Raw genomic sequence first — 144,179 nt, forward strand, 5'->3', positions numbered from 1 at the left:
ATACTTCAGTCTATATTTACATATTGTCTATTTAGAAAGTCCTTGAGAAACTCAGATACACACAGGCTGAATTGAGATACAAAAAATTGTGCATGATGTTTTCACCTCTCACCTTGAGAAGAAAGACTCACAATGTAAAATAAGATTAAAAATATTGGATGGTGTATAATATCCTGAATGTGTTACACAGCTGGCAGATAAGATGTTTCAGAGCACAGCAGTGGCTGCTCTGCCATCAAGCACTAGAAAGGTAGATGGCCATCCAGCTTTCTAAGCACATACTGTAGTAATTACTAATAATCAGAAATAAAACACATTTTGAAAAGCTGGTATTCAAATACATGCGACATGGCTAAACACGGCATGAGATGAATCTCACTCCAACTTCCACTGAAAGGTGGAACATTTCAACAGAAAGGTTATCATGACAACTTGAATGCTGCAGGGTTTCTTTTTCTTTTTTCCTGAGAATAGTTAGAATTTGGGTGATGAACTCCTCAGAGTACACACAGCCTAAAAGGTATTTGTGTGGAATCACCCTTAGCTTCCATGCTTTCTTTTCTCAAACCCAGTGACTCAGTATTATGAAGGTGCTTGTTAAAGTGCAAATATAGCATTGAAAACAATTGTGCCATCATGGAGGAGTGAGACTCATCCAATTTTTTGGGGCCCCAAAATGATGGCAGAGCTGCCAGTCATCCTGTGATACCCATCCACCATCATAAACAAAAAATATTTCCCACCAAAACCAAGAAATGTTTTAAGAGGACCTCAAGTGTGTTCTGAGGTGCAATATAGAGCTGAAGAGCTTTACAATACAAATCTCACTCAAACAGTATCAAAGTACACATTTTAAAAAAGTACTAAAGCAAAAGTATCTTGAATCCATAAAAAGGTCATGCTAGTCTTTTATTTAACCAAGTATGACTATTGTACAGTGATGATACCATTGCAAGACAGTTTAGAGGAGCACATATCCCTATGCTAAACTAAGTCCTAATAGATGCTGAAGAGTGATGTTCCCTTATATGAATGGTCATGTCTTGTGGTGGAACAGAACCACCTGTGATTACAGTCACTCCTAAGGTTTTACTTTCGGGTGGGTCATAAACATCAAGTTGAATGCATCTTCTTCCAAAATTAAGTATATTGCTGAAAGCCTCGGATTTTAGAAAAAACACAGTGAAGTGTGTGAGAGAAGCCACTAGGCCCCCAAAAAGCTCATGATCATTTCCACTGTAGTCAATGACAAACTCCTCCACGAGTTTTAATCTGTGGGATCAGGAGCAGACCTACCACACATTGCTTACCTGCCAATGTCTAATGGCATGGCATCAACCTTTACTGTCTGGTGGTCTCTATTTTAGTCTCTTCTTTTCCCTGACCTTTTCAGAAGTCTCAGGATCTTATCCTCAATAAGGAGTTCTGCTGGTTCTGGGGCCTGTTCTGAGTGTTTGCCACAGTTCATTAATACAGAGTGTTTCAGGAAAAAGATCCTCCTAGCAGAGGTGGCTGGTGCAATGCTCACATTATGCTCACCTCAGCAGCAGAATCAGGCTGGGTGAGGAAAACACACGTCAAGCCATTTGTGTAAAGGACCCTTAAGCATAAAAAAAAATCACAGCTTTTTAACTAAATAACACAGTACCATGCAAAATTCACAAATTAAGGAGTGTCTTTAAATACAAAAAAAAAAAAAAATGCAAACCTTTGCTTAAAAATCCACCAATTCTATGTGTATTACTCTTTACCTTTATAAGCCATGCAAAAGGTTTCACCAAAATGTCCCTTTAAAAAATACAGATTGGAACTATTAAAAAAAAAAAAAAAAAAAAAAAAAAAAAGCCCAACTAAATGCCTAGACAAATCCCCCAACAAGTTTTGATTTTTCTCATTGAATCTCTTTATCATGGTATTTATCCATCAGAGCAGAGGTTTAACACCACACCGGTGCTGCCCTTCCCTTGGGAGACTTAGTCCTTGCTGTGGGAGTGAGCTCTTATCTGCAATTTGACATTGTCCATTGCAGGTCCCCAGCCACACTCGAATGCAAATGCATGAAGAAGTCATGAATCTCAGGTTCAGTGCAGGGAACTTGCTCCACACTAACAGGGTTTAAGGCAAGAAAAATGTGAAACTTGAAAAAGGACATGCTGGGACTATACAAGGCTGCAAGCTGGGATACTAGAATTGCCCTTGGATCATAGTGCACAGATTTGAGGGCTGTAGTGGTTTATTATCTCATTAGAAACATCTAATTCCCTGTAATAAAGATTGCATGTAGAGTACGTCAAAGAACAGATGAGACTAATACAGCCCACAGTCAGGGCTAATACTTTTTTTCCTCTCTTATTGCTAAATAAGCAGGGGTAGCTTTTCAATTTAAAAATAAAACCTATATAATTACAGTAATAATACCATGCTCCTGACTGCTCTGCAGCTGCATATTGTAAAACTCAAAGCCACTGATCAGAAACAAAAGCAGTAAGTCAGTAACAGCTTTACATAAATGTTCTGCTGGGGAGATTATGTCTGGCAAAAACCTCTATAGGGGAAACACTGTTTACCAAATATATTTCATGTCCTTTTCCCCCTAAAACACCCTGCAAGCACTTGAACCTTTTTCTAACAACTGATAAAGAAATCTTTGCCAGAGGTGTAGTTTATGACTATGTGAACACTGGAACAAACCGGGAACCTGTTCAAATAGTTAGGCATCAGTTACAACAAAAAGCCAGAAGCAGTCATATTTTTATCATCTGTTATAAAAAAATATTTCCCAATCAGAATCTCAATACAGTTAAAAGTTAAAATCTCTCTACATTACTAATAAATTAAAAAAACACTATCTCCACCCATCTCGTAAGAAAATAGGTAAGTAATTTAAACCTTTAGTTTACATAAATTAGCACAGAAATGTGTATTCAAACAAGTGCACTGAAAACAGATATGCCTTCTTTTCTTCTGATATCTCTTATTTGAGTTATTAAGTAACAGGAAAGCCTTTATATTCTTTGCATGACCTTGAGAGTCTGCTAACACCAAATGGTCAATAGTCAAACCCCAGGAGAATGTTTCACCAGATAGACAATGACAAGAGGGAGCACGAAGTACAATCAACTGCTTTGCAGCTTTATTACTGTACACTTCAACATTCCATTTCAGCGTATTTACTCTTGGGGATGAAGGTAATGTATTTGTACGGCAAATCACATGAGTGAAATTTGATGGGTTGATAGAATTTTTTTTAAAAAGCCTGTTAAAGTATCATTTTTTCAGAGGTAGTTTGCAAGGCAATAGTGATGTACATGAGTGGAAACAATACTCCTTTGCTTGACTGTGGATAAAACTTTTAAATAGTGCTGGTGCTGTCTCTGAATCTCGCAGAGAACGCTTAATGGGTAAGATGTTATAATCAGAGCTGACAACAGCCAATTAAGTGTCAGAAGAACAATCTGATAAGTAGGTCTTCATGTCTATAGGCATTTCCTGATATGTCTTAACTGTCAATCTGAATGTTACACATCTCTATCCTTATCTCATTATTGACTGATTTATTAAAGGAGAATGTATTCATCTCTTTTTCTGACTTTGGGGTTGCTCCAGAAAGAAGGAAAGGAAAATACTAGGAACAAGTCTAAATCTGGAATAATAGATGGGGAATCCTAATTGTTGCAAAGTCCTAATCTTCCAACTGAGCAGGCGTATGGTTTGGTGACACCACTCCATGCAGCTGCCTACACCATACCTGTCAAGAAGTGGAAGGTGCTCAGTCTAGAGGAGATCTGTTTCTTTAATGGGTGGAAGGATATCTGTGGACGTGCTAGCAGGCTGCTCTCTGCTTTCAGTGCCTCTTGCTAGTCATACGGAAGACAACACCTCGCTGGATGGATCTCTTCCCTTCTTGTCCTCACCCCTGTCGATATCAATGACATGAACGATGCCAGGCTTCAGGATCAGGTCATCAGTCTCCACATGGCTCCTGCCGTCATCCACCTCGATGTACTTGCTCTTGGAAGGCTGGGAAGCCTTACCAAAGACATCTTTGAAGCGGCGCTTGAGCTCAACGTCTGGGCAATAGACGTACTCATACAGAGCACCGGCAAGGACTGCTCCGATTATTGGTCCCACCCAGTACACCTGCAGAAAAAGGAGGTGGAAAAAAACCCAAGCATTAAGCTTTTAAATTAACAGTGATAAGATGACTGACAAGCAGGCCCACTTCACTTCAAAGTGAAATAATTTTGTCAAGTTTTATTCATCTATCTCTTTACAGGAGACCTCTTCTAAACCTTTCGTTGCTCATTGCCAGCTGTAGACCATAAATATGGACTCTTCGCAGGAAGACACATAAAGGAAACACTGATGTAGAAAAGTGATTTTCTTTCTGCATTTAGAACCAAGGTAACAACGAACTTTCAAGGAAAGAAAACCATTCCTAGTGTACACACAAACAGTTCTGCTTCGGTATTTCAGACTTATGTTTCCAAAATATTTAAAATTTGGCATTTAATCCTAAAGAACACAACAGGCAGTCAACCAAAACAGGCACTCTAATAATCTAATTTGAATAAGCAAATACAATGGACATAATACAACTTTGTAGGTACCTATCTATTTCATCATGACAGGCAGCAGTGCAGTAACATTAGTAGGTGCCAAAGCTCACAGGCCCCTGCCGATGGTATGCCAATGTCACTGCTCTGGAGGAGGAAAAAAAAGCTGTTTTTCCAAGTGTCCAGGACAGTAACTAAGCTTCTCCTGCAAATTTCTCCATGGTATATTTGTTTATTGTTTATAGCTTTAGTTATAAATTACAGGCTTCCTCAGAGTATGGATAATTAATCTTGTGAAAAACTACAGCAGTTTTTCATATGAACAAGCCATTCACTGATAACTGGGTAAATCTGCCTCAATAGGATAACTCTTGGGAACAAAGTTACACATGGTATCATGTTTGCAGAATGGAAGCCTTAGGGCCTGAAGACAATGCTATTTCTATTCTTAGCTGTAGTGGGAGCAGTGTGGGCTTCACAGTTTAAAAATCAAGAAAATCCTTATATGCACTGTAATACACAGCTCCTCCAGTTAGCACTGAAAGTGTCCCTAGAAGTGATTTCTCTCCATATAATTACGTGAGGCTGAGCCGTGATCCATCTCTCCCTTATAAAATATGAAATGCTTTTTTATAAGTTGGATTGTTGGATGCCATAGAAATTCACTGCATCATTCACAGCCTGCTTATAACATTGTTTCCTGCACAACTGCTCCTGGCTAAGCTAATACTTTCAAACTGAGGAAGGTAACATCTGGCCTGGTCTGCAAACACCAGACTGCAACCTCTTCATCTCTCACTGTGGGCATTTGCCAAGACAGGTTCTCCCCCAGGAACCAGATCACAGAGGGTCCCTGTTCACATTGTATACATCTGCCCCAGTTTGCTGCAGAACCAGGTGAAAGGTGAAGTTGACAGAATTACTTCCATAGCTCCTCACCAGCATGACCTGTGGGATTTGCAATCTGCCTTGGAGGACTTTCTTTTTAGCAGTTCAATTATTTCAGTCTCCCTGGGTCATGGGTTTTTGTTTGTTTTTGGTTTAGTTTTGAACTTTTTGTATGATTTCCTTTCTACTCCAGCTACTACCTCCACAAAAAGGCCCCTGAATAGTAAGATGCTATTCCAACATGCTGCACTGCAGTCTTAGGGGAGGAGCATGATGATGCCTAACATGGGGCAGGTTAGTGCCTGTCTTCCTCGGGGATGGTCTCTGTGGGATGTACTGGGAGAGATAACTGAAAGCAAATGACATATGAAAAATCCTCATCACTGTTTGTTGCTATGATGAAGGAAGTATGAAAGGAGAATTACCCATTGGTTTTCCCAAATGCCCATAATGACAGCAGGTCCGAATGATCGAGCTGGGTTCATACTGGCACCGGTGTAATTGATCTAAAGCAGAGAGAAAATGTTGCCTGTTATTAAAGTCTGAAAGGTAGTGATTTGATTTCTATGGGATACCCTGGTTTTGTACAGCTCCTCCTCTTTACAGCAGATACCATCACTCTCCTGAGTCTTAACACAAAGTTTAAAAAAGTCATCACATGAACAGCCTGAAAAGTTCTAGTGCACCACCCTACCCAAGGGGACACTCCTGAGACTCCAAAGGGCTTTGGCATGGACCCATAAAGAATACAATAGCTATATAGCTGTAATTGCTCTAAAGGTCACAAAAGTTTTCATTTACTTCTGAAGTAGTCATAAAGGGTAAAGGGATCTATTTTTTAAAGAGAAACCATTAACTTACAGCAAATAAGTGTCCAATTGCAACAGAAAATCCAATTGCTAAAGCTACTGAACCAGTGACATCACTTCGTTTTGAATCACAGCTAGCAAAAATAGTAAAAACCAGCTGGAATGTAATTATCAATTCCACCAGGAGTCCATGCCCAGCAGAAAGATCTCTGTGTACCTGTAAGAAGGCAAAGAAACACCAGAAATGAAGAAAAGGTGATTTTGTAAATCAGACAGCCATCACATGCCTAAATTGTATTTCAATGAATGATATTGCAAAACAGTACAAAGTGAAAGACAACAATGACCTTTTAGAGATACAGCTTCCCCTCTCTTCAATCTTCTCCCTTTTTTTTTTTTTCTTTAATCTTTAAAATGGTATTTTATTTTGAGACCCATGGAAAATCACTGCTGGACTGAGAACAGAAAGCTTAACAGTAACACCCAACTGGAACTTCAAAGTTGGACTGCAGAAGTATAGCTTATTTTTACACAGGGATTTGCAAATGCTGCACTTCCCTTTCACCATTTTTTTTTTCTTGGGAGCACTGGAATTTACTATTCAATTATAAATTCATTAATTAGCTCTGACTTAATTAATTTAAATTTCAATTAAAAATTAAGCAGTGTGCGGCTCAAGTGCATTTTTAATAAGTGCTGCAACAGGGCTAACTGATGGCATTCCTTATTAGTTTAGAACAAAGCTGAAATCTAAGCCACAATCTATTTCAAAAGTATGTCATTTTAAATTGATGTTTTTTCAATCCCCATCATAATAGCATGGAATTAATTTCCCCTCCCCAGACCATATAAAAATGACATTTCACACATACATTATTTAAATTTTGTATGTAAATTAACATTACCTGCTGTCATCAGATTTGGGGAAGTTCTAGGAAAGAGAACTTCTATATAAGGAATGGCTGTAGCTATTACACTGCATAAACCCATCCTAAGGAGAGCTTTAAGCCCTGTCTGGTTGTTGTAAACAAACCAGCAAGCTGTCAAAATCTGCACCTGAGCTCTCCCCGTTCTGTTTGACACAGATTCTATTTTCCCAGGGTCTGAGCTAGCAGAGGGGCAGAGGAGAGGTGATTACCGCAGTGACTCCCAGGCCCCCCACCACGCTGGGCGGCGTGACGAGGTAAAGGATGCCCGCGCCCACAATGGCTCCCAGGCACTGGGCCAGAATGTAGAAGACAGACTTGGCGAGGCTGATCTTCCTCGTGCACACCATGGCCACGGTCACAGCAGGGTTGATGTGGCCTCCGCTGATGTGTCCAAAGCACTGCACCATGGTGGCAATGCTGAGCCCAAAGCAGAGGGAGATAAGGACCATGTCCACAGGCAGGTGCTCCTCTGCTCCACCCCAGTTGATCGTGGAGCCAAGGCTGAGGAGGACAAAAATGAGCATGGCCAAAAATTCTGCCGAAACGGCTTTCCAGAAGGGCTGAGTCCAGACTCCTTTAAACGCCACCATAATTCTCTCACACTTACACAGACGTCCACACTTACTGCAAAGGAAAGCAAATCTTCATCAGAAGTCACCAAGTAAATCTTATGCTCTCCTGTTGGGGGTTGCTCTTCAGCAGACTTCAGAGAGAAGGTGGCAACACTGAGTATCCTTGGGCTGGGACAACCACAGACCACACTCCTAGAGCAGACTGCCTCTAAAACATGCCCAGTGTTGGAGTGTCTGCAGGACACAGGGTAATTAATCACTTCTTGCAATAACTCTGTGTAGTTTCAGCTCCCAAAAAGCAACATATTTTGGGAGCTGTGTATTTTGAAATGATCATGAAATTAGGTGTACTCTTCTGTGCCAGCTGAGCTCTGATTTAGAGGCTGTACAGCTCCACCATTTCCAGTGGCCCGTTGATCATCATGGTCATTAAATCAAGAAAAAGAGTGTCCTCTTTTTCTATGCAAATCTGTACTTTTCACAAAGCAGTTAAGATAATTCAATAAATAGCAGTATCTTAGTTGAAGTCTAGTGGTTTTGAAGACAGCATAGTGCCAGGAAATTGCCTTGGGAGCTAGAAGAGAAAGTTTATTTGCTTGAGCACTCACACTGACCAGTATTTCAATTTATATTTATGCAAAGAGCAGTTTCTTCACTGTGGATGTTGGGTGAAAATTGAATTCAGGCAGGAGAATAGATGCAATCCTATATTCTGACCTTTAAATCAATTGTTTAATCAATAAAGTGCTTTCTTTTGGGCTAATAGCACCGATTGAGCTGGGGAATAGAGCAGTATTTTCTGTATGTGTGGTGTGTAAAACTCTGCATGGCAAAGAAAGAAGTGTCTTGGCTTTTCTTCCTGTCTCGAGATGCTATTTATTAGTCTACAGTGCCTTCCTGATGAGTTACAATTTTGCTAGATGTTCAGATACCTATGAAAGTGGGTCACCAAAGAAAAGTTATTTGTGGTATTAATAAATTAGGAGAATAAGCCAAAAGGGAAGCATTTTAATTAGTTTCTAAGGAATGCTAAAAAGATTCTTCTGTAAAAACAAAAGCAAGAAACATCCAACCCATCCAAAAAATAGAAAACAAAAGAAAGAATATTCAGCTGCTACATTTGGGAACAGAATTTCAAGTGGAAGATGGATGAATTTATGCTCAGTTATCTAATGTAACTGAGCTACAATGCATATTTAATTCCAGTTACATCAGAAAGAAGCATAAAAGGCATGTCTGCCCTTTTCAAGCCACTGCAAGAGGAATGGCCCATGAATTTCTTAACAGTTCCACTGAGTTAGGGAAAAGCAATTCAATGCTGTGACTGCAGCAAGTAAGTTGTTTGCCTGACTCATTTCCTATGCTAATTTACTCTGTATTTTGGATAGGCCTTCTGAGGTCTCTCTCAGTTCTCTAGACTCTCAGATGAGAACAATTACATTCTCTCCTAAAAAATGGCTCTTGTAAAGTGCTTCTGATCTTCTAGAGAAGTGAAGCCAGAACCTCAAAAGAGAATCAAGTAATACCCATAATCTTCTGATTTTAGGTCGAATTCAGGAAAAATGGAAAGATGTTTTTGCAAGATCTCATATTAACAGTCAGTTAATGACCAACCATCTAGACTAGACTTTTTGTACAAAATGAACCCAAAATCATTGCCTCCCTCAAAGCTGAAGCTCACAGGTATTTGGCTGTTCTTACCTTTGAACATTATGCCCAGATTCACACTGAAACCTAAAGGCTTACCTCTGATTCCCTTACTGCTTCCTCACTAATAATTTATCTTAGTGACCTGGGTAAGATATAGCTGCTATATCTATACTGAGAAAACCTCATTTTCCCAGCTCCCTGGGCATCTTCTAGGTGAACACAGGGATGGCACATACAGTGAATCCCATGAAAGAGAAACCTGGGTGTACAGACAAAGGAAGCAGCACTCATGAACTCTTTTATCCCTCAGCTCAGCTGAGATGTGACCTGGATTTCCCTGGTTCAAGCCCTGGTGTTATATTCAAGAGTTTTGAAAACTTTCCAGCCACCAAGGGCACCATGGGGGGAATGTAGGTTTATGGAGCATGGTGACTCCTGATGTCTTCATTCAAATGTGCCTGACCATCTCTTCCTGTATCAGAGGACAGTGACAGCAGCAAATTAATTACACACCTTCACCCTGGAAAGTGGACAGAAAAAAGTGTTTGTATTTGGCATTAAGATCATGCAGTTGGCTTCTTACTAGTTGTGGGACATCTTGGAAAATCCCCTTTAAGAGTGTGTGTGTGTGTGTGCATGTGGAAGATCACAGGTTCTACTGGACTGCTGGTGGGCCTGACTGGAAGGAGGATACCACTTGTAATACCACTTATTGTTTCTCCAGTTGAGAGCATGTGCAGTCAATTAAGTCAATATTATCTGCAGCCCTGAAAATGCAAAAATCTGGCTGCATGCAAACAAAATCTGGCTCATCAACCTAAGTTTTTGTTTTTTCTAGAACATCATGCTACACAGAACTCTGTCAGCTATACAGTTAATGATCTAAACATCTATTTTTAATCCATACATACCTGTTTTTTTTAAGCACTCTGTTTTTCTATGATTTCAACACCAAGCAAAATGCTCAGCTGTCAAGGTCAAATTTTTCTTTTTAACTGCACACCTTTCCTCTTTACAGCAAAACCCCCTATAAATGTTACTAAAAGCTTAATACTGTGTTTGAGCCCTGAGCCCAGGTTGTCACTTAAATCAAAGGCAATTAGCAACTTAGAAATCAAAACCACTCGAACATCCACTATTTGTTCAGCATGCAGTTAAATTTAGAGGCTGGAGATGAGACAGAGTGATGGCTGTGACAGGTCTGAAACTGCAGTGGGACCTCTCAGTAGCTAAGATTTGCCATCAACAAATGCGTAACTTTTTTTTTTTTTTTTTTTTTTTTTTTTTTTTTTTTTTTGAGGGGGGGGAGGAGTAGTTGTCATGTTTTCCTTTGAAAAATTCAAAATACAACAGAAAAACACTTTCATGTGGTGGTCACACATTAATTTCACACGTGGCCACACTGGAAATTTTCTGGTGTGTGCTACAAGATTACACAGTAAATTGTGTCTGATGGGATGGATGCAAGGTGGGCTTTGCAGATCACGTTGCCAGCGGGGCTTCAAAGGCATAACAACAGAAATCACAACAAAGCTTTTCGGTACAAAAGCCAAACAGTATTTAAAAAATTCTTCGTTGGCTAACTAGTATAATTTGAGGGAGCAGAGCAGACATCCCGGGCTCAGGCTGGCGGCCGGGCACTCCACAGGGCACTGCCCTCAGTGGATACCGACAGCGGCATCTCCGAGCGAACTCCCCCTGCCCGTCCCGAGCCCGCACCGCCGGCCGGAGCTCAATGGACACCGCGCACCGCCCGGCCGGCTCTGAGGGAGGAGGGCCACAGGCCACTGTTGCAAAACCAACGCACAGTCGCAGGGATTGCTTGTAACCATTTTGCCCGTGGGGAGCCCCGGGAGCGCAGCACCGCAACTTTTTCCCTGTGGGATACCTGGGCTTTCCCCACACGCCACTCTCCACTGCAGGACCGCCAGCGGACAACGGAGTTTTAACCTGCGGAGAGTGAGTTTGCTTCTCTCCGCACTCTTGCAAGGCGCCTCTGATGTTAAAACTCCAGAGCGCCCGACAGGCTCGGATGGCGCCCTGGGGAAGGGGGAGCTGTGCCCGGCTGACATTCCCCGCAGGGCAGCGGCAACAACGCGGAGCCCGCACCTGCCTCCGCGCACCCCCGCGCAGGAGCTTTCCCGTAAACTCATTCTTGTTTTGGGGGGGCTGTCCCCGCCCGCCTGCCTGTCTGTCTATCTCCTGCCTGTCTATCTCCTGCCTGTCTATCTCCTGTCTGTCTATCTCCTGCCTGTCCCCTGCCTTCCCTCCCTCCCCGCCCGGCTCCCCGCACTCACCCGCGGCGCGGCGCGGCCGCTCGCTCGCTCATTCCTCCCGGGCGGGCTGAGCGCCGGGGCCGGGCCGGGGCTGGGCGGGACGGGGCGCTCCCCTCCCTCCCTCCTTCCCTCCCTGCCTTACCTGGAGCGCCGGGCGGGCGGGCGGCTCTCGAGGAACGGCCCCGGGTCGGCCGCGGTCATGTGGCTCCTCAGGGCGGGCAGGGGGGTCGCGGCGCCGGGCGCAGGCAGCGGGAAGGGCCGGGCAGGGAGCGGGAAGGGCCGGGCAGGGAGCGATGCGCTCCTGCGGCGCGGGGCCGCCCGGCAGCGGGGAGGACTCAAAGGCTGATCAGTTCCTTCTCTGCCACTCGCTGTGTTGAAGGGAAAAAAAAAGCCCTAGTAGGTCAGTAGCCAGGGAGTTTTATCCGTTTAAAATGGCTATTAGGAGCTTAGTAGAACTCTACTGGTTACGAAATCATAGATTGATAGAATATCCTGAGTTGGAAGAGACCCACTAGGATCGAGTCCAACTCCTGGCTCTGCGAAAGAGCCCCGAGAATCACACCATGTGCTTGAGAGCATTGACCAAACACCTCTTGAGCTTTGGTGCTGAGACCACTGCCCCGGTGAGCCTGTTCCCACTGCCAAACCCCCTTCTCGGTGTGTAACCTGAACATCCCCTGCCACACCTTCGTGCTGCTCCCTCGGGTCCTATCACTGGTCACCACAGGGAAAAGATCAGTACCTGCCTCTCCACTGCCTCTCCTGAAGAAACTCTAGGCAGTGAAGAGATCTCCCCTCAGTCTCCTTTTCTTCTGGGTGAACAAGCCAAGTGACCCCAGCCACTCTGCATTTGGCTTCCCGTCTAGGTCCGTCATCCTCCTCATAGCCCTCCTTTGGATCCTTTCTAATGGCTTTATGTCATTTTATATTGTGTTTTGTTTGTCGAAGTTGGTAAATTGAATTAAGTTTTGACTAGTATGAAATGCCAAATGGAGGCCGCTGGAAAACAGTGTTTAAATTAGACTGTGGTGCTGTTTGTTGGGGAAATCCACATAGTCATTATTACTCAGTGCCTCTATGACATGAAAACAATTCAATGAAAACAAGAAAAATCACAAAGTTGCCTAAGGCCCCAGGTGCTGCGCCTTCATTAGAGAAGGCACAGAAACTGTCACTTGAAGAAGACATGGTTGAGAATGGAACAAAGTATATAGAAAATCTGACTTAAACCTTTGCATGCTGTAGAATATGTGCATAAGTTATATAGAAATTCTAAGGAACACGTTCAACTGTAAAATGAGGTTAAACTACAGATGAAGCCATGCATCCATGCAGCAACAGTGAAAAATCAAAGTTTGGCATGATCAGCCAGCCTGTACAAGACACACTGCACCAGATAATTGTTCTAACCATGAGTAAAGAGTGCCAGATCTGAAGAACTACTCCAGGAAACCACAGACAGAAAGTCTTCCCTGAGCTTCTGCTAGGAGATTGTAGATAATAATTTACAACAGTGAAAAGCAAGTATAATGTATAACACTATCAATTAATGATGCCCTAGACAAATTTGTAGACACAGAAATAAAAAAGTCATGTTCATATATTAAATGCTTATCAATCAGAGGTTATGGCAAATACAGGCTGTCATAATGTACAAATGTAGGTGTTTCTCTCAATTTGCCTGCTCCTCTAAAGCCATGTCATAAAGAATGCCAAGAGACACTCACAATTTGATGGCAAAAAAGAAACTGCAGGCTTAATGCTTGCTTTTTTGTTTTCAAGCTTCACTTTATTTGTGTATATCTTGAGCTTAGTCAAGGGATGAGCAGGGGGGTGGTTGTGTACAGTCATCATTACACATCTCTGCTCTTTCATTTGCTGTGTTTGGGTTTTCAATCTAAGCTCTTCACAACCTGCTACAATGATTTCAGAAAAAAACTCACTTGTTCTTTGGCACCTTGTGGACTCTGCTCCTTTGGCATGTTTATTTGTTCACAAACAAAATTCACTTAGCAAAACCAGTAATTGCTTTTCCTTTTCTGGCAGATAGTGTATCTGCTCTTTTTGATCTGCAGAGCAGATCACTGCCGCACAGAGAAGCTAGAACATTAATAGCTTCTGTCACTGCTACCATTCTTATTGTGAAAGATCTTCTGGAGGATTAGACAAAGGTTGTGGCCACATAAAACAGACAAAGGCAATGCTTCAGGCACAAACCTGGAGTGAAGCACACTGTGCCAGCTCTGATCAAACAGACTATGTTCTGTTGAAAGCACAGAAGGCAAGGAAGACATCCCTTGAGATGGCACTGAAAATCAGAGGAAAGCTGCCCTGGTTTGTCCAGGGGTAAATTTGTCAGTGTTGGGAGTTGGGACCACATACATTCTTTTTGTTTGTTTGTTCATTCATCGTAATCTTCTTTTATTTTTTTCCTTATATATTGTCCTCTTTATAAAACCTGGGTTAACTCATTTTGGACTTCTATCCAACAGTGAAATACTCCTGCTACTGTGCTCAACATAAGGAAATAACTTACAAAAGAGTATTATGAAAAATTTAAAGATGGTGTTAAAACTTAATCCATGTCAGGGTGGGGGGAAATATTCAGAGGAATTTTGCTGTGCTTCTGCTTCTCCTTCACTGAACATTCAGTCTGAGTTTCTACAGTAATTTCTAGGGCATCATGAATTAAAGATCTCTGTAGGAACTTAAGCCATGGTGAGAAGATGCTGCAACACATAAGACATCCCCATTCTGAACAAGAACTTCCCAGACAGCTGAAGCGTGCTGGATCTGGGATTTCAGTTTGGTTGGTTATGGAGGAGAGGGCACACTGCCAAAGTCAGAGAGGAATGTGCAAACAGCTAATTCCAGCTAAAACAATATGAAGGAGAGGGGGAGAAAAACTCTCAACACCAGATTCTGTCATCTCACTGAACAGCAGTGTGGCTAGAGTTCCTTTGCTGCTATGGCAAATCTTATAGCCAACCTGGGCAGCTCTGTCAGACTGTGGGGTTTGTCAACCAAGACTGAAACAGAGTAAAAGAAAGACCAAAACTTAAACCCCCCACATTTTAGAAGCACTGTGTGTTTTCTCAGTGTCTTAGACCTTTTCTACTTGTACCCAGTGGATCTGGACTCTATCCTCCCTCATGTTACTGTTAAGCTCTTTGGCTTGCTTGCCTCCTCTCAGCATCACTCCAGGCTTTTAGTTTCCAAAAGCAAGGAGGTTTATATGCATGTGCTTTCTCTCTCTCTTTCCCTTTCTTTGTTCTGGGTGTTCCTGTCCTTTTCAACAGATCTTGAGCCCACTAGCCAGTTTCAACTACAGCTGATGGAGGATCAGAAATCCCAAAGCTGTTTAGGCTCCTGCCAGTCCCATGGGCATGAGTGGCTGGAGGTAACCACAGCAAAAGGGACACTTGCTGTTCCTGGCAGGGCAGACTCCAAGAGGATTTGTAGAAGTGCTCTGGTGATGGAGAACTTAGTTGCTGTTTTCAAAGTGGTGCAGACTCCTAGGAGACCAAATTCCTTTGACTTTCCTTGGCTCCTGTCAGCAAGAGTATTTAAGAGCAGGCTGTGAGCCTTTTCAGAAACGATTTCCAGAAACTCTCAGGCTTTTTTTTTTTTTTTTTTCCTGAGTGATGAAAAGTTTCATTCTGTTGGCACTAATAAATCCCCCCTCCTCTCACCAATTTGTGTTTTGTAAGTTTGGGTTAAGCTTTGTCTACTAAAAGGATCGTACATAAAACGCCCCTTAGTGAAATGTGATCTTTGAACATTTCTGAAGTTTTAATTTTCCTGTGGTGTAATCTTGTTACTTAGGTCATTCATTTTGTCACGCCTTGGTATCAGTTGGGTCCAGGTTTGGCTGCAGGGCTATGTTCTCCTGACATTTAGAGCAAGAATTCCCTGGGAAATCAGTCAAGAGATTTGACATTGCTGCTGGCCATGCTCCAGTAGGTTTAGTTTTACTCTCCTTCTCTATTTATTGTGGAATCTGTCTGTCCACAAGCTGCACATTGAGTTCTGTGCTAGAGAAGGAGAACTAAAAGGGACAAAATGGCCATTCATTTGGAGGATTCATTCAGGCTTTTCAGAAAGGATTTACAAGAAGCTGTGCACTTAAATGACTGCTGAGCTTCCTTAGCCCTGCTCTATTACCTCCCATACAAGACAATTTGGACTGATTGCTTTTTCTTTGCCCTCTCCCCCACCTCAATAGGCTTCAATTACTGTTGGAAAAGCAAAATTAAGAACTAGGTAGTACAGGAACCACCTGGAGGTTTTTCATCTTTAGAAATAGTTTAATTTGAACATGTCATGGAAAGACACTTTGCTTGGAGAAAAAAAAACAAAACAAAACTATTTTTCTCTTTTCCTGCCACAAACTGCTGCAATGTCAGTTGTGAAAATCTGCATCAGTGGCAGAGCCTGGCAGGATTTCATGAACTGGACAGAAGGAGCAGGGAAGTTGCCCTGGACACTCATGGGGGCACAGGAAAGTTAGGAGAACAGCCCCAGGTCAACTGGAAATAGAGAGGTAAGGTCTCTTGTGGGGAGGGGCAGTGACATGCAGCAGCAGCACAGAGTAAGATGCAGTCAGCTCTGAATGTGCTGGGATAGAAAAACAGCCCATCATACTGGTGGCCTGTGTGCTGGGGCTATGTAGCCTAAGCAAGTGGGACCAAAGAGAGTTATCCAACTTTGCTAGGCGAGACACTGAAATACTTTGCTAGGCGAGACACTGAAATTCAGTTCAGCACTCACAGATTTTATCAGCCACAGAAAATATAGTACTCCGTAAGCACCACTGCTATACACTCTGTAACATCCAGCCATGCTTTCCTGACCAGTCTGTGTTGCTCTCACTTACAGTCCTTTTAAGCTGCTCAGCTTGAAATGCTCAGCTTCTTCCCTTGCCACCACTTCAGGCTCCTACAATTGTCGAGTTCAAGACTAGATAGTAACACTATCTAGTAATAGATAGTATTAATATTTTCTGTTTAACTTTGTATATTGTACACCATTACACTTCACCTCAAGACACATTTCATGAGTTCAGTAACTTATATTTGGTTAGATATATTTTGAAAAAGCATCCTTGCTTAGATTTGAAAACTCATGGGAAAGAAAATCCACCTATTCTCTTGGTAGCTTATTCCCAAGACTAATAATTTTCATCACCAAAAATAGTCTTTGTCTCTAAACTGAGTTTGTATGAATTCATCTGCCATATGCTGCTTCTTATTATGCTGTTATCTGCCAGATTAAAAAGCCTCTTATACTTCTACTGTCTCCTCATGAGGATACTTATATAATGTGAGCAATTCATCTCTTCATCATCCTTTTGATAAGCTTAGCAGACTGAGCTCTCAGTCTCTCCCTCTAAAGAAAATTCGATAATTTTATTTCAGGTCTTGTTTGTGCCTTTGCCACTTTTTCAACATGCTTTTTAAAATGCATATTTAATATTGGTCTCCCAGAAGGCATATTCTGAAGTAAAGGCATTTCTTTTAGCACACCTGGGAATTGAATTAGTCATTCTTGCCACAGTATTGCATTGAAGAAGCTTTCTTTCTTGCTCTTCTGCAATAACTCCTGAGACCTTCTGGGGATATAGCCCTCATTCTGTAGATAAGTCTTGTTTCACTCTGAGGCATGCAATTTTGCAGCACAATCCAGTCTGCTATGTTTGGCCATCCTTTTCTCAATCTACTGATTTAAGTCATGTTCAAACTATACTGGCAGTGATTCTATATTTACTTCCAGACTTACCTGCTGAGGAAAACCCTAAAGCACATGAGGCCTCACAGTGATCCCGTCAGATCCCCCAACAGATGCCATGATTTGTATAATAAGTACTTTCAGAGATCTCTCAGGCAGGTCTGAACCCATTTACTGTTCTGTGGCTAATGAACACTGGTAAATGCTCTAAGCAAATATAACTCGGTATAGCAGCAAAGGCTCTAGAAACACTGAAACACACTGCTCTCTTCAGCTACCTTTGTCAACCATTGTGGGATTTGAAAAATTAAATCTGTCCTGTGTTGCTGTTTATTTTTTTTTTTTTTTTCTGTGGCAAGGCTAAGTCTCAGTGGTGTATATTTGACATGTGGCCAAATGCTAGGAATTTGTTCTTTGTCCAAGTTCCAAGTTTTTTTTTTTTTTTTTTAACAATATAATGAAAATATGTATAATACATACATAGCTTCATATTCATAGGATTTATATATCTAATGGAAATCTATGCCATAAAAGGCTTATGCAGCACATTCCAAGAAAGACAATTTTGCTTCAGATGATTCAGGTTATCTTTGTAGATTATTACAGTAACTGTTGTAATACTATCTATTTCATAGGGGTTATCTTCCCTCTCAACACTAATACCTTCTAAAAGCTAAAACCTCAGGGCACAGATGTGAAGATGTTGATCCTTTTCCCATACAGTGGTGCATCTTTCATTGAAATACACAATAAAGGAAGGTCTGACTATGTATATTTACATGTCCTTTTGTCCATAAGCTTCCAAAGAAAACATGACAGCATGTTTTTATCAAAATCCTTTATAGAACAGTAACTTTATTTCTGAGAGATTTTTGTGTTTACAACTTGGGAAAACCCCAACACATCAAGCTAGTGATACAGGTGCTGCATTTTTACTAGACTAAGAGAAAAGTTTCAAACTCGGAAATGGCAATTGGTGCTATTCAATTAACAAAATACTTTTATTGCAGAGGACTTTGGAGATAAAAGTGGTTTGCATTTTTTTTTCTTATTTGCAGACAATATAGAATAGTTTGACACCATTCTTCATGGCTTACCTCTTTAAACTCATCAGTCAGTCATCTCTTTTCTTGCATTCATGTTTTAGATTGATAGACTTGCTATAAGTTGCTGTTTAAAGTAGATTTCATTCATTTTATGAAGAAAACTATTTTTGTGCAGACAGGTATTGCACTGAATTAGTGTCTATGAAGGAGACAAGGCTGGTGGGGACTCCAAAGCAGGGGCTTGGTACTAGAAGATCTTCAAGGCCTTCTTCCAACCCAAACCATTCTATGATTCTAGGACACTCTCCAGGTAAAAATAGTCTGATCCCTGTTAAAAATAGATGTAATTTTATAAGAGTGCACGTAGACAAACAGAGATTTCTGAGGAGTTTATAGTTTATTTTGTATAAGCTTAACATGTCCAATACCTACCTGATTTTCAGTGTCACCCTGCACACTTGACTGACATGAGCACATTTATCTCACCCACAGCACGGCAGAACCAACACACCAGTGAAAGGGATTCTTTTCAGCTACATGCCTCATTGGCACTGATATCCCCAGTGCTCCCACTGTGGCTTGGCTGGTTCTTGGGGTGTGGGAGGGGATGGAAAACCACCCAGCCTGGGCCTCAGTGTTGCAGAGTGGAATTTGCAGAATGGTCTCTTCAAAAATTAGTTTTGACTTCTGAAGCAAACCTATTTAGTACAAAAGGCACAGGGGGGCACAACCACACAGTGCCACAATGCAAATTTTTGCTATGCAATGTCAGAAATCTCTGCATTGTCTCAAAGAGTTGTTCTCTGTATACGTGAGAAACTGTAGATACTTCCAAGTATCCAAAATCATGAAGAGGTATAAAATGCATGTAAAGTCCCTGCAGTCTGTAGTCTGTTGCCAAAAGAGCCTTCCCTTCCCTTCCCTTCCCTTCCCTTCCCTTCCCTTCCCTTCCCTTCCCTTCCCTTCCCTTCCCTTCCCTTCCCTTCCCTTCCCTTCCCTTCCCTTCCCTTCCCTTCCCTTCCCTTCCCTTCCCTTCCCTTCCCTTCCCTTCCCTTCCCTTCCCTTCCCTTCCCTTCCCTTCCCTTCCCTTCCCTTCCCTTCCCTTCCCTTCCCTTCCCTTCCCTTCCCTTCCCTTCCCTTCCCTTCCCTTCCCTTCCCTTCCCTTCCCTTCCCTTCCCTTCCCTTCCCTTCCCTTCCCTTCCCTTCCCTTCCCTTCCCTTCCCTTCCCTTCCCTTCCCTTCCCTTCCCTTCCCTTCCCTTCCCTTCCCTTCCCTTCCCTTCCCTTCCCTTCTTCACATTTATTTAGTTATTTAGTTTGTTATTTAGTTATTTGTTATTTTTATTTTTTACTCTAGTGATTATGCCAAAGCTGAACAAAAATGAAGTCTTGGAGGGGCAAATGATCACCTGAGTTACAGGCAATGTAATTAATTGCGAAAAATGGAGGCTTTAAGCCACATAGAGAAAACAATGTGAATGCAAAACAGTAGGGATCGTAGCGTAGCCCAAGCAATTGGAAAAATGTGTGAGAGATTTCTATTGTGATCCTGAGCGAGGTATTTTTAGACAGTAGTCTGCCCTGATTAAGTAATGAATAAATAAAAGACAGATCTTTCCCCACTGTTTCTTTGTGTGTAGAAGATACTGAAAGTCCTAGACTATTTCAGAAGTTTGGGCACACCATTGATTCACTTGGGTTTTGTGATGAGGCCAAAAAGGGAAAAGGAAAAAAAGAGAAAAGCCTGTGAAACCCTATAACTGTCCAGTCTCATTGGTTTTGTTACCATGCCAAAATAAGGGGTCAAGGAATAATAGCACTAGAAAAGCTCACTTGCTGTAGATTTTACATAACAAGTTCCCAGCTTCTCATTCAGCCTGTGCCTGTTTCTGCAACCAAGACAGCACAGAGAGCAGATTTTAGCTATAAATGTGTCAGTGGGTAGAGCTTGTTTTCCTTTGGTAAATTAAAGAAATGCCTTGGTGATGGAGGGCCAAGGGCAGCACAGAAAGTAAAATTGAAAATTCTAGAAAAAAATCTCTGAAAATGTACCAAAATATTCCCTCTTTTTCTCCATGTCTTGCTCAGAAAGGTATAGGTTCGGCAAAGTAGCTTCTGCTGCTTCTAATTATAAGTATCTTTAGGGGTATATTTTTATACTAAAAGTCTGTTAAGCTTGACTTCCTAAGAACTGGGTTCTTCAGCAACACTTAGGAATTTCCCTTAGGGCCATCCTGCTTTTCAGAGCTGGCCTTTGAAACTCTCAGAAATGTGCCTGGCAGCAGCAATGGCTCAGCCCACCTAAAAAGTTTTGCCTGCTAACTTCCAGGTTGAGTAGCCTAACATACATCAACTTAAGCTGAAAATTTCAGTCTTAGCATCACTTTTAAATAAAACAAGGCAGAAAATAAATTGTGGGCCAGATTCTGCTTGGTTAGAGTGTTTCTGTCAGGAGAGTTTCTGTACTCGGGGGCAGTGTATTGTCTTAGACCCACTGTAGCCACTAGGCTGGAGACAGACACAAAGATACAGGGAGAAACAGGAGCCTTTTTGGCAGCAAGTCTGAGACAGAGAAAAATTTTATCTAACTTTGGTTCAGTGTTTGTGTTTTCTCTGCTATTCAGGAGGACCTGCAGGGATCACGAGGATTTCCAGAAACATCATCCTCCCTTGGAGCTGAGCTTTTGCTCTGCTGCAGCCAGAGAGTACTTTGATCAGAGATACAATAGCAAAGCAGCAATTTATTATTGTTCATTGTCACCTCCAGCCACAATTAACATTTCCCCTTCTCATTAGAGGTTTTTTCCTCTGTCCCTTTCCTGTTTCATTTTTTTTCTTTTTTTAAGGGAATAGCAGAAGTCATAGCAAAGGTGACAGCTTGTATCTATGGCTTGGAGTGCACTATAGGGGGTAACACCATAACTTCCTTGAAAGCAGACAGATGCTGTAAACCCCTGCCTACTTCTACCATGTGTCCCATCAGGAAACCTCCTCCCAAAACCCATAGCTGCACCCATGACCAGAAGCAGATGCAGCTGGCAAACTGCAGACCCACAGACCTGACAGCATCCTGCCCCAAGGAAGCTAAAGAAGCAAAAAGAAAGGCTGTGCAAGAGGGCAAATTTGCAGTTCCTGCAAGTAGTTTAGGTTTGCTTGGAATAAAGTTGTGGTTCTGCAACATGCTAACAGAATGTTTATGTGCATATATTTTCATGCACATTTAAGGTCTTAAAAGTCAAATGCAGGACTTTAACTATGTAATTCCCACAACCATTGTTGCAAAACCTTTGTCTGGGTGTTATAAGACCGACATACAAATACTGTGTGTGTGTGCACATGCATTTATAAAGCATGCGTATGCATTTATATTGCATTTGTGCGAGCTTGTACAAAGGGAACTATGTAGTTGAGCTCAGCTGAGAAACATGCATTTTTTCTCAGATGAACTGTAACTTATTGTCATTCCTAGAACTTGAAAATCTGTCTCTGTGTGCATCTGCTTTTGTCAAAGATTAGATAATTCAATATGCAGGTCCTACTCTGCAGACAGCCAGTTTTTACATCCAAGTAACTACCCTGAGAAAATTAAATCTTTAGCATTTAATATCCTACTGACATGTATTTACAATCCACTGAGTATTGATTTACCTCTCTGCGTGCTGGAATGCCCTGATAAACCTGGTTTGCTCCTACACCTTATATCTCAGAATGCTGTTCTTGAATGCAAATTATACAGGCCACTCAAAATTTACAAATCTTGGGAAACGAGCAGTACTGTGAGAAAATTTGTGGAAAATGTGGTTTCTGCAAGGAATTTGAGAGGAAAAAAACACCACCAAACCCTGAGATAGAAGGAATTTCTACATGACAAGGTCAAGACAGATATGTGTACACAGATAGTGGCTGACAGTATCATACTCCCAGGCTTATTAGTGCAGCCTCAGTGCCATGATAACATAGATGTGCTGGACTGGGGGTGGCTTACACTTATCAGCTGAGAGCTACCTGGCAATTGGTCTCACCCATTTGCTGACATAATTAGAGAGGGAGGGAAATTCTGTGTGAGGAGACAGAGGAAAGGAAATGACGATTACACATGCTAAAAAAATAATTATGGTCATGGCCTTGAGATTTTCCCTTTCCTTTTGTAAGGACTCTTTCCCCCCTCTAATGGTTGTTAATCACATCATTTTTTGAAGACAAAATGAAGAAAGCAACATAGTCTGTCTCAATGCCACATCCCCATGTTATTTGTAGCCTCCACAGGGTCACAGAAACAGTGGCTATATTAGTAGGAGATAAATCCTGAGATATTCTAGCATGCCAGGTAAACGAGTCTGTCACAAGGGGTGGCAGGACCTCAGAAAGGGCTGGGGGAACATGGCCCTGGGTACAGAGTCATGCAGCTCTGGTGTTTAGGACAAGGCAGGAGTTTGCATACCTGGATGGGATCCACTGCTTCTGCAGAACCCTCTAGTTGAGCATCACTTTATTTACAGCTACTGCACTAAAATAAAACAGCTTCTCTTTCATCTGGGCTCAGAATAAATTAAGACAGCAAGATTCTCACCCTGTCTGCTCTCCCAAAGGAACTGGAGGGACACTTTCCCCTGGTCAGACATCCTGGCACTGGTTTTATGCTGAGGCAGTGCCTGGATAGGCTTGACAGATGCACAGTGTTTTGAAACAGAGCTTGCATTCTTAAGGCTGCCAATTGCCCAGAACAGAGCTGAATGATATGTTTCTCGGCTGGAGCAAAGCTGGGAAGTCCCCAGCTTCCTCCAAGCTGTTGGAAGTAAAGCATAAGGAAAGGCAATGAACATCCTATGAGTTAAATTCCATACTAACACCTAATTTCTAACCACTGCTCTTCAGCCACACAGTTTAATGATTTTAGGAGAAGACACATGGTATAATTTCCTTCCATTTACAGGAGCACTTTACCAGTGGGGACACCAGTGCAGAGAGTATTTCGTGTTTGTCCAACAAGTACGTGAAGCTTTAGAACCTGGATGAAGATCCAGATCTCTTAAGTCCAAGTCTGTCACTCCAGCCACAAGCAGAGCTACATCTAACATTGAAGAGACATGTGGAAATCACTTAAATTACCTACATTGCCAAAAGCAACAGTTCTCCCACAAAACAGGTATTTCTATGATAACCAAACAATCTAAGACTTTCTCATTAAGCTAAATAATATGACTGTTTCCTGAATCTGCCCACTTGTGCACATTTCTGAAGGAAAAGCAATCCCAGGTATCTGGGGATATAAACACATGTCCTTTTCTAAATCAGATAGTTCCACCTTCCAGTACTGTGTGTGCCTGCCCTGCCCTCTGAACTGTACATTAATTGGTTGATACAGGACAGGTGCATCCATATTTTTAATGAAATATAATGATTTATGGTCAGATTTTAGACTTTATGTTCCAAGACCAAATTAGTTTGGTTTTGAAGGCGTCACAAGAGTTATAAAGTTGATAAACTGCTATTAGCATCACAGTTAAAAAGACTTTTCTGATGTATTGTTAGCCTTAAGGCACATACAACAAAGATGTTTATATGTAACCTACATATACAATAAAAGCTCTAGAAAAATATTTTCCTCTCAGACTTACTCAAAGTGTCACGTTGCAATTTTCAGTTAAATTTAAACTACATTTAAAATTAAAGCAGTGATCTCCAATGACACATCACCAAGATAGCACAGCCTGAGGCAGGAGTAGCTCCAATAAATTTGGTCTTTTGGGGGAGTTCCACCAGAGGAAATTTCCAGGAATATGTGCTGTGTTTGACTGCATGGCGGCTGCACACCTCTGACTTTCAGCAAGCAACAGTTTAGCAGCAGTTTAAGAAGAGGTGGGCACAATGGCTATGTCTGAGCTTTGCAAGCCAAATCCTACCTGGAAAAAAGAAACTGCCTTATGTTGATTTATACACCAAAATTTGGGAATGCACACCTATGAAGTTTAATTAATTTAATTTTTATTTGTTTATTATTTAATTTTTTTAAATTAAATAATTTGGGTTTATTGATACTCATTCATTTTAGAAGAAAGGCAGATGTAGACCATGAGGTTCCAAAAATCAAGTTTTAATTTCAGGAGGGATGCATGACTGTCTGGTGTTTGGAAGAGACACATGGGCCAAGGGAGCATTCTCCTGCCACGCCAACCTTCCCACAGACTCCCTGTAATGCCTTTACAGCACATTAGACTTGCTCTGACAACTGACCTGCATTAGAAAAGTGCTTAGAGATCTTCAAATGAAGAAATGTTCATAACTAAAAAGCATTTACTGTAATGAAGCCCCTTGATAGAGGCTCTGCATGCCACAGCTGATCTCTAGTGTCGATGTAATCGCACTCAATGTTGTGGAGTGTATTTTCATTACTCTTCTGCATACATTATATATAATTTTCTGAGTAAAACAAACATCTGTGCACAGTTGTGGAGATGAGATTTTACGCTAGTTATGGTGGATGACCTTCGGTTTTTGTTTTTGCCCAGGATTTTTACAAAATATAAACGAAGTTACAGTGCAGCCTCCCACTTTGACCTTTTAAATTTTACTTTTAAAAATAGAGGTTATCTTTTACTCTGCAAATTATGCCTTTATCTCTTATAATCCCATAAGTCAGATATCACAGTCCCACTTCAATTATGCTAAACTCTTATGTTAATTTTAAATCATGTAACTTAATTCCTGACAAAGCAGGCTGGTGATTTTCAAAATGTGGTTAATGAGGCAAAGTACAATCTGGATTCTGCTACTGAGATCATCTGAATCCCTTAGGTCGCTGAACATGACTATGGAGAGGCTCTTCTTTACAAAAGTCTGGGTTAGATTTTCAAAAAATGAATTTTTAAGTGCAGTTAGGGGCTATGAAATTTGAAGTTGAGTGTACAAAGAAGTTAAATTACTTTCACTAGAGCCATAGAACAACAGTGCAGCTAAAACAATTACGCCTCTGTGCACATAGATGCTTTAAAGGCCTTAACTAATGTCCTCCCCTGTTAAATCACAAATACAAACCATACCAGATTTTCAAGATGACAGTCTGGGGACCTGATGTCCATGTCCATGTATGTATGCAAATCAATGTCATTTTCCCTATCATTTGCAGAAAACAAACATTTGCTAATAATTTCTTTCAACCTCCTCCTTGACTCAAACAATAGCTTTATCTAAAACCTGCTAGCAGACAAGATCTTATGAGACCGTGCAGATTTTTCTATGCAAATAAAGCTGCTACTCCAAATCTCTGTCATTCTCGGATCAGATAGGGAGAAAGTTTGCCACTAAAATGAACTCAGTGAGAAGCTTAAGTTCTTCAGAGACTTTGTCATTTACTAATATTATTTCTCTGAATTAAAGTATTCATACCAAACTTATCTATAAATTGGCCTCCATTCCTTATTAGCATGCTGCACTTTTTTCCTCATGCCTTTTTGAAAATACTAGTACCACTAGTGTGCCATTTTTTTGTCGGTAAATTATCAGTTAATTAACACTCATCCACAACAGACAAGACAAAGCAAATATATAGACACCCAAAGGTTGGTGGACATTTATTTTTTTATTTAAATTTACTATTTTCAATGGTCTTCCTATAAGGCAAGAGAGATTCACTCAGGATTTGATGTTGAATCCAACACTTACAAGAGCAGAGAATCTAGGGTCAAATCCAAGGCAGTTTTCACATGAGTTAGAAAGTTGCATAGTACAAAATCAAAACTTTCAGGAGCTTTAATGTCCTGATGTAAAGTCACTAGCCACAGACAGCAGAATCCCTGACTTGGGCTGCCCAGTGTGCTTTTACCTTTTCCCCTTGGAGTGGCTTGTCCTGCCACAAGGAGAGAGGTGCAGAGCCTGTTCGATTACACTCTGGCACCATGGAGACTGGAGGTGGCTTTTTTCCCTCTTCTGAGGAGAAAACTGAGGGAGAATCAAGCAATGAGAGTACCTAGGAAATGGTCTGGCCTTTCAGTTGGGACCCACAATTGCTCCTGTGGAAGGACTAAATCTGTACATCATACTTTGCTTGAGATGAAGGAAAAGACAACAATATTAGCGTTAATTGTGACCAATGGTTGGGAACAGAGGAAAAGGATATTTTACTTGCATCACTTTCCCATCAGGCCATTCCCTCACCCTACAACTTGCTATATTGAGACACTGGAGCAAGATGCCCCAAACCATTTCAGAAAGAAAAGCATAGATGACATCTTTATTTTGGAAGGGCATAGAGATTTTTCCCTATCCATTTTAGGGGTCTGGTCTAGTGAGGGACTTGGTAATGCTGAGTTGATCAATGGACTTGATGATCTTAGAGGCCTTTTTCAATGGTTCCATGATCCTAGGATTTTGCAGAGATTTCTCCTCCTCCTGGGACACCCTGGCCCACCCATTGGGCAAGACAGGTTGCAGGAACAGCTGCTTGTATTGGTCAGGCAGCACTTGCCAGAGGAGAGGGAGTGGAAGTGTAGAAGGCACCTATTCTTTTTCAAACCAGGACTGTGGAATTCTGTACACATCTTCCTCCAGGACGAATCACCAATACACATTCCACCACATAAAACTGCACCATGCAACCCACTCCTGGGACTTGGTGACTACTGGCAACGCAGGCAGGACAGCAAAACACAGGTGACTTCAGGAAGCTGTGGAGGCAGACCCACCTTATAGGTTTGAGAGGCAATGGGCACATGCACCTTCTCTGTAACAGATTGCTGAGAGCTGGGCTGATAATCAGACCCCAGCAGGCCAAGGATGGGTCACAGCAGTTGCATTGAAGTTGCTTCTCAGTACAGACCTTAGAATATTCCAGAGCTACCACACTGAAACTTTTTCCTTTTCACCAAAAATGAAGACTACCATGAATATTGGGACCACAGTATGCATGTATCACTTGTAATGATGCATCCACTGTGCATTAAAATCTTAATTTTGTTGCATGCAGTAGGTCTCTAAAAGGAGCGTCATACTTGTCAACTCCAGTGCATCAATCAAAATAAGATATTGGACTGGTCCTTCACAGGCTTACCCAAATTTACTCTGCTCATCAACTGAGTTGCTGTGTTATTTTTAGTTTGATGCATTTGTATTCAAGAACATCCTTCAATAAAAAAATCAGGTCTAATATTGTCTACAGTCTAATAGTAATAAAAAAAGCAAACCTTGCAACTGAGAACATTGTAAATATTTTAGAAAATTACCCAATGATTCTTTATTAATAAGTGAAAGAAAGTAAAAATACATTCAAAAGTTTTTTCAAAGCCCATTTCTAAAGCAAACACACCAAGAAAGAATCATGCCACTCTGATTTTTTTTATTCTTAAACCATTAAAAGAACATTAGGTAAGCTAATGCAACAGCTGTCTGAGCTACTGCTTCCATAGGATAATCTATAATGGTAAAAGCAGCCTTTTCAGGCATTTTAGTGCAATTTATGCTGTTTACAGGTCTTTTTTTCTTTGCATTCTCCATAATTTAATATCAATTGATATCACTCTAGCTTATAAAATCCCCACTAATTCAAGACAACTCTACTTAGCAGTAACTTTGTTTCCTTTCAGGGCTAATATCGAAGTAGTTGTTTTAAATCCCAAAATGATAAATACCTAATGGAAGCCTGAAGCTATTCTAGTGCTATACAAGTGGTGATGTATAATTGAACATTAAGTAATCCAAGTAATAGAAGTCATAGGTCAGCTGTCTCTCCTCCTTAGACAGTTCCTTTAAATATTGCCTCACTACTTCTGTACTTGTTCTCTCGTCAGAGGAATGTCTGTCTTTGAATTTAGGGAACTTCAGACTAGCTGGAGCACCTACGAGCTGCAGAAAGTAATTAGCATCTTCTTCCAGGGTTTCAAACTTTCCTATAAAATCATAGTTGATGAGGCAGGGATAGCAGAGCTTACTGACTTGCTCCCAGTGAATGTCCATTCCTACTGGTCGGTGAGAATCTAACAAATATTGGACAAACTCCTTGAACTTAACTCCCGATCCTGTTTTCAATGCTTCTTCATCTGCATTATGTCTATACTTTTTAATTATTGCCTTCCCAAATACCGGATGATAATAGCTGTTTGGATGTTCAAACTTATCCCTGAAGGCAGATACCAGTCTTTCCATGGGATCACGTACAAATATAAACTTGGTGTACATGTTCAAGCGTGTGTAGATGCCTTTTAGGTCATAACTGTCCAATTTCCTTAGGTGCTTTCCATAGTGCACATCGTCATGGGAGATGTTGTTTGCTGAAGCAGCGAGTCCACTGAGCACCATGAGGACCCTTTTCCAGTTGGAGCAGCCTGCTTTTGGCACTTCACAGTACAGAACCTTGTGCCTGTCCTCCACGTAAATCCTTGAAACCAGGTGCACCAGGTGGGTTTGCAGCTTCTTTCTGCTGTTGTACTTCCTACAGAAGTCCTGCAGGAAGGCCCTGCGCTTTTCCTGGGTGCTGTCTATGTCCTGCCACTCACCACCCTTGACAAACGTCTTGTTTAATGGGTGCAGAGCAGGAGGCAAATACACCCCTCTGAACCAGCTGAGAGGGGACTCACTCACCTTCTGCTGCTCAGGCAGTTGGCTCCCCGAGGAGGCAGTGACCACACCGAAAGGGTTAGCCCTGCCCTGCCAATGCCTGCTGCTTGAGACAGCCCTCTCATGGTTACTGAGGTTCACAGGAGCACTTCTCCATGCTGCTTTCCTTGGCATCCTCAGAGGCTGGAGTGTGAAATCCTGCAAACATGGAAAGTTTCAGAGCTTAGAGCACAGTGACAGTCCAGCTCAGCACACTCATTTTGCTGCAGCAGCAGCAAGGATGGTGGGGTGTGCTCATAACCAAGCCACATCTGGTACTACAAAGTCGCTTTTGAGCTGCTTGATCAATACACCTAATTTAGGAACAAGCTGGGCTAATTACTGAAATACGTGCTTCTGAAGATTACCTGTTAGCACACAGTAGGTCTTCCTACAAAAATAAATAGCTCAAGTCACACCTCTTAAGAAATCAAAAATGGGTCACACAAGGGGGGGCTGATAGTCCTGGTAGGGGTGGCCAGGCATTTTTCTCTACTGAGCATATTTTCCCGTGTGACAACTGGCACTGGTGGAGTTGCACGGCCATTCTCTGGAGTGCACTGGTACCATCACAGTAACAGGTGTTGGATCTACTCCCACCACTGAGACTTAGAGCAGCTCTTGTCCCCCAGTGGTGGTAGGGGTCAAACCCACGGCTCCTAAACAGTTGGCATTGGTTTGTTTGAGCAGGGTGTAATGACAGACAAAATCATCCCTCCAAAATGATCTTACTCCGACCTGCATACAGAGAGATGATGGAAGTGGATGCACTGGACTGTATGTACACACAGGTGTCTGTGACACAGATGCTTGCACCTGAGCTGCTTTCATAGCTGATAAGGAAAAATAGAACCCTTGGAACCTATCCCCTCTCACTTATTTAAACATCAACATTAATGACACCAACTAACTAAACATCAACTAGGGACCCTGCAAAGAATGTGAAAAGATGAGACTTTCCTCCTAAAAATTTCTTTGTATGTCTCCAGCCATTGTGCAATCCACAAACTGCAGGAACAGCAAAGCTTGCATCTGTATTTTGACATCAAATTCTTCAGGCTCTTGTATCATACATGTTGACTGAAGAGTTTCTTGCAATAAAGATATTTCTTGCTTGCTCATTCCTGAATGGATTCCCATGTGTCTGCTAAACCTTGTAGATTTTTTTTCTCCTGTTAGTAGAAAGCCTGCTGCATTGGGACACCTCCACAGCTGCTTATTTTCATTACATGTCTGGAGAGGGAGGATGCTGATCAACAGGTTTTTAAACATCTTGTTGCAAGTAACAGAAAAATGGTTAGATGGACAGACAAGCACAGACTACCTGATTGCTTGTGTAAGTCTAACTTTTTTGGAAATCTACATAAAAAGGTATTTCTGGCATAAACTGATTAAACATTTACTGGAAAGTTGATTAGTGGACTGGCAGATCAGAAGTGTAGATTTGAGGGGGATGATAAATTTCACAGGCCAATTCAAATAAATTGTTATTTAAAACAAATAAATAAATTGTTATTTAAAGCAATTAAAATTAAATAAGCTGTTAAAATTCAGAGGAATAATGTAAGAAATGGTAATGAATGGAACACAATTTGAATTCCAGTTTGAAAAAAAGTTTGTGAAAAAACAAGCAGTTCCAAGAAAAGTTAGCATATGTTGCAGTGTAACAATTTCCCATAACAAAAACAAATCCAGGGGATCAGGCTTTTCTGTACTGCTGCAAGCCACTGAAAAGCAAGTCTTTATGCCACTGAACTGATTTTTGTGTTGGTGAAAACAAATAAAAGAAGAGAGTCATGCAGGACTTGTATGTCTGTGAGAGAGAAGGCATGTTGGTGTCTTTAGAGATGCAAAAGTATATTTGAATTCATTGGATTTGATGTGGTCAGCTTTTCTAATATATTTTAAAAAAAAACATTCAGTCTAATATTTTATTCTTTAAAACAAATGAAACACATGTGTCTAGAGATTTATCCCTTCTGCCCTAGGATGGAAATAATTCAGGAGCTAAGTCAGTGTGTAACAGCAGAAAGCAGTGGTAGTAGTAAACCAGGGTATGACTATGAGCCTAATGGGAGTTTCAGCATCACAGTGAATGGCAAAGTGCCATTCTTACAACTGCTACTGCAGAACCACAGACTTACAAATAATTTAAATGTTTTTACCTTAAAAGGGAAACCTGGAACTTAAAAAGGTGAGATGAAAAATATTGGATACTCAGAAACCAACTATACTACATAAGGCTCAACAGAAGTAGGAATAAAATTGTAACGGTACTAAAGTAACTAAAGATTGTAAGTTCATCAGTGCAACTCTGGTGATTTTGAAAATTTAGAAGACAGTCTCCAGTGATACATGGCTGTACTGGTGTTCCCCAATTCAGAGAAAACTCAGGAGAGGGCAGTACCTCATGACTTTCTATGGGATGTCACCTGAATTTAACAGTTTGTCTCTGTGCAAAGAAACTTAAATCATTTGAATTTCAAACTAAAGACACTAAAATGACCCCTATACTTCAGAGGAAAGTTCAGCCTTCTCAAGCCATCCTGTCATCCTGAACTAGTGGAAGATGCCCTAGTTCCACTAGAACAGGAGGGAAAAGGACAGACTGAAAGGAGTGTATGGTCTTGATTTTGCTCCATTTCAAGGAGTCTGCCTGGGATCCAGGACTAGACTCAGGGGTAACCCAAGATGGTACCAGAGGAGGATTGTATTTTATTTGCAGAAACCATGAATGCAGCTGTAAGAATACCTACTAAAAGATTTTTTGTGGGATTAAAAACTTCAGAGAAGGATGGACAGAACTATTCAGAAAAACCTCAGTACCACCATAAATGAACAACATATACATAGTTGGAGTCAATTGGAAGGGGCTCCTTCCTTGTGAGATGAGGCAAAAGGAGAAAGAATCTCTTAGCAAAAAAGAAAGCAAAATAAAAACAAAATCCCCAAAAGGAAACCAAACCCCCACAAGCCTACCCCTCCCTCCCTAAGCCAAATAAAAAACCCCAAACAAACCCCCAAAACTCTAGGGCCAAAACAATGATACAGGAAGATCTGAGGACCAAAAAGGTTATCTGAATACGTCAAATATTATTAGTTGCTTTCCTCTTCCCTTTCTCTCTGAGTCACTTATCCCACTTATGTTGGCTAAAATATGTTTTTATGTTCCATGATGCGTAGTGTCCTTGCTGGTTTCAACTTGCTCTAAGAATAGGAATGGATAGTGATATTTTTCAAAGGCATAAATGGCTGGTACATTGCCATGGAAGTTTTCTAACTCAAAACAGTTAAAAAAAAAAAAAAAAAAAAAGAAGCAAGCAAGAAGGAGATCAAACCTTTCTAATACACTTGCCTGAGTAACTAGGTTAGTACCTAATAAAGGTGAGATGAATGAAAAGATGAAACAAGCTTTATTTTTGATGAGAAATATTTAACTAGACAGTTTTCTTAGGAAGCTAAGAAATTGTTTAATAGATAGTGCCATGTTCCTTAAGCAAAGCTGCCTGACAGTCTGACACTTATCTGCATGAAAGAGCTGAAAGCCACACACTCTCAAAGGATTTAAATATTTTATGACACCAGTCTTACATAAAGAGAGATGCCTTCTTTGGCTTGCTCTTGGTGTCAGTGATTTTTTGTTGTGCATTTTATGACACTTTAAAGATCTGAACATCTCCATGTGATATCTTTTTTTTTTTTTTTTTTTTTTTTTTTTTTTCCAAAGCAATAACAGGTAAACAGAAGCTTGCAAAACCAATAAACACTTTTAAAAAACATCCATGTCCATATATCTACATTCCTAACTGTCCATCCCACAAGCTGCTGAAGACTGTTGTTCTGAAAACACCTGAACATACACCAACAACAGGCAGCATGTAAGCAGTATCAGACCCTGACTCTGGACCCAGATCTTCCCATGCAGACAGCCCTTACCAAACTCATTGAGCCAAGTGTCCAAGGACAGGAATGTCCATTTATGGCTTTCCAAAGAGCTGCTAAGTTTGGGAACCAGCTGCCTGATGTGGGAGATGAACTCCATGGTTATCTTGGAAAGATGCAAGGCTGTCCTTGAGATGTGCTGACAACCTGTGCAACAGGTTGCATACACTTAGTCTGAGAATTAAAACCCAGTAAATTGTTGCACCTTTGCTAGTAATTGTGCAGAGATCCCTTCCCTCTGTTTGCATGAACACATTTGAAAGGAAGTTAGGAAGTGGCTATGAGCACAATTTAGAAGAGTAGAAGAGTATTCAGATTTCCTCTGTCTCACTTTAGCTAGGCTGGAACTGAAGACAGATTTAAAAATGAGTTTAAATTCAAGGAAAAAGTGGTATTTAATAGAGTATTTGAAGGCAACTCAGTGAAGCTGTTGAAACAAAAGGCATTTTAGAGCCATTAATGGGTTCATGGATTTTTTTTTCCCTTACGTTGTTATTGCTGGAGATTTGGATATTGCTGCTCCTCCCCATTCATGAAAGAATTTCTCCTCACTGTAAAAACAAGTAGTCAATACCTCCTTTCACACACATTCAAGCTGTCTTTTCCTTTAATACCTTCACAAGCCACTGAGGTAGAAGAGATTGAGTACCACCAAGAATGGTTAAGACTCATCCAATTATGCTTTGTGGTGATTTTACAATGCGCGGGTGGGATCTCATCTAGGCAGTTTGCAATTAGAGCAACTCACTATGCAAAAAGATAATGATGTATTGGAAAGGCTGATTTTCCAGGGCTGATTTACAAAGATTTAATGACCTGCAGTGCAGACAGTGCTGTGTTTCCTAGATGCCTTACTGCTGGATATTCAGTTTTACTAACAGGAATAATAAAATTAAAGAAGCCCAACAGAAAACATAGCATGAAGAGTAGTAAAAGAAAGAAATATTCTGTTTTACTGTGCTTTTCTCTGCTGCCAACTTACCTGTTTACCTAGGATCTCTCTGTAGAAAACTGACAAAGAGTAATTTGAGATGAGGTTCATTTTCCAGTTCACACTCTGACTCTATAATGATCAAGGAGCACATAGAGATGAGTATCTTAATTTAGGTTTTTAGCTGAAGGCAGCTTGAATACTGGAGGACTATAAAACAAACATCTTCTTACTTGGATGGTTGGTATCTGTGAGTCTTTAAAAATTTTGGAAATAATAATTTCAGCCTAAAACCTCAAGTTTTTCACATAATGGTTGGATGGGGCTCTGAGCAAACTGATTTAGTTCAACATGTCCTTGCTCATTGCGAGGGGATTGGACTAAGTGACCTTTAAAAGGTCCCTTCCAACTCAAACTGCCCTGTGATTCTGTGATAATTGTTTGGCACACTTAGAAGAATCTCTTAATCAGAGGACCATGGTTGTGGCAGATAGCTTGGTATGCAGTTTAAATATAAGGAAAAGTTTGCATGATTCCTATTTTCATCAAGCCAATGAAGCCTGGGTCTGTTACTACCTCACTTCAGCTGTACTAACATGAAGAGCTGTACCTGTATGTGCAAGTTTTCTTAAGCCTGCCAAAGGAAAGATCATCCTAACTTCTCTTGTGCTAGAAGACAATTTGGAAAATGTAATTCAGGATAGCCAGACTCCTCTATTACTACCATGCAACCTGAGATAACTTGTAAATATGCTCAGAACTCTCTCACGTCATAGCAGTTGTTCAGTGTAATGTTGGTGAGCTAAACAAACTCCCACAGGATCTCCCAGTGGAGAGACTATTCAGGCTGGCAGAAAATACATGCTGATGAGGTTCTTCACCTTCTGTACAGTGGAGATAAACCTCTTGATTCATCACTTGTGCTTGTATCAGCTACTCCAAAGATAAGAGGCACCACTAACCCCTCACCTCCCAGTGGAGCCGTGAATTTTTGGCTTATCTAATTTATTCAGGGCATATCACTGATGCTATATTCCTCAAAAGCCAGAGGCAAGACCTTACTGTCACAGACACCACATTTTCCTATGAGATATGTGTCCCTAAAACACATGTACTTGTACCAGGCATCTCTAAGGTTACTAAACAGGTTGAGGGAAAAGAAAAAAGAAAAAAAGAAAAAAAAAGAAAAAAGGAAAAAGAAAAAAGAAAAAAGAAAAAAGAAAAAAGAAAAGAGTATACAAGATACTCAGAACTTTCTTCAGAGACTAAGAGGCAAACCTCATAGTTTGTAGCTGAATTACAATTAGGTTCAAAGGAGATCCTTGTAAACTCTGAGCCAGACACAAAATAGAATAACTGAACATAGTAAGAAAAAAACATACTTCAGGTAAGTTTTAATTAAGAAATACCAGTAATTTTAAATACTGCTTTTCAAAACACAGCTTTATGATTTAGTGACTATTGCCCCTAGAATCTGTTAGCAGAAAGTCCAGCATCTCATTGCCTGGTGACTTGGAGTTATGGCAAGAATACAGACCAAGACACTGAAGAGGGAAAAGGCAGAGGGAAAGAGAGTTTTTTTCTTTTTATAATGTGGCCAAATTTGGTGATTGGTGTGACTGGTGTGGAAAAATTTGAATGGAGAGCTCCAATCTAGAGCTGGTTTTGGAGGAGAACACCCAGGCCCACAGGCAGTGGGAATGTGGAGAGGCCCAATGGGGTAAGATAAATAGTAACATTATCATAAGTGTAGTAGTTTACCATCCCCACTTAATAAGGGGACAGGAGAAATCCACTTGCCTTTGGCTGAGACCTCACAGATACCCAACTCCTGGCTTTGCCCCAGGCTCTCCTCCTCTCCCTGCCCTGTCTTCATCTACAGAAAGCCCAAAGTCATGCTAATGAGGCAAGACAGTCTGCACGAGCCACTTCCACAAGCTGATTCACATGGTCAGCAACTTGGATGAAGGAAATTAAGCTCTAATTTACTTGCCAATTCTTGATGAAATCTTGAATTAACTGCCTCCTGTTTCCACCTTCACAGTCAAAGCATTTGGATTCTCCAAAGCATGCTTTGAATCAGAGGAATAAGAAAGATCAAGGTATAATGAATAGGAAAAGGTAGTAATAAGGATGCTATTATTAACAGAAACCAAGTTTTGCATGAAAGATTAAAGATTCACCAATCCAACTGCAGCCAAGTATAGCAAATAAAAAAACCACTCCACTCCCTTATTACTAATAAATAAATAATAGTGAAGGTCAAGTGACAGCAATAATAAACTTGTTTCAGGATAGTGCAATGCTGATGCTGCTTGTCTTGCCTCCTGATAACAGTTTTATGGTGCTGGTTCTTTTGCACTATAACTGACAGAATTGAAAATAAGCACAGGGCCACTGCAGCCCAGACAGCTAGCGTTTGGGCAGAGTCTGCAGCCAATTTGCATGGAGTGCATGTCTGTAGATGTGCAGCTAAGTTAATAAAAGGCCATTTTCAGGTCAGGGACCTCTTAACATTGGTCATATTTAGCTCAACCTCCTTCCTACCTAGCAACACTTATTTTGGGTACAGGTAAACCAGAGTGTTCAAATTGTTTAATTCTGAGCTCAGTTCCCCTCTGTATTAGTACAACCTAAGTCAAACACTGTGGCCAGTGGCCAGAAATCTTAATCAACACCCACTCACACTTCTATACAGAACAATCTCACAGCAAAGCAGTTTAAACAACCTGAAATTCAAAATGGACTAAACTAAGCATGTGATATTCATTTTATGAAGCATAGGGCTTCATAACAAGTAGGTTTACATTATGTATAGAGGGAACTTAAATCTGAAGATGACACTTTCAGGCAATCTCTGTATAATACATATTGATCTCTTATTTTAACTCATTAAGTAATGCTAATGTGCCTAATTTTTCATAATTTAAAGCACAGAAATAAACCAAATGACCTAAAACAATTCCTGCTGTTGACAAATGCAATTCCCAAAATTGCTATTTTCAAGTGTATTTGAAACACGTATTTGAAAATTAATAATGTCTCTTGCATGTTCACAACTCAAGACAGGCAAGAGTTTTTGAGCACATTTCAGACAACATCTATTTTCCTCTCTAAAGAAAAAGGACACCCACATTTTTTATCCAAAGAGGGACCATGTCTCACCCTTGCTGATCAACACTCAGCCTGCACAGGAGAGATTCTCCCCATTTCCCTGTCTACATGAACAGACATACTTTGCAGGAAGCTGACCAAACTGCTGGGTGTTAATCCTGGAGGTTAACCCTACACACTTGGACTGAAACCCTGGCTCCCGTTTTCCAGCAAGTGCTTTGAGAATAGAGGCCTGAAATCTAATGCTGTGCCTCTGCACACAAAGCAGGATTCCTCACATTACTGGCTGTGGCAAGATTCACAGGGTTTTTTTTCTGGTAAACAGAATCCATCTCTATCTTGTTTGCAGGTAAACACACTTATCTTCCAGCATAAACAAGACATCTTGCTCTTTTAGAAATAATAAGAAAAGTTTCAAATGAAACTAAGTTCACGTGAAGAATATTAATGTATATTCAGGCATGAAGAATTCAATTTCTCCCAAATTGCTTTGGAAGAGACACTAAGATCTCTAGAGGTCTCAAAGCATTTTCCCTTCAATCACAATTAGCATTTAATTCAAATTAGATGACTTTATTGGTAAATAAAAAAGAAGTAGAAATGTAAATGCACTGTAGGTTGGCAAATATCTTAAATACATGTTTGCCTACATTTGTACACTTTTAAGCAAATTTGTGTGTTCATTTTGAGACAGAAATAATAATACTTGAGAATTGATTGCATTCATAAATTACAGTGGGAAAAAATACACTGTGAATTGACAAAAGGCATTATTCACTGTACACTCCATCCTCACACTGACTGACCCCATTTCACTGAATGGGGCTAAGTCATGTCTGTCACAGGTAAAAGAAAATACACTAGCTTATTCTGTAGCAGATTTTGGTGAGGCTATCCACTCAATATGCATTAATATGCAAGCAGTGCCACAGCAGATCAGTGTGCCACCCAAACATTAACTAGTCAAGTACCATCTCTCCTTGAAGCACAGGAATCATAAAAGCAGCACTATTTAAGAGTAGCTGCACCCACCAGAGCCACAGTCTTTGGTTTTATGCAAGTCCCTTGACCTTCAGACTTCATCTCGCCATGTCTGTAAACCAAGGAAAGATAATAATTGCCTAGCCCATGTGAATATTGTGATTCCTAATTTCTGATTAACACTGGTAGAAAAACCTTGCCATTTTACAGAGCAAGAAAAGACACAGAAATCTGATAACTGGGATTGCAACACAGCTTCCCAGTCCATGCTGCCCTTCATTGCTCAAACCTCACATCATGTCTTTCAGTACTTCTGTTGAGCATTCAATCCATTGCATATTCAAATTTCTAATGCTTTTTTTTTTTTTTGTTTTGTTTTGTTTTGTTTTGCTTTGTTTTTCCCCCAAAAAATCAATCTTAATAAAATTTAACATATTTTTATCTTCAGACACTGCACTTATGTTTCTGTCTATACAGCCTGAGAAACAGTTTCCTCCACAAGGGACTGAAAAGGTTCTCACATTAAAGTATCTGCTGTATTTATTTAAATAATAATTCCGCCTGCATTTTTTTTCTGAGGATCACCATCTTGGAACTATATGTTATGCACTAATTAGTGAAGGACTGTTACATTACCTGAACTCAAAGGAGACAGAGAATGTTATCAGAAGCAGCCCTTATCAGCTTGGAAGAAAGAAAATGTTATGTGTAGGAAAAAACTGAACATTTTTTCCCAATTTATTTTTATCTGATAATATATCAGATTAAAAAATTAAAAATTAATTTTAAAAATTTGCAACTTCTGCTTACTGATAAACAAAATTTGCAGGGGAAGTAGGAAGGATCTCATATTCAACCAGACAGGACTCAGAGCTGTCTACCTCAAACAAGTGAACAAGTGAGAACCCACGGGACATGACCAGGTGATCCACCTAGTGGATCAGGGAAAAGAGGAGTGGCTGGAAAGTTGTCCAGTGGAAAAAGATCTGGGGGGTGGGTTAACATTAGCTGGATCTGAGCCAGTGTGTGTGTGCCCAGGTGGCCAGGAACGTCAATGGAATCTTGGTTTGTATGAAAAAATTTATGGCCAACAGGACTAGGAAAGGTTTTGTCCCTCTGTACTCAGCACTGGTGAGTGCTCCACACTTCAAGTCTGGAGCAAGGAAGATTCCCTTGGTGGAGAAGGATCATCTTAGGGAATATTTAAACAAACTAGACAGAAACAAGTCCTTAGGGAACAGAAGCAAGGAATACACCCATGAGTATTGAAGGAGCTGGAGGATGTCACTGTGAGCCTATTCTTAATTATCTTTGAAAGATCATGGTGATTGGGGAAGGTTTCCTGAGGACTGGAACAAAGCAAACATCACTCTTATCTTTAAGGTTGGATAGCAAGGAAATTACAGACTGATCAGCTTCGCCTCATTACCTGGGAGCATGACAGAACAGGAGACAATTCCCCCCCAGGTGCATTTCACCTTGATGAACTTCATGAGGTTCCTGTTGGTCCATTTCTCCACCCTGCTGAAGTCCCTCTGAATGGCACACAACCCTCTGTTGTATCAGCAATTCCTCAGCCCAGTTTTACATCCTGTGATAACTTCCAGAGGGTACACTCCATCCCATCATCCTAGTATGTAATGAGGAAATTAAATTATATTTATTCAGCTGTGACCCCTGAGGTACTCCACTGGTGACTGTCCTCCAGCTAAATCTGATGTTGCATGGATTTATGAAGGGGAAATTCAGCCTGACCTGTCTAATAGCCTTGTACAAGGAGATGACTGGATCAGTGATGAGGGGAGAGTACTGGATCTTGTTTATCTCAAGTTTACTAAGGCTTTTGGCACTCCTATAACACGTCCATGAAGTACAGGTTAGGTAAATGCTCAGTGAGTTGGACTGAAAACTTAAACTAATTGTGCACAAAATGCAGCTGGAGGCCATTCAGTACTGCCCCAAGGTTGATGGTGGGTCCAAAAGTGTCCCACATCTTTATTACCGACCTGGATGATGAGACAGACTTACCAAGTCTGCAGGCAATACAAAATTGGGAGGAGTGGCTGATACACCGGAAGGTTGTACTACCATTCACAAGGACCTCAACAGGCTTGAGAAATGGCTAAAGAGGGGTTTCATGAGATTTGACAAAATGGAATGTGAAGTCCCACAGCTGGGGAAGAACAGCCCCAGGAACCAGTACAGGCTGGGGGCTGCACTGGGATGTGGGAAAGCAGCTGTGTAGGAATGGACGTGAGGGTACTGGACAACAAGCTGACTGTGAGCCAGCAATGTGCTCTCAAAGCAAAAAAAGACCAACAGCCTCCTGGGCTGCATGAGGCAGAGCAATTCCAGAAGATCAGGAACGGTGATCCTTCACATTTGCTCAGCCCTGGTGAGACACAGACACTGTGGGAATGCTGTGTCCAGTTCTAGACTTCCCAGTGCAGGAGACATGGGCATACTGGAATGCATCTACTGTATGGACATGGAGGTAGATGTGCTGGAGTGAGTTCAGTGAAGGGACAACAAGGTATCTAAAGGTTAGGATCGTGCGACATACAAGCAGTGGCCAAGAGAGCTGGTGCTATTTAGCTTGGAGAAGAGGACGCTTGTAGAGATCTTATCAGTGTATATAACCTGGGAGGGAAGAAGTGGGGGGAATAAAAATGATGGTACCAGACTTTTCTCTGAGGTATCCAGTGACAGAACAGGAGGAAGTGGGCACTAAGTGAAACACAAGGAAGTACATATAAATATGATAAAATACATTTCTACTGTGTGAATATCAAGCATGGGCATCCAGGAATATCTAGGAATAGAGGAACCCCTATTCTTGAAGTTACTCAAAATCCAGCCAGATGTGGTCCTGGGAAACCTGCTCTATGAGTAAGGGGGTCAGACAAGATGATCTCCAGAGATGCCTTCCAACATCAACCATTAGGTGATTCTATAAAGCACATGAGGGTGAAATAATAGTTGAGTTTCTTTAGTGGGCTAAATGCATTAGCTCTTTCACAGATTTTCGAATTCTTAATTTTGGAGGAATAAAGTAAGCAACACTGAGGAATATGACCACAAACAGGGAGAACAGAAGTGAGTGCCATACTTATCAGATAACCTCAAAGTGGCAGGACTTGGAAGCTGGCATAAATGGACTGAAGTTTTTTTTAGCTAGGTCATTTGAGATGATGAAGGGGATAGAGGAGAGAACTGGAGTAAACTACAGCAGTGCACAAGGGCAGCCAAGGAGCTTGGTCTGAACTGTGAAGTTTTCACTCATATTAATATAGATTTATTACATTATGTGCCTGAAGCAACCTTCAGGTCATAAGCTATTCCTTGTTATGGTCTGTGCAATAAACTTATATTATCATTTAACAGAGATATGAGTTGTCTTTGACTTCTTTTTGGCACAAAGTGTGCACATACTGACAGTTTGTCAGAGCTGTAGTTATCCATGGTCCAACCCCAGCTCTAGCAAGTACCCTGCCTCATCATTATCCTTTCTGTGTTCCTGGTTCACAACCCCATGTGCAGAAAGGGAAATGCTCCCTGACAGAGCACTTAAAAGACTTGAGGGATGGATGTGCCACTTCAAGAGCATCTGCCTTGACAAAAAGCTCCTCAGTGTGAAAATAGGGGGACAGATATTGTGGAGCACTCTCACTAGTCTCCCAACTTGACCTGCAGCATCACTGCAGAAGGGACAGGCTCAAGTCTGAGCTCAAACACATCTGGAATTTTAATCCAAAAGTTTGACTCTGCAAGCAACTTCAACTTCCAAATGCAATTACACATATTCTTGTCAGTCCTTCAGAGATTCAGAGGCACTGGACAAAACTGTGTGTAGGAGTGTACATTAAGACCACAACACAAGCAAATATGAGTGTTAAGGATGAAACATAAAGAATTTTACCAGACACATTTTGATTGGTGGTCTGTAATGTGTTGTTTTGCCAAGACTGCTATGTAGAAACACAAAGTTTTTCCTTGTTTCCTTGCATTTTCCTCAGCAGCCCTTAACATGCTACAGTAAACAGGCTGTACATTGGTGCCAGTATTTACCCTTGAAATTGCAAAGGTAGTTAAAAACAGGTATTGAAAAGCAGAGTGTGTGCTACATCTGATTGACTGCTGATGGTAGATGACCACTGCTGTTAAATGAACATACATATTTATATACGTAAACAACAAAAATGGTGTTTGAGGAAAATCAGCAGATGCCTTATGATCAAAGGGAACAAAAGCTAGTGAAGATGATAACTGTAGTGAAAGGTTTCTGGAAACAGATACTCCCTTAGTGTTTTGTCTATGCCATGTTTCACTAAACTTTGCTTAGGCTTTAGAAGAGCTAAGAGCCACACAGAAACCACAGTGGTCTTCAAGATTAGAGAGGTCCCAGATGCACACAGACAGTCAGGGGTTTACCCAGCAGCAGATAACTGGTTTAGCAGCTTTATAATTTCTCCATTCCCTCTCTGTTTCACTCACTTCTCAACAAGATATTTCCTGCTATTTGCCCCTTTGCACTCCTGCTCCTGTCAAGTTGTAACTTCATCCATCTTCTGCAGAGAGCTTTTCCCTCACTTAAATTTCTGACACCCAGTTTAAGTTGCTGTTGCTGAACTGAACTTAAGGGGGACTAAAGGATCGTATTCTGCATATTAAATTTTAAGTTCAGTATTGAAAATAAAAAAGAATCCTTCTATGACAGATATTCCATCAGGATCAACACCAGTTTAAATATTTTTGTTGAAGCAATAAAAGTACAAATCAAATATGAAGTGCTTCTGTAATTGTGCCCTAAATTACAGATTTGAAAATGAAATTGATTTCTGTTTCTGAAACACTTTTCTAGTTCTTGGAAATCCAAAGGAAATTCACATGGAATGGGACATCACCAGCTTAAGACATTCACCATTTAAATGGGAATGTCTACAAATCAACTTTTTACAGCTTCATTTAGATACATTCAGCATATCAAGACAACATAATATTCTTAGAAAATTAGATGCTCTTAGGTTAACTGCAGACAGACAGAGCAGGTGAACCATTCAATGAAGGCAAGACAGTGGCATGCAAGAAAAGACCAAGACTGGACACGCAAAGGACAGCACATGATTCACCCTTTGAAAATGTGACAATTTTTTTTTTAAATCACCACACATATTTCCTCAGAAAAGGGCAATGGCATGCACAGAGCAGATTTTGTCACACAGAAAATGTGCAGACTTAGGTCTCCAATCAACCATTCACACACTGCCAATGCTGCCTCAAGTTGTGGTTTAAAAATACAAGTGCCCCCCCTTCTGGCCAACGAAGACTCTCAAAAGTAGCTTTGCAAGATATTTCCGGCTAATTTTAAAGTGTGAGTTTGGTTATAAAAGTTAATTAGACTTGTTCTAGGATATAAACTCTCAGTCAAAACACAGAACTCCCATTAAATTCCAAAATATTTCTACATTTATTTAAAAAAGCAGATTTCTTTTGCTTATGCAATGCCATGTTCTGGACTAAATATCTATCCATTGGTTTCTCAATAACGAGAATGCTGTAAAAACTCTGAATAGTCATGCCACAGGACCAGGCTTCCCATAAGTGTACAGACATGCAAAGGTTTACTTGGTGAAGAGTGGCACCAGCTCAGGCTACTGAAGGTGACACTCTGACATCTGTGCCATGCTCAGCCATGGCAGGGGATTTGCTGTTAGACCAAAACCTGGCTGCTTTAGGTGGTCAGTCCTCTGTCAGGTTTGTCCTTCATCTTGGTGATCAGTTTACAGAAAACTGTGATGTAATTATGCCAATGCCTTGATACACAGCTTAGAAGGAAGATGGCTTAAGGGAGGGTAATTGCTGGACTGCAAATATTTTAATGACTACTTTTTAGGTGGTATTTCAAAACAAATCTCATAAACAATCCAGATGCCCATTTATATGCCATCTGGATAACAGGATTCAGCAAGAGGACAGGAAGCCAAAGAATGACAAGTAAGCATACTGCTTCTGTGGAGTCTGGTCCTTTCGATCCACAAGGAGATGTAATTAAGGAAAACAAACTCTGGGTTACCTCCTCTCTTTCTGATTAGAAATTTTTTCAGTTTAGTTCCTATTTAGTTCCTATCCATTTCAGCTTTTCCTGATGCTGAAATGACAAATTACAATATATAAAGATTTTTTTCCTAAGTAATTACTCTTGATACAATAATGAAGACAAGACAGAAAACGCCTCTGCAAGCAACACCACAGTTTGGTGCAGCCTCAATGAAAATTCATTGCAGAAATAACCTAAGAAACACTGAAATACACTGCTTACATGTGCTGTTCAGGTATTTGTATCAATAGTTTTCTCCCTTTTAGAAAGGAATACTAGCAAACTGAAGGAAAAAGAAAGAGTATAATGTGCTACAAAATTTGATATCAATGAAGAAATTACCTCTGGACTTCGTCTTCAGCACCAGCATGTTGGGAAGTAGATGAACTACATTGCTTAAATGGCAAATCTTAGATCAAAATGATGGCTACTCTTGTGAATTCAACAAATCTGCAGAGCCAACCAGTTGTCTGACACGTGCTCCTTAGCACATCTGTATTGTTAATATTAGTATCTCGTGAAGTTCTCCTTTCTACTTGCCAGAACTCTTCTGTCTGAAAAATTAAGTTAGTGAAAAGTATGAAAGTTTCCAAATACCTGATTAATTGTCTCTTGTTGCAGTTTTTTTCCAGACTCTGAAAGGGAAAGAAAATAATTAATTTGCATATATTCTAATAAATATGATAGGGGACATGCAGAGCAACAAACAGTAAATTAGTTTAAAAAAATAAAAAAAAAAATCAAACCCTACAATTAAGAAACAGAATTTAACATGTAGAAATTACTTGATAGTTTGAAATGAAAATACACCTAAAATAAAAGAAACACAAGCCTCTCTTATAAAAAAGATGTGATAAAAAGAAGATTGAGATAAGTAGACAATCTTGTTAACCTGGAACCCTGCAAGAAATTTAAACATTCAAAGGGGAGAAAAAAATTCTACTATGTAGTATGAAGTCTTTTAATGTTGAAAGATGTACTATGGGACCAAGAGACTAGTAGCATCCAGCTCAGGATTTGACCACTGGAGGAGAAAAGCAACTTCTGCCATTACCTTAAAATAAAATTAAATGCCTGTGTCAAGACTGAGGCTCAGCACCAGCTGGCCCAGGGAGAAATTCTATCCTGATATTATCCATGAAGTGGCAAGCTGAATTATGGTCTTTTTTCCTTATTCTGGCCTTCTTCTGCTGTGTCCCTCAGTGTGCTACTGGAGGTAAAATCAAAACCTAGACTGAACACTGCTTTTCTGCACTGTCTGGGACTCTAGCAGCAAGGACACCTCGAACATGTTCTTTGCTTTTCGACCAAAAGGGGCAGTAATTTGCTTCATTTACTGTCCCATGCACGAGTTGTCAAAAGGGCAGTTGGTATCAGTTTGCTGCTGGAGACCGTCCACACGTATTGGGGAAAGTCAGGAATTTCACACTTGCCTATCCAGCTAGGCTACGTGCACCTCGAGGGTTTTTAAAAATAACAATGATAGGACAGGACTTAAAACCTGTCAGTATCACTATTAACTGTCAGGGGAGCCTGCCTAGGTCAGGTGGCTGCCACCTCCAGCCTTGGAAAGGATACTCCATTTCAACAAAACTTTTCCATCTTGATAAGTGTGGCACAAACAGAACTTTTAAAATGAGGTGAAAATATTTAAAGTGTTAAAATACAGTATGAAGACTCTACTGAAAGGAAAATGATTCTCCCATCCCTGAGACTACTCCTCAATGAAAGCATTATAGATTATTCAAATGAAGATAATTTCTTTAGGCTATATTATAAGATTGTCTCTTATGCTAATTACTTCCTGCATGCTTGTGTTGTGTTTTTATTTGCTAAATATAAAAAAATATGTTTTAAAAAACTCCACAGAACTATCATTTAGGGGAGAGTTCTTAAAATGTATTCCCTTGCTCACTGAGTTCATCTTTAGGAGAAATAAGATTTATTCTCATAACAAATATTTTAGCCAAATAGATTGTTGGTAATAGAAGATTAAAGGAGTATGTATTTTTGGCATTCTCTAATGATATACAAGTTGCTAGGAAAACAGAGTGTTTGAAATCTCTGGTTAGATCAACACTATTTTGCTCAAAGGTTTGTGGACTTTGAATACTGATGCTTTCCTGTTTCCCAGTACATTTGTTTTTAGGCTATTTTGATTCACTTTAAAGGAATTTTAATAACTTTCTGTTGACAGCATGGACAGCTGGTCTTGAGAATTAGTGAAAATTCACTTGCTGACTGAGGAAGGAAGTGACATCAATGAGTTTCTAAAGTCAGCCCTGAGGGAAAAGTGTGCTCTGCCAGAGTGGCCTTTCATGCCATTGTATTTCCAGTGATGCCTCAAGATGCAAATTGCATTATCAATCAACCTTGTGGTTTCTACCTCAGACAAATATAAAAAAAAAGAACAGAAAGACTGGGAAAGACCTGTGCAGCCATTCCTGACACGACTAAGAAAAAGGTGAAGAAGAATTTATGGTAATCCTTTCCTTGTTCTCTCTTCTTCCTTTTGGTGATTTAAGTGTACAGTATCAAGGAAAAGGCAGTTGCAGAAGTGGTTGTATGATACGACAGGAATGATGACATGGTTTAAACAGGACAGAGATTGACTGGGCTGTTAAGGATAGAAGAGAGATCAAATTCAAGGTCACCACTAAATTGAATACTGAGTTCTCCATTTATTTGCTAGATGATCCTTGTCCTCATCACAGAACAGCTATGTGCATTTGGCAGAGTCAGCACTTGTGCTCAGAAGGGACCAAGGTCTGTAATAACAGACACACTGCAAATTAGGGTGGAAATGTATTGGCACCATTACATGGGGAAACCTGCAAAGTCCTGGTGTGTACTGTACTATTGTTTTAGAAGAAACATCACAAAAAACAGTGAAAAAACATCACACTCAGTGCTGAAAGGGGGTTCCATTTCCAGCTGAGGTGGCTAACTGTAGGACAGGACAAGGCCATTGAAATTGGACAGAATTTTGTTTGTCCTACTTTTGGGGCTTTTTTGGTTTGCCTTTTTTTCTTTTAAATTCCAACAATTATCTTATAATGACTAGTCGCAAATCTGTGTTTTACTTTTGGCACTCTCAGTTTTGAGGAGGATGTCCCTGTGTCGGTGCCTTGTGATCATTTGTGGTGGCCATCAACATTCACCAGCAGGATTCAAAAACCACCACTGGACAGAGTGCTCCTATCTCAAAGGACATGAAATAATGGGACACTGACAAAACCAGAACCATCAGAACATGTCAGCCAGTCCTACGGGCAACACCTGCATCAGCCTTATGAAGTGCAGGCAATACCTGACATTTCATTTCTAGTAGACATACACATGCTAAATTTAAAATTTTTGTCAGTTTTTCCCAAGCCACAGCAATGAGGCAGCAGCTTATGCAACAATATCAAACAAACTGGAAATTTACTGCCATCTGAAAACTTAAACGGAAGCTGCCCAGTAGGTAGCCAGTGCAGTCCCAGAGCATACCTTCCACAACCCAGGCTGCTTGTGAGCAGCTTGCTCTTCTCCTGTATTTATTCTGAAACTTCATTTTTCTACCTGTCATCTCGCAAACTGTTCCTAAATGGGCTCAATAGTGCCACTTGAGCAGCCTTAAAATCACAAGCAAATCCAAAAGCCTCAATCATAGACAAATAACTGATACTTTGTGATTCAAAAGTTGTATTTACCAGTGTGAACTACGACTCTTGTTTGCTGATGCTGTGCTTTCCTACTGTGCTGAGGCCAAACTGCTGCAACTGGATTCCAGTGATGCTTTTGCATCAAGACTGGAGATATATACCTCTCCCAATAAATTTTTAGTGATCTTCTTTTGTCTCTCTAGTTACAAAAAGTGTAATGGATGGTTGACTGGTTGAGATAATGGCCTTCTTGGGTTGACCTCAAGCTATATCAGTTTAGAAAAAAATATTACAACAAACATTGCTTAAAAGATTTCTTTGTATGTTCATACACTAATTAGTATACTAATTCCTGTTTCCAGGGCAAATTGGTTTTTTTTTGGTTGCTTGTCCATGATTAAAATATTACCTTAGTGAGAGGAATAATGTATGTTTTCTAATGTAACTGACAGCTGCAAGACATGAGAGTGTGCCATAATTGCTGCTGTCACGAGGAATGGCAACACTGATTCCTCAGCCTTATGCACACAGCCTACACAGAGAACAACACGTAATTATGCACTCTATGCCCTGCTTACCTCCATACAAAGGAATGTGATATTTGTGCAGGTTTACAGATTAATCTGCTGTAATTCCCTTTAATGTTAAACTACTTCCAGCTCAAATATAATTAAGATCACCAGGTACAAAAGATTCAGATTGGAAATATGAGTACACTCCAACAGAACAAATAACAGCTTGATGCTGTTCAAATAGCTGGATACATTAAGGATTTTGACAGCATGTTTGTTCCATAAGTATGTAGATGAAAAAACAAAGGTTTCATTTCAAAAGGCAAGACATTACTACTGTATTTAATTAGAGAGAAAAATCCCTTAAGTATACAGATCTGCCAATTTATGTGATGTGACTGCTGTAAGACCTAGCAACAAAGGATTTTTTTCCTTCCAAAAATCAAATCCAAATTTATATATACTCAAGAAACAGTCATCAATGTCAAAATGAAAGCTTTGGAATAAAAAATTCGCTTCCTTAAGTCTTCGGATAATTCTATTAATATTTGTGGCATGGCAGAAAGGCAAGGGATGAACAGAAATGCTAAGTCTGTTTCTCTGTTCCCAGGTATCTGAGAGTTTCTAGAAAGAATAGTGTGGAGATCTCAGGGGGAAAAGGGGACCCTCAGCCTTGCTCTGAAACAGGCATAAGCATAATCTGGAACGATCATATTCACTTCAAATGGGAATGGTACTTCTAAAAAATCATTTGTAAAGAGGGAATTTGGTGCTCTAATACCAATTTAGTTTTGTTTTTCCAGTTTGTGAAATAAATCCTACCAAGTTCATCTTTTACTTTATGTTTCTAGACTTAAACACATACACAACCTACTAAGTTGTGACCCACCCCACTTTGATTACTGGAGTCCTAATCTACCAGAACAGATTCTGAGAAGTGTAAGTAAATCAAAGCACTCATTTTTGATAAACTTCTGCAGCAAATTCCTATGGCACCAGAGCCTGGGGAAGAAACACTCAGATTTGTTTCTCAGGCTTACAACAGACAAGGTGTGACACTAACAGATTATCTTCGGTGAAAGACTGTAACTTGGCACACAAAGATTAAAATATTTAGGGCAGAACTATATGTTTCCTGTGTATTATTGGTAGATTCTCTGAAGTCTGTAAGCAACACAGCTTTTGCAGGTCTGCACATCATTTCCTCCTCCTTTTAACAAGGAATTCAAGAAACTGAAAGTGCTCATTTATACCATAGCCTTCAAAACCCAGTTTAGCTTACTGTTGCACCTCTATGATAATTATGCAACTGAATATGATTACAGTGGCCTAAAATATATTAATCACATCTTCATGGTATTGCATAATCCTTCTCATTTGTCACAATGCCAACTCATAAGTTGCCCTGGCAGAAGGAAACATAAAAAGAAACCCAAGTTGATACTGATTGAAGCAAATGAAGGAAAGTTGGCCATCTCAAAACACCAAAACTCTCACAGCATTCCAAGGTTTCCCTAGCTAATTTTTCGTGATTACTTTTGATATGAAAACAGACCTTTAATTGTCAGTCTCTAATAAGGATGCAGAACTGTTCCCTGGGAGGTTCAAAGGGACCCTGGGAAACTAAACATTTAGGAAAGCTTGAGTAGCCAAATGTCTTGTGCTGATTAACATAGACCATTCAGTTTCCACCTAACAAAGTCATAACAAGAAGGAACCCCAAAAGAAAAAAAAAATTGGACTGACAAAGGAACATTAGTCTTAATAAGACTGAGGGCTCTCATTCATTAATTCTGTTGAGTGTAAGAAGGAGGTGGGGGTATAACTCAAATCCATTCCTGGACCAAATCCTGCATTGACTAATATTGTGTAACTGTACTTAGGGCGAGGAGATGTTACAACACAGATTAATTAAAAATATGAAATTTTACCTGCTCTCTGCCTCATCAGCAGTGACAAAAATTCTCAAATGAGCAGAATTGCCAGGATGCCCACTAATGGAATTAGTAAGCAGCCTTGTTTGCCAGTTTTCTTCTAGAAGGCTGTGCTTTCTATAACTGAGAAAAGGGAAAGCAAAAATTTGTCATATTTTTCCTTTAAGGATGGAAGATTTGAGATAATGGAAACATGCCAGTATTTGGTTGTAACATCAACATAATATTGATAGCATGATTTGGATGGTTTCCAGCTGAGCATGGTGCATATTTTCAATGCCTATTTGGCATTCATCCTGTGTCTAACAACAAAAATAGTTTGTTTCAATTTTCTTTTACAGCTCATGCAACTGCTTTGAAAAGTTTTTTTTCCTTTTATCCAACTGCTTCACTACTTTTTTCACATTCCTGCACTCTTAAGGAACTGAATGGAGCAAATCACACATTCCTATTCCTCTGTAATAGCAAGCAAAGATCTGTTAATTATGTCCTGGTACGTGCATTTTTTCAAATCCTATCACAACATGATCTAAATCCAATGGTAAAAATTCTCACTTCCCACACTGCACAAGCCATTGCTTCTTCGGCTGAACTCATAGAAACCACAAAGTCTCCTTGTTTCATGTTGCTAGTTATGTATGGTGCTTTACACTGCTTTATATTATGATCATCTGGAGGGTACATCACATAATTTGTTACAATACCTTTTTGACTGTGCTCCCATGTCAAGCTGAATTGCTTATGCACTTGTATTAAAAAAAAAAAAAAAAAAAAAAAAAAAAAAAAAAAAAAAAAGTAGGTTTCCAGGCTTTGACACAAACGAAATTGTTTCTACCCATCTGTTGCTGTTTCCTGTATCAGGGCTCTTAGTACATCATTCTGTGAGGGATCATAAAACCATACAATGGCTTGAGTTGGAAGCGACCTTAAAGATCTTCTAGTTCTAACCCTGCTACCATGGGCAGGAATACCTTTCACTTGACCAGGTTGCTCAGAGCTCCAACCAACATGGCCTTGGATGGTTGACTGATTTTTTTTCCAACGAAGGAAAACTATCTGGGTTTTCTACTCTAAGAACATTACTGTAAGAATATCATGATAGAAAAGACCATGGAGAGCAACTGGAGCTTGAATCCACATGCTCAGACCCTACACAGAAATAAGGCTGTGGGCATACATGTCTCTCTTTAATACAACCTGCTATGGTCTTAGGCAGCCGAACCTTTGCATTGGGCTCACAGTGGATTGAAACATTACAGTAGTCAGGCTTTGGTTTTGGTTCCTGCTTGGGTTCTGTTCATATTAAAAACATATGGTTGTCCCTGTCCAGATGAGGAATATGAGTGCAGTTGAAATTTGCAGTCTAATTAATCACCTCAAGGTAAAGCCTCATGGAGTCGTCATCATCCTGGTTATTATCATGGTCAGCTCTTGGTTTTTCACTGGTAGCAAAGATAAGCTGATCTCCACCTCTGGAGAACATTATTTCAATTTAATCTTAATTAGAAGACCCTGGAAATGGCATATGAAGGTACCAATACCAACAGGAAGCAGCACACAAGCCCAGAGAAAGTTATTTTGACTCACCTGCTAGGACAACTGCACCACAAACAGCTGAACTACAAAGCTTCTCTAGTATGAATCAGAAGCAGTAGTGTGAGCAAGAAAAGTACAAAGCAAGCCCAAACAGGGATGGAAAAATCCAGCTTCTTGGCACTAATTACAAAGTAGAGTCCCACAGCAAAGTCACCATGGGAAGCTTTAGTCTACAGTTTCTGTATTTCAGAAATAAAAAGAAGATTAATTGTCTGTACAACATAAGGCCAGGAAGTGACCAGTGGTGATGAGAGCAAATATCCTTTTAATTTACTACTCATTCTGAGTTATGCCTACATAAACTGTTCTTGTTTAAATCGTCCCTGTTTCTTTCTTTCAGGTCTAAATGTGACACTCTAAGGCATGCTCTTAGCAGAATGGCCTCAAACAAGTTCTCTGAAATGATTCCAGTTGGAAGTAGAATATTCCCCAGTGAGAACCTGACAGTAACAGAAAGACATTACTCACATTAACAAGGAATAATATGTAATTAATCCACTAGTAGAGAAGAGAGGGGAATAAAGAGAAGGTGAAATAGAAACCCTATGAAATAGAACTTTAACAACTGGAAAAAAAATCTGTAAACCAAATAATTTTATAATGAAAGAAAATTAGGTGAAGAAAGGCAAAGAGAAACAAAGCTAGAACATAACCTTTTCTAATGCATGGCTTTGAAATAAAATTGGTCAGATAGAAACCAAAACCCCCACAGCAATCAGTTGCTTCAGGGAGTGCAAATTTATCTACATTTTGTATAACTGGAATATGACCTTTTACGACCAAATCTTGTGGTTGACTTCAGCTGCAGCTATTGGAAGTCATTTGTAAAAGGTCATCCATGACTGAGAACATAATATGAATCCAAGATGCACAAGGATTCAGGTTTGTGCTACTCAAAAGAACTTGGAGACGGAGAAAGAGAGCAGGAAGCTCATCCACTGCTACAGATTCGGTTTTCAAATGGATTTATAGTTTGGTAATAGCAATTACTCTAAGTAATCAATTTCCAGTATGTGAATGCAAATTATGAGAGGACACACAGTTTTTATGCTTTTAATGTTGTCATTTATGATATTACTTAAATATTACTTAAATTACTTATTACTTAATTAATTACTATATTACTTAAATATTACTATATTACTTAAATATTACCAAAAGAAATTATATTATCAAACAAAGCTACTTATTTAGTAATGTAAGTTGAGTAAATTTTTGTTGTCTAGAGCATGGTAGAACCTCTTCTTCCCACAGATTCTACACTACAAGAAAACATTATGGACCCTCAGTTTTTATTGTTATAAAGAAATATGGTTCTTAGGCAAAGATAGTTTATAAGCCTAAATAACATATTCATCTGACTTTATGCATACACATCCTTAGCATTGCTTGATTTTGTTTGGGTTTTTGTTTGTTTGTTTTACTTTTTTGCTTGTTTTTGTTTTCACTAAAAGTATGATATTTTAAGGAGCTCCTTACAAGAAGAGCTGATAATGATGTACAAGCAATCCTCAGCAAGAAAAGTTATGTTATATAAATGTTATATAAATGTTATATAAAAAACATGCAAGGTCGTTAGCCATGTTCTCTGAACATTGGAAATTTCAAACTGTATCATCCGAAATAGTGGATTAGGGAAAAGAAAAATTATACAATAATTTATGTGTAGAAGTAAAAGAAAATTCATGTTAGAGAGAACTGTCAGCAGTTATTTAACCAAGATTTCATGACAACACTTCCACAGAAACCTAAAGTCAATTCAGAAGGCCAGTCTGTAAAAGATTCACCACCACTGTATGAGAGTACATTTAAAATTATGCAAAAAAAAATTTGTTTTATGCTTTGCGTCTTTAAAGCCAAACCTGTAGCTCAGGCTTGCAATCTGCCCTACCACTAGCTTTGGGCAGCTGTGCAGCAACTGGGTATATATTGCACCTATAATTGCAGGTGCCTCCTTGCCTGCAGGTGAAACACCTTGATGCTCCAAGCCTCACAAACAGCACCATACTCTGCTTAGGAGGAGACTTTTTGCTCACTTTAGAATGCCTGTTCTGCCTCTCTCTGTGTGCCATCCTTGCTGCACCAGTGAGGATACTGGCGGTGCTCAAAGCAGCAGGGGCGATGAAGCAAATTCAGCTGGAGAAATCTTCATGAGAATTGAACTCAACATATGTCACTGAAAACATAGTTAAATTATTCTTTTTAATTAAACAGAGACTCAAAATAGCAGCAGTAAGGTGGTTAATGGTAAGGTTTTCAGTACCCAGAAAATGCAAAGTACCCCAACCAAAAGCATAAATGCTGCACTGGATCGGTTTGATCACTTGAGCAGAGTCTAAGTAGATGCTCTCAGGTACAGCACATCCTTTTCATGCACAGAGGGTAAAATAGGCTTTAAAACCACGCCTGCAGGTTTTGTACATGCCAGCAATTTCTGCCCACAAAATAAACTGCTGCTGCTTGCAAAGGGCTGTATGTACATACCAAAAGCTGGTACTGAGGTACAATTTGCATCCATAAACATGCAGGTGCAGTTCTGTGGAGACCTATGAGAAGAACGTGACCACACAGCAAAGAACTACTACTTACACAGCAACTTTCAGACAACAATCTTTCCATAGGATGTGCCATGCCAGGCACAGCAAGGAGAGGCAAAATTCACAGCTGAAATTGCAGTCATGTTCATGACTGGCAGACTGATTTAAGAAACAAGCCTACCCAGTCCTGGTTTGCAAACCATGAGTGGGTACTAATACTGGTAGCTCTGATGATACCCCAAACTGAGGGCAAGATTAATGTGTCAGCTATAAAGGTGAAAAAAATCTGAGTGAGTCCTTTTCACCGAGTGATTCAACATGGTTTTCTATGACTGAAAAAACCCATCTTGTTTATTCTTCTCTAGTGAACTGCATTCTTTTCCAGGCATTAAAATTAATTCTGCAAGCCGAACACAATTCAGCATGAGAATTACCAACCAAGTAAGCTTCAGCAAGTACTAAACGACACAATCCCATAATATGGTGACCTTATTCACATGTAAATTACTGATTTCTAATGAAGTGAGCACTCAGGATGAGACACTTCTCTTTTCTTCTGACAGGAGAGCACAGTCAATATTGTATGTGATTACCAACTCAGCAATGGCTTCTTGCTAACTACAGGGACAAGGTCTTCACAAATGTCCACAGACTAAGGGAAAAAGGTATATTTCTGTTTAGCTTATTATTAGTATTTAGTCTAATGGACATAATACTTTATATGAAATCTGATCAAAGGACGTGAAAAGAAACACAAATGAAATGTGGAAGAATTCTCTTCAGATTAGAAAATATTTTGGGCTAAAGCCACACCAATTGCTATTGCTTAAATATTTAGTGAAGAGTATAAAAGCACTTCAAGAGGACTGAATTTCCTGTCTTCCTAGGGATCTAAAAAAGAAAATGTGATAATTGAGCATCTACCTCCCACATAACTTTTTGACATCACTAACACACTGACCTATTGCTATAATTAAAGTAATTTGTATACTGTGGATTGTTTATAATTTAAAGGCTAGCTCCAAATGCTGCAAGCATGTGAGATGCAAATCTTCAAATAAATTAATTTTACATATTGATGTTGGTGGCAGGGGGTGAAAGAAGTGCTTAATATTTTTAAATGGCTGGTTAATTAGATGTACAGTCAGGGACCCTGGAAGAACAGAGATGCAAACAGCTCAGAACTTCCTATTTCTTCTCTTCAAACAAGCATACCAATAATGTTCCTACTTTCAACACATTTTGTCCCATGGATTACAGATAACTAGCTCCCAGAATCACATTAAAAACCAGAAGCACTGCTGGTTGCAACTGTATGGAACCAAGCTTTGTTACTTAAACATAGTGACAAACTTACTGTAGTAATGGAAGCTAGGCTCATGGATCACAGGAGAAAGCAAGACAGACAGAAAAAAAAAAAAAAGCTATAAAGAAATCCCTTCATTTTTAATTCTCATTTCTGACAAGAGACTAGACTAATTCTACAAACCCAGCATGGACTACTATTTCTTTGCTGGAAAACTTATGCCATCATGCAGCCATCTACATACACCCAAGGCCCAAATAATCTTAGCTAAAAATACCCCTTTGTATAAGCTACAGACGTACAATCTTAGGGTTTGCTTTTATGGTTGGTTTAAGCTTCCCAATGCCCAGCGCTTGCTGCAGCTGCAGGGCTGTGCTCCTCCTCATATTCCCATGTACTGACCACTGGTGCAGCTGCAGTGCAGGGTCAAGACACATCACGCCCTGACTCAAGTAAAAATTATCATCTTGCCTCATTAGCTGATTTTCAACCACATGAGCTCAAAGCAGCCACATCAGCCATGCAGATCAAGACACCTAGCTGGAAACAGCAGTGGGGACAAGACACCTAGCTGGAAACAGCAGTGGAGACAATGAGAAGTCCCCATCTAGGGAAGCTCAAGTGTAGATCAGCATAAACCTCCTATAATTCCATGTCCTCAGAGCCCTTATCTGCCCAGCTGCTTCAGATCCCTCAGCATCAGAATGCTTGGGTTCGTTACAAATGACTGAATAGTTAGATGTGCAATAGTAACATCTCTTTTGACAACCAGCTATTTTCTTTTAGGGCTTGCATTGTATGGGACTCTATTTTTCCCCTTTTTTTAAATACTCGGATACATAATCTATTTGGCTTTCAAAAAGGTGCTGGATAATATCTCTCTCACAAGATTTCTTAAGAAAATCTAACAGGCACAGAACTGGAGTGAACACCTTTGAACAGATTTGGAAAAACAACCGTTGAAAAGATAGGAAACAGGGCATAGGAATATGAGAGAGGACAGTCAATTTCACTGTAGAAGAAAATCACCAGTGGAGTCCTGCCGCCTCATGTTGAGGATATCAATGCTCTTCAGCCTGTTCTAAAATCACCTGAGAAAGGGAGCAAAGAGGGAGGAGACAATGTTTGCTGACAATATTAAGCTAATTGGGGTAGAAATTTGGAGGCTAAAGAACTTTCTATGACAGTAGGTTTGTAATAAAATGACGTATGAAGTGCAATTTATACAAAATGATGCTAGAAATCTTTTAGGGGAAAGCTTAATTTAGACTCAAAAGTAGTGGACTCTGAACTGAGCACACTGCTACCCAGGAATGAGATTTTGGGATGGTAAAGCTTCTGTGCAGAAGTCATCTTCCTGCTCATCAGTAGAGAAAGGAAATTGAAGACCAGAGAAAACGCAAAAGGCAACTGATGTGTTTCTGCATATTCACACACTTGCATCTTAAATATTATCTGCAATTCTGATCCTTCCACTCACGTACAGAGCTAAAGAAGAAGAAAAGAGGGTGGACTGAAAGTATAAACTGGCTTACAAGGAGCAACAACTATGAAACCTGGCAAAGCAATGATCCAGAGGAGATATAATAAGATCCGTAAAATCATGAGTGACCTGGAAGGGGTGAATCAGAACTGACTGTTTGTTGCCCATTGTAACACAAGGCTGGGGGCATCAAATGAAGCAGGCAGATGGCAGGTGGAAAACAAACATGAGGAAGCAGCTCTCCATGCAACTGAGAAAGGAAACTCAGGAACTCTTTGCCAGGGGATGTTACAGCTGCTAAAACTTTACATGGATTCAGGGGACAACTGAACAAGCTGAGAGACGGGAAATCCTTTTGGGGCTGATAAGCAAACAAAAACCACCTCTGGCACAGGAAGTTTCTGAAACACAAATTGCTGGAGTTTGAGAGAGTAACGTGAGAAGGTTTCACTTTGCTGCTAGGATATTGAGCAAGCTCTGGTCTCAGGCAGTGTTGCTGCTGTGTGCATGTGTAACAACACAAGACAGCTAAAAAAGAAAGGCACCTGTTCAAAATACTTCAGAGTCTGGACACCCTCAATAACAACATGCACCTGCACATGGTGTTGACCATTCCTGTTGAGCCTCCAACCACAGGAGACTGACCAGTACTTAGATAAATTTCCAAGAAATAGGAAGAACAGACTTACTGAATATTAAAGCACTAGACTCCACGTGCAATGAAAAAGAAACAAACATAACAATCTCAGTGACTTCTAATGTTTCCTGGAAAGTTTACTGTGAGCCAGAGATTGACCTGCAGCATCCTGAGGTAGATGCTAACACCAGACAATTCTGTTGTGACACGGGCTAGAAACACGAAGGGTTTAAGAAGGCATTACAGGAATTTTTTACCACCTATCAATTTTCTAGTTTGCTGGTTCTGCTTCCTTGGAACTACACAAAAATTACTAGAGAAAAACAAATGAGCCTTTTTGGGAATGAGCTGTGTTGGATCTTTGTTCATAAGGCAGATATTAATTTAAAGAATACAAATAGCCCAACATGCATTAAAATGAACTCTTAAGCACTATTTCTAATTGTACTGCATTGATTAAATACAATAATATTTTAATTAAGCTTTGTTCATACCATCATCCTCCTATGTTTTTTCTTCTTCTAGAGGAGGAAATTAATCTCTTTTTCTAAGAGATTCATTTTCATGGCAAATAATGCTTATCACTTCATTTATTTTAAAAGCACAAGACAAAATCTGTGCAAGATATTAATTGTCTCAGCTGTGTTAGACAAAATCAGCTGTCTGCTTCAAAGTTCACCTGCATGGAGAACCCCAGTCAATGCCTGCACTCTTTTCACTGCTAAATTTTTAAGTCCTACCAAGAGGCTGACTTTTAGGATTCTAAGCTGTTACAGCTGCAGCTGCTGAGTTATGTTAACAGATTGTGTGAGTGCTCCCAATATATTTCCATGTAAAATCAGGTTACCTACAGTCCGGGCTGAGGAGCAGCCTCACAGTTTGCCCAGCACTGGGACTATGGAGAAGAGATCCTGAATGTTAGCACCTACTGCCCTCTACCTGCTCCACTTAAGAAGCTTAGGCAGCAAAACTAGAGGAAACTTCACTTTCCAATTTTTTAAATACTTGGTCTTGCCACTCTGATTGGACCTGATTTCTAATCTATGTCTTTTGATTACAAGAGTAGGAAGTATTATTCTCCTCGACATTGCAGTCTAGGTAAGGATTGCTATTACAAAATGTGCAGATACATATTTCTTGCATAATTTTATCCTGTTTTCATAGAGCATAATTTTAAATTTCTCTTAGCATTCAGTGGGATTATGAATTCAGAGGTTCACTGTATCTTTCCAGGAAATGTGGTGGGAGGTGTACTGCAGTGAAGTTCATCATGACAGACAGAGAAAAAAGAATTCCAGCTCATAAATCCTTGCCCTGCAATATGATCCATATAGTGAAACACTTCTACAGGCCATCTGAGTACCTGGCACATACAACAGAGGCACAGACCTTGATGCCTATACAGATAAGATTGCACCATTAAGGACAAAGTTCCTATAAGCCATAGCAGACAGCCAGCACCATGAATGGGCACCTAGAAAAAGTTTGTCTCAATGGTCTTGACCTTGTATTCAGCTTAAGTGATAATCCACAGTTACTGACTCTGACTTGAACTTCAAATTCTCTATTCTGCCTAAGATGATTGCTTGAAATTTGTTACATATAGAAAATCAACAGGAAATCTATTCCCTTGGGTTAGAGGGTACACTAACCTCTGGACTTTAAAACTCTTTTTCTCTGATCTAGAGAACAGAAAATATTTCCATGTCCATTTGTGGAGGGACAGAAGCCATGCAAATGGCATTCAGAGAGTCAGACCTGGCTTCAAGTCCATGAATGCAAAGGCAGTGCTGTAGCCGTGGATATACATGTCCATTAATCATGAGCTACAGTTCTGAACAGAAAAGACACAGGAAATCCTGGCAAGCTGTTACAATTCTATTATCCCACCTGCATGTCTTCTAGAATGCAGCACAGTAGCGTTCCCTCCATGTAAGGCAGGAGACACAGGAAAATATAAAAGCCCATTTACATATGTAGCTACCTGAACATGTGTTTTCAAAGCTCTTTAAATTTCCATGCTTAAATGTTCAGCAAAGGCTTAAACTGGTGCAGTTTGGTTTAGAAATAAAACAAACCATATGCCTCCAGTATATTTGGTCCTTGTCACTGCTGCTTGTTCACAAGCTCTATCACCAATGGCCTGGCAGGTACCATCCCTTCCCATTCACAGACTCATTCATGTTCACACCTGGAATATTCACCCCTGGTTCCACCCACTCACAACAGCTGATTATTTTGATTATTAACCTGTCAGACAGCTAAAATACCCCAAGTAACACTGGACCAAGGCCTTCTATGGGAGGCTTTGATCAGAAACCAAGGACAGAGGTGACAGACATACCATGACTGCATACCATGCTTGCTGGAAGCATGTGTAAACTAATACTGGGCATTCTGCATATCTCAGCATGAAGCTGGCTTGGCAGATGCAGCCCCTGAGTACCTTCTTTCTCTCTGTGACTGGCAGTAACAGCCAGGAAAAAAATAAGACAAACCCCTCCCTCTTGGGACACCCCTTGGGGCATCAGCTCTCCAGGACACTGGAATTGCTTATCCATTAGAGAAAAGAGGTCCCATGGCAAATTATCTCAGCCATGAAGCCAGGAGGTAAAGTGCACAACTTCCCAGCATAAAGGCAGCTTTAAAGGTGCGCCATGAGCTGCCAGTATGCTCTTGTGTGGCGAGGCTGCCAATAAACCTTAAGCACCCCATCAGAAATCATTGGGGTTTGGAGTCCAGCAAAGCAAACCATAATAAGCATAATAAACTAGATGGTCTACAGTGAAGTGTCAAGTGTGTTAAACCCACTTATAAAAGTGCACTCCACTTGGTACCTTAGGTACCTCATGAGTGGTGTGTGTAAATGAGAGCTCTGGCTTTGTTTGTTTTCAGTAACAGGAGTTTTTTCATTTGTCAATTTACAGCAAAGGTTTTGATACTTGAGAACTGTGTCTGTGTTTGTGATTATACACCCCTGCTGCTAAGTATGCTAATTTGTTCCACTTCAGGTTTTATTAATTAAATTAATACTAATTGAACGACCTTTTGGTATAATTTTAGCCTGATGTTTTTTGCACTAAATCCTGTGTACTGTAGCCTCTCTTTAGCTTCCTCCTTTATCCCCTGTCCCAGAGGAAATGTTCCGCTGCAGATCACTGCCCTGATACTCTCAGGTTTACAGATATTTATGGCTATACTTGCCTACTACTAAATCAATAATAAAATCCAGTAAAATCAACAAATATTTTAGAAGATCTTTTAGATAAAGGAGCTATTAAAAAAACCAAACCCAAAACCAAACCAACCCAAAGAAGGCTAATTTTATGTGATTAAGTGCCCTCTAGTGACAAAGTCCTACTCCAAATAACTTTCATGGGCACTTCCATGTGTTACACAGTTTTGGTTCTCAGTATCTGAAATATTGTGGTGGGTTGTTGTTGTTGTATTTGTTTTGTTTTGTTTTATTTAAAGAAAATAAAGCAAAACTGGCAAGCAAAGTCTATCTATAATAATAATAATAATAATAATAATAATAATAAACACCAATCATTGCGTTAGTCTAAATATGCCTTATTTACTGAAACATGATGAGTATTTTCCTGCATCAAAGTCAATGTTATTATTTCCACAAATCGAGGGAGACACATAGTTAGCTTTGTGGTGAATTGTTTAAATTACTCGACATTCCTTGAACTGCTGTTGCTTCGAAGAGCTGTCTGCCACTGACTGGGGATACTGCAAAGTAGAAGAGAGAATTAAATCTGGGCCAGCCTCGTCCCTTGTTACAAATCTCTCACCCCACGCTGAAACACACCTCAAATCAGTAATTCCTCCCCCAGAACAGCCCACTCACATGCTGGAGCAAACATGTCTAGAAGGCAGGGATGGAGCTTCACCTGCTCCATTATCTTCTCCAAACATCTAAGTGGAAAACATGCACTTAGGGAAGCCTGGCTTATAAATGAGCTCTTAGAAAACAAAAAAAAACTCCAAAAGAAAACTTCTTATATTCTTTTGTCCCTCAATCATTTTAAATTTGTGAAATTAGAGAAATCATAGAAAGGATACCAATGTCTTCACTTTGTCCTGCTACTCCTTTAGGTGAAAGCTGAAGATTTACAATCTGTTCTTAACAGAGAAGAAAACAGTGTGTGTGTGTGTATATATATATGATACACAATATATATTTTCTATAGGATTTTATAATATATAAACTGACACATTATATATTGTAAATGATGTAGCATCTCCCCATATATATATATATACACACATACATATATATATATACATATATATATATATGCACACACCCCCACAGCATTTCCATGATCAGATTTTTGGATACCATTTCAAAATTATTCATCGCTCTTCTGTAAATATCAGTTTTCCTATTTTTTTTTTCAAATGTTGTCTTTTGCTTTCTAATGTGGAGAATCTCACACTGACAATTATACTTTAGTCTGTAAAACAGCTCTTGGTCATTTTTAAAAAAGACCAACAATGAATAATTTAAGTAATACTGTTCTCTGCTATGCAGTTTTTAAAAATGAAAACATTTCAATGAAAACATGCTTTTTTTGTCTTCACACTTAATGAGCATGAATTATATTTTCTGGTTTTTCTAATGAAGTAATAACCTTACCACATTAATTTTCTTTGCTGTACTCACTGTCTTTGCATTAAGATAATCAATGATGTTAGTTAGAAAAGCAGTTTCCCAGTGTGCTCCCAAGTTACTGTAAAACTGGGGATTTAGTCAGTACTCCTATATTCCCCTGGAACATTAAATTGAAGGCTTAAAATACAGCCTTTCAGTAAGCAGTTTCTTAGAGAAGATAAAAAACAGCTCATAAACCAAAAAAAGGATGTGGCAAAAGAAACATTTTTTTCTAATGCACACAGCATAAAATGCACTGAACTCAAGTGAAATCTTCTCAGGAAATTTTACTTCCTTAAAATCAACGAACACCAATACGAAGATGCTCTGAATTGCAATTTGACCTTTCAGATTACTGTCAAAAAAAGGGTACAGTTTTATTGTTAGTACCTGTTCTCAAGTTTTATCACAGTGGTTGTATTTCTACCTCTTTGTCCATACCCAACACTGCCTGATATTGGTTAGAATTGACATAAAATATCAAAGATTGTAAATGCAAATGACCGATCTACCGATGGAAGGAATAAACTACCCTTAAGTATTTTCTCAGTCATGACAGAAACATCTAGTGCCTTCTTAAGGCTAATAAATGTAGACAAGAAACATGTTACTCTTACACTTTCATGAGACATAAAGCTCTGCAGTTCAGTGTCTGTGGAAATTTCTTCTGAACATATTAAAATGATCTGAGGGCTCTGCAGAAACCCTGCTCATAAAACAAAAAAGCTAGGATAGTTAAAATTAATATGTCATAAATAAAACATGCATTTCTGTATATATTAAGTGACAGGTCTCAGAAACTCCACCACCATATACACGTTCACAAAGCAGAAGAAACACATGCAATTCATTAAACCCACTCAAGTGTGCTGGTTCTTCCTGGCATTATTCATAATTGAAATATTTCAATTCTAGTTAACAAAAAAGAAATCCTCTAATTTAAAAGTAAAACAAGAAAATGAGTTCTGTGTTTCTGGATTACAATCCCACAGTGCCTTCAACTAACCACATTAAGCCTTAGGGTGGTTAATTTTAAAATGTTTGGGGGCTTTCATGGCTGCTTTTAAAAAAAATGAAATTATAAAGAAGTAATGAAGCCCACTCAAACAGAAATTTTTGCAAACACAGATCTCTTAAATATTTTTTCCAGTAAGCCATATAAAGCCAGATAGGAAAACAATGAAAAGTGCCAACCTATATTTTAGTCATAAATTGAAAATGCCATTCCTTAAATACGAATGCTCTTAAAAAAGCATAAGGAACAGATGGGCTGCAAAAAGCAGAGTAAGAGCAGTGTATTCTGCAGGATATAGTACTGAGGTGACAGATGATAGGATGGGGGTGACAGTATACCCCTACTTTTCACCTGTTTTAACCCTAAAAGCTCCCTGCCAAGGGATGTGGTTAGGACACCTCACCTGGACTGCCTTTACAAAAGGAGGCAAAGCACCCTGAATGAAATGGATTGGCTTGCTATAATTGAAATAAATGGCTAAGAATTAGATTCTGCATCTCAGACTCAATATTCATAAGCCAGAGGTGTGTACATCACAAGCTCTGACCCCAATCCACCGTTACTCAGCATTTGGCTTGATCTTGTTCAAAGAGATTGGCACAAAATGTATTTTCCTATTCTTGTTCTGTTTTAGTGATTCACTAGGTCCCCACGCTGCTATCCTCAGCCAAAGACCCACCCTCTCAACTTAAAAATAAAAGAAAATCAGCTGCCTTCACCTTTCCTTAAGGCCTTGTTACATTTTAGGGCCATTCCAACAGACATCACCAGCTTTTCTCCACTTTGGGCCCTCCAAAGAAGAAGGATAATATTTTTCCCCTAAAATTTATTTTGTAACATCGTTAGACCATTACCTAAGTGGAACTGGCAGAGCCCTGGGGGAAGGGACCATGAATTACTGCTTTTTTTCTTGCATTCTTCCCTTGCAATCTGCTTTTTGTTACCTGCTGCAGACCAGATAACTGTAGTCAGCAGAACTTGGGTCTGGCTCCACATGGCCCATTAGAATTGGGCAGACAAGAAACCTGCTTATATAAAATCATATGAAAGCTGTTTCAGTGCAACACCAGATGCAGGAGGAGATCATTATTCTGGGCTGCAGCTGGCGAATTCCTGAAATATAGATCTGTGTTGCTTCTGTAACTTTTTGTCAAGATATAAAAAACCAGGAAACAAAACCCCAGCAAGTTCCCTCTGAAGATCTAAATTTTCCTAAGAAACCTGGTCTATCTTATATTTATAATCTCTTCTGTGAAAATTAATACCTTAATGAGTTGTACAATGAGACAAAAGAGCCATACAGCTTCTTCTGCTTGGATGATGAAGAATTGATTTTACCTGAAAGTGAGGTTGCAGTAACACTTGGCCTTATCAGTTACATGAGGCCAGGAGAAAACACACTTCTACCATGCTAAACAGTTCTATCTTTTAAGTTTTGGAAAATTATTATTATTATTATTATTATTGTTAATACAGCAATATTGGTAAATCTTTATCCAGATGCCTAAAAGCATTTTCAAAAATTTTTCATGCAAGAGAATAAACGGTTCAGAAAAACCACCCAGCTCAAATAGTTATCATACCATTGTTTAAATAGCTCCCACCACAAATAAAGCTATGCTGACAAGTCTACACACGTCCAAGGTCCACGTCTGCATAAATCAAAGAGACGGGTGAAAGTCATCCCATTCATTTAATAATCACACGGTATAAGAAAGGAGAAAAAAGCCTATACTCTTAAATTTGTCTCTGTCTCTTCATAAAATCCTCCTCATGAATTCAAATAGGAAGAAGCAGCTTGCCGCTGGAAAGCCAAGTATCTGAGTGCCATGGCTACAACGCACCAGCAAGGGGAGTAGTAACACTTTGAGATCTTCTGTCTCCAGCGACAGTCAACTACACATAAATGCAGTAAGGGATGGAATATTGATGCTGGGCAGTATGACAGTGGGAGGGATATTAATTCTACTGAAAGACTGAGAATTAAAAAAAAACCCAACCAACCCAAACCCCACACAGACTCTTACAATGCTATTTGGTTTTGAAAAGAAGGTGGAAGCACACTTAAAGGTTCCCACATTGGCCCAATATGCCACCCACCAAACAACCCAAGGCAGCAAGCTAGAATAAAGCCCTCTCAAATTTGCAATTGTTATTTCCATTTCATGTATTTATATATATATACATACATATATAAAAATAATTTTCTGTATTTTCTCCTTTTAAACAGTAATGACTTCATATTTCTATTGGAAGGAGAGACACTGTCTTCCTAAGAAAATAAACAGACAGCACTGCTGGGGTGGCAGGTGGGAGGGATGAAGCATTCTCAAGCCTCAGTTGCAACCCTTGATAAGAAAAGTAGAAGGTAGAATTCCTTAAAGCAGCCTTTTACACCTAGATTTCTCAGGGACAGATAACTGAGCCAGCACTTTCATAGAGGAGTACAATTTATAACTGCTGGCAGATTGACCTTTTAAATGCTTGTGCCTGCAGCACTGACACAGACTTGCCCATGATGGTACTAAAGGCTCAGCTGGACATCCCAACACAGCTCCCACCACAGAGGGAAAAAAAGAGGGAGCACTGACACCACCTCTTTGCTGCATCATTCCCACTCTTCATTTTCAATCCTGTCCTACCACAGGTACCTCTGCCCAACATAACTACAGTCCAGCCATCATGGAGCAGAAGACTGCAGGTCCCAACCAGGGAAATGCTGTAAAAAAGAAGCAAAGGTGAGAAGAAAAGCTCCTGTCTGCACCAGGTTCTTCACTGCAGCCAAGGACCCCACATTCGTACCTTTCCTACTGCCCTGTGAATATTTTAGAAACAAACAAGAATCCCTTTCCCATCAAAATGCTGCAAGTTTATAACAACTGCTACCCAAGTAGGTAACCAAGGCATTTAATCAACTTGTAAATGCCCAAGTGTGAAGGCAACCTAAGTACTAATCATGAAATTACTATGCATGAAAAAATTCAGAATAGTGTTTTGCTGTAATTGTGCATAATTTAACTCAAAAAAGCAAGAGGAGCTTTATTTGGATGCAGAAGAAAGAGGTCAATTTGATGAGAGGGAAAAAATGCCGTCATTTTTACTAGTCTGAGAGAGAAATCCTTCACCCAGTCTAAGAATTTTGGGATGTTGCTTTTCCAATGTGATGCCAGGGGTACATGTCATCATCAAAGGAACATGTAATAGAAAAAATGATGTTCCAGAGGCACATTTTCAACAAAAGAAATCCACCTCTGTTACCCTAAAGCACATTTATAAACTGCAGCTTCAGACATTGGAGGCAGATAGAGACCTGTATGTTACAATCCCAGAGTACAGATATAAAAATAAAAACAATATAGAAGTTTTTCTCCTTCTGATAAGAAGGAATAGAAATATTAAATAAAAAAATTCAGGGCAGTCTCAACAAATTCCTAATGATTTTGTAACATTTCTGGACAATGGGCTCAGCAGATTTCCTAATTTTGAGTTTGTAAGAACTTTTCAAACCCAGACACAGATGAAGGGGTGTGTGGATTGTGGATTCTGAGGGTCTGCCCACCCCATCAGGTCAGCCTATGTTCCCCTGAACTCTGTTAACAGGGCACCAGCCACAAAGAAGAGCCATGGGCCTCCTACCCCAGAACTCAAATGTTGATTTTGCTCTTCTTTTGTACCCTTCCCTTCATCAGCAACCGAAAACAATTACATCTAATCCCTTTATCTGGCAGAAAGCCCGCAGAGAAACATGAGCTGGAGTCCAACCTCAGGAATTGTGTGACAGAGAAGAGAAGGAAACCAGAGCATGAAGCGCCCTTCTTGGGCACTTGGCATGCATAGCCCACTGCATCGGTCTGAGCAGCCTGACCCATGTTCTCTGACACTATCCTGAGGATATCACTCCTTGGGACATAATTTTTAGACCAGAAGTAGAAAAAACATGAGATTAATACCAGGAATAAGTGCTTTTCTGGTAACCAAGTTCAAAAAGGGTACAGAGAGTACAGAGGCTATGGTAAGAAATTATCTTGATGCTAATGCAAATGGTCCTGGTTTCTTCCAAAACACGCTCTTGCACTTGACCTTTAAAGCACACCTTTCCAAGGAAGTACCCTTATCAAATCACAATAAAAATTCCCTTGGGTTTATCTTAAGTACAACAAGTAAATTGCATTAGCATAAACACATCTCCATCTTAGAAGGCAGATTCTTTGATAGGTAGCTTTCAATGTGCATAGACTGCAAAAATACGAGGAAGGCTTTAACGACCAGCCTCTAAACTTCCCTAGAATGCAGCTGGATTGGTAATTCTTCTAAAAGTCATAAAATGGATGTATTTTTCCACTGAAGGTGGAAAATTTTTGCAGCTTTTGATGACTGAAAATATATTTCTTGATTTTGAAGACATCTGGGAAAATAAGGCATTTTTGTTTATTTAGAAAAGGTAGTAGTAACAGGATATATTTTCAAGAAACAAGCATGTGTAAACACACAAAGTTCTCTAGGCAGGCACGATATACACCACAACCCTGCCTAAGATCTCATATGCATTCCATATAGACTTTGTTCATAATCTAAAATAGACCACATAATGTTCGTGTGACCACAAAAGGTTTGCATTTCCCCTGCAAGAATGGCAGCTTTAGACATTGTGCTAAGGTATTTTATCTGCCTATCAACAGACCCATTATAGACAACCCACTTTCTTTTGCAAATATCAGTTGGGACCCGTCTGGCCATGGGCCTTGCTGGGTCAGCCCAGCATAGACAAACACCTACTACTCTTGAGTGGGAACACTAGGCATGATTAGATAAAAATCTGCTCATTTTTGTTTTGGCCATTTCTATCTTCCCAGTTTTCAGTCTCTGTACCACAAACAGGTGCAGGGCAACCCAGCTTTCCCTTTGTTAGTTGTCTTCTTCCTTATGTAACTAAGTCTGAAAGTATAATTTAATTTGCAAAAAGAGAAAAAATACTCAAGACCATAAAGAAAAAGAGGATGCTGGACAGAAATGCTCTGGGACGAAGCTATAATATGAAAATGAACACAACCATGGCTGGCCTTTCATCTTCCCAGCATCATCCTCAGAAAGATCCAACTTTTCCTAAGCACCCTGGATTGCAGATGTGTACCTTATCCTCCTCCTTTCTCTTTAAAGTAGCAGAATTTTTTATATCTCTAATCCACTTGTCATCTGCTAGAAAAAAATACAGACTCAATATTCTCATTTATTTTTGAAAAAAATGCATTATTATCAAGAATGTTGCTAATTATCAGTTACTTTGAGAGCTGTGAAACACTTCTCCTACCCTGGGAAAATATTTGGGTTTTTTCCAAAACTTTTCTACTCCAAATCATGAAAAAGAGTATAGGATTATAATGAATTTATAACCAAAGAAAGAGTACTTTTGACTCTTTTGACTAGCTGAATCTTCCAAATGATTTCAAAACATGTTGTCCTTTTGCTTAGGTTTCAGACTCTGACAAATTCAGAATAACTAAGAAAGGATTCTTTTATTCAGAATATGTCAAAACAATAATGTCAGCTGAGTTCTCCAAAGAAATGAATTTAAATAGAAAATTCATTTGAAATTTTCTTTCCCACACACTGTTCTACAGTAGCATCGGATCAGCACTTCCTTCTGAAGGAGAATGTTTTGTCACAAAGATCCCTGACTTGCTCTAGGGCTCTGTGCTTACTTGTATTTTAGCAACAGGACAATCAAGGCCTGAAAATATGTTTTTCTGCAGTAAGTATTGTACCCTTCCTCCTTGCGGACCAAATGGCCATGATCCCAAGCCTAGGGCTGGTACAGCACAGCTCTGCTGCCTTGGCTTCTGAAAAAACTGGTAGTCTGTGAGGCAGGGGTGTGAGAAAGTGGGCTAGAGCCACACCAGAAATGAATGGGAGAGGTGCAGGCAGAGATGCAGTTATTGAGCTGAGGATAGGTGCTCCTGCAGGCTTCAAGAGAAAAGCACCAACACGAGAAAGTATAGAGTACTGAGGGGACTGGAAATAAAATACAGCATGTTACCTGTTTCTTTCTGTTCTCTAATTTCTGGAACTAATGAATATTCAAAAAGAAAAAGCACCAGACAACTAAACTGACTGCAATGGAAGTTCAATTATAATCTCAAATATTAATCTGTGTAATTTTAACTCAGTTCTCATTGCCAAAGTAGATATTCACTATGTATGAATGAATAAAACAGTACTTACTATTATCCTCAAATAATCTTTCTTTAGAATACTTAATTTTTGAGCTGCATGCTTCTATGTGTCAATGGTCTAATCTCACCCGATTATTCCCATTTTACTGCATTGTTTATCCTATAGCCTCATCTCATAGCCTGGAATGAATCCTGGCAAATCTGTACATCTAGTGGCTTCCTGATAAAACACATTTTTCAATACTATTTTTAAGCACTTACTAGGCAGTGTGGCTAGGGGCACTGTGTGACAGATGCTATGGAATCACTGAACATTTGAATATTACTATATTAATTTTAGAAGAAGTGTTATACATATCCACATGGGCTTGTTAGTGATTGTATTACAGCCTAAGTGATCAGGAGATGAGTTACCAGAGGAACAAGTGATCAGGGTGGTTTGGGGATAGTGATATCTGAAAATGCAGGTTCTGTATTATACCCACAGTGGTCTACAAGAAGGACATGTATTATTTATTATGCATTTATTAATTCTCCTGCTGCAGAAGACAGGTGACCTACTCTTAACTAAGCATACATGTAGCTTGCTTGTAGATAATATTTCCTCTTTTCTGAATAAAATCTTTTTTGCTTTAGGAAAGCCTACTTCTCACCTCATAAACTTGTCACTTCCAAACCTGGTTCAATATAAGGGAGGATGATGTAGTACAGGCAAATAGATAGATGACCCCCACATGATCCAGGTCATGAGATATTCAGATTTATCTGGGAATGCACAGCTTGTGGTGCTGAATGAGACATGCCCCATCTGGCCAGGGCTCTGCAGCATGTTCTGCAAAGAAGGATACTTCAAAGAGTCACAGGAAATAAAGCACCTTCCTGATCAGGTGAAAGGTGTGTACTGGAACTGTGACACTATGTAGGGCTGTGGCCCAATGCTAGACTTGGCTCTGCACTAACATAAAAAAAAATTCCATTTGCTCTCATGGATTTAGTTTAAGAAATATGATTTTCCTGCTGTTGGAGACAAGACGAAAATGAACACAGCCAGTTCCTTTTACATAACACCAGACTGGGAAGACCTTTTCCTAAGCCTGTTCAAGCAGACAGGCACACTGACCAGTAGCTGTTGTACAACTCCAGCTGCTTTCAAATGGCATCTCATTCACAAGCCTCTTTAGCCTGAAAGAGGTAAAGAACTAATCTGTGCATTATTATACACTTCATTTTCTTCAGAAACTATAAATACAGGACTACCTTTGCTGAACAGCATCATCAGAATGAAATTTGTAGCAATGGTTGCAATTTTCTCCTTAATTCCAAAGGAGGAAAGGGTAAGGTGTACAACAGGACTGCATCAGTTACTGTCTGCCATGGGTATGACAGGGAATGATAATTGGTTTAATAGACATTAAAAATAAAACAAAATGTTCATGCTAATTTAATGGATTAGACATCAAGTTATTTGCATTACAAAGCCAAGGAACAACTGCTTCTGATGATGCCAATGTAAATTATCACAAAACAAATCATTCATTTCATAACCGAAATTGTAGAAGTGCATGGTACTACCAGATACACTTCAAATAAAACCCAGTTGCCACTGTCTGCCAGTCTTTCAAACTAGTAATTTAGTTTCCTTGTGGCATTACAGTGATGCACAATCTGTATGCAATTCACATCATTTACTAATTGTATTTTTTCCTTTTTCTAAATTCAAGCTACATACAAGACTAAAGATATATTTTCACATCTAATTAATTTCATTATCATTTATGGTAAGTCTGCTACAAATGAACCTAAAAAACGTGGAGGAAAGCAGTTTTGTTTTTCTTTTAGCTTGGATTTAGATTTAAGAAGACAAGTAGCAGCAGCAGCATGAGACACATATAATAGGGCTTAATTACATCTCATACAGGCTTAATTACGAGAAGTGGCAGAAAGAACCTGCAACATTTCATCATTAGAGAAAAGTTATCAACCATGTTTCCCAAACTTTTAGTACAGAAGTGCTATTAATTGCTTACTGCCTGCATACAGAATTCACATTTGTTATTCAGGCTGATATACATATCACAACTGCCACAAGAAATGGATAACTGAATTAGTTTGATGAATTTCATAATAATAAACATAGCATTTCCACAAGAAGCTCAGGGAATTGAAAGCCTACATTTATGAGTTCTGATTTCTGCAGCAACTGGTTTGCCTTTTTTTTCTTCTTATAAATTCAGGATAAAATATTGCTATTGTTATATCCTTTGATATCCAATTCCCAATGCATAGAGAAGATAGTCTATATGCCCACATAAGTAAAGCAGTAATTTCAGAACTATTTCAAATACACTATTTCATCCACAGAGGCAACTTAAAACAAGTTGGTTTCTGGGCACAAAAAATGAGAAGAAATTTAAAAAAGTGTATTTCCACAGTGTCCCATACAAAAACCATATGAAAACTTCTATTGTAAATTTTAATTTTCATTATTTGTTGATACATCAGTTGCAGTTTTACGGAGTTATTTAGATGCAAGTGATGACCTTTCATTGCAACCTGGGGGGGATAGATTTAGGTGAAAGTGGCTAATACTGTATTGATTATTGTACCATTGACCGATTCACACAGACTTTTATCTAGACCACTTGTAACACACTGTTATCTGTTCATCTAAAGTTATGTATAGCAATATTTGGAGACATAAACAAGTTCTAGAAAAGCTAAAATCATTATTTCAACAACTTGGTGGCAATCTGTCAAAAAACCCCAAAATTTTTCCAGGGATGCTGACTTTTACAAGAAATGTGTGCTTCACTGAAAATAACCTGACAAACGAATTTAGAGGAGGCTTAATCCATTCTTGGCTGCCTTGATGGCATTTAGTACAGGCTCACTTCTTAGACATTCTGCTATATTATTGTTGTCAACATCTTTGAGCAGCAGCACTCCAAAACTGGTTACTCAGCCTACACTTCTTCCTGATCATCAAAGCTGAGCACTTCTGCCAAGCTGCAGAGAGCATGTGTGAAATACTGACTACATGCTGCCATTTTCTGCTGCATCCCATGTCTTCAAGAAAGAAGGTGTAAACACCAGGGAACAACCACCAAATACCTGGCTCTGCTACGGGGTGTCACACCCAGTGGCCTCAGAGTCCATAGGAAGGACAGGACCATTCAGGGTGGGAGTAGCATTTGCTAGATGTAGGAGACTGTTGGGCAGCTCTCTGGGGTTTAAACCTGTAGAAAAAGACTATGGAGACAGAAGTTACTCACATCATCTTTCTTTAAATGGTACATTTTGTTGCTTTTTTTCCCCTCCAGTACACAATGTGATGCTTCAAGCAGAAGAGCTTTGAGGAGCTTTCTTTAGGAAATTGTACCATAGCTTGCAACACATCTTTGACAGAAAACAAAACTTCCTTTAATTTAAGGATTCCTGGAATCCAGCTCAATACTGCTGCTACTCTTCAGTCACCCAGTTTCACTTTGGCTTTCTGTGGTTAGCAGCACTAGTGCAAATTAAGCCATTTCTCTTAAAATAATAGTAATTTTGAAAGAAAGTGTTCTTTTGCCTCCCTGCTTCTGAGGTTTAAGCATTTCTAATAAATATTATTTTTTGTCTTCTGTCTGAGATTAATCCTAGTAGGTATCAATATTTTACTTATCTGCCTCACTGTCATTTTTGGCAAGGAGGGAAACCAACAGTAGGCTGAAAAGATGCTGTAATAAAGATGTTAAAGAATAAAAATTTGAGCTTAAATCCTGACCCCTGCAGAGCCTCATTAGTACAATTCACCCTGTCTCAATTAATCACCAGTCATCACTGCTCATTATTTATAGTCCTTCAACTCATCTATAGTCTGTGTGACCATGCTTCTATCCAAGCCAACATGTATTAGTTATTTGTGTATGCTTTGGCAAGATGGTATCAAAAGGTTTACTAAAATGCAGGTTTATACCACTTGCCTTTCATCTGCTTATTTTGTAATCTTATCAGAAAGGTAAAAAAAGCAATCTGGCTAGATTTATCCTTTCTAAGCCTATTTGTCTTATTGCTTATGGTTCCATTATTAAAGCAGAGGAAAATAATCTTCTTTACTCGACCCCGCAATGCATTTATCACTTGCCTGCTTTTTATGGTTCTAATTTCACTGGCTCTTCCAGTTATAGTCACAAAACACTCTCAAAAATGGACCCTGACATGGAAAAAGAAACATGTGCACAGTAAGGATAAGGTTTGCGGAAAGAAGTAGAAACACAAATGAATTAGAAACAGAAATAGAACACAAGGTATAGCAAATTTTGATCCTAAATCTGCCTCTTCTGACCACAATAAACTGTGTGTGCTAAAATTCAGTTCTGCAGCCAGCACTACAAATCAGCCAGCCAGAGCACTTCAGCACTCCCTAAGCTTTAACCACATAAAAAGTCCCTCTTGACTTCAGGGTCTAGTCAAGTGTCACAAGCTAAGTAGAAGCTTCACAGAAGGAAAAAAAAATCAGCCACAGTAAATCACAAGCCTCATTTATTAGCTCTGAGAGCCTACATCCTGCAGATGGAGGAAGAAAGAATATAAGGTATGGATATTGGTTCCACTGAGGAGCTCTGAGTTCCAAACCTGGCTTTGCACGAGTCAGTGCTTGTGTGTTTTTCTGTTATGTCTCTTGATCAGTATTCATTTATATTCCTCATTCTTTTTATTATTTGCTGTTTGGTTCCTGAGATTTGTTTTTGCCATTCCCTGGGAAGACCTTTTGTAAGAGGTTACACTCTCTTTGCTACTAAGTTGAGATGCACAGAATTGCCCTCTGCACCAGGAAATTGCAAAACTTGTTTGAGACGTTTCTCAGTACACTGCAGGTCAAGTAGAGGTTCTTTAGTCACCAAAAAAATCAAAAGTAAAGGAACTGGCAGCCACTGTTTTAAATAAGCATGTCAATTTTGTCCACAGAACCTTTAGGGGTGATAGCTAGGAACAGCTTTTTTTTAATGTCATTGTTCAAGTTCTGTTACACATTGAGACTTACTGACTGTCCCTACAACATTTTTCCTCAGATATATTTTCCTCAAGCCAGCAAAACCCAAGCCACCTCAGAAAAAGCACACACAAAACCAACCTTACTAAAACTCCCAAACCCACTCCAATAGTCCAAGACAAAACCAACTCGCCATTACTGCACTATAATGCTATGATACTGCTTCACAAGAGGCCAAGGAAAAAATAAATAAAATAAATAAACTGTTAGGTGCTGAAGAGGTAACACCATCTGCTAATTCAGTTTCACATTAAAAAATAGCTTCTCCCCTCAGTAGTGGAAAGTTGATACTGTCACAGTGGAGAGTTGATACTGGTTAGTTAAAGAGTCCCTGACCAAAAACTGGTTTTTCAGCAACAACAGAAAATATCTGAAAGTGTTCAGCAAAAGAAAAGCATGAACACAGTACGGGAGGTAAAAGGAGAAAGAAAAGTGAAGAGGAAAAGTCAAAAAGGATGTGATTCTTAATAATAAGACATTTAAAAAATCATGATAGAGACTGCTCCGGAAGAAAATGCACCCAAATAAAAGGGAATACAGTGCAAGAACAGTTGAAATTGGGGAATATTAAAGCAAATGCTGACAAACAAGCAGTAACAAAAGAGGAACAGCAATGTTCAGCCTGAATTGGATGGAGAAGCAATTTGAATCACTGAGATAACTCTCCTTTTTTTCCCTTTCCTTATGTTTTATTAAATAAGCCACTTCTGCTTATTCCAAGGGAAAAGAAAAAAACATTCACCCTTTCAGACATCTGTGAAACTGAATACTCTGTGAGGCCATCCAGGAACACTATAGATATGTGGAAGAGGGTTCAGTGAACAAAATGGATTTGCTCAGACTTCTGTGAATGTCACTGACCTCCACAAGAATGAAAATATTAAGATTAATGATAACATCATGAGTGTTACACCACCAAATAAATCAGGAGACCCTTGAACAGATTTTAAAGAGAGGAGCAGCTCTAATTCTGTTTTCTGCTACTTAAGACACATGGCTTATGGGGTCATGCTAACAGGTAACAAGCAATTTCAGAAGTGGATCACCTGGCTAGTGCAATTCCTTCAACAGCCTAGGGATCTTGAGGGCATTTTGCAACACAGCAGTTGCTAATTGAAACACAGGGATACCTCTTTCACTTCTGGAAGTACAGAGCACTTCAGTGCTAGTCAGAGATACACACTGTAATGTGTTTTGGCAGCTGAGGTAGAGGGCAGAGAGGGCCAAACACACCCACACACGCACTGATAATGCAAGAAATCCCACTTATAATTCCCTCTACACTTCTCAGCCAAATAAGTCTCCTTACTTTTTTCAATGCTGTAAGAGAAAAAGGCTCAGAACTATGATTCATACAAAAAAGGCTTGAGGAGTGCTGCTTCACACACACCACTGTGCCTCAAAATTCAAGTAAGATTTACAGCACTTTCTCAGTTGAGTTACAAAAGAGACAGAGACATTCCAGGTCACACATGACTTCTGAAAATTTAAGGTAGGTAATGTGTAATAAGCACTATTTCATTACTAATTATTCAGAGTACATAGAATTTAATTACACTCTCTTCCATTTATCATTATTCTATCCACCTTTACCAATACAACAGCTTCCGGAGAAGAACCGCACATAAAAATTTTAAAATCTGGCTTTAGTCAATCTGCAGTTATATATCTTTTTTTAGCAACAGTAATTTTTAATTGCAGAACTGTTTTGCTTGTTTAGATGTACTATGTTTCAGAGTTGTTGCATTATACAACAAAATGTTATGCATTTAGAAAATTGCTGTGCACAGCTGTTTTGTTACTTACACTCCATCTTAAAATTGACTGGTTGGAAAATGAAGTTTGTCTGAAAACAATCACTTCTGAACTCATTTAAGTTTACAGAACTCCATATGAAAGTCTCTCTTATTTGAGCTGAAAATGTGATTCATTGGCTAAATAAATGGTACACTAAAACTGCCGTGCAGGAAGAAAGGGGCATTTTATTTTCATTCTTTTCTTTCTGTGTGGTTTTCAACCAAAACCCTAAAAAATGTATTTAAGGGCAAAAGACCTAAGCAAACACAGCTGACTCAACCTAGAAGGTCAGCAAAGCTGAGAAATAGCTGCATGAATATCTTATACTGATTAGAAGCTGTAATTTTTAGAAAATAATTACCCGAGATACAAGTCAAACTAGTTCTGTGAACCATTTTGTGAATGCGCTTTTAAAGAAGTAAAAGCACCAAAAGCTGTTTGCATAATCGGTTAGTTAGGATAGGCTGCAAGCAGAGAGTTAAGAGATTTCATTCAGCAAAACCAGAGATAAAGGGCACCATCAGGTAAATTTCCAGTAAATCAGTAGCACAGCTTATAGTGATTTCAAATGAAGGAGTCTTGGATCTCAAGAATAAGGATGACATTTTTTTCCCTGACCAGGAATTCTTTCTACTAATGCTAGAGAGACATGTTAGAGAAATACCTCTCTTTCTTAGAGATATTTCTCTAAGAAAGCCCTCAAAAATGATGGGTTTGGTGCTTATTTAGACAAAAAAAGAAAACTAAAGGCATGTCTTTAGGTCCGTGTCATCACACTAAGTGATGCATTCGCAAAGGGTTAAGAGGAGATGTAGCAGGTGATACTGATTCGGTTGACAGCTGAGGTGAAAGGAGGCAAGGGGAATCTTACAGAAGCAGTTTTCCAACGGAGAACACTCTCAGCTCTAGCCAAAGCTAGATACTGAGGCCTGATATTGCAAGAGGGAATTTCAGCTAATGAGGGACAAGCCTCAGATGGATGAGTCAGAGATCCCCTGCTACCAAAATGCCATAACACACCTACACCAAGATCTTTGTGTAGTAAATTCAGGTGGCAGTGGTTAGAGAAAAAAGCAACAATTTTCTTTTGAAAGAAGTCTGGACTTAAATAGACATCCCTGCTAAATCAAAATACCCACCACACTTTAACAGTAGGCTACCAGCTGTGAACAAAACAGGGAATTGCCTATTAAATGCAAAAAATCTGCCCTCTCTGTTTTGGCAACAAAGCCTGGAATACTACCAGGCACTAAAGAATTAGACTGTGTAAAGGAAAAAATAAGTGAAAACCAGAATGACTGCTGATGGATGTTAACCCATGAAAATGCATTAGGAGAGCTACAAGGAGCACAATCAGCAGCTATCCTTTCACAGCCCCTCCCCTAAAACTTCTGCAACACACTGAAAGGCTCACATTGTCACTGAGCAGCAAATATAAATACATACCTTCCGATGAACGGGAATAAACATCTTTGGATTTCACACAGGAGACAGGGCATGACCGGTATAATTAAGTGATTTGAAAACTGAAAAAAAGCAGGTTCAGCAGGTTTTAAGGCACAGGACAGAAATCTGTGCTTCTGCATTGTAATAGGCTATTTCTTCTCTAAAGGCAAATGTTTATGATACTATGCCAGTCCATGCGATTGTCTCAAGATAACTAGTTCTTCCACATTCAACACACAGCTACATTACTCCATTTTATTCCTATACAAACAGCAATTTCCCACTATTACAAAAAGAGCATACAATGAATCTCATATTCACCCTACTCCCACAGTGCCTCTTCTTTATACTGAATGAATACAAAATGTGAAAGAATTAAGCTTATGTGGCCAACTCATATTCTAACACCTTCTGAGTGCTTGAAAAGTAAATGTCTCCAACATTTTATAAATGTATAACATCCAAATATGTATAGATAAAATTCAGAGTTCTCTTATTTTTGTATATATATACACACATGAAGTTTCAAGGAAAAGCTAAAAAATGCAGTGCCATTTAAGACAAGACATCCATTGCGGCTTCTCCTTTTTTTCTCTGCTAGAAAACTGCAAGTATATTAATACCATAGCCAATGTTTTGTATATTTTTTAAGTACAGCACTCAATACTAGAGTCCATTTCAGGCCTAAAAACCTTGGTATGGTACTATAAAGCCATTAATTCTATATTAAATTATACTACATTTTATTTTAGCTGTGATGGCCCAGTAATTACTACTGATTGTTTCTGATCTCTCACATATGAAAAAGCATGGCTGGTGAATTAGTGATGATAACCAATAATGAGAAGCAAGGGCATTTATACTTTTTCTTTGTACACCATTCAATTGTTATTAAAAAAATCCATTATGCTCTGTATTTTACTACATATAGCAGACACAACCCACTAAATGTATCTTTTACTTTCTCTCCTTTTTTCAAAAGAGATCACAAGATATTATCGTATTACCTTTTCTCTCTCACTGCACTGCCAGGCTCTGGCCAGCCAATTCTGAATTTGCTTTCACTTTCAGACATTTATCTGCATACAGTTAGGTGAAAGGTATTATTAATCATATCCTGTTGCTAGGCTACCTGGAGATGTTCATTTAAGCTTAATGTTTCTCTTTGTTATAAAGTGCCATGAGGAACACACAGATCTGAGACAAGAAAACTACCTTGCAGAAGCTGCTTAAAAATAAAATAAAATCAAGGCTCTCAGAATAGCATTAACAAGAAAAAGAATTTAAAAACCCCCAGTATAGCGTACAGTTTGCACAGTAGAGCTTCATTTTAACATGAAACTTTTAGATAACTGATGCGCAATAAGAATTAAAACTGAGGTTTAGTGTTCAGCCTCATAGCTGTTGGAAGAGCTTTAAAGCCACTACAATATCTTTATTAGAAAAAATTCTACAATGAGAACATTAGCTAATATTCAGTGAAATAAACAGAAATGTATGAATGATGCACAATTTAAAGAAAAATACCAAATATGCCCATGTAAATTAAGATATTATTTATAAGGCTTTTGGTTCAAGCTTATGAGAATATTCACACCTCTGCATAAAGATTCATATCCATTCATATCTGCCACATCTAGGAAGAGTTCCCAAGGACTTGACACGGGCTTAAATTACATGTTACAAAGTTCTGTGTAACAAGAGATGGAGCAGCACAAGAGTGGGATGTGACTTAAATGGCTCTTTTAACCTAGTGAGTAGCAGTCACTCAGCGGAATTGGAAAACATGAGGTAAAATTCTAGCAAAGACATGGCCATATATAATTTTACTCCAAGACAGCAGGATGAAGTTCTCTGACTCTCTCAAGGTGTCTATACAACCAGCTATCTCATTTAAAAATCTGCAAAAGGCCTTGCCTATATTACAGCTTTAATCACATTAGGGAACTAAAGCAAGACAGTCCAAATTGTTTCCTTTCCACTCTGCTCTGGCTTGTCTAAAAAAAACTGGACATACTTGAATGACTTTCCAAGTATTTTGGAATACTGATACTCATTTTAATTCTCTGTAGGATCCCTTTCCATTACTGAAGATGGAAAACATTCACTTTGAGAGTATCAATATCTGGTGCACACACTCATTTGGAAATTTGGGTTGTAGCCCTTAAAAACATATGAGCAGCAGCACCCACTCAGCATGGTGGTCCCTCATAACTTCCTAACCCATCCATTCTGTTGAAATGCAAAAATTCTGAATGCCAGTATAGACTGGCAAATCCTTTCTGTTTCTGAGGAAAATAAGCCTTTTTCTGAGTTTTGACCTGCAAGCTAGCATAGCACTTTGACAAAATGACAGTAAGCAGTGTTATAGAGTTTTCAATACAGATTCCTGGCTTGGATTCTGGTTATCAGCAGAAACACACATGGGTGCAATAATGAAAGTAGTCTTCGCTCTTTACAGAGTTAAGGAAACAAAAAATCACTTTCAGACACCAGCAGTGACACTGGACTCCTTTTCTAACTCCTGCTACCTTGGTGCTTTCCAAGTAACAACTGCAAACAATGCTATTCCTGATTCTTCATGTGAAAAACAGATGCAAAATACTTCAGCAATGCATTACTGCAGTGCATTGATATGTCAGCAAAAAAAGAGTATAAACATGGCTGTAGTATAGAAGAGTGATTTTTCCAGAGTTTCCTTTATTAGAGACATTATTTCCAATTAACTTTCATTTCTGCACTTACATTATAGGCATAGTAAAGTTTGCCTTCAGCATTTTCAGAAGTACTAAGCATGGGATTTTTAAGTCCATAAGTAGAGATTTTTTTCAAGAGTTGCATCTATGGCATTAGGGTTTGAAGTATGTACTGGTTAGCTTAAGAGGCATTTGTTTCAATCAATATTTAATTCTATTTTGTCTTTATGGAAAAATATAATAAAATGTTGTCCAAAACAAACCTAAAAGCCAGCAGGTACATTTCCAGCACCAATTTTGGTCTAAGATTCCTAATTGCAGTTGTGTTTTCCTATGAGAAGGCTGAAATGAAGCCAAACAGGCAATGATGAGGACAAGGCTAGTGCTGCTGATATCTCACAAGATGCAGAACCTGTACCTCTGTCACTGATTTTATGGTAAGGGTTGTATCAGACAGCTGTTTCTTCAATGAAGATATATTTTGCCTAAAATCTTACAAATAAATTGTTCTGACACTGCAGCAGTTTAAAAAAATTAATTCAAGGAAGACAAAGTTCAGCTTCATTTAGAAGACCACGCACTTCTTCAGAGAGAGAGAAAAACACCCAGGACAAATGTGGTACTGCTCTAAGTTTGCAAGACTATGAGTTCTGGCTTGGTAGTTCGGCTTTAATAATGCTTTGTATTAGTACTAACTCCACATTGCTACCCCAGTTATTTTTACCTTTTACTTCAGATTTCAGCTGAGTGGGGAAATTAAAAAAAAACCCCAAACCAAAACATCCTTTCTTGAAATGAGCTACAATTACAAAAAAACCTCAGTTTTAGCTTATTGCAGTTTTATAAAGAAAAAGTGTAACAGAATATCCCACTTGTAAGAGTTAAAAAGCATAGTTGTGAATGTAAAACCTCGTTTTAGTTTTGAAGCTGGCAACAAATGCATTATGGCAATTACATCTCACCAGAAGGAAAAAAAAAAATTAAAATTGTGCTGTGCCTGGTGTTCTGATAACCCCTACTGCCACACTTATGGTGTGAAATGTACTTGTCCACATGCCCTGATCCCTCAACTCTTGTAACAGGAACAAATTCCATGCTTCTGTACTGCAGAGTGAGATCCTTACAGCATAGATAACAGACCTGCCATTTAATTTCATACTCTTTTCCTGAGTTTCCACACACACTTTGAGAAAAATACTTGATATCTTATCTTATTTTTTGGCTTGGCCTTCCTGTTCTGAATTGCCACCTCTGTTTTTCCCACTAGATGCATGGACAGGTCAGCTGATCTTTAAAAAGCCAGAGAATAATTCTTGCTGGTATAGAGGGCAACCAGCCTGGATCCAGGGTAAAACTTTTTAAAGTTTTACAATGTTAAGTTAGAGGCTGCTCCCCACCACTTCAGTAGCACCCTCCTTCCTCTGTGGGAAAAGCTAAACTCAGCTTTTATTGCAAAGGATTTACTAGTTTGGAGAATGGAATCCTAAGATTCTGTATGCAGATTTTTTTATCTTGTTCCCTAAATTCAGGGATTTTTGCTACCATGCCATCTTACAACTGTGGGAGCTGTTTTATCAGTAAGACATTAGGGTGGCAGAGATGACACGAGCACTTGAGAGCAGGTGCTGTGAAACTAAGAAACAACGGTTTGTCAAGAAGTATCACTGTCAGTGGAGTAGCAACCTGATGTAAGGCACCCTAATTAAATCATGCAGGGCAGATTCAGTTGGATACATTTTCTGCAGCCTCAGCATGACCAAATACAATAGAGAGAAAGTAGAAGATAGTTTCCTCCCCAGCCAGAAGATAACTTGTCATCCTTCAATGCCCTCCATGGGGACCACTGCCAGCTGTTGGCAGTGTCACATGGAGTCTTCTGTAGCCCATGAACATTCTGGTAAGTTCTATATCCCTCCAGAACTGCTCAACTTATGTCCAGAGGCTTCTCAAAAAAGTATGCCTCAATCAAGTATATGTGAGAGTGATTTAAAGCTAACTGAAATTAATTTCCTAATGAACAGGTAGTTCTTTAAGAACCTAAATACACCACACCTGCTACTTCACCTAACAAGATGAATTATTAATGGATTAATGAGTAATCTTCCTACTACTGCTTGTATTTTTAACAGCCAGACCTTTTTACTCCCACACTCAGCTGCTTACAACACTATGCTGAGCACGCACTTTTAGTGATCACTTCTACAATTTAGTGTCCTACCTGCAAGGACTCAATTCTGTGCTAACACCTACTGCATTGAGGTTCTCCACACATGTAATGATGCCTTATTTCTATGACATCCTTCTCACCTGACAACTGACATTCAACTTCTTGCTGTTCAGCTAAAAATGGCAACATGCTCTATCCTAAGGGCTAAGAACAGCTTTTGTTTCACAGGCATCATGGAGACATCTTTCCACCTTTGTTGCTCTTTATAGTCCTCATTTAACCAATCAAACATAATTCTGTTTCCTGTAACAATGCATTCAGTCTTCACACATGAGCCCTTTCCTTGTGGGGTAGGCTTTGTCTAACATATTCTCATTTCTCCTATAGTTCACTTCAGATCCATTCCCTTTGCTCTTTCTTTGGATATACAGGAGCCTCGACACCTCTTGCTAGGTCTGTGCAGGCAGCTCAGCATCTCAAGAAGTCTCAGTTTCCTGTAACAGAAATAAGATTTTAGCTAACACCACCAGTGTATTTTCCAGAGCTACAGTCCATGCCCATTTACAGCAACACCCAGATATCTTGGCATGCTCCAAGTTAGAGGAGTGTTCCTTTTCTTCTACCTTTAATTGAAAATGAGTTATCTAAGATACAGTTTGTCCTTCTTAACCTTTGTTATCTTCATCCTTCATGAAATATGTCTCCCCATCTGGAAAACTCCTTCCGTTTGAATTCCACTCTGGTTCCACCTGACAGCATCCCTCTGTATTTCCCATTCCAAAAACCTCCATTCCAGTGGCTCAGGAGATCTAGCCTTGAGATATGGCATCTGAGCTCTGATGGCCATGTACAGCAGTTCATACCAGAATAATTGCAGTCTGAGCTGGTGATTATATTCTAACCCATAAATATTTGTTATTAACAGGCAGAGGGCTGTAACAGAACTCTTCCACAGGGAAAAATAAATGAAAAAAAGATTTTTATCTCTGCAGTACTCTATAAGTATACAAGTTTTAAGACATGCTTTGAAACACACTTTAGTTTCAATTATTGTTAACTGTAAAACATGAAGGTCATAGCATGGACTATACAGCTTCAAAATGTTTATTAAAGTAGCACTGATGACTAACCTAATTAGTCATAGCCGCAGCTATTTTTCTCCCAATTATTTCCTTCTCTCCATACATTTTCAGATTCAGAGCCATTTTTTTCAGTACTGCTCTGTAGCATTTCTATAATTCATAAATAGTAACGAAAATGGATAAAGAGCAAAGACTTTGAACTTTTCTAGGAATTTTTCCATAATAGCAGCCACCAATCTGTGAACCAAATAAGTGAAAAAAAAAATAAAATAGGCCTCAGTCTGATTAAAAGTACTTTTTAGAGCAAATTTCAAGAACCAACCTCTATGTTGCTGATACCTGCCATCAGGAAATGTTTGAAACTCTGCTGAAAATCAAATATGCCAGTTGTAAATAGGTGTTATCAACAAACTTCTATAATCTTCTACAGAATTTTCAGAGCTGAGAGTTTCCACTGGTGCTATAGCAAAAAACCCCACAGAAATTTGGAAAAAAAACAGCCCTGAAAAATAAAGTACTGCAAAAATACAACTCTAAAATGGTATATATAAATTAGAAGCAAGCTTTCCAACACAGTTACTCCCCTATATACTGTTGAAGACATTCTTACAGGTATGTAGGGGAAGAACAATAAAACAAAGAAAACAACTAACAGAACCTTAAGAAATCCACCTTTTCTTCTATGGCTTAGCTGTTCCCCAAAGAGGGAAAGGGCTGTGCTGCCATCTTCTGAAGGAAAAAAAGGAGAAGACTCGTATTCTGAGGTTTCAACATCCAGTTAGGAATTTAACAACCTAATAACTTTATGTCCATGTATAGGCAAGCATGAACTACATTGTCTTTTGCTTCTCAGGTTCCTTTTAAACATGGGCGTGATTTTTAGGATGATTTAGATCTCAATTGTCTTGGAAAGTCTGACTCACTACTAAGAAGTTTTACCCAAATTACATAGTTTTAAGATGCTATAGTATTGAATGGAGAAATTACTTATGTTTAGAGACACAAAAAGAGTAAGAATAAAGAATAATTGCTTTGTTTCTACATATCCTCACATTTATGCTCCAATGAAGAGAGCAGAGAAACTCAGTAACACATGGAGAAGGCAGTACAATATAACAAAGCATCTGCAGATAACTACATCTCCATTTTCTGCTCTTTGGTTTTATAAGGAGTCACAAAAATACTTTACACTTCATTATTTCCATAGCACCTATGAGCAAAATGTACTCTGTTTTTTCATGTCAGCCAGCCAACTATTAAACTACCAGAAGTTAAATCTTTTAATATCTTACATTCATTTCTGCAGGCTCCATACATAAAACAAGGGTGTGGGAGAACAAACCCTGCAATTACCAGCCAAAAGGAACAAAGCATACTTCTGCCTGCCAGCCTCTAACTCTTACATCACTTGCAATACTTCACAAATTCTATTTTTTAAAATAAAATGTTAAAAACATGGTTGAAGCTATCTAATGCTTGAGAAGGAATAAACAGTCTCCTTCAGTAAGCATGACGAGATAATGAACTATAACCGCTTGTACACAAAAATAGTAAAAATAAAACAAATCACTGAGTGGTTTTAAGTCATGGATGCACCAGAGCAGAGAAAATAAACCATGAACAGATTGTGCTAAATCCAAGCTGATCTGGAAAGAAAGGCAAAAAAGCTGGAATAAAGTTTTCCATCTCTCACCTACTACCAAAAAGATCCTCTGGTCACAGCACCCTAAGATCTTACTGCATATCCAGGTCAAACGGACAAGGAAGAGTGCAAAAAACAATAGTGTGTATCGTGTGTATATATGTATGTGTGTGTGCATTACCTTTAATTTAAAGACAGAATTAGTTGTCCTGTGCAACAAACCAGGGCTTTATGATGACATTACTCTGGACAGCACACAAGGATGCATACAGAGCTATGCTTTGTATCTTTGACCACTAATAAGAGCATAGTTTTTCCCTCCACTCTGATTATTGCTATAACTGGACTCCTTTTTTACTTTAGCTTATTCGTAAACATTTGCTTTTTAAGTCTTTTTGGTACAAAAGAACATCCTAGCAATAAATCATTACAACATTACCTCCAAAAAGGAGGTAGTTTGAGGCTCTTGGGTGCAGATAAGAAAAGCAAAGGAAGTTAATGCGTTTAAGCTAACTTGCTCTCCTTTATTTATTCGTGCCTATTGGTTCTCAATATGTTCCTTCTCCTTATTATATATAGCTGTTGGAATTAAAATTATAGGAAAAGAACCTTCTGCCTGAGGGATTACAAGAGAAATGAGAGAACAAAAAGAAACAGTGAATCTGTCAAGCCCAGATAAAAAGAATACTCAAAGAATTATGGGTGGTAGTTTGGATATTGCACAGAAAATTTACAATTTTGTCTTGGGATGGTATTTCCTTGATAATAAGAAGTATCTGTAGTCATGTCAAATTGATGTGTTAACACAAATAACCATCTCTCACACTGCCTTTTCCACTGTCTTTACTTCACTCTTTAGAACAATCTTTCATACAATTGAGCAGTTTACAGCTCAAGAATGTAGAAAACATGAACAAATCCATAAATCTTTATACGAGGCTCAAAAAACTCCCATCAAAAATACATCTACTTTGCTTTTGATTATGAGAGGCAACAAAAAGGGAAATAGAACATGGCAAAAATTTATATGCAGAAAGATTCTGACTCTATAAGGACTCTTAATATACCAGACGCAAAATGTTTAAATATTAACATTAAACTTGAGAAGTAAACATAAAATACAGATCTCTGATATGAAAAAAAGAATATATCCATAAGGTTATGGAACAACTCTTGGTTAGACCACTGGGATCAGCATTAATACGTTTAACGTAAACAGCATTGAAACATCTCCCACCACATCTTTGGTGGGAATGGATGCTGAAATACAGGACTTTAACCTTTGTATACATTTTTAGCTTAAATGGTTACTGAACTATAAATTCAACTTCTTTTGGCTTTTAAATTTGTGAATACTCAAGTTGTATACAACTGCCTTATAGATATTGACATAGTATTTACTGAAAATTATAAATTGTGAATTTATTAGATGCGAGTTTTTTGTTCGATGTTTAATTTATTATTTTAATTACCTATTCAATATTACTTAATATTTTAAATCAATATTTGTTGAGGGTGTTGTTTTTTTTAAAACTCTCCTTTATTAAGACAAATATAAGAGAGCACACAGACCCAGAAAATTTGAAACAGTGAAGAGACTTGGCTTCTAAATGCAGTAAACTAAATACTCATACTGACAGACTGATAAGTGATAGATCTTAAACTGGGATAAATCGGGAAGTATTTTTAGAGTTTAGATTTTATACACCACCTGTCTGCTTTACAACCAGAGCTTCCAAACCTGAATGCAGTAACCACTGTCTTTTACAAAGAATCATTTTATCTGACTAGACAATACATTTTGATAATACAAATGAATTGGTTAAAAGAATTTTGTAAGCATTGAAACAAGAGCATAAATCTTGAGGAGTGGCAAAATTATATCCAGGGATTAAATTCATAGTGATATGGATTTTCAGAGTTACTAAGAAGAAATGGTATACAGAAACGTTCATCTTTCTGTAAGGAATGTTCTCTTGCCTTTGTAAGAAAGGGTCTCAAAGCACATCAAACACAATACAAGCTTCCATTGAACCTGAAATGCTATGTCTCTGTTAGCACAGGATTCTAATACCAGAAGAAGCCTTCAAAGTAGGACCTAGCATCACCTCTGCTTTGAAGGGAGGGAACTAGGGCATAAGTTTTCTGTATTCTTTTCTTAAGAAATCATTGGCAAACTCAGACAGAGCATGTTATCTTCCACCATATCTAGGACCTTGAATAAGAGATCACTCCTCGTCCCAACAGGAAAGGGAGGCAAGAGTTCAATGCCATGAATGTCTGAATTTCCTGTTTACCAGGTAGGTATATTACATGCAAAGAAAAAGCCATTCAACTCAATTAAACGGAAACTTCCTCAATATATAATGGCTGAAAGAGGGTGCAGCACACCATATAAGACTTCTACTTGCAGCATTTTATGCGGCAGGTCTTTTTTCCATTATTTTTCTCCTACATTCACAGAATTTATCTGCACTTTGTTGATCAGCACCTGAACTGCTTTTTCAGAAGGATCTTAAAATGTTCACTAAAACTTGCCTTAGTTGCTGCTGGGATGGAGTTAGCTTTCTTCCTAGAGACTGGTACATTGCTGTGTTTTGGATTTAGTATGAGAATGATGTTGTTAAAATAATGGTGTTTTCAGTTGTTGCTAAGGAGTGTTTATACTAAGGCAAGGACTTCTCAGCTTCTCATGCTCTTACAGCAAGAAGGCTGCAAGGGCAGAAGTTGGTAGAAGACACAGCCAGGACACTGGGCCAAAGGGATATTCCATACCACATGGTGTCATACATAAACCAAGGGGAAAGCTGGCTGGGGGCCACTGCACAGGAACTCTCTGGACATCAGTCAGCAGGGGTGCGAGAAATCACATAGGGCATCCCTTGTTCTGCATATTCTATTTCTTTCATCAGTATTATTATTTTCTTCCTTTTCTGGCCCATTAAAGTGTCTTTATCTCAACCCTTGAGTTTTCCCACTTCTGCTTCTCCGATTCTCTCCCTTATCCTGCTGTGGGGTGGAGTGGGCTGTGTGGTGTTTGGTTTCTGTCTGGGGTTATACCAGGACAGAACTACACAACATACAGAGGGTTAACTAAGCTCAAGAACCACAGAAGAACCTGGCAAACCTTTGCAGTTTTATATAGCCTAGCAATATGAAACCCCTTTCTATTCTTGGCTAGATTTCTTTCACACACCCTCTTAAAAAAGTTTATAGAGAGAGAACACAAACTTCTAGTACCTCTAAAGGGGTATTCTCAAGGCTAATTTTAGGCAGTGGAAACTAGCCTCTTTCCAGGCTTTCTTTTTAATGTGTGGAAAGATTGTGACTCCATAGTAGATGGTCAGAAAAGGATATTTAGAATGGATTTGTAATTGTAAACATTAAAAAAAAGAGAGCCCTGTTGAAACCAGTCGCACACCTCCACCTTTACCTGCCTGCTCACCACTCATTTTTAGCTTCATCCAGACAAATGTTCATGCTCTTCCCAGTCTGCCTACACTCCAAATAACAAATATTATGAGCTCTCTGCCCAAACCTTAATCTAAACCAGTGTGTGAGTCCAGCCCCATTGACACTACACCACAGTAAAGTCTGAGAACTGAAGTTATCTTGCAGAACAAAAAGGACGATAACCACTCTGCACTAACCACACTGGTCAGGAAGATCAGCCTACCAACCCCAACATTTCTCTTTCAATGCCCTACTACACATCTTGTCTTCTTTTTTCTCTTTTATTTCATGATTCACATACCAAGGCTTAAGATGCAAACTCAGAACTGAAATATTTTTAACATCTTCTTTGATGAATCTCCATACATAATTTACAAAGCCTTACATAAATTCCCTTAGACTAACACAAACCTTCTCCCTTATTCATGTACCACCATTATGGTTTAACAGGGTTAAATGACTCCACAAGAATAATGTTTAAGGCTAAAGTAATACAGCAAAGGTCCATCAAAAAATGTAAAACCTGTAGGAGTAACAGCACATACCTGAGCAGGAAGAGGAGTGCTATCTACTAGAGAACTATTTATTCGGTCATCAAAAGTCACTAACTTTGGAATTCTATAATCCAGGGCCAAAAGCAATCATCAAAAATATTTTGATGGCAACAGCCATGTCATGTTCTGTATCACATGGGAAATGTTACAATGAGTTATTGCTCAAATCTAAAATACCACAAACTTTTCAAACTAAAAGTGAGCTGTGGAAGTGGTCTTTTTTGCTTAAAGCATGAAAAGCATAACACTGAAGTAAGTTGACATTACCCTCATTTCCATAAACCACTGCAGCTACTGACTGACATTTTGCAAGTTAAGCAAGAGAGGAGTCAAATTCATACTGGCATTTTTACTGTCAGGCAAAAAAGTGTGAAGCGTGCATAAACCTGCAGCCCCATCTACTGCTTGTCACCGTGGCCCTGAGAAGCAAGTGCATATGTATGTCACTTTCTCCTCCTATTGCATTGCACGTAGAGAAGGCATGATGCTCTGTATCTTCTCAAATGGAGTTTTATATTCAACAGTGAGCCTTCACCGTTTCAGCATAGTGCCCACTAGGACAGGCTGCTTGACAGAAACCATCAGGCTAGAACTCACCCTCAGAACAGTTGCCACGTGTTTAGGCAGCAGCTACACTTGTGTTTTTAAACAAACAAAATATCTGAACTTTGGCAGAGATTCAGCAGCCTGAAATACACATTATTGAACCTCCTAACTGGATGGTGACCAAAAATAGACTTCTTGATGAGTTCTTCCTCTTAGAAAGTTTACTCTTGAAGGAGGATATATTTTGTTACAAAGACAAGGTTCCTCCAAACAACAAATGTATGAAATAAAGGAATAACAGAGTCATATGGCTTATATTACTTTTGGAAAACTTTAAAATGTTTGATTAGATATGCTTTGGAGATTATGTGACAGAATGCTAGCTTTCAGGAATTGAATTAAAATGGAATGTGATCTCTATCTAACAGGTCCACACAAGACAGTACAATTTCTATTAGAAAATATAACTTTGCAGAATTAAAATAAAACCCTCATAGATTTAATAAAGGATGGAAAAAAATTATTTCTACATCAAAGTCTCCAACTCATGCTTCAAGAAACTGCAGAGGCAGACTTTGCTCACAAAATTCTGAGGACATTTCATCTCAAATCAAGACTTAATCGATTGATGTTGCAAGATCTCTTTATGAGAAATCATTCTTTAAAGGACAGACTGCAAAATATTTGCTAATAGTCTATGAAGTACTGTAGCTAATTAAAGAAAGTACATTTGTCAAATAAATTAAGTGATACATTATCATTTGCCTTCTCAGTAATCTATAATGCATCTCCAATATATCAGCATGAGTTCAAGGAGCCTTTGTTACAGCCAGGAAAAACCTCTATTACTCTTCTGAAGGAATGTCTGACATTCTATTTTTTTCATCCAATATAAACAGGACACTGTACTTAAGCTATATATCATGTACCTCTTTGAATCAAAAAGTTCCTTAAAAAGTTAAGTCAAATATTAAATATAATAATTTCTAATTTTATTGGGTTTTTTTTTTTAAATAAACAAGAAATAGCCTTATTTTTTTTATTTGTATTTAGTTTCTACTTTGATAAAGTTATAATTTCCACTGAAAATCATTCTGAAGGTTTTCAAGTTAACTCAACTTTAAGCTATTTAATCATTATTCTTCTGGGATAAAAAAAATATCATAGCCTTAAAATTATTTAAAATGTCTTTTCTAATTCATTTTTCATTTTTTTTCTACAATAAAGTCTTGCCAGGAAAATAAGCTATTTTTTATATGAAAGCAAATGTAGGTAATTGCATCTATTTAGTGTTTACATAACTTCTCCTAGAGCCTTTCTTTGGACCACCTAGCTTGTGGGGCTTTTAAAAAGTCATTAGAGCTAAATTGCTTGAAATTAGTAAAGTTATTTTTCCATTCATGCATCTGTCTCAGCTGAGAAAAATCATTCAACAGTGAGCACTTGACAGCACAGCCACTTTCCCCATTAATTGTCGACTAAGACAAGAAAATTGAATTTTTGTCTGCTGAAGTTTAGGCAGTGGTTTCATGGGTAGAACACCCTCAGCTGCTGTCAGCTGCTCAGCTTCTCTAAGCTGCAGAAGTGAACTGGCACACCTATACCTGCTAATGACAGACAGCTCTTCTGAGATGGAATGGCAGCAGGTTAGTTCCTCTAAGCAATCCACAGGGCCATGGCAGTGGCTTCACAAACACTGCTAAATCGTTATTCTGCTCCCAAAGGTGTTGCAGCTGATTGATACGCTAACATTTCATTCTAGATAGTGATAAAAACCCCAAGCTATCACACAATTCTATTTGCTATCCTTACCCAGCAAACGTTTTGCCCAACTCAGACTGTCAGCTCCATTTCTAATCACTGCACAAGTAACATTAAGTAAATGTGGCATTTGGAACATTTGATGCTTTATACAAAAAAAAGCAGAAATCCTTACTTATTTCTCTTCCTCTCAGTCTTAGGCACTAAGAGATGCATGCGTTTTCACAGGTATGGAGAAAATATACATCTAATATAAAACTAATAATTTCAATCATGTTGCTGACCTGACTGGCAGAGAAGTGAGTTTGCTAGTTACTCATTTTTAAAAAATGCTAAACTTTGTCTTATGAAGAAAGTCTTTAATACCTAAAGCCCTCTCCCCTTAAACATTTATTGGATCTCTGATCTTCTCTTATCAAAACTTCTCTTGAAAGACAGTTTATTTACACATGTGCGAAGTCAATCCCAGAACAGTCATAAGTACATAAGTTAAATAGATATCTCCTTTCCTCTTCCAAAAAAAAAAAAAAAAAAACCACAAAAAAAACCCCAAAAAAACCCCAACCAACCAACCAACCAACCAAAAAACATTCTTCAATTTACTACTAACACTTTGATAGGTACAAAGCTGAAGGGATACTATCAATCATTCCTGCTTAGTTTCTGATAAAGAGAAGCACAGAAAAGTACCAAAAATATAAAAAACCAGCCAAGATATTCTGCTGAGCCATTCATCCATTAGTCACTTGTTACTTTTTAAATTTTATGATCAGTAAATAACGTTCTTACAGGGACAGGAAGTGGAAAATTATTTTTTAGTGATCCAATGGTAACACACTCTGGAGAATATTTCCATAGAACTAAACAGAATAATGGGAAAATGCTACCAGTGGATTTCAGTATTCTAGCTGGATTTCTCATCAGAGGAATCTCAGAGGAAAGGCATCAGTTAAGACAACACTGTACAAACTGATGGAAGAAGGAATAATTCAGGACTACTGAACACACCTCCAATCTAGAAGGCCTCTAAATTATAAAACACAAAAGGCAAAGAAAATTCTCTGAACTACTAGTATAAGCTTCTCTAGGTAATAGTCTACTCTAAGCACTGTTTGCAGAAACAATATACGAAGATTGAGAGACCTTTGAACCTGACCTGATTTATTGTTTCGCTTTCTCTGCCACAGAAAATGGGATTCCTAAGTCTCTGCTTGAGCTACCTGAAGGTAGAAGTGACCTGACATGTCCTACGTGACAGAGGGTGATCATCCTGTTACCATACTTGCTTGGATCATGTAGCATTTCCCTTGGAAACTTACAGCTTTCAGGTCTCTGCCAGTCTGAATGCCTCTACTCACTGGTATTCACGGCATTCTAAGACTAAGTCATTAGATCCTATAATCATTCCTCATTCAAAAATGTATTCACGGTCCACTTGATTACACTGTCCTCCTATTCAGAAAAGAAAACCCAGAACAGTGTGATTTGGGTTTTTTTTCCTGGTCTCAGCTTGTTGAATGTCACACCACCAAAACTCTTGTAGCTCCTCTTCGGGCTCTGCCTGCCCTCCTCTCCACCATTCCTCGTTCCCCAGCTCACAGCATTACACCATTACAAGGCCTCCACATACAAATGTTTACTGTTACTTTGGATGTTTAGACATAAGATTAGGCCTTGCTCCCCCACAACAAATATTTTGCTTTATTAGTAATGGGAAAACACTACTAGATAGGTACAGCTTCAAGTGAACATTTTTGATAATACAGTATTTGGCATTGCATCAAATGCAAACATAACTATTTGCTCAGTTTTATGGCTATTTATTGAAAATTTGACTGTCTGTAGCAATAGAACTACCTGAAACCTCTATGCCACAAACACTGTTGTGCAAGTGCTGTATCACATCAGAGGAATGCATCAAAAGCCAAAGAAAAAGAATATTTAGGAAAAAAAAAAAAAGCAGGGACACTTGGATACTTTCAATTGGTCAAACTTCAGTATTCCTCACACACACAAAATCTTTATTAATTGTATTGATTCTCTGAAGCACAGATTGTTTTGGCAAAGTGCTATCTTAACATGAGGAAGATACTCTTAAATTGCACATAAAATGAGAAACTATTCCTACAAGTCCACCCATTTAAACTTCTACACACTGCAGCCACGTTAGCTGTTCCCAGATATTTGGAGGACAAGAAAAGAATTATCAGCAGGAACCAGAGTTCTGGAAAAACCTGAAATGTCAGAAGTTTTTTCAAGGCAAAACCACAGTGGTGGCCAGGATATTCGTAATGAATGGCTGATTGTGTGACGACAGCTTTCTTTAGATGGCAACCAGAGAACGATTTTATGATAGAGAGTTTAACTAATGATTGATATGCGAGAAACAGCATAGTTAAAGGACAAAAATAATTTAGTGATAGGAACTTCCAAGCAGTAAAATGAGAAAAGTAAAACATAATAATGAAAAACATAAACATGTACAAAAAAATATGTAATAATATAAAGTAAGTTTAGCAGGTTTCTTGTAACAAAAGTCAAAACAGAAGTCAGAATTAAACAATCTATGGTCTACCCTCCTTTCCTATCATCCAGAAACCATTTGCTTTTCTCTACCCTTTTTTTTTCAATTGCTCTTGTTTTTCTAAGGCTTACTTCAGGGGATAAACAGTAGCAAAGCACATTCGTTAGTGAATGTGTCAGCTTCAAGAAACACATTGAACACAATGAAAAAATGGTTTTGATCCTTCCTGTGGTCTTTGGCCCTTATGGAGAGACAAAACCAAAATGATCTTGTGCTACCAGCTCTAGAGGTAGACTTTCTGGCAGCCCTCTGACCCAGGTGAAATACCTGGTCCTCAGCCCCAAATGAAAGCTGAAAGGACAGCAAAGTTTTGTAAATAAACATCTGACCTCCTCCAAGTAATTAATATGATTGCCTTAACTGGATACTAGTCCACATGGATTAGCTCATTTAAAATACCAAGATTAACTTCTAACTTTCCCGTAAGTCAGTTATTAATTTGTGCGTGCACTGGTCATCAAAGACTGCACTTCCCTTAAAGTGCTTCCCAACTGTCATTCAACTGTGTTTGATTTACAGAATATTAATACAAGCTGTCCAATATGCACACTTTATTAGCTGGAGAGTCAAGGCTGAGTCTTCTTGCCAAGAATACCTTGAAGCCACCTGTCAGTCACAGCATCTGGCAGCTTTATCTGCATTACATTTACACGTACATCAGTCCTAAACCTGATGCCAATAGGGTTTTGTTATATTGCATGATCAATCATAACTTAAGTGGTAGCACACCTCAGCTATTTGCAGATTAATTCTACCAGAAAGAAATTTCTGCTCACAGGTTAAATAAATCATGAAGTATTTATACTTCACTGCAACTACCTCAGTCTACGTAAGCCCAGTCTCATCCGCCTGTTCCTCTCCAAAGTAGGCACACTGAAGTGGAAAGATTGTAACAGAAAAGAAGTAGAGTGAAATTAATTTTGCCATCTGTAAGAGGATAAAGGAAATTAAAAGAAAAAAATCCCCAAATTCCATATTATTTGTTATATTTCACATATACTTTGTGTTGGCCCCCATCCCATGAAAGTAATTTGAAATCCAGGAGTAAAGCCAGGTTTTTGGTTGTTTTGGTTTTTTTTTTTGAGATGTTTTTCATTGTCTACTACCTGCCATCAGGCTGCAATAGCAAATCCTTAGCATACAATCACACAAAGGAAGAAGAAAACTCATCAAATAATTATTGGGAAAAAGAAATCTGTATTTTTTTACAGTTTGTTGCTTCATTGGATATAATTTAATTGGGGCAAACCAGCCTACTCTCACTCTAATGATTCTGATCCTATAAGTAATTTCTTTAGTGATTAGGAGATTATTAATATCAAATGGACTTTAACATTGTATTAATAACTCAGCAGCTCCCACAGCAAAAGAGTAAAATTGATAAAAACACAGCCAAGGAAATTCCTGTCCTTCTACCATCCTGCCTGAGCCACTTCTTTCCCTCCCATCACAGAACATGACAGATTTGGTTCTTCACCAGTGTCAGAATTTTACATATTTGATGACCTCTTTGAGGACTGCTGGTAGGCAGAAAAGGTTAGAGAATTTGAGAATCTGACACTCTCACAGAAATTTCAGTTTCTAAGGAAAACAAATATATGTCACCTCTATTAACAATACTTCTGTAGAGCTACTTGGCTTGAGCATTTCCAAATAGTTTATAAATCAAGCTGAAGTTCATGAAAAGTCTAGATTCTGTGGCCGAACATCAAGAACAGAAGTGCTTTCTGGAAAGTGCTCCATAATTCTTGACTGCAAGTACAGAATCATCTTAAAGCAATGACATTTAATGAATTATATGCATAATGTTTAAAATAACAGGCTGCATTTTACACACAATTCAAATACTATGACCTGTATCAACAGATGGTATCCCTTTAGTTCTCAGTAGTGGACAAGGCATACTGTGCATGCATAACTCTTTAATGAGGGCAAGAAAGAGCCAAAACCAAAGAAAAACAAAAATAAAATTACTGCATCTATGTATTTTCCTAATTTGTATTGCCAGAATTAATTCAAAAACTGTACTGTGAAATATACTGTAGTATATTTTGTTTTTAATGCACTAACAGTATTGCAACATGTTCCACTGCATTATTTTGCCACTAAGTGTTCTTCCAGGAATAAAAAAAAATGATTTTGCACAGATGAGTAGACTAGAAAGTGAAATTCTATTTACCCAGTTATATTAAGCCTTTGCTAACTAAAGCTTCTCCTTCTCTGCCACTGTTGTAAGGCCAAAGTCGAAGTAACCTCTCATGACACACATCTCTGAACAACAGAAACATTATGGGGGTATGGAAACAATTCCAGAACAACTGTTTCTCACTCCTCCCAGGAAATAGCTCTTTTAAAATATTTAAGCAAAAATATAAAGTATAATCAAAACTGTCTTTGCAAAAAACGTTTGCTATACTTATTATTTCCTGTTAGACATATTTTCTTTTCTTAACAGAGCTATTTTGTGGATGAATGGCAAAGCATCAGGCACTGATACTTTCCTGTTTAATGCAACAGAATGTTTCCAGCTGCAGCTAGCAGAACTCATGCACCACATCTCCCTAGCTAACCATAATCAAAACCAAACACCTCCAAACCCTCATTTCTTTTGCATACAATTTACTGAGAGGCAATATGCCCACACCCAGGGCCCAACAACGTGACTCTAAACAATCCCAAATTCACTTGAACTGATCCTTAGTGCATGCTTGCATTAGGCCTAGATTATAACACACCTGTCACAGAAAATATTGCAGACCTTTAACAGCTTCTTCCTTCATCTATGTCCTTACACAAAGATGGGCACATTCTTCTATTGCTGGACCGTAATTAGTACTGAAATGACCTGCTCCATCCCAATCACATTAAATATAAAGTCAGTCAACACCTCATCTTTCACCTGGCACTTACCCATAATGAAATTTAATATTGGTTCTGATTATTCTCAACCTTGGGCTGCTGACCCTCAGTTACTTTCCTGGATGTTACCCAGTGTCTGTGATAGGCAGAAGATATTCCCTCATGTGCATGTCAAAATTTGTGGCTGTTAGGCCATCATCTGTTATGTTCTAGGGCAATGAATTTCCTTGCTAAGAGACAAGTTTTGCTGTGCTATCACTGTTACTTAAGAAAGTCAATTTTCCAAAGCCAATGACTTCCCTAAGAGCTCCTCCCCTCCTTCCCCCTTCATTGTCTGCTTGGTTTATAGGAGTTTCTGTCCATGGCAACTGAACTCCTTGCAATCATTGACTCAACACTGTAGCCCACCACTGACGTTCTAGGACCTTCTGTGCTCCAGCATCTCTGAACAACAACAAAACAAATCCCAGCCAACCAACCAACCAACCACCCACCCAATAAACTCCACCAGTCAAAAAGAAGTCATTGCTTATTTGGAAAAGTGTAACAGTGACCAAGTCTTTGTTTGTTTGCTTGTTTTTAATTAGAATATTATGGAACTGTAAATACAAAAATCATTATTACCATTCTCCAGAAAAATAAAAGAGAAATATGTCTCTCATTCCCCAAATATTTTGATAACTCATGTCATTTTCCTTTGTAGATGATGCCAAGAGACAAAATTCGTGTCTACTCAGCCTGATTTTGCCAAAGCTATGTGCTGTGAGTTCCTGGCAGGATTGTGTGATAGAAAGCTGAGTGGTCAATATAAACAAAATCATTTGAAAGAACAAAGCTGTGAGGGACAAATTGTACTTCTAGCACACAGGCTTCACACAGGTGTAATAGAGGTCAATGATATTCTAGGATGTTGTAACCATGAAGAGGCTCTCAAGTGATAAGGAAACAATCATTTTTGGTGATATGAGTGGGACTGGGGGGAGTGAGAGTTCCTAAAGAATCACTGTAGGGAATAATATTTTCTAGGTTGCACTCGCAGCCAAGTATGGCTTTCCAAGCAGTACAGGATGCTGCTGCTGCTGCACATCTTCACTAAATCAAGATCAAGCCAAAAGAAATCCAAAGCCAATGGATGCGTGTGATATTCTATTCCCCATCACTTTACATCAAGTGAGGCTCATACACGCCTGGGAACAGTTTCATGCATATATAGGGCAATACTTAAAATACAGCATATTTTTCAGTTTTCTTGAGAAATGAATATTTACTGCTTTACAAAAAGCAGAATTTTTAGGCTGATTTGATTATTGACCTTGACTTTCAACAGAAATGAGCAAACTTGGGAGTTTTGGAAGGGGCTTGCTTGTTTGTTTATTTTAGATTTTGTTGTTTAAACATAGCATTTGATAGAACCTAGCTAGCTCTTTTTTCTTTGTGGCTGAAGACAGTAACATTCACTCCCACATATATAGCCACAAGGCTTAGGGTGGAAGGAGCTGCAAAGAAAAACACTGTATGCTGATGTGTCGTGCATCTTTCCAGTTTCAAACTGACAGATAGGAAATGTCTTGCACAGGAATACTGTAGAATGTAGAAACATGCTTTTTCTTTGAATATGCTATTAATATAAATTTAAAAAAAAAATACGAAAGGTGAGCTACTTGTCTGAAGAAGTAGGGACCCAAACTTGAAAACCCAGCTAATATTCATGTTGCCATGAACTAATGATTACCTTTAAAAATAAAACAGAATGAAAAATAAAGCCATTAAAAAAAAAAAAGTTAAAGGCACTTCTCTTCTTCCTTGAACCTTTTGCTCCTTGACATAAATCGTGTTTTTTTTCCAGCTAAATCATACACATCACCTCTCAGACATTAACTCCTTGTACACTAAAATGGCTCCCATTACTCATAACCTTTTACCCTCCTGATCTTTAAATGCTTGTTTCACACATTGCAAGATGATCCAGAAATATCCCAAATTAATAGCAATAACCTGTTTACAGTAAAACCAAATGAGTAAAATGGAAAAGACAGAAACAAAGGCTCTAAAGTGTGAATACCAAAAATATTCTCCCATATAAACTCATCTCCATGTATCCCAGCAGCTGACTGTGGTTAGAAGATAGGTTTCCATCTAAAATATTTCTCCTACCAACAATCTCAACTCTACAAAAAGAAGGAAAATAAAGGGGATCCTTTAAATAAATATATATATATATGCATACCTATATATATATATACACCCTTAAAACAAACATCAGAATTTCTAATTTAATTCCAGTAAGAAACCAAAACTTTTCCTTGGAATTTTGCAGAGACCACATCACATGTTTTAACAGGACTGTTTGCAATCAAGTGACATATCAAAGCAGTTCAACATCAGACACAGAGGTAAGCAGCCTTAAATATATTCCAGCAGCAACCACTTGCTCTTCTGAAATGTGCAGTGCACGTAAGGAAAATGGAACAAGCAGGGAAAAGAGAAACATTCATTTTTTCATCATCATTCCTAGATAATAGATCATATGACGAGCAACTGAGGGAGCTGGGTTTGTTTATCCTGGAGAAAAGGAGGCTCAGGGGAGACCTTATCACCCTCTACAACTCCCTGAAAGGAGGCTGTAGGAGATGGAGATTGAGCTCCTCTCCCAGGTAACCAGGGACAGAATTAGAGGACATGGCCACAAGCTGTACCAGGGGCATTCAGGTTGGGCATCAGGAAGAATTTCTTCATGGAAAGTGTATTTTAGAATTGGAACGGACTGCCCAGGGAGGTAATGAAGTCATAACCTTGGAGGTGTTCAAGAAAGATTGGACATGGCACTTAATGCTATGGTTTAGCTGATAATGTGGTTATTACTCAAAGGTTGAACTTGATGATCTTATAGGTCTTTTCCAACCTAGATGATTCTGCAATCTCAATTTTTTCTACTGTTACATCTAAATTATGATTTTCCAGGTGAAAAATACCTCTCCACCCTTCTTTCTTTGTAAGACTATATATTTCTCTTAAATGGTACTGCATCATAGAGTCTATGCCCAGAAGAGACAAGACTGCAGGGCTGTACTGCCTGAATGACAAGGTCTTAAGGAAAGGATTTTTTGGGACTGAAGAAGTGCCATGAACTGAATGTTATCAAAAGCAGCAACAGTGTTGGACAATAACTGAAAACTAACCACTCGATGAGGGCACATCTGTCTGAAAATTTAACAAAAGTTAGAAAACAAAATAAAACTCATATATGATGTTGAATAAAGAAAAAGCATAGCTACTTGACAGAAAGAATGACTGCTGAGGACTCTGTAAAATCACATTTCCAAACACCAGCCAGATACTCTGCTCTGAGGGTCTGACTAACTGGAAAACAGTACGAAGAGCATCTATTACATATTTTGTATCCAATTCAAAAGAATCTTTTGAAAACAGTGTTACTATTACTCAGCCTTTCCAGGAAGGAGGATGCCCCAATTCATAAGCGTTTCAATATCAAGCCAAAAGCTCTCCAGGGGTAACTACAATTCAAATTTTGAAGGGAATTCTATGTTACATGGAGAAATTGACCTAAAAAATTTTGTAGCATTTCTGGGATTTCAGTACCTGTGTAATTGTTCACCAAGCAGCATTTATAGTTCCTATTGAATCTTCTTTCTTTTGTGCTTCAGTCCAATAATGAGGCAAATTAAAAAAAGAAAAAAAAAAAAGCAAACCCCAAAACAACAACAACAACAAAAAACCACCAAACCCCAAAAAAACAACAAAAAACCCTCCACAACAAAGACTCCCCCTCAAAAAAACTCCACCAAAACAATCCACAAGAAAGAAACAGAAACATTTCACACAGAAAACACAGCATATTTCAACCAGAAGGGTAAAACCTAAGCACACCCAGACTCATTAGAACAGCCTCATTAGGGACGGGGCATTGTAAACCTGAAGATTTGTTTGCCATACCAGTGATATTCTCCAGCAGACTTAGGAGGACTCCCATAAACTACTGAGGAATTTGACAGCAAAAATAATTCAATTTTACTTGAAGAATTTAATTATTCATAATTAACAACCATTATTGTGCAGTGTTCTTTTCACCTTTATCTACAAACCTGTTTTCTACAAATATATTACTTTAATGTATTTTCTGATGATTGTCTAGAAAAACTATGACTTCCATGAAACAGCTGCCTTTGCAATTCATCATGTATGAGTGGTTCTTTAAGCCACACCCATGCTTCTTCACTTAGACAAAGTTTAAATAAAAAACCAGCCCACAAAAACAACAGAGTAAACATTATTATGTTTACATATATTCAATTGCTATTTAAGGGTGCCAAGATAATGAAGAAAGGCACTCCATGGACTCAAAAAATCCTGTCTCACCAGATAGGACCCAAAGGACCCAAAGGACCCAAAAGACTCCGTTGGATTTCCAAATCTGGCAAGGTGAGGAAAAAAGCCCACCTGTTTATGGCAAGGGATGTGTATAATGGATACAACCTGGATGGCTACAGCAATAGCAGACTGAATTGTGAAAGCTCATGCAAAAAAAAATTGCATGAAAGCACATGGAATTTCAAATTTTTTTAAAAATGTGATTTTTATCTGAATTTTTATTTTGTTTCATTACAAAAGGAAGACCTGTGGCCTGAGGAATGTGTTCTGAAACTCTCCAGGAAGTAGATGGACAGAACTGCCGGAAAGCACATGGACAACGGAAGGATGGCTGGGCAACCACTGATGCTACAGAACTGATGCTCTGCAAAGCGAAGAGAAAGCACATGGAAAATCTTGGTATCCTTAAAGTGAGATACTTTTCCTCTGCTGGGAAAGAGGAGCTGCAGAGTTTTTCACCCTCAGGAACCAGAAATCTATGGGAGGGCAGTGCAGCCCTTTAATTAGTGGTAAGACTACACTATTCTAATGTAGTCCTTCATAATCATGGATGTACTAGGCACACTTCACAAAAAAGTAATTACAGGATCTTTGCGAGAAGGGAAAAAACCAACACATGGCAAAACCCTAAATAACAAACCCAGCATACAGTTCTGGTCTCAAAGATATTCTCAGACTGTTTTGTAATAATCAGTCACACTAAATCACATCAATCCCCCTAAAAAGGAAGAGTTTTAAAGTACAAAATTAGATTCCCTATCTTAAAACTCCATTTCATATCTCTAATATTTCAGGATTAAATCGCAAGTGTCCTTTGTACCCCACAACCCCCAAATTCAGGTGATTCATGGTACAGAACTCAACATCAGCCCTGGAAGACCCAGCAGTTCACTTCACCTGAATAAGATCAACAGCGCTGGAAATTTCTAAGCATATAACAAATAGTGATTGCTTCTTAATCAATGCCATAATATTTGATGCTTGCACTACATAATGCAAGACCTTATGGAGAACTGTCAAGTAAAGGTGTAGGATCTAGCTGAATTCACATCAAGTTTCATTAATGTATGTGAATTTATATACAACGAATATATTTATATATGTAGAACATGAAGTGCTCCATATATACCATATTATCAATGTTGTCAATTAAAAGTTTCATCCAGATGTAGTCCGTATGCATTGATGCTAACACTGGACTATGGACAAGTCTGTTCCCAATTACTCCACTGAGGTGAATTGAAGCTACCCAACAGTAGTAAAGATATATCATCCTGTCTTCATACACTCCATGCCTAGAGCCAAACCAAGAAACTCCCCTGTTCTCTCAGTCTGCTAATGTCTCTGAAAAGCCATCAGAGAGGACCACCATGTAGCTAGCAGCTGTTTCTTAGACATCTTTAAATGAAAGATTTTCCCTTTTTTTAAGGTAAAGGGATGATAAACATGACTAGATATATTCTGAAGAGTCCAAGCACAGTGGGAGGGACCAGAGGACATGGCTGCGCTGAAAGGTGCATCCAGCTGCTGAGCCTGCAGGCACATCTGGAGTAGATGGACAAGATGAAAAATTAGGTGTTCCTGGGCTGGATATATTTGACTAATGAGGGAAGTTTGTAAAAATAAAACAGAGAAAAAAATGCTTGGATAAGATCAGTCTAGAGTGAAATAAGACAAACAGGGGAATCAAATCACAGTTGAGATCTCTGTGACGTGAACAGGAAGCAGAAATAGGAGACCCAAAAGGAGAGAAAGCAAACCATGAATAGAAACTGGCACTGGATCTAGTGTGAAAAATTATGAATAACTAGAAAAAGTGGCAATAAGAATGGCAAGTGTGAAAGAAAACATACCAACTTAAAAACAGTAGGACAAACATTAATAAGGGAATTGATAACTACCATATAATTATCCAGTTCCCCCAAAAAATCTACATCTGATTGGGAATAATTCACACCACAGTTAAAAGAGCCTGAGAAATAAGCATGAACATTACAAACGACAACAGAGTAAAATTCACTATCTTTTCCTGAGATTGTGATTTATAAAGACTCCAGATATTCAGAAGAGTGGGGTGATAAGGAGAAGCATTTCACAGGTGCAAAACAGATACTTTCCTAAACTCACAGATATTTTCCATCCCTTCAGCAACCAAGTGCAAACATGAATGCTGTAAGTCTTGAGCAGGGCACTGTGGAAGATAAAAATAGTTCTGCCCACAACAAACACTTGTCTCTACAGGCTCGTAGCGCGGCAGTGGAGAAGCACAAGGCGCACTTTCCATTTCCTAACACAACTTCACCTCACATGCTCAGCCACTTGCAGATTAAAACTAGCTGTTTTACAGCTGTGCAGCTAGTGAGAGGATTAAAGGAACACATAAAATCCTTGCAAAGATACTTGTCAGTTTAGGATTCTCCAGATACAGCTCATCCCCAAAAAAGCCACAGTGCACAACACATGGCAATATGAAAAACAGAGCAGAAGAGTGAAAAAAAAATTTCAAAATGCCCATAACTAAACTAATGTATATTGTGAATATGGAAATATGTTCTATTTCATATCAACTCTAAAGCAGCATACAGGAAGGGAACATTAGAGAATTGTGCTGCAGAAGGTTTAGGGGAGATACAGGTGTTTGAAATAAAAAAGAATAGCTCTCTAAATGTTAAATTGGAAAAAGAAGCAAGAGCAGACACCAAAGAATGAGTTTTGCCATGCTCTTGCCAACATGCGTGACCATATACATTCTCTACTGCTACTGTAGAGAATGCCAAAATTCTTTTTTTTTTGGATCTTGATGAAGTGCTGTCACAACAGCAGTCCAGTGAGATAAAAGGGCACTCAAAACTGCAGTCACACTTTAAGCTCACTAACCATTCTGTTATTCTCTGATAGCTTCCATTTTATTAGAGAAATGTTTCCACATGGAAATGACTTATGTGTGCGAGGAGAAGCCTCTCTCCTGAAGAAGATTATAGCAATATATCAAAGAAAACCCCAAAGAAAGCATCTGGTTGGCCAAAAGAACAGAGTCTGTCCTAATTCAACCTTTATTTTATTTTTCCCATTTTTCTTTAATGGTAGAGAGATACATACAAAAGGAAGAAGTGAAAAAAAACCCTGCAGTGAGAAACAGCAACAAGGAGTACTGCAAGGAAAGAAAGGTTAATTACAGCACAAGAAAAGATGCAAGGAATGTGAAGAATGTCAGCAAGTAAATAAATCAATAATCTACAGTCATCATCTACATTCCTGAACTACCTTGAAAGCAAGGATATGTGCCCTCAACATTCCTGACAACAACAGAGATTTTCAAGGAAGACCCCCCTCTGCTGCATGCTCAGTTTCTGCCAGCACCCTTCTGTCAACAACTGATTACAAGGGAACCTTTCCTAAGGGAGCCTGTATTACCTCTTACAACAGATTTGTTAATACAAGCTTGTGAATACTTTAGGACTGCCCAGAAAAATTTACAAGCCAAAATTAATGCTGTGATCATTGCACTTTGTTGAAAAAAAAAAAAAAACCCTCAAGGAATTGCAGAAATGATGCACTGTACTTCCCCCTCAACACTGCTCTCTAAAACACGCTGGAGCCTAGCAGCTCATATGGAATAACAGCACAGATCAATAAAGCCAGAGACTAATGTGGTTTTAAAGATATATTTCTTCACAGTGGTATCAACATACTAAAAAATAGGAGTTTTACAGAGGAAATGGGAGCTGAGTGAGAGAGACAAGAGGATCTAAAAGTCAAGACTTAACAAGTTGGAAACAAACAAATAAAAAACCCCTGACAAAAAAAACCCCCAAGCATATAAACCAAACAATCCAAAAAACTTCCCCAAACCCCCAACCAAACCTAAACCTTGAAAACAAAACCCTAACACCCCAATACAGGCTTAAAAGTAGGATCTAGGATATGCCTTCACAGAAATGGACCTGCAGAACAAAACTGTGGAGGACCTTACTGACATGAACCCCTTATACATTCTGTGGAAGGTTACTTCAGACTGACTCTAGACTGGTCTCATCAACTGAGCTTCTAGTAGGGGTTGAGGTAAATAACCTGGTTTAGTTTCCTCCATAGGAGAATTTAGATCAAGCTGGGGTGTAACCCAAAACATCATAAATGGGAAAATAACAACAGAAATATAATTCAGAAGTGTAATCCTGAGACAATGCTTACACAGATTTACCCAAAGTTGCAATATGACTCTGACTCTATACATAAAAATCTTGGAAGCCCAGTCTCAAACAACAACAACAAAGAAAGGGAAAGGATGATCCCATGAGCACTGGTGCTTGGAAGACGACTTTTGTCTATAAAACACAGCACTTATTCTCCAAAATTGCTTTACGACACAAAATGTAAAGTATAAAACCCACAACAAATCATCATAGACAATAATTTCTAAATTGGACGTGCAGAACGCTTTTGCAACACTTGCTTTTGCAAATGAAGCTGATACAATACGATTAGGTAGCTGGGGGCATCTTTTCATGTGACTGAAGAAATTTCTTAATGAAGTGTAGCAGTTAAAAAAAGCTTATTTTCAATGCCATTTTACTTCCAAAGGTGGGGAGGGGATTCTACTCCCAGATGTCCTCAATATGTCTATGGTCATCTTAAAATAATAGATGAAACTACATTAAAAAAAAAAAAAAAAAAAAAAAAAAAAAAAAAAAAAAAAAAAAAAAAAAAAGAGAGAGAGAGAGAACCTAGTGCGCAGTGTACAGTGTACCTGTATGTTGTTCTTCAATCCAAGCTTGCAGATACATGAAGAGGAGTAGACCAGCTACTCCAAATAGCAGTACAGACATGAAGACTTGTCTTAGGTTCATGACCCTACAAGGGGGCTTCTCTTCAGCTTTCAGAAGGACTCATTCCTCACTTTTCTGAAGTCTTCAGCATGCCTACATCTTCTTTGGTATCTTCCCCAGAGACACCAACCTGGAATAACAAGAGAAGGATGTTGTTCTCGTGTTACATTTTTATTCTTCACCAGAGACTATGTTAACAGCATACTATATACAAGCTGGAACATTCACAAGCTATTGCTTTCAATGCTTATATTTCTGCTCACAGTCTCGATGTTCTTTCTACTCCCAAATGAGTTCCAAGCAGATGTGTTTCTCAAAGTGGATGAAAAGACCATTCCACCTCCAGAAGAGCAAACATCACCTGCTGTCATAACAGAGGGAGGTAATGACCCAAATGAGGTTACTGGGTGTCACACCAATGCCCCACTCTGCCCACCAACCATCACAGCTGGGAAGCTACAGCAAGTAGCTAGAGATTCCTAGGTGGCTGGGTCACACTCCAAAAGACTGCCAGCCCCCTGTGATGGGCATCCCAGTACCTCTGCTTCTGGCCTGTATAACCATGTGTCATTAAGGATGGGTCACCCCATAACATGACCCTTCTGCTGGCAGAGCCCCGACATCGGTTCATCCTGTGCATTGAGGACTCATACAATGATATTCACCCTTAAATATGAATCCAAGTTGAGTTTTGCAGGATTAGGAAATGTCAGCATAAGATGGTATCAGTAACAGAACAGAAAACGAATTAATGGCTCATCTTTTTATTCAGCTGTGTTTTCTAATGTGGAGAGGGACTTGTCAGGAACTCAATTCTTGCCACTAAGTTTAATGGAAACAAGCTCAACTGTAAAAACTTATCAAAAAGACTACTTTATTTAACAACAGTGGAAGGACTTGGGCCCAGAGGAAGTAATTTACCTGATACCCTGCATCTGCCACAAAGGGGCCATAAAATTAATTTTATAACATCAGAACATGAAGACTGTGGATCACTAGAGTACAACTCCTTAACCTGAATGAGAATGTGCTCACTTTGAAAGTTAGCTTTTTAGAAGCTGAAGAGCAGTTGTTGAAACTGGCCTGCACAGCAAAAGAAAATGCCTTAAGATTCAACATAATGGAGATCATTGTCAGTGCATATGACAGAAGTGTCTGATGAACTACTCCAAAGAATGCTAGGGAAAACTCAAGCTATTAGAGGAATACAGCCTACTAGAAGATATTTGAAAGATAAATGTGTTAAATACACAGAAAAGAAAATGCAGGCACTTAACAGTTATTCTGAAACCTACAAGTACTCCATGTTCCACAAGTTTGTATTTTTTAATACCTCTGCCCTGCTACATCTATAATTGCTGAGTTTCTAAAAATACACTACACATAAAACTTAGCAGGAACTCCCATTAAAAACAGCTGTTGAATGAACAAAGTAACTATGTTAGAAAGATGTAAAAGATTTCAAGAACAACAAAACTGTTCAGGACTTTTCAGATGTTTTTTCAGTTCTGTGCCATTAAATTATAGACTTCTCTTAAGCACGAACTTGCCTGCAGAAAATGTAAACCACGGTTTAAATATTAATCATTTTATGTGTAATTGTTCTGTAGAAGACAGATAGCTAGACATTAACAGAATGTAAATGTTCTGTCTGAAGTCTTTTTTTGTAAGGGTCATGAAGCAACTCGTACGAACCAGGCACATGAAAAGAAGGTGATAGAGGCTTTATTCTTAACCTTACACTTTCTGCTTTGATTCTATAGAGAGGAAATTTCCTCTATGTTATATACAAGTACCTGTTTGCAGCTATTGTGATGATGCACATGATTGGAAGGAAGCAGTGAAAATTTGCCAAAAACAAAGTGCTTGGGGAATGCTGTTAAATGCTTTTTGTATAGGTCTGGGTAGTGGAGCCTCCTTTAACCCAGCTCTTCATAGCTGTTATCACTTGCACCTTTTTTTCCGACAGTGCTCTCAGCACTCTCAGACTTGCAAGTGCTTTTTATCTACACTACAAGGCTACTTAGGGCTTTGCACCTAACTTCAGTGCTGCAGGAAAGGCACTGTTTGCATGTCTTCAAAAGTTACTCTGCTGAGGAGACAGAAGCTTCCCAGTACAAACAATGCTTCAAGAACCACCAGTCATAGAACTGACGGATACAAAACTCTTCTGTTTTCCCACAAACAAAAGCTGCGTTGTTCATGTAACAGGACATTAACAGCATCTGGTTTAGGAGGAAAAAAAAAATCCTAGCAAATAAATAAGATATGAGGGTCTGAATATATCTTTGAAATAAATTACTTAAATTAAAAGTACTAGAAAGCAGGAATCAGTTTCTTGCTGTTTGGGATTCACAAGTTTTTCTCATAATCAAAAGGTGAGGAATCCAAACACACACAAAGACAGTGCATGCTTCCAAATAAGCCCACTTCTGTCATGTTGTTACTTTCTTCCATCTCTGACTACACAAAGCTCCCACATATTCAGCCTTTCTTTCTGAAAAACAGTGTCCTTGAGTGGGCAAGGAAAGCCTTCTCAGGCCACATGGGTGATACTGAAAGTAAAGTATCTCACACCACATTGCCATGAATGTTTCTGACACTTGCAGGCTGGCACTGCTGCCCTCTCCAGCCACTTGCTCTTATCCTCCCTGTCTGCCCAGCTCTTGCCACCACCCTGAGGGCTTTCTGACCAAGTTTAAGCAAATTACAGCCCACAAAGGATTTACCCAAGGAACAGTGCCAATGGTTTTTCCTTTAGCAGTAGCTGCTATCACATACATCCATGATCCATGACAGCACAGGATATAGAGCTGACCTTGCCCAAACACCATCACAGTTGCATGCTGCACCATCTACAAGCATTCAAAGGTGATGATGAAAATGCACAGTAAAATAAGGAGCAATTTAAACAATTTAACTTTTAAGCAATTTAACCTTCTAATAAGAAAACAGATGTTTTTCTACTACATTAGTTTTGGTTTTGAGTGGAAAGAAGTCTGTAAAAGGAAACAGCAGTTAAAGATATTTTTCTTTTTTTTTTTGTTTTGAACTACCAAACACACCCTAAGGCAGATTCACTCCAGCATCACAGTCGCTATAATTATCTTTGTATCAAGAGTTTACATGCTGCTTGCAATTAGTTTAATTTATTTAAATTTAATTTATATTAAACTGTGTTCTTCATTTATGTGTTGGCTAAGTTTTAAGATTCGTTTTAAACAAGAGTAACATTACTTTAATTTAAGACTACTGATTTTAGCTCAGGTTAGAATCTAAATACATCAAACCCAACTATTCTGCTACCTTATAAGATTTTAAAGACTTTTCAGCTTGAATGAGTAGTTTAATTTATTTAACACAGTGATTTGTAACCCACATATGAAAAAATTATAGTGACATTTAAAAAAGTCTGTGTCTGTGAGTCTTCTAGTAGAACTTGAAAAATGACTGCATAACACTGACAAATTTGGTCCTTTTGTATTAAAAAGCAACGGTCATGGATTACAGTCTCAGGCATCCTGGGCAAAAGGAAATACCTGCAAATATTCTTTAATCAATATAAATGCTTTCTTGTGCCCGTGAAAAACCAAGAAGCAATTACTTTCAACGCAAGTATTTTCAAAAGAGATTAGCCATATCCAGGCAGAGGTTCAGCATCCCTGCTTAAGCTGTGCATCTTTTTTTCAGCTTCCAGTCTTGGGCAACTTGGCTCCCCTGGATGATACCTTGACCATCCTGCTGGATGGTTCTTGCTATAAGGGAACTAATGTAGCCTGAGAAACTGCTCTGTGCCTTCCACATATGCTGAACTAGATTCTTGCTTTTGCCCAATGCCACCCCCAACTCTTTGGGATGTATGGACCCCAATGTACCACCTATTTCAACTCAAGCCACGCACCCTAAAATTTCAAGTTGAGTACTGGAGAGAGACTACTACATATCCTTATCCATCCTGGAGAAGCAGTAAATCTGGCAGACAACAGTGCTATGTGCCTTAGATGACAAACACAGCAAAAATTTAAAATTTTACAGGTCTATAGTCATTAATTTCTGAGTCTGGATTGTTCAACATTTGTCAAATATTAAGAATTTCAAGAATCCTCATTCTACTGATATAAAAACCTTGCATTTTCCCCATTGTGTTTTGTGTTCAAATAGGTACATTCCTGTACAGGGCCAACACAAGCAATTGAAATAACACAGCCACCCAAAAATGGGGAAGAGTATACCTCCTGCTTTTGACATGATTCCTCCTTTCAGTACATCACCCAACTTTTTCTTCCTTGCAATCAAATATACATGCAGCTGAGGAGAGGCACCTCAGCACTCAGGTACCATTCCTGGATCCTTCCTATTCTAGACCACACAAAACCAATGGCATCTGGTCAGTATGTTTGGCAAACTTCAGGTTCCCTTGCCACTGTAACCCTCGCCATCCCCTAGTTCCAAAATTAAGGACATAAAAAAGCAAAACATTAGGTTGCCTCCAACTATTTAGAAACCTTTCCTTTTAATTCCAGCTTTTTTTCCTTCACCTGGAAATAAAGAACATCAAGATGCAGGGTTAACCAGCAGAATTCAGATGAAAAAACTCAATCTTCATAATGGTCAAAGCATTCATATTACTGTGGGATACTATAAATTCCCACCCACTCAGTATCTCCTTAGACACAAGTGAATTAATGAAAACAAAATGAGAAAACACAGAAAGCTACTGCAACTGCAGAGTTTTGGGCTTTTTTTTTTCCTTTTTTAATTTTTATTTTATTATTATTATTTTCTTCCCTCCTTCCTTACCTGAAGAAGCACTACGTTTTCTGATACCTCCACTGGAGTTATCACGGTGAGAAAATTTTGCAGTGAGGAATGTTCTGCTGGACACTGGCCCAGACTACTTTCAGCTCAGTCAGTAGAAGGAGGCAAGGATATCTTCTGACTTCAACACTCCCCCTCCTCCCTCACTTCTCATCTGTTAGCTCATGTCCTACTTCACACGCAGATGATCCTCCAGGATCACCTTTCCACTGTCCACATCTCAACTTTCGGGCTTCACAACCACCAGCACAAGGCAGAGCTCCAGCTCTTAACAATGCTTGCACAGTTCCTCATATCAGGTGGTACCAGTACTACTTTTCATTCTGGTTTATTACAAAGGTTGCTAGAAATAAACATACAGTATTTGCCATTTTCTATCTCCAGCAAGTTAGGCTGAGTTTTATGGCTGGGTGAAGTCAAAGGCCTTAACAGAAATTTGAGTTAAGTGAGTAAGCAGATCAAGATAGTCAAACAGTGGTGCTCAGAATGTTTGTAAAAATTTAAAAATCTGAACCAAGCAACCTACCAACTTACCCCTCACCAAACACCCCTCAGAAAAAAAACCAACCAAAAAACAAAACCCAAATCAAACCAAAATTTCCATAATGGAGTTCTTCCTGTCCATAGGAATTCACTAGGGGTATACAGGCAGCAAACAGGCCCACTGTTACATCAGTCCTGCTGACACCTCAGCAACTTCTTCACCTGAAGAGCTGCTTATAAGAAGGCTGTGTAAAAGCATAATTAAAGACACCATCTGGCCTGCACAACTTTTATTACTGGCAATAACAGAAGATTACTACCTACCAACACTGCAAATCAAGTTAAGAGAATTCTGTTAGAGTTCCATAAGACACAAATAATGAAATATTTTTTATGAAGTATATAGGGATTTCTCTTCAAAGGAGAAACCTGTTTTTATCAAAGTGAGCATTCTGCACTCACCCACTGCCAATTATGAAACAATAAAACCTCTTTAAAAAACAGAGCTTAAAATTTTGAAATTTTAACAGCAGTCAGGAAATTCCAAACATCAACCTCATCAGAGTAACTTCCCAGCCAGTCAACTTATACATATTTAACATTTTTCAACTTCACTCTCCCTTGTTACAGAGGGGACCACAATGCTGTTATAGCAATTATACTTTGTTTTAAATGCACTTTCTAATGTACAATATATCATACAAAATTAATAACATGGCAAAGAAAATATGGTTTGCATTTGATTTCGCCATTTTAATATATTAACATCACTAGATCCTCATTATCCTTTTGATATATTTCCAAAGGAAAAAAAAAGCAATTTAATGAAACAATGGGCGTAAGCAAGACCCATTGCTTCTGAGAACACACACACCACTTACCTGGTCCTACTCCTCAACCATAAATCCTATTAAACTTCAGACCATGTCGGTGTAATGCACATAGCAGCTTGCCTAAGACACTTGTAGATTAATTCAAAGCTGGAGTTTTAGACAAAGAAAAGTTATGCTTGTGTTAAGAACAGATAAATGCCAAGTTGTCCTACCCATGTGTATACAGGTTGACACAAGACATCATGGAAAGTTTTGGTTACTTACAGAGAACAGAGAAGACACTGAAAGCATCAGGTCTGGAACTTCACCAGTTCACCAGGATATTCAGTTTCAAGGGTTTCATCCTACAGCTGCTGGACATCTCACTTCAAAAAGGAAAAATCATTATTATTCTTAGCAACATTTCCCAGTCAGGACTGGGACCTTTTCTGCTGAGGGATCTCAGCAGAAAAAGGCAAGTTTGGCATGCTTAGCTCTTACCTGTCTGAAGCACTCCCGGGAGTCAGCGAGCAGTCCCATGGAAGTCCCCTGGATTTTGGGAAGTTAAACAAAAACCCTGCTCACAAGACAGCAACTTGATGGCTCTCAGTCTTCTAACAGGATTATAGGTGGGATTTCTCCCCACTCTCAGGAGAAGGAACATTGGCAAAAGGACTGTGTCAAAGCCAGATCTCCCCCTATTTGAGCTGTTGGAATGACAGGGTCTTGTTTACGGGCTGCAGCGAACCGAGGTGCTATCGGCACGCCAACAGGGCTCGCAGCCTGCCCCAGTCATTCCCTCCTGCTAGAAAACGCACTGGGCAAAATACCAGCCCTTTTTTTTTTTTATTTTATTTTGGAGACGTGCCACGAATTCCCGATTCCCGGTGTGTGACGAAGGAGGGGGGTGTGTGTGGGCGTAGGGAGCCCGCAGAAAAGTTGCTGGGCGCGCTGTGCCGCAGCGGGGGCTCTGTGATCTCCTCAACTTCTGGGGCCGCGCCGCTCCCCCTCGGGGCCGCTCCCGGTGCCGGACCCCTGCCCAGGGACCCGCCGGGGGCCGGGGCTGCCCCTCGCTCCCCAGGGCCGGTCGGCGCCGAGCGCACCGGGACGGCCGTGCCGCCTCCCCCGGCCCCGGCTCCCGCAGTGGCGGCGCCGCGGGGCTGGGCGGTGCCGCGGGGAGCGGGGGGGATCCATCCCCACCCTCGCCCCCCCCTCCCGCTCGCCCCAGGTGGTGCCCGGGGCGGCCCCTCACCTGCCCGCCGCTCCCGGGAGGCGCTGCCGCAGCGGCGCCTGCACACACACAAACTTTCCTGGCCAAACTTTGGGGCCGGGCGGGCCGGGGAGGGGCCCCGGAGGCTCGGGACACCCCCGGGCCTGGGGGCGGGTCCCCCTGGGGCAGATGAGTCCCCCCGGCCACCCCCGAGTGCCCCGCACCGCCCCTGACATCGCCCCCCCTCCGCCGCCCGGAGATGAGGAGCTTTGCTAAAAGGTTTTGTTTGCGGTAACACATCCAGGGTGAGCTCTCTGCCTGTGCTAGCGAATAAATATGTCCCATCTGCCAGGTAGAGGCAAGTCATAGCTTTAATTAGCTGCTAAAACAGGGAGCGTCGAAACTTTATTGCCGTCTATGGGAAACGGGATGACAGAGAAAAATGTTTAATTAGTGCTTATTGGAGCTTCACGTGTGCCGTGCAAACCTTATCTGCTAATTGTGACAATAGACCAACCGTGTAGATAAATGGCATTATCTCTCTTTAACGAGGATATCGCTTTGCTTACATTTCTTCGGGGAAGCCCTTGAAGAAATAGCTCTGGCCTTTGCTAAGGTGGGGTAAGCACAGAGGAGTTCTGACTTCCCAAAGCTGCGCTCAGTTGATTTCTGTCTCTCCCCTTTAGGCATTTCTCTGCAGCCCGGTGTTCCTAGCACTACCCCAGCAGACAGATAGTTGTAAAATGCTCCCTGATTCACCGCCCCATTGCTCACCGGTGGCACTGAGGCCTCTGCTGGAGTAACAGTAATGTAACCATTCATGTTTTTGCAACATCTTTTACTTCAACAGGTCTCGAGTCGTCTCTCCTGCTGTTGAGGAAGCAAACAGGGATCTCATCCCCAATCAATGCAGCACCGCCTTCGGCAGGAAGCTGAACATCACCCACCAGCTGAAATCAAGTATTTCAGAGCAGAGGGTAGAGAGCTGGGTGCTGCTCTGATTTCCAAGGGGAGTTAACTAGGAAGAGTGTAATTACCCTGTCCAAAGCTTAGGTGTTCACCGAAAAGCTCTCCAGGATCTGTAACAGCCGTAGGCAGCCAAGACCTGTGTGCAGGAGTGTTCCCTTGGAATTTCAGTCCAGGTGCTCAACTGTCCTGCTCCTGCTTAGTTTGGGTTGTGTGAATGCATATAACCTCACCGTGGTACTATACATTTTCTCTGGTTTATCTTACTTAAGGGTCTCCCTAGTCACAGTTCATTATAGGAGCTAGCAGCTCAGAGGAAGCCTAGGGAGAAAAGATTTTTCCATTAAAGCCAACCATGGATCCATTTTGAAGTTCTAGTGAGTAAAGACTATCCCTCACACCTGGAGCTTGTCTGGCTGCTAGTAGAAATTAAAAGGGAGGAAGGAGAATGTGAAGTAGAATATGGCTGGGTTTTTGCTACTTCAGGGGAGTTGAGCATATTTCCCCTTTTAAACAACCTGGCAGGGATGTGATCCTATGTTAACCATATGCCTTAACAAAAAAAGAAACAAACCAAACCAAAAAAAAAAAAAAAAAAAAAAAAAAAAAAAAGGGCAACTCATATTTAAATTTATTGGTCCCTGATGGCCAGTGAGATTTTAGAGAAGAACAACATGCCAACTGAATTTTAGTTACCTGATGTCATACACTCAGAAGATTGTAATAAAAGTCACTGAAGCTTCTTGTAAGGATATACAGATTAGCCTTCTGGGTGTTGTAGATTTAATTTCACTCAGTAAGTACATGCAGCAAACATATTTCTTCAGATTGATCTACTCAGGCTGTATCCATCAACTAATTAAACATATATAACACTGAATAGATCAAATGTCTTTATTTTTAATTTTTTTCAGTTAACAGAATAAATTAATTGCTTTGGGATAGAGCCAAGTCTTGTTTTACAACTTAGTAAAAAAAACCAACCAAACAAAAAAAAACCCAATCACAAAGAAGTCCAGACTAGTGCAGTTAGTTTTGATAATACTTCTTCCACACAGATTCTCCTGGCGCAGAGGATATAGTCCAGCTATTGATATAAGAATCTTTACCAGATTAAAGATTAAAAATTCAACATGCAGGTGAAATTAGACACTGGATTAGGAAGCTCATCAACTACGTAACTGTAATCAGCACCTTCTGAAGCCTGACATGTAGCAAAAAAGAAACAAATTACAGAAGGGTGGCGGCAGTCTGTCTGTGTCAGCAGGGCTGGTGTGGAGCCAGCGCCTACACCAGAAACTCTATTCTTGGCAAGTTTCTGCATGTTTCCCATGAATTCTGGTAGACAAGTAGCTCAAGAGTTAAAGAAGCAGCATCATCCTCTGAGAGCAGTGAGACAACAGCCAGGTGGTGATGACTTCTCACAGGAACAGGAGCAGTCAGTGCACTCAGAGAAGAAAGGTAACAGGGTGTGAATCGAAACTGCAACCTGCCAAAAATAAGGGTTCAATTTGCTGAAATAAAACCACCTTTACTCTGCAATAAGACAAATTTAGGCTCTTTACACACATTTCCTGTGTAGATTTTCAGGAATAGCCATGGAGGAAAGTTTGTTGTGGAGGGTAGGTGTAGGTCACAGTAACCCACACTCAGAGCTGCTTCTCCATGGACTGTGCACTGTGAATGGCCCCTAAATTTGTGGGTGCTCAAATCGTGGGGCAGAAACCATACATATCATTGCTGTAAGCTGTTAAGAAAACCCCCTCACTTGCTGAGCTTTCCACCCAGCCTTGGTTTCCATTTGTCATTTTTCAAAATTTTCTGCAAAGCTAGTGCAGTCATCTGCACAGATACACACATTTCAAGGAGTCAGAATTTGAGATTCTTATGTTTAAAAAAAAAATTAATACATAAACCTGGTTCAAGTAGCAGCAGTGACAAAACAATGCCTGTTTGGACTGATCTTTTTCCAAAGGGGAAGGATTAGACCTTCAGAGACATTTTTAGATTAGCCAAATTCATTCCAAGTGCTGTTATCATTTGCTGCACTGACTTTTAGGACAGGCCACACTGGCATAGTTTCACTGTGTTATATATAAATATAGAGCCCATTAAACAAGCCTTTGGTGATTAAAAACGTTTTATCATTATGAAGGTGTCTTTTGCTCCAGGGTGCAAACCATTCAGCAAGTAGTTTCATTTTATTTCCTTGAGCTTTTTTCATTTTCATCTAATTAGCTAGAAATACACTACCTAAAACATTCCCCTTTCCTCAGTCAGGAGGCTAAAATTTGCCTCTACCAAGAATTGCTATGGGGCATTTGCTTTGTTCTTTAAAAAAAATTGCCAGCAACTTGGTGCAAAATTCATTTGCTCAGTAACTGGTATGCTGGGGTAATTATCAAAGCCTTTCTAAGCTAGCTGTGTGCTCAGTCAAAAATATTAGGCAATTCAAAGTGTCTGTGGTTCTTCAGCTATTATAAAGTTTTGTTTTTAAGCAGTCTCCAAAAACTTGACTTAAACACTTCAATGAGTTGACTGTGAAGCTATTTTATCCTAATGGGCTCCTGTTCTCAGAAGACAGCCAAAAGTAAACAGTAGCAGCATTTTTTTTCTGAAGGTTGGTGCATTATGTTACTCCAATTCTAAAATGTTCTTCAAATAGCAGATGCTACTCTGTCAAGTGCTGCAGGGCTGCAAAATGCCTTAGGATGTCCTGAAAAATTTATTTCTGTAAAAAAGTGAATTAATTCTGCATTTGAGTGACTAGTGAGGAATTCTATTAACAGGTGTAAATGGAAAGCTTGAGATTAGCTCCCCTTCTCTTACTCCCTCTGCCCTAGCTCTGGGTGAACAGGGTTTATGTGAGAATTCATGCTGGTACATGATGCATTTATATCTTAAAGGAGGTTTATCCAGTTTTACAGGCTCCATGCATAGACAAGACAAGACTGGATAGACCCCTGAGCAACCTGGCCTGACCCCAAGGCTGACCCAGTCATATGCAGGAGGTGGGACTGCAGGTGTCCTGTGATCCCATCCTGTGTGATTTGTGTCATGCTGTATTCCTGGATAGCCCATCTAAAAATCAGGAGGTCACACTTTCCCTGAAATGGTCTCATCTCACTGCAAAAATGAGCTTTGAATGCCCTCCACAGGATCACAGATCAGAAATGGATGATTGAGGTCCTTAATTAGTGTCAGAAGGGTTCCTGTTGAAATGTGGTCTGTAAAGGAGGAAGTTCCTCTGAAAAAAAGAAGTCTGTTCTTCCAAGCTTTTTGAAATATGTTTGTAAAAGCTATGTAACATTGTAATTTCTAGTTTGTCTTGTTCTAGAGAAGAAGAAACATTCTTCTTTGTTCACCAAATAATGCTTGATTGTGGTACCTCCTGGAACAGAGCAGCCTATTGTATCAGACTGCTAAGATCAGAGACAGTTTCTTTGGTCTTTCAATTATTTGCCACACAAAATGAGTTGAAAAAAATCCTTAACTTTGTGATTTAAATCCATTAAAAGAATCCATAAAGATCTTGAAGGTATGTTCTTGAAGGTACGTTCTTGTCTTCCAGTTTTCCCTGAAGGATACTGCTGATCTTCTCCATCCTTTCTGTGGTGTCTAGATTTCTCAGCAACAACTGATTGCTCTCAGATATTACAAAGACTGAAAAAGAACCCTTACAAAAACCTCTTTTAGACCAGTTTTACTATCTTTCGCATGATGTGAGACAAAATTCCCTTGCTCCCAACAACAGTCTTGATAGTACAGAGTTCTGCACTAATACAACATCTGTTGACAAGCTTCTGTATAAATTGACAGAGAAACAAACTTGTTCGTGAAACTGGGGGTACCTCCAAAGTAATTCACAATCTGTTGAAATAAGACATCATACCAGTAAATATACAATGCCAGTGTTCTGGTTCCTCTTGCACCCTAAAATACCTGAAAAGAAAAGCAGAAATATGATGACATGACAGTCTGACAACTGTTCTGAAGCTAAAGAAGGACTGAATGAAATAAAACAGGATGTTTTTTTCTTCACCAGTGTCAGCATTAGGCTATGTGTTGAATGTTTGCATTGCTTGTTAGGACCAATGGACCAATCTGGAACTCATTTTGACAGCTTGAATTCAAACACAGAGCAAATTATGACATTATGGTATTCATACATGTCAGAAAAAAAATTCTGAGAAATTCTGGAACAAATGAAGGTGGAAAGTAGAATAAATACTAGGTAGACTGACAACCATAAGAGGCAGAAAAAGAACTAGAGATTAAAAGATTATCCAAAATCTCATGTGAACATTAGTTCCAAGTGTTTGGTTATGTAATGGTTCACATATGGCCAAGTGTCAGGACTGTCCCATGCTTTTGCACCTCCACAAGATATTATTACAATGTCAGTCTAAGGAAAATGAGGTCAAATATTCTATTCTGAATGTAGGACACATTCTTGCCACCCTAAGATTTGCAAGAAATTTCATTGCTTATCACACACCTCCCTTTAGCTAGGATGTACATATAAAACAAAAGACAGTTTTTCAGGGGGCGCAACCAAGACACTTAACTTATTATTGCCTGTTTCATGCCAAAAAATATTCTCATCCCTGGGTTTTTAGATTAAGATATTTCACTGAGACAGTGATGATTGTTCTGGTGGGTCATCTTCTTTTAGCTATAAAATTTTAGTCTAACTGTGGTTATGTAGCTAACTAAATCTGCTGGTAGTGTTTGATGGAGTTAACCATCATGTGGCACTCTTTAACATAAGATATAGCAAGGTAGACAAAGCTGCATATCTCATTCTCTTAACCCTTTTCCTAGCCATGTCGTTGTTTGAAATTGTGCTCCTCATTCTGGGAATATCCTCATGAATTTGAAACTCTTCATTAAGACTGGGATATGAGATGGATTTGGGCGTCAGCAGCATGCATGGGTAATAAAACTCTGAATCTTCATAATAGCATGATCAAGCTTTCCAAACACTAAAGTGTATAACTTCACACATTAAATGGAAGAGTAGCCTGGGAAAACTAACATGCCTCTAATGTTGGAGTGTTCAAAGAGAAAGAGATCTGGAAGAGCTGTGTCAGCTCAGGCTGGGAACTAGGCTTGGAGCAATTCTGGAAATGTGGGTAATGGCAGAAAATTCTCTAGCCAAAGGCATTTCCCTCCTGTCACATACCCAGAGCCATTTTTCCTGCCTTCAGGCCCCACTGCTGCAAAATGTTGTACAAAAAAAAAATGCAAGTGAACACCATGATGGAGCCTCAGGATCATAAAATCCTAACACATCTCACAGGATTTCTGCTAATTTCCCTTGGCTCGGCTCAGCTCAACTGTATATAAACCATGCTCTCCAGGATCTGGCTTACTTTCTCTTCGTAATTAGGTTTCACAGGAATGTTTTTCTTTATTTTTAGGAAACTTTTTCTCATAACCAATATAGTTTTCCCCTGTTTATTTCATGTGCTTTTCTTCCTGTTCTTTTCCCAAAGGACACAGGATAGTTCACTACCTTCTTTGTGGGAATGTTACATGGTAAATTCCTATCAGGGAAACCACAGCTCACAGCATATTGTTCCCTTAATAGGAAACAATCATCCTTCACCTATGTTTGAATTATGCAATGAATTTCTCTCACTCATTAATCCAGTGCAACCCACCTTCTTTCTGTCTCTGTCTCATTGTAACCTGCTGAACGAAGGTGATTTTCTCAAGGATGCTTTGAATAACTCATTCTCCAGGACTTTCTTTAGCCTTGCAACTACTAAACTCATCTTTTCCAGATGGTATCATAATTTTCCACCCTACCATCTTTGGAATGAAATTTAAGAATGCTTAATAAGTAACTTGGGACAGATCATGAACTTCCACAAATACACTCATGCAGTGTTTTCATTGCTAGACACTGTTACTCCACATCTGGAGATGGGGATGTGATCTATCACCTTGTATTGGGCTTGCATGGCAATATTTGGGGGCAGGGGGAAGCAGGCTATCGGGATGGCTTCTGTGAGAAGCTGCTAGAAGCTTCCCCCATGTCTGAAAGGGCTGATGTCAGCTGTGTCTGAGACAGACCCACCACTGCCCAAGGCTGAGACCATCAGTGACAGTGGTGGCACTTCTGGGGTAACAGAGTTAAGAAGCAGAAAACCTGTTACTTCACAGGAGCAGGTTGTAACAATGGAAAACAATGAAGGGAGAATATGTGAGAGGAACGACCCTTCAGACACCAGGGTCCGTGGAAAAGGAGGGGAAGGAGGTGCTCCAGGCACCAGAGCTGAGATTCCCCTACAGCCCATGGCACAGACCATGGTGAGGCAGCTGTGCCCCTGCAGGCCATGGGGATCCGTGGTGCAGCAGAAATCCATCTGCAGCCTGTGCAGGACCCCACAGCAGAGCAGGTGGATGCCTGAAGGAGGCTGTGACCCCATGGGCAGCCTGTGCTGGAGCAGACTCCTGGCAGGACTTATGGAAACATGGAGAGAAGCCCACAGTGGAGCAGGTTCGCTGGCAGGACTTGTGACCCTGAGGGACATATTCTCAAGTGTCTTTCCCTGTACACCACTGATCTGGGCTGCACAAATGGAGTAGTTGTTTATACTTGTTGTAAATATTTCTTTTTTAAAAAATGTATGTTTGGGAATTCAATCGAATTTTGGAAATAGAAAAGCATTAATGTTTCTGTTTTGTAATTTTTGGGATTATCTTAATTACTATAGGAAAACAGCTAAAGAATAAACAAAGCAGCCTGTTATTCTCTTGTTTGCTTTACAAATAAATGCTCTGCTTCGTAAATGCTTATATACAAAATATATTGCTTAGGAAAACTTTACCGTCATCATGGCAAATATTGGACAGTGCTTGTAGAACTAAAGCACAGATGCCACTATTTATTTTATTGTTTATAAACTGTAAAGTTATTGGTCAGTAGAGCTGGAAGTCTTTTTATTTGAATATTAGACAGTAGCAGAAAATGCAAGAAATGTGGGCCCTGTACACACATAGGAACATCCTTGACCAAACATGTGTGTGTTGTCATCAAACTATTTTTTTATTGTATATATTAAAGTCAACACATGTTTGAGTCTATATGCATACATGATGCATTTGTATCCAAGTCTTTTTGTGTCTGTGTGTTCCTTTGTTTCAGATTTGCAAGTCATCTAAAAAGAGTTTAGCTTATAAAACAAATTGAAACTTCCAGCAATAAATTAAAATAGCAGGAATTTTTGTTTGTTTTCCTTAATCGCAAATTGGTGTGAGGTACACAGTTGCTGCTTGTGTCAGTGTAATAACACTGACTGCCAAGTTATGTTTTCAAAAGCAAATAAGTTGAAGTAGTCAGGATTTTCAGGATCATCTACATTTTAAAAACCTCCATATGTTAGGTAGCTTACAGGGAAACCATTATTAGCAAATCCCACAGAGGTTCATACATGCTGTCAGAGGTTCATACATGACACAGAAGCAAATACATTCTCTCACTACAGGTTGGAGTTATTAACCTAGAAAGCTCCACAACATGAAACTCCTGTTGTGTCTGCAGCCAGATTTTTCACCTATGATTCCCCTTCTTCCAGTCCAGAACCTACACAAAATTACTGTCACATCCCTTCCTCCAAGTGGACTAACTAACCAGCTGCTGGTAGCCAGATGTGAAACAACCAGATTTTACAGTGGACGGCCCCCAAACCATCAAAAGAAACTAAGATGATGGAAAAATTCAGGCTCTCACTGAATCACTGGTCTTACTATCACCAACTGCCAATTTACATTGGGATTGGGGGATGTAAGAGAGGTTTTAGCCAAAGAAATAAATGATATTTTGCAAATGAGATAGGAGGCAGTTTTTTCTTCAGATAATATTTTCTTTCTAAGTATCTGCATACATGCTTTTAGAGTATATTTTTAATTTATGGGTAATTGATCCTCTATAGGCAGTCAGAATAAATGAGTTAACAGAGTTTGCTCAGGCCTCCTTGTCCCTAGTAAGTGTATGCATAGCGCTGTAATACTGTTCTGGGTCAACAGTCTGTAGTTACAGTTTCCATTCTGCCACCCTACCAGCAAAATGGGGCCTCTCATTTATCTACATCAGATCACGGTTTGCAATTGATATATCAACTTCAAATAAAACGTAGGAAATTCACCTTATAACATAAATGTATCTTGTATTCAGCACCTGCCTTCATTATGGTGCATTCTGTAGCAGCTGCCTGTAAAGATTACATTGTATAGAAAAAGAGACTTCTAAGCCATCAAAGAGGACTGAATTCAATCCTTTAAGAATATGATGAGAGTGTGAAACCTGGACATTTTCAATAACTGAATTACAACACCTTTCAGGTATTACACTTGCCCCTGAATATCCTTTTTCATTTCTGCATTATTATGTTTGCACTTTGCTTCACTAAGGTCTTTTCTTCCCCTAGCTTAGTGTTAGAAAGCCAGAACCACCATGATTACCTCTATCACCACCATTACCACCACCAAAAGATGGGATAATTTGACAGCAAGAGCTGCTATATCAAGTCCATGCAATTTAGTATCCTGAAGTGAGCAGAAAAAATGCATTCTCCATCTGTTTCATGTATGGTAGCTTCCAGTGTATAAGTAGGTTCAATATTCAGACCAAATGGCTTTCTTCTAGTCACCAGGGCCACAAAAACTGATGCTTCGTAACAAAAATTTTCCTCCTAAATGTGATGATGAAATAGCCTCTATTCCAGAAATACACACTTTTGCATTTGAGGTTATATAAAGCACTGATCAGAGCAGGTCAACAAATTTCACATTTCCAATTTTTACTGTCTACAGTGATCTTGTAAATCAGCATAAATATTTTGAAATGGTTATACACAGCTCTTGCAAAACCTATGGGGAGCACATGTCATGGCAGAAGCAGCAGTTTATGGTGCTGGGAGAATGAATTCCTGTTGCCAACTAACGGCTTCTAAACGGGCACAAGTAACGCATTTTGTTCTGACACGTTTGAGCTCTCCTGCATGAGCATGAGTAACTGTCAGGTTAATGCTGCCAAAACCTTCGGGATAAGAGTCCCGAAGCCAGTGGTGGCTGTGTCTCACTGCCATCACCCAATCCAGCGCCCTCCTCCGCATTCACAGAGACCGAGTCTCTGTTTCCACAGAGAGTGGTGGCCACTGCAATTCCTTGCTACTTCCTCTTTGAGAGCATCTAGGTCTTTATCTGTTTCTCAGAGGGAGTGTAAGCCCAGCTGGTGCTATGATTATTCAGAATTTCCCTTTAGCTGTTGTCAACCCCTTTCTCAAGCAGCGAAGGAAGAGATCCTCAGGCTCTCTCCAATAAGAATGTGGCCAGCCAGGAAGCCAGCATAAAAAAGTTTAGAGCTTACCACTAACTGCATGTAGCAATCAAATACTAAGTGCTTAATGGAACTGCAAGGGAAAAAGTATTTTATCTGTGAATAACTAACCCCACATTTAATCATACCTGTGTAAAACTGCAGGATCCCTTCTGAGTCTGACAGGACAGCCCTAGAATTACCTCATTTAGCAGAGCTCCACATAAGAAATGGGATGCATGCTCAGGAGGATGGTGTCTCTATCCAAAGGTTAAGGTATACAAAAAGATTTCAGGAGCTTGAGGAAGAAAATTAGTGTGTGAACATGAAAACCTGAGGAAGGAATGATGAAATTAATTACAAGACTAAAGGAAAAATGAAGAAGCATGAAGAAAAACAATTAGTAGTTGAAAATGCTGTTGAGTCCAGTAACCTTGGAGAATGCATTGAGCTAGTAGTTGCTGTCACTTTAGGCAATTATTGGATACCATATAAACCTTTTTTCAAACAAAGACAGAATTGTTTATGTTTTAGGAAGCAGCCATCAATAGTGAAATTAAATATCTGAATGAATGCAGGAGCATGTTCTAATAAAACTTGAAGGAAGTAATCAGGGAAGATTATCTGTCTTGTCAGTGTGATATTTAGCAGTGATACAAAAGAAACTTGTTGCCAATGTACTTTCCTTTTTGCAAGCTGAGCCTGTATAGTATAATATTAAATGGCAGAGACTCATAAAGAGTTTAAATGCTTCTCTGCAGGACAGAGCTGAAGACGCACACAAAACTGAGATTTGTATTAGATTACTAAAATGGTTGCTCTCATTGCCAAACCGGGGCATCCTGGGATCAGCAATAACTTCACATGATTACTCAGAGCAGCCTCTAGTCACGCAGCTGACCTGAATTGGAGTCTAATGAGTTGCAAAGAAGCAAGGTTTTATACCCTGGACTAAAGGAAAACATTGCTTGACCAGCCCAGGACAGAAATCCAGCACCTTCTTGCAACCCACTGATCTTTTTTCCCCTGTTCCCAGGGGAGAAAAGGAGTTATGGCAGGGCCCACCTACAAAATGTTGCCTCTCTCTGGAGGTGCCTGGTACAAATTCCAATGCAGAGAGCGGAAAAGGAGGTCACTGCTTGCAATTACAACCTTACACTGTACCCTGGCTACAAATAACACCCAGCGACAGAGTACAGCCTCTGCCTGCTACTGTAGCTCAGCAGATGGAGTGGCTGCTAAGCTTAGCTTGCAGGATTGAGAAATGGATTTTTTGTTTTAGAGGCAAAACCGTGTGCAGATGAACTGAGGATCACTTACAGATCACAGAAATAAAATCTATTGCTTAGCAAGTTTTTAGGTCAACATGCTATGTGTCACTCTCTTTTTCCATCTCTTTTCGGCTTATTTTATTCCAGTAACTTGTTTTCTGGCTTTTCTGCTGCACTCCAGGGCTTAATTTTAGCAACTAAAGTTGGTGGGCCTTTCTCAGAAAGCCTCCCACATTTCTTATTGCTCATCTTTAGTGACATGGCTTGTGACATGGCTTAAGAGAGAGAGTACAGTATATTTGCCAATAATTTCACATGGCTTTCCTGTGCTTTTGTTGTAAGCAGGATTTGTATCAAAATCCAAAAATAAACCACAGATGCTTGTGTCAAACTCTACTGTGAAGTTTTGATGCAAATATCTGCTTCTCAATACATACTTCCTGAGAAGTAGAAGAAATCTAAGAAGGGTATTTTAACAGCTTCAGGTATTGCATGCTTTGTACTTAAATTTTAGTGACTTTCTACACCCAAGTTCCTACCGTAAGGTGGTAAGCATTTTAGTTACTGTCTACAGACCTCTAGGCCCATTATAGACATTTTAGGACCTCTAGGCAGGGCTCTAAATCCTTGAAATACCAACAGAACAATGTGACACCTTCAGACTAAATCCTTGTATTTACCTTAATGGTTAATATCATTATTAAGGTGATCTGCATTTACATGAAGAAAGCTCTTTGTGTCTATTTGCTTTTTTGTTTTAAATTAACACCTTCCCAAAATTGACTAGAACATTAAAATTTTTTATTGTGAGCCAAATTTCCGGGATTAAGGGAAAAAATGTTAAGCACAGCTAGAAAGAACTTTGTGTGTACTGGGTAGATACCCACAGAGGGAGCAAAAGATTTAATTATTTGGTAATCTTAAAAGTACAGAGCTGGTTGCCTTCTGAATGTAGCCATTACAGTTTATGATTTCTGCCATACTATATATTGATTTCTCTACCTTAAGATCAGCACCTTTCCCTGTTGATTGAATTCTAATTATTCACTCCATAGTTACATTGATTTTAACACTCTTCTGGACAATTTTGGACCAGGCTGGTTTCAAATTACACAAGATGAATTCATCATGACTATTGATATACAAACGTTCACTCTTCAGCAACTTGAAAAAAAAGCCAAACTGCTTTTTCTCTCTTCTGCACAGGCCAAACTTGTATCACACTCACTTGTACTGTAGCAGTCAGCTGGCTTTAGCCTGCACCTCATGACAATTCTGGGGAGAAAAGGCAGGAAAGAAGAGTTAATTTTGTCTGTCTGAACCCAATGATGAGTATGTCTGTAGTGGATGGTGATTAAATTAGCTGTACTTTTCAGATATTTCAACAAAGAGCAGAAAATCTTCTACCTGCAGGTTACATCCAGGTGCTCTTTGTATGTTATGGGCCCATCTTTACTCCCTGAAGTCATGAGGCATGGATGATGGGCACCAAGGTGCCTGTTTCTGCCACCTGGGATTATCCCAAACCTCTCTGTCTGCTCCCAGAGTCACTCCCTCAGTGAAATGCACCCCTGCCTGTCTGATGCACATGCAGGAATGTGCATTTGCATAAATCAATACTACAGCCCAACTGTTTTGTAATTAACTTTAGGGAATCTTTTTTGGCCTCGTGGTTTTATTTCCACTTACCGTGGGCAATGACTCCCTTTTGAGTTATAACTCTTTTGAGTTATTGCTATATAAAGGAATATTCAATACTCAGTCAGGCTGAAAGTTACTGATTGCATTCATCAGCTTTAATAAGATATGTTATTAGATCTTATTTTCTTGAATTATCTATAGATCAAAGATATGACCAATGGCAGCCTTTAAATATTTCCAAGTCAATATATCCAGAGATTTTATTCATTCAAAAGAGCCTGAAAGTGTCTTACAATTGAAGGTTCAGATTCTACTCTCCAGCTTTATTTAGCCTTCACTTTCTTTCTTCTGAAGTTTGTTAATTTGGGTCCGGAAGTTCTGGTGCCAAAAATGGTCAAAGCAGTAGGATATAGAATAATAGAATCAATAAAGTTGGAAAAGATTTTTAAAATCATCAAGTCTAACAGTTAACCCAGCACTGCCAGATCCACCATTAAATCACATCCTCATGCACCATATTTTTAAGACTTCTAAATACCTTCAGAGATCTCAGGCCCTTAACAGCCTGTTCCAGTGCTTGGTAAATCTTCCATCGAAAAAAATTCCTAATATCCAATCTAAACCTTTCTTGATGTGACTGGAGGCATTTCCTCTTGTCACATTTCTTCTTACCTGGGAGAAGAGCCTACCCCTACTTCACTACAACCTTCTCTCTGGTAGTTGTGGAGAGTAGTACGGTCTTCCCTCATCCTTTTTCTCCAGGCTACACAGCCGAGGTCCCTCAGCCACTCCTTGTAAGTCTGGGGCTCCAGACCCTTCACCAGTTCCATTGCCCTTCTTTGGATATGCTCCAGCCCTTCTCATAGAGAGAGTTCAACAGAATTCAACATGTGGTCTCACCAGTGCTGAATACAGGAGGACAATCACTGCCCTGGCCCAAAGCAATGCTGGCTCATGTTCAGCTGGATGTCGATCAGCACCCCCAGGGCTTTTTACTTTAGACAATTTTCCAGCCACTCTTCCCCCAGCCTGCGGCTGACATGGGGTTGTTTTGACCCAAGTGCAGGACCCAACATTTTACCTTTTCAGCCTCTTACAATTGGTCTCAGCCCATTGATCCAGCCTGTCCAGATCCCTCTGTAGAGCCTTCCTGCCCTACGGTACATCAGCACTCCTACCCAACTTCGTGTTTTCTGTGAATTCACTGATGGTAATTAAACAGCACTGTCTCCAATACTGAGCCCTGGAGATCACCACTTGTGACTGGCCACCAGCTGGATTTAACTCTGCTCATCACCACTTTGGCCTGGCCATCCAGGTGACTTTTTTACTCACTGAAGCATTCCTCATCCAAGCTATGAACAACCAGTTTCTCCAGAAGAATACTGTGGGAAATAGTGTCAAGGCTTCATCAGTGACAGCATCTGCAGTGCTCCTCTCATCTACTCAGTGGGTCGCTTTGTCCTACAAGGAGACCAAGTTAGCCAAGCGAGGCCAGACCATATCTGATGTTTTTATTTTTATGACTGTATCTAATGCATATTAGATAATGCACTATTAATGTAGAGTCCTGTCAATGCATGCACCCCCACTGTGCTTTCAAGCCCACTTGGGGAAAAGACACGGATATGGCCTTGTCTGCTTGCACCACCATCATATCCATGGAAGGGAAGCAGGGTATGCAGAGCCCAGCTGAGTTGTGCCCCCACAGCTCTGATATTGTGCCTGTGCCCCAAAAAGATTCACCTCCTGCCCTGAGCCTGCTGCCCTTCTGGGATGGACTTTTACCTGCTCTCTGCTGGAAGAAATGGGACTCTGGAGTACAACTTTCAGTGTAAATGGTAGAATTGTGGGTGCATCAGAGCAAAAAGAAATTAATGGAGAAAATTAAATCAGATGATGATTTTACAGCACATGTTTATTGTGCATTCAAAAATCACCCTCTTCTACATGTACCCATGGGTACTATATGTAGCCATTCTAGAAGTACAGGATCTTTACTGCAATGACATGTTTTCTTTTCTAATGAGGAAATGAACAATGAGCTATCCTCTTTAACCTTGCATGTAGAAAATAAATCCAGCAGGCAGGAGAGTTTGATGATTTAAGATGTTATTTTTTAAATTATAAAGCTTCCTGTGGAGATGAGCTTTCTTAAAATCTCTGACAAACTATCTGGTGATTACTGTGATAAGAGTAGTAAATGATCTAAAAATATATACATCGTCTTTTGAAGTAGAAAGGAAGTTTTACATGAGCTCTTTAAATCTCAGACCAGAGTTGTTTGTTCTCTGCTAAGATAAACACATCATGTTAGGGTTTACCCTGAGCAGCCTAGCAGAAAACAATCTGCATAAATAAATGAAATTTTATCAAACAATGAATAAAAGATTCAAACAGAAAATTGGTTTTCTTTAGTTTCTAAGAGGTCTAAAAGGAACAAAATTACCGGGCTATTTCTTTTCCCTTAAAGTCTTTTTATAGATAATGGTGAACAGATGATTCTGTCAAACTTCACTTGTGATGAATTCAAGACAAGATAATATCATCATCCGTCTTCTTGATGAGCCTCATCATTTTATCTTCTGTCTAAATCCTGGAGAAAAACTTAACAAGCTCTACACATCTCTTCATTTAAAAATTACTGTTGAAGGAGAAAAAATGTTTAAGGTCAAGCTTCTACGCTACCATCTGAAGCTCATTTAACAATAACCAAGCACATCTGCCACTACAGCGTATGCCTAAGACAAAACTTAGCCGACATCACCTTTTCTTTTAAGGACAAAATCTTAGAGTCACATGAGCATTGACTGAGATGCCCTTCTGCCAGCAGTCAGAATTTAGCATTAATTTAATGGTTTGACAACCCAGTGGACCTTTTAATAGATAAAGACAGTTCTGTAGTTCACAACATAGAGCTCACCATCTAAAAGCCTGGCTTCACAAACAGTAGTGTCATTTACAACTTTGCAAGACACATCAGAAATGTTGATGGTGGGGTGGGGTGGAGGGGTATCCCCTGTCTGATGCAGACTGAAATGCAATTATGGGGTAGGAAAAGAAAACTCCCATAATTCCCATTCTTGGAGCCACCCTTCTGCTTTGGCTCTCAGGTTGCTGAAGGCAGTATTTTTGGAAAGTGTTGTAAGTGAAATATGAATGCAGACACTTAAGAGCTAAATAAAACACATCCTCAGAGATGGGTATAATATTCTCTGAACTTTTATAACAAAATGGAAAGATATAAAAATCTGAAAAACATATGGCATACAAGGTCTAATTTCTCAGATAAAGCTCTATGTTTTTATTCATATTTCAAGATATAGCAAATCCCACTGGCTATTAATTCCTTACACTGGGGAAGATGTTTAGAGTCTTAAAAATAATGTAAGGATGCCATTCTTTACTTACATGCATGAATTCTTAGTAACAAGAAGTAGATAGAAGGTGAAGACCTGTATAATTAAATACAAGAGAATTTTTTTTAATAGCTTGTATGGAAATTATCTCCTCTAAATGATGGACATGACATATAAAATGCCTATTAAGATATTATGAAAATTTTAACTAGAAGGAGACATTTTACATGGTTGCATCATTAGTTTGATGATTTGATCAGACAGGGCAGACTCTTTCAGACATGCTTAGTGTATCAAATTTGTGTAGTTTGGTAAATGTCATGAATTGGATTATTTTCCATTGGTGAAAAAGTAATACAATATACTAAGTATTTAGTGATTTGTCTGAACTATGTAATAATCAGTGTGTGCAATTCAAGGTAATGCATATGTATATTAATAGGTATAATGAATAATTTCATTCCATTTATAGAACACTGAATCCCTATTTTAATGGTGTCTAGAAAGCAGAGAAAATTCAAGTGACTGAAAAACTGAATGTGACTAAAATTCCCACATTGATTATGGATCAATTTACCTTTGAAATTGAAAAACAGGAGTTATGCTTCATGTCTTTTTCTATATGAGTTTTTAAAGTATGATACATTTTGCATTTTAACAGATGGCACAATTTAATCCTTATCAAAGGGACAGGAGTTATGTAGAAACTGATAGTGTTTGTATCATGGTGTGGAGAAGATTAATGGGAAGTGTAATATTTTGGGGTTTCTTTTATTATAGCTAAACATAGAGTTCCTAAAAAATTATTATCAAATTGGGTTTTCTACAGAATTTTTTTGTTTGTGTGAAAATGAAGAGAACAATGCCTGCAGCCAAACCTCCAATCTAGCAACTATTAGCTTTCCAAAATTCAGAGCATCATTATCAAATCCATGACACAAACAGCATTATATGTGATCTCCACCCAGGCTTATCTTTTCAGTTCTATTGAAGACTTTTAACTGGCAGAGGAACCTGTCACTTTGAATATGATTTTACATTTTTTCTTGATGCCTAGAAAGTGTTTATCTTTAGTAGGATCTAAATGTTTTCTTCTCTTTTGAAATGCCTCTAGTCTGAACAGTCTGCTCACAGCTGAAACAGAATTTGTAAGCAGGCTGGCATTCATGGTGTGACTCTGAAAACACTTTCTCACCTGGTCCAGATTAATTTAGACTGCCACTGAATCCTCAGTGTGCTGAATCTCCCTGGAGTAACTTTTCTATGTTATGAAAACTTAAAAAGAACTTCTGCTTTTGAAAATGAATTGACAAGAGAAAAATTGATCGTTCACAGCATACCCACAGATGTAAAGCAAAATGTCTGCAAAACCTTAATTACAGTACAAGGATAAGAATGCTGAGATTGATGGTAAACTACATTTACAAGAGCAAACATTTAAAAGTTAGGAAAGCTGAGAAGTTAAGGTCGACAGGCAAAGTATACAGGATTTTTTGTACATTTTGCATACTTTAGGGAAAAAAAAAATCATGTTTTATGCTTAGCATGGAGCCAAAGAAAGACAAATCTGAGCACAAATGTGCATGGGAAGTGTGTATAAAAATTCAGTCTCATTCTTTTCAATAGAATTGGAGCTTTTCATTGGGCTATTTTAGATATTAATTTTTATTTTGCAAATAATGCCATAATTCTTACTTGTGGGAAAGGCTAAAGCTATGCTTTGATTATTTGTTTGCAGTTGGTAATCATACGTATTTGCTTCCCATGTTTGCTAAGCTGTACTTTTGTGTGTTGTTGATGGCATGTAAAAAATTAGAATTGTTTATTGTGTTAATGCCTCTCTTTGTTGTGGTTTAATTCCACCGCCAATGAAACATCACGCAGCTGCTCATTCCCCTGCTACCCTGGTGAGGTGAGGAGGAGATTCAGAAAAAGGTAAAACCCACAGGCTTAGATTAAAGAACAGTTTAATAATTGAAATAAAGTAAAATAGAACAAAACCAGCAATTGTAATTAAGAGAGAAAAACAAGTGACACACAATGGAGTTGCTCACCACCCACTGACCGATGCCCAGCCTCTCCCCCTGTAGCAATCAGCCCCACTCCCACCCCCTACCCCAGCTTAGGTACTGAGCAAAATGTGCTATAGTGTGAAATATCCCCTCGGCCAGTTCAGGTCACCTGTTCTACCCATGCTCCTCCCATCTTCTTGCACACTTGCTCACTGGCAGAGGCTGGGAAAATGAACAGTCTTTGACTTAGGGTAAGCTCTGCTTAGCAACAACTAAAACATCAGTGTTTTATCAACATTATTCTCATACTGAATCCAAAACACAGCGCTAGGAGGAAAGTTAACACTATTCCAGACAAAACAAGGACAGTCCAGTAGCAGCCAGTGTAAACCTGCTGGAACAGTACCATGTTTTTCTCTCAGCAAAACAGAGATGAAAATACTGCTTAGAGTTTATCTCAATGCAGTATGATGCTCCTTTAATCATGTCCTATCAAGCAAGCACACTTAAGCACTGGAAGTCACTGAAGAAGAGTGGGGAAAAAATAAGAAAAATAAAAGAGCAGGATAAATTGGAACTAAATTATTTTGGCAGCTGAGGGAACTTTCAGCCTGAGTCAAACTAATATCAGTTGGATGATTTGGAAAGAAAATCCTCATGTGGCAAATATTTTCCTTTCACTTTTATCAAAGATTATTTATAGGTTTTAATAAGTGCAAAGACTCACACTCAGCATCTAATGCAGCATTCTCTGTTGAGGAAACAATACTGATAATGCCATAAATAAGTGGTTTGGAGCTGCTCAAGTCATAAAATCATCTTGTTTTTTCATTCTTTCTCTTGCTAGCCCAGCTACATCTCTTTGTGCCATGAAAGATAGGCAGACTTTTGAAGAAGTATTATACAGATTGAGGTGGGAGATGAAAAGTCATTTCACATATACCCTCGTGGCTCCCAGCTGCTGAAAGCTAGTGTTCCAGGGTATTTTTCTCCATCATGAGGAAGGGGTTTTATGGAGATAGCATGGTTTGTGGTGAGGTTCAGTTGAACTGGAGGAGAAAATTCATGGAAAAGGGACCAGGGAGAAATGGGCAAGGAGGAAAAGATTAGAAGAAAACTTGATATTGCAAGAAATAGGGGAAAACAGAAAAATGAGAGACTAAAAAGTAGGTTAAAGTGTCTAAGGAAAAGGGTTAGGAGGGAGGGAAGAGAAAGGAAAGGAAGTATTGAAGATAAGTTTGAGAAGTTTGCTGATGCTCTCAAAAAATATGTAGTATAAGGAATTCTCCAGAACTCCCCAGCTCTACAAATAGGAGAAGACAGGCAATGGCTGTAAAAGCTGGTCTTATTTTAATTAAATGTTTATTTAAGTCGAACATATTTAAAAATTATAATTGGTTCCCCCAGCAATGCCCTTAACCAAGCCCCTTCACAAAGATCTTTGAAAAGCAGTCAACTCACGAGAAATCCCAGTTGGCAACCCCTTTTTCCCTGAAAAAGAAGCTTACCGAAATCTTCAAAGGCCAGAATCTGGCATAGTTTTCTCTTGAGCAAAGTTAACTCTGTGAGTTGAAGCCCTGCCAGGAAGCGTGACGTGCTCCAGCTCACTGCACGCGTGGTCTCTGTGTGCTCCAGGCAGGAGTGACTGACCTTTCTGCCCAGAGATACTCATCCCTGCCCATGGAGCCTCATTTCTCTGCATGGCCCAGGTGGCAAAATGCAGCTGCAGCCGGGATGGCTGACTGAGGGTAGTACCAAGGCAGCTGTGCAGTGTAACCCATCCATGCTCTTGGACTGTGCAGTGTCCAGCTGCGGCACCGCTGAGCATGTTCCATCAGCAGGGTCATGGTCCACAGGAAAAACAAAATACATGAATTTTCAGTGAGTTTTTCTGCCATTGCTGATCCTCTCCCACTGCCCATTGGTGTGGGCAGAGATTCCCTGCAGCAGCAGATGAAAGACAAGGTGCCATAACCGTGCACCTGCTGATCATCCAGAGACCACAGAGCTAAGGCCTGGTTTACATGATTGTTTCTTGGATAGGACATCTGATGACTACGATCAACATTGATGTGTAAGAACAAACCTTTCAGAAGAAAGAATATCACATCCTATTACTCTGCAATTAAAATCCACAGGGATATTTAGAGAAAATTAAAATTCATGTCTTTTCTGCAACCTGTGTAAAAATGAATGGAGTGATTTGTTGCCTGAAAACTTAAATGGACTGCAAGACTTCTAAATGAGGCTGATGTTGGGAAACCACAGCCCCAGATTTCTGAAATTCAGGCTCTTTTAATGCATTCTAGGTAGGGTACTTAAATATTCACATCACATGGTCTTTGCAAGTCTGATATTAGAACAGACACAGAATAAAGGTCAACAGAGAGAAAAGTCTAATAATAAAACAAAAATGCATATGCATTCACGTCTTTAAAAAACACACAATGGAGGTGGCTGGGCATGTTTAGAGGAAGTAATTTTTGAGACAGAAAAAAATGGTTTGTGAAGAAAAGCTTTCATCAATACTTTATACACAGTTTCTGTGTGGAAAGAATTCCTGGTGAAAGCACATGTACAAGCAATTATCCACTGACTGTAGCTGCCTCTGTGGAGAAGGAATAGAAAGCTGTTCCTATAGCTTATTTTGTCAAGGGACCTGGCCCTCTGGTTCAAAGTGCCCAGACTCCTGGTGGAAGTGGGAAATGGGAAGTGGGAAGCGGGAAGCACTTCGAGGGGCACATTCAGTGCCTTGCCCCAGCTCCTCTGCCTCACACTCCCTTTTTGCCCCCAATCCAGCCCAAACCACTCGTGGGATAATGGCACTTTCCTGCAATGTCCATGGGAATCTAAATGAGGATATCTACCCTGCTTCTGGCCCCAATATACTTCCCAGAAGCCTCTTATTAGAAGCAGCCTCCCTCTCTATCACTCCTGATGGTTGTTAACCATCAAGAAGTTCGTAAGAGGGAATTGAGTTTCCCATTTCTGGAGAAAAATCAAATGATTTTCTTTTCAGTCTGAGACCTATCCAGGTGCAAATATACCAAGTACAATTTACTGATATCAATTTAATAGCATATTTCCTTCAAACTATATGACCACCTGGATGCAGTCACAACAATAACAACAGCAAATCAATGTTTGTGAGGAAATTCAGTTAAGTATTAAGATCTAATAATATGCTTTCTTGGAAGCTGGTGTAAAATTTTTTGTTTCCTTTTGCGAACAAGTGTTAAGAATGCCAAGAACCAACAAGTGTCTAATATTATTTTTCCCCAGATGAAATGAAAAGATATTGATTTTTTGTGAAAGAGATTCCTTGATATGTAAACACATTATTCTAAGGCTTAGAAGAATCATATACTTTTATTTCTCCTGTCTTCTGAAAACACTTGAAGGAAATATTTTATCAAAAGAATTAAATAAAGTGTTATGTATGTTCCAAGATAAAAAAGCCACCAAATATATAACTTTCACATTGTGGATATACACATTCCTAATTTTACCTTATATTTACCTAAATAAAAGGCATATTTGAACATTAAAAGATGTGAATCTGCAAGGTTTCTTCTGTGTGAAGTGGCACCAAGCCTGTCTGGAGGATGCTCAGCCTCATGGTTTAATTTGAGGTAGACCTGTGAGGAGTAGAGATTTGGACTAGATGATCCTTATGGATCCCTTCCAACTTGAGATATTCTGTGATTACATCATGTCTGATCATGAGGGTGAATATCAGAAGAGATTCTCCTTCTTACCACTTGCAAGGACCCCTCATGTGCATGTTTTAAATGAGGATTCTACTGATTTATAGCAGCACAAGTGACCACCAAACAGATAAGGAATAGGGGTGAACCAGTACAAATCACCTCCTTTTACTAGATGGTTTTGCAACTGACATTTAGGTTTCACCAATTAGAGTGGTCATTCCTATCAGTTCATTGACTAGGGAAAAGATTATAGAATTCCATTAGCAGTCTGTTAATCCTTATGTGCAGTTGGCCATTCGAACCCCCAAACTCTTTTTTAGACTAATTTGTCCACAAAAATAAGCATCACAGGAAATCTGTGACTGATAATCAAGTTATTTCTATATTTCTATAGAATATATAAATATGCATACATATGTAATAGATTAAAAATAAATTTATGTATTGCATATATATTATAACTAAAATTATGAACTAATACTTATAATTATTTATAAATTTATACATACAAATTTGTATATAAAAATCTACTTATTTCCATATACTCAAAATGAGAGAAACTTTCCAGATTTAAGAATTTTAGATTGCAGAAATATCCACCACTCCTCTGTTTTTTTCTTTTATATTTTCCTCAGAATGGACCACCATCATTCAGATTTAATTGAGGCACAGGCTGTTCTAACTCATCAGCTGAAATGCCCTTCTTCAAGAAGCTTGGCCATGGGGACTACCATTTCATAAATATATTCCATCTCCCAGCAGCTTTGCCTTCTATTGAGCTTGCCCAATGGAAAAGGAAAGGCCCAGGAGTTACCAACTGCTCAATAAAAGAGAAAGAACATTCTTGTGTCTGCTATGGAACAGTACACAACAGCAAAGAAAAAAAGCATGTATTGTATTTGTGGTTAACCAGGACAACAAAAGGAGAGGAAGCCCCAAGATCAACAGAAAAAAAAGAATCTGATTTTTGATGGTCACATAATTTTTTGATGGAAAAAAACCCACCATGTATTTCACTTCCAGTTAAATAAAAGTCTGTTTCTGCCTAATACTTTTGATAATTTGTCCATGAGCACTTTGTTATTTAAACAGCATTTGTGTGGTATAGCCAAGTTTAGAAAGGATTTATTTAACATGCCATTACAGCAATTAGCCCCAGGGAAAGTTCAGCTTGCATACCCAGCTTCTAAATGACTTGAGTTTGTATTTATCAAGTGAGTTTCCTTTTCCCCCCTACCGAGTATAAGCTTTTCCTTTTTTTCCCCCTTACTTCCCAGCTCCTCTGAAGCTTCCAGCCTCAGCTCTTTTCTGAGCACCTGGCACACTGGAGCTCCAATCCAGAGTCTCCCTTCTACCTTCCCTCCTGAGGACACCAGCACAATGTCCATCTTCACTCAGGTGCATCTGTCAGGCCACATCTGTCAGGCCACATCTGTCAGTTGGCATCATGACTACAGGAGTAAGTGGATAAACACGGGATGTTTAAGAGGCAGAAAGGAGATTCAGGATGTTGAAGTTCAGTTTTGAGCTCTGATGTGACTTGAGGCAAGCCATTTAGTCATTAGCTGTATCCCGGCTCTCCAAGTCTGCATGGTGATAGTTGTAGTTTATCTCCACCATGGTTATTCAGTCCAGAGTGGATGAGCTATCACTTGAAACATTTATTTACAGCAGGTAGCACACATCAAGGGTCCAGTCTCACTTTGGGCCTCCAGACATAACCATTCCTCAAAAAGCTTTTTGAACTCTGTGACGTTGATCAGATCTTCACAAAGAAGTAAGAATGACATTCCATACAGAGAAACAAATGAGTTCTGGTGCCTCAAAAAAATCTGGGTTTGAGTTTTCAAGGATATCACACTAAAAAGAAAGAAAAAAGAAGAAATAGTATTTTATCTTATAAATAAATAAAAAACCCCCAACATTTTATTATCTTCTGAATCCAAGACATAACTCCCTTGGTCTGTAAATCTCTCTTGATGACAAGGAGCAGACACAGCACTTCTTCACCACCAATAGCTCTGGGCCTCCTGATTTCATTTTCACTTTTCCTCTACTACCATCCACAGAGGTGAGTCTTCAAGTTCCCTTGGGAACAGGGAGATTTCTTGCAGGTTTCAGCTGAACACAGTGTGTCCAACCAGCATCCCAATGCCATTATCTCAGTGCCATTGGCTGATAAGCCTCTCACAGTGCATATGGCAGGAACTTGCACTTTTTGCCCTCCAACATAGATCGGGACCAGTTTCTGTTGCATTTTCAGCAGGTTTTCCCACAACATTCAATGCACAAAACAGAATGCAACTCTAAATCTACTGCTTCTTATGTCTTCAACTGCAATTAGGTTTTTTTAAACTGTTTTTGATGAGCATGCATTTTACAGTCATAATGAATCGCAAGTGTTGCAAAAGAAAAATGGTGTTTCAGAGCCTCTGCTTGCTGCACATATTAGCCACAAGAGGCTTAGGGGATGTCACTGCCTGGGTTAAAAGAGTAATGTTGTTTTGGTTTTGCAATATGCATTAAAAATCAGCCTTTTTCACTCTGCATATTCTTTCTGCACAACACGCTGAACAAGCATTCATTATACACCAGCTCTGAACAAAGCACAGTGATATACCAGTGGAAATTTTTTTCTGAAGCATCAACAGGGCTGGCCAAACTCTGATTTGTTGGAGGCAAAATTCTCCATCTAGTTTAATTTTCTACTACTTATTCTGTCTGTATCATATAAATGAACCAAAGTACAATAATACTTCCAGCAAATGATTCTACAAACCCATAATTCCCTGACAGCTTCAACCACTGGACTTGTTTTTTAACAGTATTTTGAGCCTTTTCCTGCATGTCTCCAATAAATTAAAATCTGAATATTTCCAAATATTTTTCCCTGCATTAGAGGCACTGTTCAGGATGAATGACTACAGCAAGAAAAGGTAAGAGGAATTTCACGGGCTCCATGAACATTACCTCGAGTACCACTGCAGTATAAGATTAACTGACATCAACTTGACCTGCTACTTGCCTGAAGGAAAATGGTCAGATGGTATTTGGTAAAGTTTATGAGATGCAGGTTCCCACTGTGGTGTAGGCAGGTCTTTAATTTGTTGTCATTTATGACTGGAATGCTCCCTAGGCATACAGCTTTGTCACAGAAGTGACAGAGAATCAAACTTTAAATTGGTGATTTTTTTCGCCCCATTTTCCCCCAGCATCCTTTGGAATGAAAGGAATGTGATACAGAGAGAACAGTGCAAGTGTGATGATTAGTTTTCATGGGGTAGTCATGAATAAAATAGAAAACAGTTACATAAGCATTTAGAGAGAAAATATATGCAACTGCTCTCAACTACTTGCTTAGTTGCAAGGACATATGATTTAATTTAATTTTAAAAATTATTTTAAATTATTTTAAATCCAATCTTATTAACTTAGAAAGAAAGGATAATTCTTCAAAACCTAGTTTGGAAGAAACAAAACTTTTGCTCCCTGATCCTGAATCTGTGCCATGTTTGAAGCACTCATTTAAACAAATGTAATGAACAAATACAGAGAAAAATTATCCTGGAAAAAATATTGAATCTCAGCTTTTGAACCCCAACTAGCTTTGATCAAAAGCAAACTTCTATACAATGTTAGAAAACCGCTCATATATTTTAGAGGGAAAAGCTGTCTGGTTATAAAGGAAAAAACAATCACGTCTGGTTTTCCCTCACTGGATTCCTGAAATTAACAGGGAATGACATAGTGGCTGTGAGCGTTTCGTAGTTTCTGGGGTGGAGGAGGGAATATTTCTCACTGATTTCTACTGACCCCTTGTGGTAACTTAAACTGCACATCATTGCTGAAGGACACTTAGGCTTCCTCATTTTAGGAAGTGTTTACCATGGGCAGGAAGAGTCTTGAGAACTTACTCTGACCATCTCATGGGCCTCCAAGGAGCAAAAAAAGCTTAGGTTGTCAAGAATCCAGAAGATAGCCAAAATTAAAAAAAATTTCCTAGTCTACGAGAGGAAGATTTGGGACTGCTTGGTGTGTAACAAGGCTGCAATTCCATAGGACAGGTACTGACGGTATAAACATGAGTTAGAAATTCAAGTAAGTAATTCCATCCACCAAAATCCCAGAATTTAATTAGAGGAGAGTCTATGCAACTTTTATTTTGCACTACTGGGGAATGCAATTGTTTATATAAATGTCTTTCTAAAAACTAAATTCTGCACTAAGAAGAGGATTCATTAAAAGATGGGCATTGCCTCTGTGTCAGGTAGTCTAGATAGCCTAGTTTAGTCAGCCAGAATAAGAGATGGGACAAGCTATAAGAGGGATGGTTAGAGATACTCCAACTTTTAGCCTTTCCAAAGTACATATTAAATCCGCTGAGTGAAAAGAACTTTTAAAAATACCTATTTTTTAAAAAAAATCAAATTATTGTAGTGTATGTTCACTTTCAAGTTCATGTAAATGCTGTATAATTGCATACTCACTATGCAAACGTTCTGTCACTTGGGCACAAGCCAAGGTTCTTGCTACTTCATTTGTCCTAACAAGAGAGTCACTTGCAGAGGAAAAAAGAGCTAAGGGAAATATGAAGGAGTGCATAGCAAATTTTACAATTTGATTTTTATATAGAAAAGTATTTCTGAATCTCACATGATTCATACACCTGGAAATTGTACTTTACAGAATTTTTCAGCTTTCAAAACACATAATGAGTACCTGAAAGATAATTATTGTTTATTGATGAGAAAAAGCAACCATAAGCAGTTCCAAATCTCATGTCTTGTTTCCCCAGTGTTTGCAAAGATTAAAAGTCTGCTACCTTATCTGACATGCCTTCTCTGGAGTTGGTGTTTAGTTGTATTAGTTGGAAATATGTTCCAGATTAGTTGACGCACATGGAACCAATTCAATGAATTCAGTATTGCTGTCATTCTTCCCCTTCTTAAGAAAAGAAATAATGACAGAAAAAAAATAAAGAAATAGCTGGAACTATGAATAAATGTTATATATGTTGGCGAAGCATACCGTGTACTATACACATAAACTCCTTTCTCCATATGTTTTCACTTGCTTCATGTGCTTCCCGTAAAATTGCTTTAGGTCCATAAAAAGTTTGAGAGAAAAATTTCCATTAATATTTTTCTGTCCCTTAAAAATGAAGAAGACAACAAAAACTACCTTAGATGAAAACAGTTAGTTAGAAAATTTGAGAGCAAGTAAACAGATTTTTTAAGCCTCAAACAAAATAAATGGGCAGCAAAATCAGCTGGGAAAATATATTTGTTTTAGACATTAATGAATTGGGCCTAAACTAAATATCCTTGTCTTTCCATGTTAAGGAAGCATCTTTCAGCTTAACTTTTGGAAATAGAAATAATACACAGTAGTCATACCTGTGGGCCAACCAGAGCATGAGCACAGACCTCTGACAATGAAAGAAACATGGAAATCAGGCACACCCAACTCTTCTCCTGTGATTGCAGCAGAAATAAAATTAAATGTCTGAGAAAATAACCCTGTGCAGAATTTAATCAATCTTGGAACATTGCTGTGAAAAATTGCACTTCTGATTTTTCCAGATTAAAAAAAAATTCATTGGAAATTTCCCTGTGGTTCCACAGACTTGGCAAAACAACCAAGCCATTCAAGGGGTTGATGAGCAATAATTTTAGGACCTAATATTTTTCTCTTTGAGTCAGGCTTCCAAAACAGTCAATGTAATATTTATTGAAACTGTAAAATCTAAAATCACAAGCTCTACATTTTCATAAGTTCATCTTTAAAATATTGTTCTAATGTCTGCAATGAAATTTGTTATCCATTTTTCCTTCTTATATGTTACATATACCAGTGACACTTTAATATGCTTTAGGGTGTTTTTGGAATGGGTAAGTTTTCTTTTCAAAACAGTTTAAATATCTGAACAGATGTAAAATTAGCCAACGTTGACAGTATAACCAGTTGAGTACAGCAGACAAACTCGTCAGAAAATTCTAATATGATATTTATCAGCTCTTAAATGAGAACATGACTATCAGCTTCAATACAATCTAGGATAATGTAATGTTTACAGCTGAAGAATGACTGAATGCTTATACTTACAGAAATGTTTGCTTTTAATGGCCACATTTTCCATTCCCATGATACAATAGTCTGAAAAAAACCTTTCTGTCTCTCATAGAGGCTAGGTTATAACGACAATTATTATGATTTTTATATCTATACAATGATGCCTACAAAATATTTAATACCTAAGCAGCTGGTGCACTGTGGCCGATGCTTACTGAATGAATAAATGTTTTGTCTTGTGTTTCCCCCCGTGTACTTGCATCCATCTGTTGTCTTGTGTCAGTTTTGATTGAGGCCTAGAGGCACTACCACAAAACAAATAATGTCAATTTTGTTTTCATTATTGCAGGGCCAAGAACCCTACTTCCAGCCTGAGAACAGTCTGGCGCTTGGTGCTGCACAAACACAAATGCAAAGAGATGTTTTCCATGCTTACACTCCATGCAGTAGGATGACTTTACAGTATAAAATTTTGCATGAGAAGTTTAAATTGGTATTCATTACAGGCCAAATAACTTTATCAAGCGTGCAGTCTGAGTGAAAGCAGATTTACCAAGCTGACAGAGGAAATTGTAGTTCCCCTAATGAGCACTCTAAAGTGAAGTGTGTTCTCCAGGTCAAAAGAAAGGCGAGCATCTGTTTCACTTCACATCCTCCCTATCCTCATCATGCCTCAACCTGTCCTCTTCCAAGAGAAGAGCTCACCAGCTCTGACCCACAGACACTGGGGGCCATGGTGTGCTTGTGCTTAGCCCTGGAGTGTGTTGCACTGGCTGCTTCTCCCCACTGCAGGGGTTAATCACTGCGGTACTTCAACAGAGCTGATCTCCATGAGTGCCTTCTAAGGATAGCTCTCATCAACAGGGCTGTTGCAAACAGTGCTTTTAGGTCGGGGGTAGTTTCTCAAGGGTGTGCCTTCTCATTTGCATTGGCTGCAGAGGGAGAGTGCCTGGCTAACTCAGTTGATTAATTCATGTGTTTGAAGTCGGCACCCTAAAACTCTTAAATGTTTTAAGACAACTATTGGGTCAGTATCAAACCATAGGTTTCAAGGGCTTGCCTGCTCAGCCCAGAGGTACAAAAGTTCCTGTAATTGGTGATGGATTTCTACACCCATACAACTGTATGTGCAGATCCATACAGTTGTTCTGTTCTTCTACAGCTCCTGAAAATCCATCAGTGAGGGTTACAGAGTAGGTGCTTGCTAGCACAAAGAGGGATTTTCTTCAGTCTGTGTAATACCCTGAACAATTCTGCAACCTGAGCTCCTGAAAACGAACCTGTCTGAAATCAAGCACTCCTCCTTTGAGACAGTGGCACAGAGGAAGGAGTTGCAGCAAGAACAAGAACAAAAATAGCAGAGAAGAGTGACTGAGGATTGCAAGTTCAGGGGAGCCTGTGGTCTCATGTGTTTGGATAGTGAACTTAGTCCATGAGTTCAATCCAGCATGGGCCCTTTTTCTGGGCAATACCTTCTGGGTGTAAGCCTTGCTGACATTAGCTTTTCAAGCCCAAATAATGATTCATGTAAAGGCGAGCGGGATTTCATCCCAAGTGTGAGTATTTTAGGACAAGTCTGTTGCCAATCTCACAGTCTGTGAGCTCAATTTTCTCAAGAAACGTCTTGGAGTTGTCTGTCTCCACTAAGCAAACGGCTTCAGGGACAAAGATCCGAATCCTGAATTGAGTGAATAGATTGTCCCTGACACCTCTGTCAGGACAAGTTTCTCTCAAGAGAAGGACACAATCCCTTTTTCTTGGAACTGCATAAGACATCATTCAGTATGGCTGTGTTTGACAACTAAGAGAAATACAGCTGTATTCCAGAACTTCAGCTAAGCAACTTAGTATCATGGAAATTTTTAGAATTGCACTTAAAGCTGATGACCCATTTTCCATTTTCTTGAATCCCAAATAAGGTGTATTAAATATTAATTTCTGATCTGTTTGAGAGTGTATCTCTGAACTTTGAAGATATATCCCCTTGAGGAAGAGAAAAAGGAGAAAGGGGAATTCCCTCATCCATTCAGAAGAACATTTATTCTGTTTTGTGTAAT

The 144,179-nt window shown here is 39.1% G+C and overlaps 2 protein-coding genes across 7 annotated transcripts in view; both read right to left on the reverse strand.

Moving 5' to 3' along the window:
• The window catches only part of AQP4 (aquaporin 4), a 12,136-nt gene extending 256 nt beyond the window's left edge, over positions 1–11,880 (reverse strand). The window contains exons 1-5 of one of the 2 annotated variants that reach the window (XM_083855881.1): positions 11,823–11,880; positions 7,392–7,806; positions 6,306–6,470; positions 5,870–5,950; positions 1–4,140 (exon numbers count right to left, since the gene is read on the reverse strand). The exon at positions 1–4,140 is cut by the window's left edge and continues 256 nt beyond it. In XM_083855881.1, the coding sequence (XP_083712007.1) occupies positions 3,862–4,140; positions 5,870–5,950; positions 6,306–6,470; positions 7,392–7,772 (906 nt within the window). In that variant the 5' untranslated portion in view covers positions 7,773–7,806; positions 11,823–11,880 and the 3' untranslated portion in view covers positions 1–3,861. Of the gene's footprint in view, positions 4,141–5,869; positions 5,951–6,305; positions 6,471–7,391; positions 7,807–11,701; positions 11,758–11,822 lie in introns of those variants that run through there. The other variant, XM_083855882.1, reaches the window with a different exon arrangement.
• Positions 11,881–26,104: 14,224 nt separating this feature from the next.
• On the reverse strand, positions 26,105–114,554 carry CHST9 (carbohydrate sulfotransferase 9). 5 transcript variants are annotated; one of them, XM_083880947.1, is made up of 6 exons: positions 114,538–114,554; positions 113,055–113,102; positions 112,839–112,939; positions 106,362–106,570; positions 44,701–44,738; positions 26,107–29,197 (listed from the first exon to the last, which is right to left on the reverse strand). In XM_083880947.1, exons 4-6 carry the CDS (start codon positions 106,459–106,461, stop codon positions 28,103–28,105), a joined length of 1,233 nt encoding a protein of 410 aa, XP_083737073.1. In that variant the 5' UTR covers positions 106,462–106,570; positions 112,839–112,939; positions 113,055–113,102; positions 114,538–114,554; the 3' UTR covers positions 26,107–28,102. The 5 variants fall into 5 exon arrangements, with proteins under 5 accessions (XP_083737074.1, XP_083737075.1, XP_083737073.1 ...); XM_083880946.1 differs by lacking the exon at positions 114,538–114,554 and adding an exon at positions 113,806–113,885; XM_083880945.1 differs by lacking the exon at positions 114,538–114,554 and having other exon boundaries at positions 113,055–113,727.
• Positions 114,555–144,179: the final 29,625 nt, after the last annotated feature.

Source organism: Zosterops lateralis (genome assembly GCF_965231275.1).
Source record: "Zosterops lateralis genome assembly, chromosome: 1".
Lineage (NCBI taxonomy): Eukaryota > Metazoa > Chordata > Aves > Passeriformes > Zosteropidae > Zosterops > Zosterops lateralis.

What these genes read in the sequence shown, in the direction of transcription:
- CHST9 (XM_083880947.1), bottom strand. Translation starts at nt 106,461, where the DNA reads ATGAACCTAAGACAAGTCTTCATGTCTGTACTGCTATTTGGAGTAGCT. An exon ending in GATTGAAGAACAACATACAG is followed by an intron (nt 44,739 to 106,361) that starts GTACACTGTACA and finishes TTTCCCTTTCAG; the next exon opens with AGTCTGGAAAAAAACTGCAA. An exon ending in AACAAGAGACAATTAATCAG is followed by an intron (nt 29,198 to 44,700) that starts GTATTTGGAAAC and finishes CCATGTTTGCAG; the next exon opens with GATTTCACACTCCAGCCTCT.